The sequence below is a fragment of the Thalia democratica genome, chromosome 5 (assembly GCF_965202585.1).
Source record: "Thalia democratica chromosome 5, ktThaDemo2.hap1.1, whole genome shotgun sequence".
Lineage (NCBI taxonomy): Eukaryota > Metazoa > Chordata > Thaliacea > Salpida > Salpidae > Thalia > Thalia democratica.
Window position 1 is genome coordinate 12442015 of NC_139169.1, and position 144179 is coordinate 12586193.

At 26.4% G+C, this 144179-nt stretch overlaps 3 protein-coding genes across 3 annotated transcripts; 2 read left to right on the forward strand and 1 right to left on the reverse strand.

The window, feature by feature from the left end:
- Positions 1–13860: 13860 nt before the first annotated feature.
- Positions 13861–26144, forward strand: LOC145835430 (L-2-hydroxyglutarate dehydrogenase, mitochondrial-like). Its single transcript, XM_082943014.1, has 12 exons — positions 13861–13984; positions 14545–14669; positions 15968–16119; positions 16847–16975; positions 18230–18368; positions 19121–19158; positions 20770–20934; positions 21989–22091; positions 22289–22343; positions 24121–24252; positions 25455–25543; positions 26038–26144. Exons 1-12 carry the CDS (start codon positions 13878–13880, stop codon positions 26142–26144), a joined length of 1341 nt encoding a protein of 446 aa, XP_082799140.1. The 5' UTR covers positions 13861–13877.
- Positions 26145–36862: 10718 nt separating this feature from the next.
- LOC145835375 (elongation factor Tu, mitochondrial-like) lies at positions 36863–46617 on the reverse strand. Its single transcript, XM_082942938.1, has 12 exons — positions 46541–46617; positions 46334–46377; positions 45065–45197; positions 41873–42039; positions 41249–41422; positions 40830–40922; positions 40253–40388; positions 39839–39957; positions 39528–39659; positions 38981–39103; positions 37966–38035; positions 36863–37302 (listed from the first exon to the last, which is right to left on the reverse strand). The coding sequence occupies exons 1-12, from the start codon at positions 46572–46574 to the stop codon at positions 37169–37171; spliced, it is 1359 nt and encodes a 452-aa protein (XP_082799064.1). The 5' UTR covers positions 46575–46617; the 3' UTR covers positions 36863–37168.
- Positions 46618–70480: 23863 nt separating this feature from the next.
- On the forward strand, positions 70481–80380 carry LOC145836252 (uncharacterized). The gene is made up of 6 exons (XM_082944071.1): positions 70481–70516; positions 75831–76749; positions 77155–77307; positions 77935–78110; positions 78649–78772; positions 80195–80380. Exons 1-6 carry the CDS (start codon positions 70481–70483, stop codon positions 80332–80334), a joined length of 1548 nt encoding a protein of 515 aa, XP_082800197.1. The 3' UTR covers positions 80335–80380.
- Positions 80381–144179: the final 63799 nt, after the last annotated feature.

The window sequence follows — 144179 nt, forward strand, 5'->3', positions numbered from 1 at the left end:
ATTGTTTGCTGTTAATAGATGTCATTTTATATTTTAATTTAAATTTATATTTTTACAGCCGTATTTTTGCAATAAAAATGTTTTAAATAAAGGATGAAAGCTTTGCATCTAGTGTGTTTTGGTTATTGTTTTATTAAACAACTATTTTAAGGCTATTTTATAACTTTTTTGTATTAGTATTAATATTCATTTGTTTACGTCTAAATGTTTTAATTTTTAAGATTAAAATGCTTGTTCAGCATTTTAAAAAATTAACAATACATTACTTGAAAAATTATATTTAGCAATTAAAACTCGTTGAATATTTTGTATTTAGCAGTTGACATTGTTTTATTGCCTCAAACTTGTTTATAGTTAAAAGTTAAAGTAGTTAAGTTGCACGAGCGGACTAAATTGCACGAAGCTAAATTTGCACAAAGCCATATTTAAACGAGGGTACAAAGTTGCACGAGAAAACAAAGTTGCACCATTTAAATTTTTGCACGAGAACAAAAAATACAGAAAAAAAATTAAAGTAAATATTAATAATTTACTCACTGAGGGTAAGGAGTAACAGTGAAAGAAAAAAAATAAAAATAATGAAAAAACGACATTAACACTTGCAAAATTGTGTGCTCGTGTAAAAGTGTCTTCGTGCAAAAGTGACCCTTTGTGCAAAATTATCTTCGTGCAAAAGTATCTTAGTAAAGTTTTGTGCATTCGTGCAATTTTGTACGCTTGTGCAATTTTGTACGCTTGTGCAGTTTAGAAAGCTACTTTTAATAAATATATGTATACGTGTAAATGTTTTAATTTTTATCTGTGTAAACATTTTCTTATTCAGTCATTAAAAAAAAGTAAAAAATTAAAATTTTCAAAACTATAATTAGCAATTAAAACTTTTTGAATTTTTTTATTCACCAGTTGACAATGTTGTTTTGCCTTAAACTAGTTTATAGTTAAAAGTTAAAGTAGTTAAAGGACTCAATATTAAAATATGTATAATTTACTAAATAAATTAAAGCGCTATTTAAGTTCTAATAAAAATTTTAAGCAGGCTAATATTATTAACTCAATTTGTTATAGTCACGGTTTAATCTTTAATGTTTCACTCAGAAAATATAACTTAGCCTAAAAAACTAAACTTTATTTGAGTGTTAAAACATGTAAGAAAGAAATAACAACAAAAGAGTTTTGTATAATTCTTAGAAGTAACATAACTTAAATCACTATAATCGCAACCTAGTAGCTAGCAGGCAGCTAATATGCATTAATCATATACTTTTAACTTTATATACAACATTTTTTAGTCTTAAATCATGCGTTAGCATACCCTAATGACTACATCATTACTACATCATTACTAAATAATACAAAGAACTCATAAAATTAAAATGATTAGTATTCAAACCCAACCTAACGCGCAGTCTACACATGCTTTTTTATTTGTGTTTCATAGTTTAACAGTTTTCTATTTATTTAGGCTTATCTTAAAATAACTTTTAAATAAACGACTCTTAATAAATAGTTTTATTTTAAGAGGACTTTCAAAAAGAATAAATATTCTGCATAAAAAAAATCAATTTCAGAGAAGAATTAAAAGGGATGATGTCACGATGTGTTTCACATGAATGTTTAAACAAGAAACATCATTAAAAAAAATTATGTTAAAAAGGCTTGATCATAAAAAACATGTTAAAGACTGAGACACAAATTAAAAGTTAGTAGATATTAGCAAATCTTATTATGATAAGTTAAAAATAAAAAGATTGTATACAAACAGTATTTAAATTTTATTAATTCTTTAAAACAAAAAATTTTGTCTAAATGTAACATGAAAAAAACTTTGGCAGTTTTTTTATATAAAATTTTTAAGTAGAATCATTAATTATAAAAATTTTATAAATTTGCTGAAAATTGCATTTTTTTTAATCATTTTTATATTTGTAACATACAATTGAAATACGATAAATTAATTACGAAAATCACTGATAAAAAACTATAAAAATAGTCAATTACCCTTTTTTAGAGAATATATAACAAAAGTTATTAATTTTATAGTTAATTAGACTTATTTAACTCTTGTATTTTGGTCCTTTTTTAACTGAAATTTAACAAAACTAATTACGATATAATGCAGTAGACTTTTAGAAAAACTGTGATTTATTAAGTTTGTAAAAAGTTACAATTACTTATGGTATTAAAATAGTCATTTTTTTTACAAAAGTTTAAAACTACGACATTAAAATAAAATTATTTCCTAATACCTACTTCTTACTACAGCAGTAGTTACTTTCGATTGTAAAATTAAAAGTGACCACAATTTATATACAGAATTGAGAAGTTTTTAATGCAGATGTTTATTAAATTTAACCATAATCTTCTAAAAAACTTATTGCAAATATTATTTAAACATAATTTTCTTTTCATTTACTACTTAATGGTAAAATTATTTATTAAAAACTTATAACTACACATTAAAAACTAAATAATTTTATACCATACTTTGTACATTTTACAATACAAAATAATTATACTTTACATAGAATTATAAAATAAATTAATCAATAACATAAAATATGTGATGTTACCATAAATGCTTATTGCATAATAATAATTAAGTTCTCAAACTTTTGTTTGAAATTTTGTACAAAATAAAACTATAATAAAGAGAAACTTTTAAAATTTAGTTATGTATTAAATTACTATTATATTACTATTGTTACAAATAACTTTTAATAAAACAATTAATTATTTAATAGTCTACTATGACAATTTTTTTTCCAAGAATATTTATTCTTTTGGAAAAATCTCTTCAAAAAGAAAACTATCTACCAAGAGGCGTTTATTTCAAAGTTATGTAAAGATAAGCTTAAGTAAATAGACAAATTTTAAACTATGATAACAAAAAAATATATATTTATAAATCATAAAATAATTAATAAGACTTTTCAAATTATATTAAACGAAAAAAGTATGTGGAGACAGCGCCTACGGTTGGGTTTGAACCCGGGGGTAGTGCAATCATCTTACATCAGAGATAATTGTTTCAACTAATAGTAATGAAGTAACCGTTAGGCTAAGCTACCACACGTTTGCTGGCCAAAATACTTGTATATAAACTCAATAGTATCTTAAGTACATGATAGCTTCTAATTAGTTAATAGGTTCGGATTACAATAAATTAACTTATCTTACTTATAAAATTTATAATACTAAACTCTATTGTTATTAAATCTTTTATATATGTTTTAATACTCAAATACAGTTTATAATATTTACGAGCTAGCTTATATTTTGTGAGTAAAACATTAAACCGTATTAATTTGTATTGAAAAAACGAAACTGACTTGCCTTCAATTTTCTAGAACTTAATTAACGCTTTAACGTGTCTAGTTAATTATACGTTTTTTAGAATTAAGTCTATTTCGTTCTGATTTAACTTTTCGATATAAACTGGTTTGAAGCAATGAAACAACGGCAACTGGTTAATAAAAAAGTTCAACAAGTTTTAATTCCTAGAATGTTCACAAGAGATGCTTGTTTCAAAAATATATTGTTTTGGAATGTATAATTTGAGATTTGTTGGCTTTTGAATCCTTGAACATTTTGGTTGTGAAAGTTTGAGTTTTTTCAGTTTGTGCCTTGTATGGGTTTCATGTTTGTTTTAACACTGTAATTTGTTTTATCTTTTTATGTTAGTGTCTTTCAGTTTAAGTGGCTTAGGTTTTAATGCCTTAGTCCTTCGTTTGACAATAAACTTCAGTAACAATAATAAAATATAGTTTTGCAAATTTTGTGTTGTTACTTTTTTCAAAAACTGAATAAGAAAAAGCTTACACAAAAATAAATTAAAACACTTACACGCATACATATGTTTATCAAGGGTAGCTGTCTAAATTGCACGAGTACACAAAATTGCACGAAGATTTTTTTGCACAAAGGGTCACTTTTGCACGAAGACACTTTAACACGAGCAGACAATTTAGCAAAGAGACAATTTTGCATATGTTAACTTTTTTTCAATTGTTTTCAAATTTATTTATTTTTTTTTTACTATTGCTGTTACCCTTAACCCTTACCCTCGGTGATTAATTTTTATTCTGTTTAATTTTTATATTTTATTTTTATTTGTTTCTGTATTTTTTGATCTCGTGCAAAAATGTAACTCGTGCAAAATTAACCCTTTATGCAAAATCGTATTTGTGCAATTTCATGCCCTCATGCAAATTCGGCATTGTGCAAATTTGTCTTTGTGCAATTTTGTGCAGCCGTGCAATTTAGTAACCTCGTGCAATTTTTTCCTCGTGAAATTTTGACCCGTTACCATTTTTTAATTTATATATTGGGTTTTAAATACATATATACAAAATTTATTACAATAAAGTACTTGTTCAAAAGCTGAAGACTAAAACAAAGTTTAAAAAAAATCTATATGATTTTAGTTCTTCCGCATTGCAACTAATTCATACATCTATATATTTAATTATTTAAATGCAGGTAAAATAGTATTATAAAACAAATTTAGCAGCTTTTATTTGTATTTTGATGTAAATCATAAAAATGTGTTACAACTTAATTCATTTCACGTTATAAAGTATTCTAAAAATGTTTTCCAATAATTTAATAATTTTTATTAGGTAAGTAAGTTTTGATGACATCAGCATTGTTATTTGACAAACTTTTATATTGTACAATAGGGTTGAATACTAAATTAAAACTAAAAGCTATTAAAATTAATTGTTTTCCTAATAGTTGTTATTATTTGATAGGCATATAATGTATAGTTTAGGAATCCATTGAAACAGTAACTACATGTAAAATTTTAAAAGTTAAAAAGTAAAAACCAAAAGTGCTATCTACTGAGAGGCGTTTATTTTAAAGGTATGCGGAGATAAGCTTGAATAAATAGACAATTTGTAAACTATGTATAACATACAAAATAAAAACGTATATATAAATCATAAAATAACTAATTAAAGATTTTTTAAACTATGTAAACATTAAAAGTATGTGGAGACTACGCCTACGGTTGGTTTTGAACCTGGAAGATGTACAATTATCATACATCAGAGATAATAAATAAAGAGTGACGGTAATGAAGTAATCGTAAGGCTAAACTACTATATGGTTGAGAGCTAAAATATCTATAGATAAAGTCAATTCTATCTGATTAGTACATATTAGCTTCTAATTAGATACTATTGTTGTATTTCAATAGTTCAGTTTATATTTACCTTATAAGATTTGATTTTAACTGATTGATACACAACTATTTTGATGTTAATTCTTTTTGAAATGTTTTACTTTTTAATTACAGTTTATAAGGTACCACATATTTGGTTATAGAAGTATTTACCAGTGAATTCAACTTATACTGAATAAACGGTAAATTGCCCTAAATTTTCCTTCCTCTTTATCCAATTTACCTATTTTTTTTTTGTATTTTTGTTATGTTATCACATCCCGACAAATACTTGTACATTGCAGCATTGTTCTAGAAATAGTTAATATTTTGTGAAGTGTTGCTATATAATTGTATGAAAATTTAATTTATAGCTAATTTTAATTTAAATGTTATTATAGAGGTGTTTGAAAAAACTTTAAAAAAATTTAAATACTGCAGTAGACTTGTAAAAAAAAAAGTAGGTTAAAAAAGCATGTGAAAAGTTACAATGTTCTCTGATAGTGATTTTTTAGATAAAAATTAAACTAAGACCTATAAAAAGAATAACTTCCTAATAACTAATTCTTACCACTACATAAATTACTTTCTGTTGTAAAAATTTAACAAATTTTAAGTACAGAGACAAAAATGCTTTTTTGTAGAATTTTCTTAACTTAATTTGGTAAATTTATTTTTTTACTAACTATAAAGTTTTAATAAAAGTATATCAATTAACATTAAAATTAAACATATTCTTCATTTCATTAACACTTTGCTTAATAATACAATTTTATTTAAAAAAATATATCTATACTACATAAAATGTGGTGACTTTAAATCTAAAAACTTATTTTGTGCTTTTTACAATATACTGTAATATTATTCTAAATTGTATTAAAAAAAATTAGTTTATAGCATAAAATATATGACATAATTGTAAAAATACTTATTGCTTAGTACTAACTTTGTAAATTAAGGTTGGTTATAAATATTATACAAAAAAATAAAACAAAACTTTATTAAATTTAAATGTATATCTATAAATACGTTTTCAATAAAATAGTTACTAAAATTATTAATAAATTTACTTTAATTATAAACAGCTTTAAATGAAACAAATAAATACTCTCTAATATAAAAAATTATAACTTATTGCACTTAAATATTTTTTCAAAAGAAAAAATTATTTTTTTCAAAAAAAATAAACAAATATTAAATATTAAGACGCGTTTTGCAAAGTTATGTAAAGAAAAGCATCGATATAAAAAAATTTAAACCATGTAAAACGAAAAAATTATGTGGAGACAGCGCCTACGGTTGGGTTTGAACCCGAGAGTAGTACAATCATCTTACATCAGAGATATTTGTTTCAACTAATAGTAATGAAGTAACCGTTAGACTAAGCTACCACACGTTTGATATCTAAAATACTTGTATATATACTCAATGGTATCTTAAGTACATATTAGCTTCTAATTAGCTAATAGGTTGTGATTACAATAATTTAACTTATCTTACTTATAAGATTTATAATACTAAACTCTATTGTTGTTAATTCTTTAATATATGTTTTAATACTAAATACAGTTTATAATTTTTTCAAGCTACCTTATTTTTTGTGAATGAAGCAATAAACCGTGATAATTTTGTATTGAAAAAACAAAATTTCTTTGCCTTCAATATTCTAGAACTTTAATAACGCTTTATTGCAATTAGATAATTATACATATTTTAAATTAAGTCTTTTTCATTATGATTCAATTTTAAATTATAGACTGGTTTTTAGGCAATAAAACAATGTCAACTGCTAAATAGAGAATTTAAATTGTTCAATATAATTTGCAAATAATGTATTGTAACTTTTTTTAAAAGACGTCGTAAGAAAAAGCTCACACAAAATAAATATATTATAACTTTTAAACGTATACATATATGCATTAATGTATATATATTGTAGTTTAAACACATAAATACAAAATTCATTTTATAGTATAGTTTTGAAACATATTTTGATAAATAAACAACTACATGACTTAAGTTGTTTCGCATTAAAGTAGTTCATACGTCTGTATATTTATTTTAAGTGCAAGTATAAAATAAGTTCAGAAAACTCTATTTTATACATTTAATCCAAAACAAATAAACTATCAAGATTTTTCTTTTAATTACATTAAAGCGAAATTTGAGTTAAAAATTTTATATTAGCATAAGGTTACTAAAAATTGCATTACGTTCTTGTTAAAAACAAAATACATTGGTTAGAACTCACTTATTATCTATTTTAAAAGTTTTCTTTAAATTTTTTTTAAAGTTTTACGTGAAGTAAATTAATCTTAATTTACATTTATTGGTCAATAACTCGAAAATTTTATTACAATAACAAAAGTTTAAAGAAAATTTACTGATGATAAATTTTTAGCTACTTTAAAAACATTCGCTGTAGAATACATGTTTAATAAAAACAGTTTTTAACAGTTATTTTTTTTTAAAGTAAAGTTTATTAAAGGAAATAAAAATCATCATAAATGAAAAGGGAAAGCGATTTTTGTTTCTCCTGATATTTTTACGTAGACATACACAGTTCTACAGTTAATTCCTAAATCACTTCAAAGTCAGCTAAAAAGGCTAGTAACAAAACAGTGAAAAAGAATACTGAAAACACCGATATCGGTAGGTAAAGATGCAGGCATTTGTTTCTATTATAATGAAACTGTTGCTCTTCCACTTCGTTCATTTGAGCGAGTGGCAGTATTTTGTTGTTGCTGATTGTCGCTTCCCCGCTTGCAAGTCTTCTCAAGTTTGTAAATTTTCTTTTTATTTTGCTAGAGTTCGATTGCATTTCTAAAATGTTTATTTCATAGTTTAAATGTAAATTAGTCACTTGTTCAAAATGAGCCAATCAGTATATTTTTTATGTAGAATTTATTTATTTAAACTCTTCAAAATAAAACAATCTACTTAGACGCATTTATTTAAAAACTGTGTGTAGATAAATAAAATAAACTAAATGAAATCAAAAAGAATGTGGAGACAGCGCCTACGGTTGGGTTTGAACCCAGGGGTAGTACAATCATCTTACATTTCAGATAATTGTTTCAACTAGTAGCAATGAAGTAACCGTTAGGCTAAGCTACCACACGTTTGTAAGCTAAAATACTTGTATATAAAGTCAAAAGTGGCTAATTAGTACGACTTAACTTCCAATTACCTAATTGGTTGGGATTGCAATAATCTAAATTATTTTACTTATAAGATTTATAATACGTTACTCTACTGTTGTTAATTCTTTCATATATGTTTCAATACTCAAACAAATGTTATAAGTTTTTAAGGCTACCTCTTAATTTGTGAGTGAAATATTAAACCGTGACCAATATATATATATATATATATATATTTATATTTAAAAACTTAATTACATGTAAAAAAAGATTTAAAAACTCTTTTTTTACATTTAAACCAAAAAAGTTATACTACTTTGACCAAAATATCAAAGATAAAATTTTTAGAAGTTTTATTTAAGCGAAGTTTTAGTTAAGATTAAAAATTGCATTACATTTTAATTATAAACAAAATTAAGTAGTTAGACATTATTAACAATTTTAAGTTTTTATTTTATCAGTTTCTTAAACTTTTACATGTGGTTTACTTTTCTGAGTTACATTATTACTACATAGTTTGTAATGTTTATTACGATTATAAAAGTTAAAAACAAAATCTAAAAACTCTAATTACTTACAGATGATCTATATTTATCCCATTTAAGGTCATTCACTGTAGAATGCATTTAAATAAAAACAATTTTTCTATAAATACTAAATCAAAAATTATTTTATAGATTAAAGAAAATAAAAAATTATCTCAATTGAAAAAGGCAAGCAACTTTTGTTTCTCCTGATATTTTTTCGTAGACATACACAGTTCTACAGTTAATTCTTAGATCACTTCAAAGTCAGCTAAAAAGGCTAGTAGCAAAATAGTGAAAAAGAATACTGAAAACACCGATATTGGCAGGTAGAGATGCAGGCATTTGTTTCTATTGTAACGAAACTGTTGCTCTTCTACGTCGTTCATTTGAGCGAGCGGCAGTATCTTGTTGTTGCTGATAGTAGCCTCTCCGCTTGCAAGTCTTCTCAAGTTTGTAAATTTTCTTTTTATTTTGCTAGAGTTCGATTGTGAGTTTGTAGATTTGTTGGTTGCAATTTTTTCTTCAGATTTATTTGGTACGTCATCAATAGGTGTAGATTTTGCGTTAGAATCTGTATCTATATCATCTTTTCTGTTAGAACTATTGGAAATTATACCAGTAGTCTTGGATTCAGTATTTGCTTTAATGAAACTTCCTTCTTTTGATTTGTCGTTTTTAGTTTCACCTTTGCTTAATTGAGGTTTGGTTTCTATTGAGACTTCTTCTTCGAAGATCTTGTAACGAGCTGACATTCTTGATATTGAAAATATACAAACTACAATCTATTTAAAATGTCTATTGGAGTAGAATATATGTTTATTATGTTTACTTATGTTTTCATTGCGTTTTAATAAAATTATTTGTAGTCATAAATATTTTTATTGAATGGCTAAGAACTAAAAACTTTCTACTGTTGCTAGATCATTTTATTCAAATTTTAAGCCTAATAATAAAATAAAGAACCCGTTAAACAAAAACTGTCTATTATTTTAAAGATAGTTAGCTGATTTTTACTTCATTTAAGTTTTACAACAAAGGTGTTACATTATCAAGAGTAATTTTGAAAACACTTTTGAAAATAACGCAAAAGAAGCAACATGTCTATACTGATAACTTGATAAATGTACTCGCAAAAATATAAGAATCTTCTAGCAAAAACCTATTATAATCACTACTTTTTTTAAACTACTATACACAAAAAAAAGTATAAGCTACAAAAACAAATAGTTTAGTAAGACGTAAGTTAAACTCAATGTAATGTGAGAAAAATTTATTTAACAATTTCAAAACTAATTTTTTTACTAACTTTTTTACCAGCTAAAATATTATGCATTTTTATTTGATTTCAACATACAAAATATTTTAAAGTCATGTTGTTTTTGTTAGTAGTGAAAGTATAACTAATTAAACTACCTCATTTTAAAAATAAATAGTAATAATAAAACTTTAATTAGTAGGCTTTAAACAAAGCTAATTAAAAAACATGGTAAAAACTAATTTGTTAAGCATAATTTAAGTTATTTGACTTTTACGACACAATTTTTTTACCGAAGATATAAAATTTACTTTATTAAGATAATTCTAAATCAAAAAAAATTACTTTGTTTAAATAGTTCAATTCAGGACTAGGCTTGTAATCTTTAGTATCTAAAATAGCTATGAAAAGTATTTTATGTAATTTATACTGTAAAATATAATCTAAATATTTTAACTTATAAAGAAAAATAGGTTTTACTTATTCCATAGTGGTTTATTGAACAAAAACTAAAAAATTCTCAAAGTTTTTTTGTTTCAAGGACCTGAATAGGCAAAAAGACCTCTTGGTCATCGACTTGCTAAACCAACTAAATCAAAGTTATAATGAGCTACAAACAAACAGAAAAAAAACTTTGCAGTCAAAATTTAAACTCTAAAACGAATAACTCTATGAAAAATGAGACTATTTAACCTTACAACATTAAAAAATTTAAAAAAAAAAATTGAAAAATTAAATAATTTATAGACACATATATATCTGACGTTACATACATTTAAAATATATAATGAACTCTACTTCAAAAGGTAAAGTTTCTATCTGAATTGGTTTTAATTTCAAAATTTATAGATAAAATAACGATATAATTTAACTTTTTATTTGATATTTTTTTAAACTAAAAAAATTAATAAACTTCAAATTTTTCCTTTCAAAGTATGTTTAAAATTTATACTCTACTATCAACTTATTTCAAATTATTTAAAAGTAAGCAAAAATAAATTAAAGCTTCAAGAATATAAAAATAACAATAAAAATAAATAAATGAAGTAAAGCTGCAATAATAATAATAATAAAAATTAAAAAAATTAAGCTGTATCTACAAAAAAAAAACTTTTTTCTCAAACTAAATAAAAAGTATAAAGTAATACTAAACATACCCTTTTAATTAAAACTATCAGTTTTTAAAATATTGAACAAATGTCTAAATATATAGTTTAACATACCATAACAATAATGTAAACAACCACAAAAAAACATTTTTTTTTTAGTTTTTTTCTTTGAAAAAAACTATTATAAAAATAAAATAAATAAAATAAACAACATTAATAATCATAACATAAGTCAAATTATTACTAGTTTGATATTTTATTAGAGATTTCAGCTACTGATTTAAATGTTTAACTTTCTTTGTTTTCTGGCAAAAATATATTTAGAGAATAATAATTTTATTAACACAGATAAAATGTTAAATATGAAATTGTTTACTAATGTACTAACAAACTACATAAACATAAAAAATTAAAAAAAAAATTAATAAAATTTGACAATTTAAAACATAGTCTTTCTATATACACAGAAAAGTAGTTTTTTAATTTATTTATGGTTTGACTTACAATTCTTAACTTGCTTAAAACTTTTCTTTTTAAATTATTTTAAAAGAAATAATTAAAAAGGGTTAACCGAAAAGTATCTTACATGTGTTTGTTCAACAAAACGTTTTTAAATGAGCTGTGTCTTAAATTTTTATTAGAATTTTCCAGTATACTCAAATTTTTTTTAAAAAAAGCATTGCTTACTTTATAATGTTTTATAAATTACTAACAAAAACTTTATTGTAGTCAAAGTTTAAACATTTAACTTTTTAAACTGAATCTAACTTTTTAACAAACATTATTAGAAAAACAGTACTGAAATGTTTTATTATAAAAAAAATATGCAGACTGCGCCCTACAGTTGATCACAAGTCCTGTGAAATTTAATAAATTATAAGATGAGCATAATAATGCAACGTGAACGAAGTAACTATTAGGCTAAGCTGCAATAACAAACTGCTTAAAAAATAAAACTTCTTATCGATGTTTTGCTGTATAACCATTTACAATGCTTTTGTTTACTAATTTTTAAAAACCTCACGAGTGTACAAATTAAAAAAAAAATATTGAACGTTTCTTTATGTAAATAGTACAAACTTACTTGGTTTGTTCGTTCATTTTGCTTTTTTTTGTAATTCTGTAAAATGAACATTAGGAAAAAAACTTGATAAGTTTACCAAAACTAGGTAGCATAGTTGCGAATTGCGATAGCTTAAGTTATCAAATCAGCTGTTAAAATTGTTATGGATTGTTAACTTATATCGATATACGTCTAGTCCTAATGAATTAGGTGAATATTAAGTGTTTTTTTTTAACTGGACTTATTTAGACTTAATTTAAAACGGCTCTGTTTTGAAAACTCATTTCAACTAAGCAAAATTTTTGAAAAATAGTATCTCTGATCAGTCGTGTACTTAGGTTGAAACTTAGGGTAATAACCTAATTTGTAAAAAGTTGCAAAACAAGTTTATAGTAGAATGCAGATATACAACTTTCAAGGCCAACATTGTTTCATAACAAGAACAGTCTATTTTAATAAAAACAAGTTCCCAAAAGCTAAACCTACTTGTAAACTTTCTTAAAAATTAAAGATTAGAAAATTTACTGTTATTTGAGACAAGATTTTTTCAAGTTTTTTGTAACAGTTAAATGCTTGTATAAACAGCATGTAGCAAAAGGTGTTTACATGATTTAATGTACAAATTTATTGCTAATTACAATTTTTTTTCTTTTAAACTGATCTACTGGATCCTGATCAGAGTTGATCTGGCCATTTTTTGATAAAGAATCATTCAGGTTGGATGCTAACTAAAAGAAACTTATCCAGCTAAATTATGACAGAATTTTGTACTTAAAGGACCTGATAAGTTTTACATAAGCTTTCTTTTGTACAAGTAGAAAAATTTATTAATTCACAGATTTTAGCATTATGCAATCTGGCCATTTTCCTTGGAAAAGCCTGGGAGTTTTAAATTTAGGCAAAAGCAGAAATTTATTACTTCAGGGTTGACTTTAAACCTGAAGTCGTTGATAAACCTGGAATTTGAGAAGTTTTGAAAAAAATACCAAGAGTTTTGAACAAAAATCACTAAAAACCTTTAATTCTGAACAAAAATCATTAAACAACCTAGAATTTGAAACAACTTTTTCGTGTGAAGTAGTAAATTTTGATCTGACACAAAAAAAATTATTGTATAACTTTTTTTTCATTATTAACATTAAAAAAACACATTTAAAGAAGCTTAAAGGTACCTTTTTAATGTATTTATACTACCTAAAACTGTTTTTTACCTTAAACTTAATTTTAAACTAAAAATAGACCATAAAAGTGTAGTTTTAAAAACTTGGAGAAAATTTGCCAAAAATATTTTGTAATCATTTGACTTTAAAATAAACTTTGAATGTTAAACAAAGTCAGATGAAAAGCTGTAATTAAGAAAAATTTTTATATTTTTTAAAATAAAATTTAGAAAAAAAAATTAATAAAACATTTATTTGTTCATCAGAGTTTTACTTATTTTTTGGCCATGTTTAATTAAATTACAAGTTTTTTTTTATAGTAAACAAAACCAGACTCTACCCTTTGCAATAACAAACAGTTTCTAGGCAGTTACAATAAAAGCTAAATAAAACAGCAGTTTTTATTATAACTTTTTAGGAATATATGTATAAATTTTTATAAGTTTACCTTCAAACATGAGAATCAAAACCAGTATATTAAAAGAAACAATCAGTTCATTTGGTAAAGTCACAACTAACTGTCAGGCCAAAAGACTACTATCAACGTCTTATGTTGCAAACAAGTGAGTTTTTAAACTTATTGCATCTTATTTTTATTCTTTTTGTTTTTTAACTTAAAATATTCTTTTGTGTTATTTAGACATCTATTAGAGTTTAAAACAAACAAGTAAAAAATAAAAAAAAATAGTATGTAACATTTATTTAAAACAGTTTTTATTTTTACCTTCAATATACAACACAAAGTTTTAAACTTAAAAAACAATTAAAAAGATATATTTGCTAAAAAACATTTTTGACAAAAATATATTAAGAGTCATTAAGAACATCTTTTTAAATTTTAGTTTTACTTTAACAAAAGTGCATGATTGAAAACTTCTTGTAATTATACAAAATCATATGTTTAAAGTTTATTTCAAATGTTTTAAACTAAAATGTCACTCAAAAGTTTAAAATATCACTTTCTATTTAATATTTGTTATAGTTTTTATGTAGATTTTTCTTTAGTTTTGACTTAAATTAAAATATTTTATTCATTAATTTGTTTCAAATGTTATACAAAATTTTGTAGACAATTGAAAGTTCTTTTTTGAAAAAAAAATGTTACAAAGTTTTAAATTTCTAGTTCAGTAGGAAACTATGATGTCACTATAGTGGGAGGAGGTATTGTCGGCTTGGCAACGGCAAGAGAGTTGAAAATGAGAAAACCAGACCTGTCATATGCCATTGTTGAAAAGGAAGATATTCTGAGTGAGTGAAGTCTAAATTTTACAAAGTTAAAATTTTCAAAAGTAATTGTGTTTTTTAAGCTTTTAGTTTAATTAGATTGTGAAAAATTAAGTTTTAAGCTGTGCATGAAATTTTTTCTTTAAAAATTAAGTTCTGTAAAAATAGTTCTTAATGAAAATGTATATTATTTAATGAACGAATAAAACTATTGAATTAAGAATAAAAAAGGAAGACAAGGGCATGTTTTTATCAAATATTTTCCTTTATATTATATTAAGGGCATAGGGCAGGTGGGGTGAATCACTTTTTTCACAATTTTATCATATTTTATAGAGTTTTAACTAAGCTACAAGATACTTATTACAGATTTTAAAAATTCAAAATATTTTTTTTGAAATATAGTAGGTCACAATCGGAGGCAACAATAGGTTCCTTATGGGAGGCGCAAACTAAAACTGCAAAAACAGACAATTTCACTAAAAATATATCTTCTTCTACGTTTTTTGAGATAGGTACCTAAACTTTTAGGAAATGTTCTTTGCACTATTAAGAAAGTTCTGTCAGAAAAAAATTAGATTTAGATAAAAAATTATAATTTTTTTGCCTTTTTGTCAAAAAATTTTATTTTGAATTATTTTCAAATTTTGTTACAACAGAACTTTTAAATATTGCAATGAACATTTTCTAAAAGTTTAAGGTAGTTATCTCAAAAAACATACGAGGAGGTAGATTTTTAGTGATATCTAGTTGTTTACAGTTTTAGTTTGCGCCTCCCATAAGGAACCCACTATAGTCTCTGACTTTAACCTGCTGTATCTCAAAAGCTATTTTAATTTTTTTAAATCTGTAAAAAGTAACTTGTAGCTTAGTTGAAGCTTAATTAAATTAGACTAAAATGTGAAAAAGGTGATTTACCATCCCTATGCCCTTAATTTAGTATTAATGCAGTTGTTTGTTAAAGATATTCGATTATATCTTCATAAAAAACTTTGTTCACTTCAAGTGACAAAAAGTTTTAACATTTCTTTTCAAATTTCTATACTTTCAATTTTAGTTGTTTAATATTTAAATGTAGTCTATTTATCTGCCAAGTAAACACAGTAGATAAGTGGTCGGTTTATAGTTTGTTTTATTTAATGTTATATTTATATAGCTGTTAAAAACTGAATTTTCTAATATTTTTTTTAAAAGTTAAACATCAGGGTGACAATTACAAAATTTTGATAAATTTCTCTTATAGGAGAGTGTAAAAATAAAGTTTATGTATTTATATGCTAACAACAATTAAAACTTCTATATAAATTCTAATTATTTACCAGGCAAACACCAGAGTGGTCACAATAGTGGTGTAATTCACGCTGGTATTTACTACAAACCGGGTTCTTTGAAAGCCAAATTGTGTGTGGAAGGTTTACAGTTGATGTACAAGTATTGTGATAAACACAACATTCCCTATAAAAGATGTGGTAAAGTTAGTGCTAAAAGTTAAATTACTATAATTACAAGTAACACTCTTTTGAATATGAATTTTATTATGAATACACATAACATGCAAAAGATTTAGTAAAGTCAGTTGTGATTATTATACTTGTGTTTATATTTTTTTATTAAAACAACATTTTGTATAAAAATGTGGTGAGATCTGTTATTTAATGTTTCAAAAGTTAGTTGAATAAGATATAGTTTGTTTATATAAAGTAAATTCTTTGGTTAACAATATACTTATATTTACTACACTGAAGTTTAAAATAAGATAAAAATTTGTTAATAAGTATCAAATAGTTTTTATTGTTGTATTTGCATATAGATATTATACATAACTTGTTTTGTAAATAGTTTGTTTACAAGCTTATATTCTAACTCAAATGCTGTAGCTGTATTTAGAAAATCCGTTTAAATCTCCTTAAAAACTTTAAAGATGTACTTTCCGTTAGCACATCTTTAAAAAGTAAAAGTAATATTTTAAATCACTCATTTTTGTTTTTAACTTTGTATAAGCTGAACTAAATATCTTGTTAACAATTAGTATTAAAAAACACCTATTTAAAGTAAAATTAAAATATTTAGGTTCGTTGAAACTATATCATTGGTATTTATATGTTTACCTGTATGTTGTCTTGCTTTAAAACTTATTTAGATCAATAAAGTCGAGTTGTATATTGTTTGATCTAAACTATTTAAACATAGTTTGTTAACAGCTAATTGTGGCAGTGGAAGATTTCGAAATAGAAAGATTAGAAGGATTGTACTCTAGAGCTCAGGAAAATGGATGCACTGTAGAGATGATTGAAGGAGATCAAATTAAAGATATTGAACCATACTGTCAGGTAAATTGTTTAAGACAGATACTGATTTGTTAATATTATTTTATTTATTGTGCGATGTTTGACTCAGGCATCGTAACCTGAGTCATTTAAACAGAACACACAATGAAATAAAGAAAAAGAAAGTAAAACACATTTATGTTCAACAAATAATAAACATAAACTAACATTGAACAAAGTTAAAATTATAAAAACTCATTAATAAGCTAAAACTTTTTTGCTTGGTACAGAAGGCGATAGTACATACAAACATATTTGTACAAAACTAATAAAAGTAAATTTATAGTCTGCAAAGGGGGAGGCATAGGGAAATGAAACTCATTAATATTACAAATAGAAAAATGAAGATATCTTTAGCTAATTTAGATGGGATAAATATTAGAAAAATGTTATTTATTTAATTTTCTGTTTTGGTTTTGTGGATAGTTGGTGAATTTTACTGATATTTATACTATTCAAAATATTGTTTTTTAGTTATAAGTGATAATGTTCCGCCCTCTCACACGATACAACATCCTGTGGTAACTTGTTCCACATAGTCTTTGCTCTGTGAAAAAATGAACCTTGCCACTGACTGTTGTTAAAATTGTGTTTATATTTTATTTTTGTATTATTTCTTTCAGGTATTATATTTAAGTTTAATATAATAAATATAAATAAACTTGATTTTTTTGTTAGATTTTTACTAGTTTTGAAATAAAAATAGCTATGTGTTCTATTAGTTAAGTAATTATTATGATAAACAATTTTAGTTTTATACATTTTGATAAAAAAAAACCAAAAATCTAGTTTCATATGTCATAAAAATTAAGGTAATCAGTTATAACTACCATTTAAACAAATGTGTTTTAACCGTTAATAGTTTTTGATATACTTAGTTTGTTTTGCAATCAAACCCATTGACCTGCTTGAGACTTGTTTGTGTCAGAATTTTAAAATAAATTTTATCCCACTATTAAAATGCATTTATTAACAACAATTTATTACAAAAGAGAGCTTGTTATTTTGTTATTATAATTTTTTTCTAAATTTTATAACAAATAAGTTTTTTTTTAAGTAAATAAAGTAACCCTAAAACAAACTAAAAATTTTACTTCAAAATTTTTATTTTGCTCTCTACTAATACTTTGTTAAACAACAAGCTCAAAAGATTTGAGGTTTAAATCATCTACAATACTTAGCGATTTATATAAAAGATGATAGAAGAGAATTTTTCACTTATTTTTTTTTTTGATGGGAAGTATTTTTATTTTACAGGGACTAAAAGCAATACACTCACCACTAACTGGAATAGTAGATTATGCAGTTGTAGCAAGAAATTACGGTAAAGAATTTGAAAATATGGGAGGAAAAGTTTTCACTGATTTTAAAGTTGAAGATTTTGTTGATAATGCAGGTGAATAAATTTACTTCAACACCGTTTTTTTACCGTTTCAATTTACTTTTTTTTCAATGTTTTCGTTGTAAGTATTCAACTGAAGACTCCAATGGTATTAAACTTTGAGATTCTTTACTTAGTCTTGTTTGTTGAATTTTAAAACTCTTTTGGAGGTTGTTTACTATTTTTGACCTAAAAAACTTTTCTGTTAATTTAAATAAAAAGACAATGAAATTTGAAAGGACACAATACTTTGCATAATAGAATGTGATTCTTTTATAATAAAGTAGTACAATTTTTTTATAAATAAGTTTTACAACTAGTTTAGTTCTGTTAACTTATGCTCAAAAAAATGTTTTTACTCAAATAAAATGTAGGTTATAATCATTTTTTTAGTGAAATGGTTATATAATGCTATAGAATTTAACAGTTTACAATTTTTTTATTTAAAATTTTTTAAGTTTAGTTGTTTGACTTTTTTGTTAATGTTTTCAAACATTTTAAGTTTTAATTACTCCTTTTTTTACGACGTTGAAAACTTAGTCCTTAAACTCTTTTTTATGATATGAAAACTTGTTTTAATAAAATAGTTTAGTTTTATTTTTTATAGTTTTCATAAAACTTTTTTAGTTTTTTATTATTGAGATTTGACTTTTATCTTTTGTGTATAGACAACTAGTTTTTAATAACTTACAACTTATCATTTTTGCTAGTGAGATATTAAAAATAAATAAGCCAACTAATTTTTGTAATTACAATCTATTTTACAGATTCTGAATACCCAGTAACCATATCAGCTGGTAATAATGTAAGTTTATTTAAAAACATTTATTTCAAGATATACTTAAATAAAGATTGTATAAAATTTAATAATCCAATGAAATTCATTTAATTTTTCTACAAAATAAAGATAAGCAGTTTTTTTTTTCATTATTAATTTAAAGTTCTATCTTGTTATAAACATAGTAAATTTTATACACATTTTGGAATTATTTTTTGACATTCAGTATTACTGTGTTTTGCTGAAAAAGTAGATAATATAAAGTAAAGTTGTTATATTGAAACATTATTGCCACACATACTTATTGTTTTGTTGGTCTATTTTGTATGAATTTAGTTATTTAATTGTGATAGTTATTTATACTGCTTATAATATATTTTGTTTTATAACATAAAATGTTTAAAATAAAAAGAAGAATAATTAATTATAGACAACAATTAAGGCCATAGAGGGGGTCCTAAACTTTTTTTTACAAAAATTAAGTTCGGCTTTTATATGGAAACTTAAAGTACAAACAACAAGCCAGTTTTTAAAGCACTCAAAAATATAATTTAACTTTTGAGATATTTTATTTTTTGTAAAAAGTTTCTGATACAAACATATGGACCACAAATTTTTTGGGGTCAATTTTCTCGGAAATTTTAAAAATCACAAAAAATATATCTCCTTCTTAAATTTTCAAGCAATCTTCTTCAAATTTTCAGTAAATGTTCCTTATATTATAGGAAAAAAATGTAACTCATGAATTTTAATAATTCGAAAAAAAATATGTAAAAAATTTAAAAAAAAGCCTTTTATTTTTCAAAAAAAAAATTTCCTTAATATTTTTGAAAGTCCAAAGTAAAGTTTTTTTGTTATTGTATTAAGATTAGACTGTTAAAGTATGAAGAAAATTGCTTGAAAAATGTAGGAGGAGATAGATTTTAAATGAAATAGTCTTTTTTCGCTGTTTTAGTTTCCCGGCCCGACTTTGGTATGTCATATCTCAAAAAATTATTCAATTTTTTTTTAAACAGTCAAAAGCAACTTAAAGCTTAGTAAAAGCTCTATAAAATAATATCAACTTGTAAAAAACATTGCTTACCCCCTATGACCTTAATAAACTTCAAAATTTTAAACAAAACTAAATGAGAAACATAATAAAGCTAAACATACAACAAAATTAATTTTTATTAAACAGCAATCAATTTATTCAAAATAAGTGTTAGTATGTGGAAGATTGTACACAAACAAAGAATATAAACATAATAAAACTAAGTACATAAAACATCTATTTTTTATTTAAACAGCAATGGATAAACTCAAAGTACAAATAGCATGTGGTAAATTATAGTCAGGCATCTAATAAATGTTTAAACAAAATATATTTCATAAGTATATTTAGATAAAATAAAAGTATTTATTACTCAAACAGCAATTTATAAATTCAAAGTATGTAATTGTATGTGGTGGATCATATTCGGACATTAAATAAAATTAAAAACTAAATTTATTAAAAACAAATATACAATACAATTAGTTATTGTTATACAGCAATCAATAAACTAAAAATATGTAATTGTATGTGGTGGATTGTACTCAGACATGAATAAAATATAAAATGATAATTATATAATAAAATTTAACTATTATTCACAGCAATCAATAAATTCCAAGTACGTAATTGTATGTGGTGGATTATACTCAGACAGACTTGCCAAACTATCAGGTTGTGACATGCTCCCCAAAATAGTTCCGTTCAGGGGGGATTACCTCGTACTGAAACCTGGCAAGGAGTATTTGTGCAAGGGGAATATATATCCCGTAAGTTTGATATTTTTTGTTTTATTTATGTTGAATTGTACTGAGGTAAATAATACTTGTGCAAGAAGAAATATAAATCCCGTTAGTTGGTAGGTCTCAATATTTTTAGGTCATTCACTTAAACTGAGGTAAACAAAATTTATGTAAGAGTAACATATAACCAATTATTTGATGTATACCACCGTAAAAAATATCTATTTGTGATAAATAATTTTTATGTTTTTAATTTAACCTTTTTTTGTTAATAAATTTTGAGACACATTCTTTTTATTTTTAACAATTTTTTAACTTGTTTTAATCATTAGTCTGTAGCTCAAAGCTCAAACCATAAAACCTCAATACTATTTTTCTCAATACTTTATAATATATTATCTAATAGAAAATATTCAAAGTTTATAAGTTAGTTTTTTGTTTTTTATAATGTCTGTTTATTAAACTTAACTTTTAAGTTATACGGAGTAGTAATTGTTTTTATTTGAATGGAAACTGTCTGGGCAATGTTTGCTTAAGATAAATATTTACCTTATGTATAAGGTTGAAGAATTTTTCAAAACATATAAATTAGCTTTTTTTTTGTACCTGTTATCTACTTAAAACTTTTTTTTTTGTGTTTAGGTTGTTTTCAAAACAACCATACAGAGAGTAAGCTTTAACTAATTAATTAAAAGTATAATGGACATTGATCTTGTAAAAAAGTATTTTATTAGGTAATCTGACATAAATTTTGTATACCTATTATATATATCATTTTAACTACTTCTAAAAAAGTTAAAATAAAATCATGGGTAATTAAGATTCAATCAGGCTTAAAATTACTTTCATAGGTTTATGTTTACTTAAACTTTTGTTTTAAATTTTGTGTAACTTCTCTGGTAAGAATTATTCCCAACTTTTATTATATTCTTACTAGGTAATATTTTTAGGTTCCGAACCTTAGATTTCCTTAGGGGTTCACTACACCCCACTCTTATTATTTTATACTTTTAGGTACCAAACTCTAGATTTCCCTTTTTAGGGGGTTTACTACCTTACTCTTATTATTTTATACTTTTAGGTACCAGACCCCAGATTTCCCTTCTTGGGGGTGCACTACACCCCACGCATGGACGGCAGTGTGTGGCTTGGACCAAATGCGGTACTAGCTTTCAAGAGGGAAGGTATAGATTATTTATCTTATATATTTTATATGTGTATTTATATGTTGAATGCATTTTATTTTCTTTATATATATTATTTATTTTCAAAAAAAATGTTTTATGTTATGTTTATACAATTTGTAGGTTAAAACTAATTTCTGTTGTATGTTTTATGTATTATAATTATATATTATCAATAAAATATAAATAATTTGTAGGCTACAACTTCTTCGACGTGAACGCAAGAGATCTTGCTGAAGCTGCTCTGTTTCCGTTAGTTATTAAAATATTTATACAAATATTTTAACTTGTACTCAATAATATTATTTAAACTTGTGTGCTTTAATTGTTTTCTGTTGTTAAGCCTGTTTCCGTTAGTTTATGGATAAACTTATATCAAAAGAATTTACCATACTCAGGGTTCGTGCGCGTCAGGCTAAATCAGTTTTTTTGAAAAAAGTTGAAAAACGTCAGGCTAAATCAGTTTTTTTATTTAAAAATTTGAGAATCTAAGTTTTTCTCAGTTCAAATGCTTATTTTTGATCGAGAAAAATTGAGAAATCTTTTTAAAATTAAATTTAGATGTGAATTAGTTCTAAATAAGTTTTTAAAGACAAAATCAGTCAGTATTTGTAATAATAAATGCTTTTAACATTTTGTTGAATCTCTATAAAAAATATCAAAAATCTTCCTTAATTTGTTTGAGTAGGTTATATACGTCATAATTATGAAAATTCATAATAAAAATACAGTTTAAACATTACAGTTTAGATCAACAACTTAGCTGTTTGTTTGAATTTGTTTACATCAGCTATGTTTTTCAGAGCTTAGTTGATTGAGCTGTTTTAATTTATATTTTAAAGACTTTATACTAAATATTTTTTAGATTAAAACTCCTAGCAGTTTATTCATGTTATTTACTGTTTGTTAAAGTTGTTAGAGATATTCACAACACTCAAACTTAACTTTAAGATATAGGTACTAAGTTTTGTGAAAGTACTAATTTTAGGTACAATTCATTTTTCTTTATAAGAACAAAATGTTAAAGTTTTTTTTTTAATTTAAGTGTAAGCTTTTTAAATCTGATATGACATCAACAATCACTGTATTTATTTAGAGTTTAGGATTTATAATTATGTATCAATATTAAGTACTAGTCAAATCAAAATACTATAATAAACATGTTTTACTTATTTTAATACTCGTGTAAGCGTTTCATTTGAAATTTTAATAAAACACGACAATGCACGTTGTTTTATTATAATTTTTTTGTTTATAACGATTGTGCTTAATTAAATTGAACAATTGTATAAAGTAATATATATTAAAATTTTTACACTAGTAATAGTAGATTAGATATATTACTTATTTTAAAACTTATCACTAAATTTGTTATGTTAAGGGCATAGAGGGGGGGTCAATCACCTTTTTCACAAATTAGTCCTATTTTATTAAGTTGTAACTAAGCTAGTTGCTTTTTGCAGATATTTAAAACTCAAAATATTTTTGGAACAAAGCTGGTTGAAGTCGGAGACTACGATAGTACTAACCAATACCCCCCAATACCTAAAATGAATTCTAAAGGGGATTTTCCTTACTTTGAAAAAATGTCAGGCTAAATTGGTCTCAGTCAGGCTAAGTGAAAAAAAATTCGCGCACGAACCCTACATACTATTTATGACCTAAAAGTAGTATAAGTTAGATTAAATTGGGTACAGTTAATTAAAGATATAACATATTTTAAGTTTTTAAATGTTATTTTAGCTAACTAAAATTTACAGTTAGTTAAGTTGATCGTCTGTCTTTGATTATTAAAGATGATTTTAGCTAACTAATAATTCCCCGAATTAAATCTATGTGTTTTTGTTTGTATTTTACAACATACAATAAAGTTTAGTATATTAAAAGCTAAATACTTTAACTTAAATAGTTTTTTTGTTTTAAAACTTGGTTAATACATCTTAATCAAGTTTTTTACCAAACAATTGTTCAACTATTAATTGCCAATCTTTTTAATTTATAATAGTTTTTCACTGATTTTTTATCACAGAGGTCTGAGAAAACTGGTATTCAAAAACGTTCGAGCAGGAATGACTGAATTGTACCACCTGGTTAATAAGAGAGCTCAGGTCGCTAAATTGCAGAAGTTCATACCTGAATTGAAAGTTTCTGATGTTGTAAAGTGAGTTGATTAAGTTCAAACCTGAATTGAAAGTTTCTGATGTTGTAAAGTATAGATTAATTTTATTTTTCGTTAAGTCAATAACAACACTATACCCAGCTTGAAGAATAATTAATATGTTAAACTTTTATAAATCATTTGTTGTAAAAATTTTTTTTAAACATTTAATATGTGGTATATAATTAAACAAAAATAAGCTAGATAATTATAGTAACATGTTTAAAGTATTAATGCTTCTATAATATTTCTTATTTTACTGCAAGCTAACAAGTATAACTGTTTTAAGTAAATAACACGTTTTTGTGTAAATAAAGATCGAATTCTTACTACTCTTAAACTTTGTTTGTTTACCAAATACAAATATTTTGTTTTTGCCTGAAAGAAATTTTGTTTTCAGATGCCTAAATAAATAAAAGTGATAAAAATTTAACAAAGTTGATATCAAATATTTGTTCGTAGTATCGTAAGCGAACCTGTAAAATTAAAAACGAACACAATGTTTTTCAGTAAAAAAGATCGAATTCTTACCACTCATAGACTTTGTTTGTAAGGCAAACGAAATTAAATAGTTTTAATTAAGTGACAATTTTATTTTGAGATGCATATATAAAAAAGTGTGAGAAGAATAAAACAGCATTTAATTGTGTCGTTGGTTTTTGTTCAGAATGTTATGAGCATTAAAAATTATATTCATAAGTAATAACAGCCGAAGCTTGGCATCTTAGCTACATATGTAAAATTAAATATTTTGCATAATAAAATTATGTTAAATATGTAAAATAAAATTTTGTAAAATTATGTTAAAATCTCAATTTCGGTATAAAATTGTAACTGATATTGTCAAATACACACAGATAAAATTCACATCTATATTATACTATCAAACTATTAGTAAATGACACTTTTTATAAAACTATACAAGCACAAAATGTTTTGTTTCAAATCAAGTACAATTGATAAATACTACTAAATTATTTTCTCTTAGTAACTCTTGTTTTTTTGAAAATCAAAGTTAGTTATGCTACTTAATTTTAGTTTTCAAAGATTGTCAAAAAAATATGTTTTATTTACCATAAAAGAATAATTTTAAGTATTGTTTTTTTTAACTAAAACATATTTTTTTTTGTTTTTATGGCTCTTAAATTCTTATGTAGTAAATATTAGAACTTTTTATTTTGTTTTATAAAAAGATTTTTTTACAGAGGTCCATCTGGAGTCAGAGCACAGGCATTAGATTCAGATGGAAATTTAGTCGATGATTTTATATTTGATCAGGGAACAACACATATTGGTTAGTAAATAATTAATACTAAATGTGATTTATGATTTTATATTTGACCAAGGGACAACACATATTGGTTTGTTATTATAAGTAGTATTTTTTGTTTTTATTATTACTAATAAATTTATTGATATTACTATTTTTATTTATGTTGTAGCTATTATAAAACATTTTATTAAGATACAATTAGTTGTAATAAAATGGGTAAATGTATTAACGATTCTATACTTTTTTTATATGAATGAGTTTTTAATACTAGTATAATTCAGCAAGAAAACGTCTATCTTAAAAAAAAACAATCTATGTTAACAATTTAAAAAATATTTTTTGTTTTAACTTTTAACTGAATTTTTTTAATTATAGGTAGAAGTATCTTGTATGTTATAGAAATATAAAATGTATATATAATGTTATATTCCTCTAAATAATTTATCGTAAACTATTACTTTAAAAAATTTAACCTAAATTTAATCTGTATATTACATAGTATTATTATTTAAAAGGTAAAAGAACACTCCATGTAAGAAATGCTCCAAGTCCAGCAGCTACTAGTAGCTTGGCTATTGCTAAAATGATATATGATGAGGTTGAAAATAGATTTAATATTTAAGATATATATGCTGAAATAAAAAATCGATAAAATATTTAATCAACTTGAAGTCAAAAAGCATTTAATATTTAATTACAAGTTTAAGACAGATTTAATATTTACTTTAATGTATAATAAAAAAGATAAAAATATACTTAGTTACTAATTAACTCAATGTTGTAATCAAGTTTTCAACTTAAAAAGATTGTGAATAGTTTTTTAAGATAATTCAAGTCTTATATTATAAAAAATAAATTAACCAGCTGTAGTTTGTACAACACTTAATACTTTTTTTGATAATTAACTAAAATCAAATATTTTATCAATTTTTCTACTATAGTTGTTTTTTGCAATTACTAATCATTATTTTACAAGTACCATACCTTTTGACACTTTTTATTTTTATTAATATTACTTTTTCAAGTACTGCTTTTATGAGGTGTTTATATTGAAAATTTGCATAACTCTTTTTTTTTTTTTGTTTTTGAAGCTCTGTATGATATGCAAACTTTTTTGTAACTTTTTCATTTTTATTTAGCTAGTTTTCAACATTAACTTTGTTTGTGGTACTTTTTTATACTGTTTAACTTTTAATTTTTTGTATAGATTATTTTATATTTAACTTTAATGTATTATAATTTACTATGCATAACATCAAAATAAGTAAATTTTTTTATCTTAAGAGTTTTAACCTGTCTTACTACACCTAAATATGTTTGTTGAAAAAAAAAACTTTTTCACTGTCATTTGTTAAATGACACATTTAAAAAAATTTTTAATATATAATTATGCCTCAAGTAATTTATTAATATTTATAATTTGCTAATTAATACTATTTTCGTTGTTATGATATTTATAATTTAATAATTTATACTTTGCTTGATTTAGGAAATTGTACTAATTTTATTCCAAACGTATTTCTTTATCGCTTTTACTATTTATTGCCTTAAGCCATTAATAACCAGTTTCAAAATTGTATTCGTGGTTTTCAACGTACATACATGTTTAAAGTTCTAAATACTATTATGTTATTTTGTAACTTAATATTTTTTATTGTAGTACTTTTTTTTTAGAATTTTTTTTTTTGTTTTTTTAGTTATGGCTATTTATCATACAAGATTTTCGGCGGATACATTTAAAAAGTAGTTTTTAAGTTCAAAATAAAGTTAAGTTTTTGAATTTTTTCATTATTCTTACATACTTTTAACATTTTTTTTTTTTGGTGTTTAACGAATATATAAGGTGGACTGACTTTAATATCAGATATAAATGTTTATAGTAGATATAGTCCATTTTTAAAACTGGAAAACTTTAAAATAAAACATAAAAGCTCAAAGGGTTTACAAAAGAAAATTCTGTTTAAGGAGCTAGATTTGGATTGGCAGGGTTATTATAAAACATTGAATCCTGAAAAACCCTTGAATTTGACAATTTAGGCAGAAAAAATCTGATTTTGAGAAATTTTGAAAAAAACGATGAATTTTGACAAAAATCACTAAAAAACCTCGAAATTTAAACAATTTTACATGTAAAGTAGTAAAATTTTAACTTGACTCAAAAAATTTACCATATAGATTAAAAAAATTTGTCATCATCAAAAATTTTTTTGTACTACAAAACACATTTAAAGTAGCCTCAAAGTATATTTTAAATTTTGTTTTACTATATAACACATTTTTTTACTTTGAATTTAAACTAAAAATAGACCCAATAACGTGTACTTTTAAGGCTTGGAAATAGTTTTACACAAAAATTTGGCAACCCTGGATTGTTTGTAATTTTTCAATGTTTTTTTATCTATGTTAACAGTATGCAGTGGTAAGTTTTGAGTTAAAAATTATCAAAGTATTATATTATTACACTCTGTAAATTTTTGAATGCAAAACAAAATAGTTTCAAAATAAGAGTTAGTTTAATAAAAAGTGAAAAAAATTGATGGAATTAGACAGTTTTATATATTGTATTCATGTTGTTTTAGTAAAACTAGATTCTGTTTTAAAAACGTTTTTTTAACATACAATAGCAACATAAATGTTTGATCAACAAACCACAAGCTTTCAGTAGACTTAGATCCGGGCTTCTTCTTCATTGAATTGTCAGTCACAACTTAGAAAACAGTAGTCGTCAATCTACAATCGGTTAATAATGTTTTACTATAAAGGCAGCCGTTTGCTGATGTAATCATATAGTGATAATAAAAACATGAATAATATTTTAAAAGCTATTGTCAATACAGTTACATGTTAGAGCTTAAGAAATACTTTTTAATATAAAACTTTTTTTTTATCTCATATTAGCGAATGTTTAAACTTTCCAGATATATGAAAACTTGCAGTTTTGTTTTATGATAGTTGTAAACAAAAAATAGTACGCAACTGTGTTTAATTTAGTTCACAAAAATTTACAGATTTGCTGACAAAACTATTGAATTACATATATTTTGAAATATTTAGTTACTTTATGATGATGAATGATAGCATTTAGGTTCAATAATTTTTCTAGAATGAAATACAAGTTGTTTATTGCGCAAACCAAATAAAGCGTATAATTAATTAAAACAAAGTTCACTGCTCTTATAATTTTTTTACAACATCATATGCTATAACTTTTTAAGGACTTGAAATTTTTAACAGATAAAATAATTATTTTCATTTTTACTTTAACTGTTGTTCATTGAAAATAAGCTCTGGAAACATTATGATATTTTTTATCAAAATTTAAACCAGCACGTACTTTTTTAGTTTTCCATTTAAATAATTTTTTACACCTCAACCACTACTTACGCCAGTTTTCATTAAAGCATTAAATTTCTCTTAAAAGTCCAGTGTTGTTATTTTGTTTCATTGTGTTAGGTTCTGGCTCTTCTGATAGCTTTTATTTCGTTAGGGTTCCTACTCTGTCATTCATTTAAAGAAGTGTTTCAGATTTTATAGTAAGAATAGTAAGCTTTATTGTAATGTGATTTTCAAACACTATATTTAAATGCATACTTTTTAAGAATTCAGTAGGAGAATAAAAATCTCTCAACTACTAAAAGAATAAGAATTGAGTTAAAAAGTATTTATTACATGCTTATTTTGTTTCACACATGTTTCGTTAATTTAATGTTTATCACAAAAAGAAATTAGATGTAAATTTGAAAAAGTCTAAAAAATATTTTTTGTTATATTTTTTATAAAAGTTGTTCTCTAAAATAGCTCACATTAAAATCCTACTTGGTTTTTTATTTTACTATTTTTATTTTATTTTAAATATTAAGATTTAAAGGTACCAACCGTGTCTAATAAATATTAACTCCAAAAGTTTATATATACAGTTTTTGACTCAAAGAAGATACAACAGCTAACAGTATGTGTTTGACCAATTAAAAATATTCTTTTTCTTTACATAAAGGAATTATTAAACATTATTAAATTATAAACAATATAATAAAGCATTTAAAACTGCAGAAAAATATAAATGACAATTCAACTAAATATAACATTTTACAGGTTAGGTTTTGTTGTTATTTTAAGTCAGACTCTGTTCAAAAATGGCTTAAAAGTTTAAAATAATTTAAGTTTTAGACAAATCTAAGACATAACTACAGATATAGTTGTCTTAACAAAAAAATATATAAATGAGATTTAAATACAGCGAGTAGAGAACATTGATAAATGTTTACATTTGTGCTAGGCATTGAAAGTTCATTCTAATTTTTTTATACTTTATTAATGTATAAAACGTCTTGTAAAAAATTGCTAAGTTTATCCGTATAGTTTAAAATCGCTTACACTAACATTTAACTACTAAATATAAACAGTCTTATTGCTTTTTTACGACATCAAAGTTTCTAGATGTTGACAAAAAAGAACTAATAATAAAAGAAGTTCGAAAAGTTAAATAAAAATGTTAGTAAAGTTTTGCTCTTAAATATTTTCAAAAACTATAAAATTTTTCTTCAAACTTAAACAGAACAAACATTTTTGTATTATTACCTATAGAGTACCTCAATAGCATAATTTATATAGACATTATAGTAGAAAGTAAAAGTGTTTGGACTAACAAAATAAAATTTACTTTATGGAAAACATTGTTTAGAGTTTTTAAGTTTTGAAACTTCATAAAATCTTCTTAACAATAATTATTACTGAAAAGTGCGCTTAGAAAACTAAACTAAATAAGAAAGTCGAAAGTACTAACTTAACAATAAAGTACAAATCATTTCAAAATTTTTATTTTAAAAATATAAATGTTTAAAGCAAAATGATATCAAAACTTAAAATATGAAATTAAATAAAGGTATAATATGTGTATGAAATATTTATTACATTTTTTTACAATCTAGATTAATTTTATAGTATAACAAAACTGTATCTTAATTTGAAAAATTAATTCTAACTCTGTCCTGAAAAATACTTTAAAAGGGATCCAAGTGGTATGCAACTGGATAACATAAAGGTTATTTAGTGCAACAGGTCCTAGGACCAAAAGTTTTGAGTGCTTATTTTTTTTTTTAACAAACAAAACTTTGTTAAATGCATTAAAAGATATTTAGTTAAATAAATAAATACTTTTTGTGGACATATAAGTATTTTGTACTTCACTCAATTCAACAAAAAAACTTCAATGTATAAACTTTGTTTGTGCTTAAAAAAACTTAAATCTGGTTGAATGAAAATAACTTAAGTTCTGCATTAAATTCTGTATTTGTAAACTGTATTTATTAAAACGTTTAATCTTCTCCGCGTTGTTATACTTTTTCTTTGAGTACAACTTAATTAGCATATTTTATTAAAATCTATTAAGTGCAAAGTTTTTGATGTTGCTGTTCACAGACATTTTTTGATGTCAGTTACCTTTCAAATTTACAAAGTAACGGAAAACTTTAAAGTTTTCATGGTAAAATTAATAAAGATATATAATTAACTATTTGTTACTCTTGTTTAATTACTTCAACATTTTAATAAAATACATATATTTCGTAAAGTCTATGTTATGAAATTAGTTTTACTTTAAATTTAAACAAAATTTAAGTTGAATCTTTATCCATTGTTTTTAAGTATTGGTATCTTAACTTGAATATTTTAAAATGTTTTATCTTTATTGTAAAGAAACCTTTTTTTACAGCTTACTTGTAGACAAAAAAAATGATTTGGCTTATTTGATATTTTTTCACATGTTTTTTTTTTAATTTGCTAGCAATAAAACTCATTTTTTAATTTAAAAAAATTACATATCGATTTGTTTTGAGAAAAAGCAATAATTTAAAATCTTTCTGTTAAAAAAAGTGTTAGTAAATGTTTTTAGCTTTAATTTTTTTTAATAAATACAAATTGTGCGCTGTATTAATAAAATAAATGTTTTTGGTGTGTTTTTATCTAGAGAACTAAAATGTCTACATTTAGCTTTGATATAGAAACGAAAGACTTACTTTGTTTTACTTGAAGCTAAATGTTTACTCTAAAACCTGGTAATTTTTACAGTTCTAAAAATTAGAATTTATTATTCTACTAAGTATTTTTAAACTTATTCGTTTAAGAAAATAATTAAACTACATACATATAACTATAAGTATATTACTGTAATTTAAACATACATCATAAACATGTTTTAAAAAGTCGCTAGGAATAGATAATACTTACTTAATGATAACTACGAAGAAAATTAAAAGACATTGTTTTATTTAATAGGCAATGATTTAATTTACAGACAACTATATATATATTATGAAAATAGTTTTTAGTTTTTATTTTCACTTAACAAAAACTTATTTTTGTATAGAGTTTATTTACATGAAACAAATAAACGTTTTTTAATTTTACACTTTGTAGTAAATTACTTAAATGATATTTCAAGCGGGCTCAGTTAAAATTGATTAATAAATATATATTTTTTTGTATGTAGATACTTTATATTAACTTGTAATTTATACACTTTTTATATAAAGTTTTCACATTTGTTTTGTTTTTTGTTAAGCCCGTAATCTAATTCCCAATTTGATAAATTAATTTAGTATTTTTAGTTTTCTCTTAAAAAACTCAGACAAAACAGAAACTGTGTTTGTTTTTATACGTCTTATTTTATTGTATAAACTAGTGTTTTACAGATTTATATACAAAAGTAAAACTAACTTTTTTTACTAGCTAGGGAATATAAAATTAACTAGCCTAAAGATTAATACTTCTTGCATCACTGTATAAATCTTATCATAGGAATCTTTGATCTTATTTAGAAGCTATAAACAATTTTGTTATATAATTTTCGTAATTTTTTATTATCTGCTTATTTTAAATTAAAACTACACTATTTTAAAAGAAGTAATAATACTTAAAGCTTAGATTTACAATATTTACTTTGTTTAACGCTTTGCAATACTTTGATTTAAATCTTTTTAAATAGCAGTACACATAATTTGCTGTATTTCATTGAAAACTCAGTGTAAAGTATCTTTGTTTCTTTTATATCTACAAAGTTTAGTAGAAATAGAAACTAGTTTATCTTATACAAAACTAAAGACTATATCTTACTTGATTCAAAAAATTATTATTCTATAGATTTAACAAATTAAATTTGATTTTCATACAGAAAAGTTTTTTTTAAGTTTGTTATGACTTACAGATAAATACAATATGAAAAATCGAGTTACTTTTTTAGCTAATAGTTAACTTATGCTAGTTTTAATAGAAAAAAAAAGATTCTTTTAAAGTAAAGTTTTCCATCTTTTATCATGGTTTCCATAATTTAAGAAAGTATAAAAAATGTGTTAATATATTTTAAACCATGACTTTTAGTTGGCTTTGTTTAACTTAGACCGTTTCGCTAACAAAAGCTCCTCAGACTAAAACAAGGCTTATTCAATATCAGAAATCTTTCAATAAGAAAAACAAAGTTTTTTCGGCTTAATAGATTTATTAATCATCTAAAAAAAATAATAAACTACCAGTTTTTAACAGTATATGATTTCAATAATGTACATATGTGAAGAGCTATAAAAAACTAAATGAAACGTTTTTAGGTAGAATACTGAGTTATTAACTAAAATAAATAAAAAAACACAACATGGTGAAGAGAGAAAAATTAAATGCAAGGTTTGCTTTCTTTTTAAAGCAAATTCCTTCGTATAGCATGAAACTGTATTGATAAGTTTTATATTTTCTTTGGTATTATGTTTTAATTATAACTGTTGAGATGAAAAATTTAACTTTTAAAAGAATCTTTAAAATTAATTCATGTACCTAACTTTAAATTTTTAACAGTGTTGTAGTAGTTGCTAAGACATATAAGCAAAATATTTAAACATGAATGTTTTCAACTTTGATTTTTTTTAACTGTAACTTGTTACTTAGTTAGATATTACTAAAATTTACATATGTAGTACTTTATATCAGAGAAAAAAACTTTCATATAAAGTTTAATACTCTGTATCAGGTTTAGGATTTGATATAAAGTTTAGCTTACTACAATTTAGAAGTTTTTGTCTGGTAAAATGGTGTAATAACTATAAATTAAAGATCTATGTTGAAGCTCAACGATATTATTAAAGATTCAAAAGTATTTACTTAAAAAAGTGTTTATTACATTTGCTATTCTTTATAACTGTTTGGTTCCGAAAAACAAAACTACTTGTTTTGTAAAAAAAAAATTATTTAAAATAAGACTAGACAGAATACAACAATTAAACAACATGTGCACTTAAAGTTTCTAAAATAAAATTACATGCTAATACAATCAAATACATTTTTTTGTTAGTTTTAAACTTGATTTATTTAAATTTGTTTCGTTTAAAAACATTGTGTTCATACAAAGTTGGTATTTTTAGCTTACGAAACACAAAATCAAGTCAAACACTTATATTTCAAAGTATTGGGAGTATCAAACTAAGATACTAATTAAATCAATGACTATTGGTAATTAGTTTGTTTTCTACGTAAAGGAGAACTGTTTTTATCAAATATATATTTTTAAATAAGTATTGTTGTGTAAATTCAATACTAAAAAAAATATTTAAAAATATAAAACAAAATTTTTAGCAAAATAAATTTAAGACCAACTGTGAAAGTTAAATCGGTTCTATTTATTTATTTCTGTATAAATACTGACTAGTGAGCTACAATACTTAGCAGCATAAATATATTCAAAAAACCTTACTAAAAAAAGGTTAGTAGATTACTATCATTTGTAAAGTAGTAGAAAAATCCGTGTACTTAAACCAAGGTCTTTTCTTATCGGTTGCTAAAAATAAAAACAGTTTCATGAAAAGTTTAGTCGTAAAACTAGCTCGGCTCTAGAAAAAATAAGTTGTTCCCGTCTAAATCAGAGACGTCCAGGTTAAACATTCTAAACTTTGCTAAACTATCAATTAATTATTATAAATAAAGCCAACTTTAAAAGGTAGTTTATTTTTGTTTTAATAATTACTTGTTGTAATTGTTGATATAACTTTTTTTTCTAGAGTTTACTATAACTTGAAAATTCATTATAAACAAAAAATCAACTTTAAAAGCAAGACTTCACTAAACTAAAAAATTCCCAAATTTGCAATAACAACTGACTAAGTATTCAAAAATCAGATACGGAACAACACAAACTTAAATGATTTTGTAAAAGATTATTTTAAAAATTACTATTATACTTTTGGTGGATTGTTGTTGAACATAAATTCAGATTTTTCTAGTTTCAATAAGCAATTTTATGCGAAATTATATTTCTTTTTTTCTAGTTTGAAAGCAAAATTTTTCATTTTCTGCTACCCAACTAGGTCAGAATTTTAAATTTTATCGATAAAAATGTTTAAATCAGTTCGTATTTGTGTAATTAATAACTTTTATTCTAAATCCTTTATCAAGACCTAGTTAATAATAAAGTTTTGGTTTAAATTTTACAGCACCTTACCTTAAAAGGTTTCAGAAAACCTAAGCACAAATATAACAAATACGTTTGAGACAAATAAGATTAATTTAAAAGTAGTCATCAGAACAACACGAGTTGAAAATAATTTCCCATTGAAAGATCGAATCATAAACTTTTACAGAAGTTGCATCGTTTATATGTTTCAATTCAAAGGTAACCTGGATACCTATTATATTAGAGAAACGGACCGACAACTGTTTGTCAGAAATAAAGAACACATTAGGACCACAAATAATGTATTTATCATATTGAACAATGTACATTTTGTAAAAGTTATGATAACATTTTTTACTGTTATAATAAAAGTTTATTTAGTGAAAAACAAAGTAGTTTATTAGCAGTTGAGGTAATTATAACAAAAAAATTAAACCAAAACTTAATTATCAACTAGGCAGGGTTGCCACTCTTTGGGTCAAAATATCTTCCCTGGGTTACTAGAAACTTACCTGAGTAATCTTAAAGTTCCCTGTTTTCTTTTTAAATCCTTAACAGTTTTATTAAAAATTAAAATGTTAATTTTAAGAACATTAAAGAACTAGCCGCAAGGCTTAAAAATTTCTAAATAAGCACTTAAAAATAAATAGAATTAACTGTTTTGCACAAAATTTTGAAACTGGATTAAGTAAATCTCATACTAGAAAAATTCTCTTGAAAATTTTAGAAAAAAATCAAAACTGCCATGAGTTTAAGAAAAAATAATCAAAATTTCCGGAGTTTCCCTGAAATTTTCTTTAACTTGAAAATTCCCTGAGTGTGTGGCAACTCTAACTAGGTCCTGATTGAGGATACAGAATAACATTTAAGTATATTATAGTCCATTTCTGTTCTAATTATGTTATTTCGGTTTATATTATTATTTTGATTAGTGTTTTATTTATGTAATATTAAGTTCACTCGTATTTATTTCTTTTTTTTTGAAAGTAAAAGTAGTAATACTTCGAAAGCATTTCTCAACCAAGTTGTTAACAGGAAAAAGCATTATTTACAATAAAATGGTATCTTATATTAAAGTGCTTTTTAAAAAAGATATTATAACTTCATTTATAAGTAATTTAAAGAACACTTGAACATTTATCTTACAAATTGCATTCTTTATAACATAGTTTAATCTTAATAATTCGATTAACTATTTTTGATTTGATATGTCTTACCTGTTGTTAATGTCAGTTTTTTTTTCATTTAAACGACAGATAAAGTTAAATTTTTTAAACCTTTGACGCAACTATTATTTCCACAATGGCTTGATTAGATTAAGTCTTATTCAAGGGTTAGGCAACGTTTCAAATAACTTCGTTAAATTTGTCTAATTGCTTTAGACCAAGTTATTAAGTAAAAAGTTTTTTATCGGACATACAGGGGTTGCACCGAAAAATTTGAAAATAAAAATATGAATGATCAGAACATTTGCGCGGGCCGGGTACAACATCACATTAAAGTACTTATTTTTTCGAATGTAAAATTTTAGTTACTGGATTTTAAAATATCTAAACACGCAATTATCATTCTTATTAAACTATACGTATTTCAATAATGTGAAAAAAAAGATGCGTTTTCAAAGTATTAAAAATGTTAATCCAACTACTTCTTAAACATTAACAATTCACATACTTAAGTTGTAGATAGATAAGATATAATTTAACCTGAACATTATACAATTGTTGACTGATGTAAAAATATACATTATTTAATTTATGCGATAATTTTCAAATAACTATTAAATCTAAATACAGTAATTAATATATTAAAAGGTAAATTAACAAGGATAAGTAAACCTATCTAACTTTCTACGTTATTTACTTAAATTTATTAATTTTTATTTTTAAAAAAATATAATTTATTGAAACACAACAGTAATTATCTATACGAGCATTCGTGTTAAACTTTGCTACATTTTCTAAAAAGCTCAAAACCCAATTGAAACAAAATAAATATTAAAATTCATACATTTATTAAAAGCCTCAATTTTTTATTGGATAGGAATGAAATTTACAAAATATTATTAAAATTTTTCATTGGAAACTTTAGTGGGGCTAAAATCTAAAACTTGTAAAATATAATTTTCAGGATAAACTTTAAAATAAATTAATATGAAATACATAGAACATCCCAACTTTTTATTATAAACTTTCTTTCAAAATTAGTCAAATACAATTTTACATTTTTCCCATTTTTTTCATCAATTTAGCGTTGAAAATGTCCAAGTTGTCGTTTTCGTCAGCTTCAACCACATCAGTCAAGATACCGGTTGCGATTGTTTGCTTTCCTGATCTCAATGTGAAGCGTTCACCTGTAGTAAACATATAATATATCATATTTTAATTAATACTCATTAGAACAGGGGTTGCGATTGTTTGATTCCCACTACGTAGGGTGAATCTTTCACCTGGAGTGAATATTAAAATTATTTTTCATACAAGTGGCGATTGTCTGTTTTGTTAATTAAATCTCTGCCTGTGACAACATTTATTACTTATTCATTTTATTATTATTATTATTTATTATTATTTATTATTATTGTTTGCTTTCCACTACGGAGAGTGAATCTCTCTCCTGAAATATAAAAAAAAAATAATTAAATCGGTATAAATCTTTCTTCTTTTTACATGTTTTAAAACAAGTATGACAATGATCATTAGAACTCTCATAGTGATGTCATTATATATATTTATTTATTATGATACTAATATATTTAATTTTCTAACCTTTCAACAAGATCATTAGAACTCTCATAGTGATATCATTATATATATATTTATTAAGATACTATTATATTTAATTTTCTAACCTTTCAACAAGATCATTGGAACTCTCATTGTGATGTCAACATTCAAATTAAAACTAATTCATTACTTAATATAACAAACTTTTTACCTTTCAACAAAACCATTGGAACTCTCATTGTGATATCATTATATATTTATGAAGTTACTAATTTATTTAATTTTCTAACCTTTCAACAAGATCATTGGAACTCTCATTGTGATGTCAACATTTCCTTGTTCACCAGGCATCACCATCGACTGTTTGTAAATACAGTATAAATTATAAATTATACAAAACATTACACATATGAGTATGTATTACCATTGATTGTAAAAAAAATACTTGTCAACATATTATGTCTTGAACTACGACATTGCCTTGTTCATGTGAAATTACAACATTCTATAAATGACCAATAAATATAGTATGGTAACTCCCTGAAAATTTTAAACAAGTATCTAACTTAGTTCATCTTTTACATGACACCCTTATTCATAACATAAAACCTACAAGGTTTATACCAGGTGCATTGAACTTGAAATTTATCCACCCGAACATTGATCTTAACAACAAACTATAATAGTGTTTAAAGCAAGGAGGTCCTAAAATTTCATAACTATTACCATATACATTTCAGCCTTGCATTTAGTTTATACCACAACAAATAACAATCTTCTACCCTAGATCATCATATCCTTAAACTTTATACCCTAATCTCAATATTAGACTCAAATAAAACACATTAAATCCGTATTATAAAGCTTCAGTACCCTATTTCTCTTCGCTCAAAATTCGGCCCACCAATACCTAACTATATAACTAATACTTTATTAAAATAAAATTACAGACAAAAGAGTTTCTGTTACTAATTTTTTTACCTTTAACTTTTGGTTATAGCCATTTCAATCAATTTGTTGTGTATAAAAGAATATTTTTTGAAGTATGTTCACTGTTGTTAGTAAGCAAAGATAGTTACTAGTTTTATATCAGTATGATACTGAAATTATCAAGAAAATTTAGCACCTTCAAGCTTATGTAACATTAAAATCTCAAAAATAAATATGTAAACAAACTAGTTGCTAATTAAATCAACACTTATCAAAATAATTAAAAACAATTTAGCGTTTAACAATAAGTGTTTACCCCTAGGCTTATGGTCTTAACTAGCTAAAAAATCAAATAAATATTTATCAAAAACAAACTTTAGCGTCTTCGAGTGCAACTTTGCAGTTACAGCTCCACGTTTCAAAGAACATAGAATACACGGCGTCGTGAGCAAGCGGTTGGATGTTTCCTTCGGCTTCGTCCGCTCCCAGCATGTACACCTGTATCGTGACGTCATAATTGATTATAAAGATTAAAATTATTTGTAGAAATACCAACGTGAAATAAAGTTATAAGTTCTTTTCAACTTTATTTTTAATCTGCTAGCAGTAATTTAAGTTAATTTAAAACTACAACTTGCTCTGCTTTTTTAATAGTTTGACTAGTTTATGGATTTAATATTCACTCAATAAAGAATTTGGTTTTAAGTTTGGTTTAGTTAAAGTGTACAAACAAATAGCATTCTTCAAGTTGACTATATAGACACCACTTATGGTGCTTGCAGTACAAAAGTTTAGACTATTTCAATACTTCATAAAAACAAGTCAGTGCAAATCCCATGTTATTGTAGTTATGTACAAACATATTTTAAGTTATGTTCTAAAATCACACCACATCTACTTAATATTCAAACTACACACTCACAGTAGCTTTCACGCTCCTGGCGGGCTTCTGGCTACCAGCAAGTACGCCTACCATTCCCCTCTTGATGTCGTTTCTCTTCAGCCCTTTCACGAGGATACCGGCCTGATCACCCGCCTCTGCGCGGTCCAATGTCTGAATGTAAGAATTTTATAAAAATCACGTGATTTAAATAATACTTTTACTTTAATTATCTCAGATATTATTTTGACTCATCATTGTTTTGTATGAGTACCAATACAATTATCATCACTGACAACTTATTTGGTAAATATTATGGTTTTTATACATATACACAAATATTGTTTACTCACCTTGTGGAACATCTCCATGGTTGAAACTTGCGCTTTCAAATGTTTGCCGAACCCGTACAAATCGAGGTTATCTCCCTTTTTCAAAACTCCCCTCCTGACATTACCGGTGATGACAGTTCCTGTGAAATGATAATTTAAACAAATTTAAAAAAATTACAAGAATCTATCACTTAGGTAATGATAAAAATTAGCATAGAGTATTTCAGTGATTACAGTTTCTGTGAAAGAGATTTTTCGTAATATCTTTAAAATAATAATTTATCAGCACGTGAAAGAAATTATACTAATATCAAGTTTTAATAGTTTCTTTATCAAATAAGAATAATTAAGTTTAAATAAAACTTGCTTCAGCCCTTTTTGAAAATTCAACTGCAGGTTTTGTGAAATTTAAATAAAATATATAAAAATAAAAACCTCTTCCTTGGATACCGTACACGCCATCAATCATGACACAGGGTGGGCTCGTGAGATCTCTCTCAGGCAGGCTGACTTCATCCAATACATTCACAAGGTTGCCGATCGCCTCCTTACCAATATCGTCCTTCTCATCCTGTTAGAATGACAGTGATTGATAGACAGGTTAAAAAAACTTCCCATCTTTTTATAGAAATCTAACTACACGTAAGCGCAAGTATAAAGTATAGTTGGGCACGCCAATAGTAATCTCTGGCGGATAGTAAGAAATATTTTTTTGTCTTGGAAAAACTTTTTGTGCCAGTGAAAAATATGGGTTTTCATTAAAAAAAATCTAAAATGTTCTCTTAATTCTTTTTATCGTACACAGTATTCTTAAATAGTAATTATTTCATTAAAATTTTGTTTTTAAATAGCTTTTATTAACTTATAAGTACAATGTTTCAATTTTATTCAACCTGCTAAGACTTTTTTAATAATAAATCCGGTCCGCAAAAGATGTTTTCTTATCAATTGGTACATTACTTCCATCAAATTATAATAATAATTTTTATTGTAAAATTTATTATAGACTCACATTAAGAGCGCAAAGTGCAGATCCTGAAACAATTGGAACGTTATCTCCATCAAAACCGTATCCAGACAACACTTCTCTGATTTCCATCTCGACCTGTAAATAAATATTTATCTATAAATGTTTATATTAATATAAGTATACTGATTTATCAAAATTAGTTCGCATATTTTTGTGAGTTTCTTTTTCACCTGGACAGGCAAAAAGATGAATAAAACAGCTTTGTACATAATACATTTAAGTTTAAACTTCTCATACATAATTTTTTATAGAGAAAGTACTTATGTACTTTAATTAAGGTGGGAATCAAGTTCAATTTTCATAGAAACAGTTATTTTATTTATATTAGATAAATTGATTTCTCGAAAAGAATAGAACACTATTATAATATTATCATTTAAACTATTTATACAACAACAAACAAGTTCAAGCATCTCTTCATCGGCGGCATCAGCCTTGTTGATGAACACGACTATTTTCTCCACACCGATCTGCTTGGCGAGAATGATGTGCTCGCGCGTCTGAGGCATCGTTCCGTCTGTTGCTGCTACAACAAGCACCGCTGCGTCCATACTGAAGGTTCCCGAGATCATGTTCTGTTGAAATTATACTACTAATACTGCTGTGTGCACACTCAAGGTACCAGATACCCTGTTGTGTATATAAATGGGATCTTACTTAATGTTTATAAATGCATTTGAAAACCAATGCTTCATTGCTCTACTATCAGAATTCACATTTAACATAATTGCAAATTACAAATATTAGTTAAAAAAAAGTGTCTAGAGAAAGATTAACTGAATAGCTGTTTATTTTACTTAAAAATAAGTGTAATTGCTACAAGGGTGCCAGTATGTTTATTATCAATTAAAGAATAAATAAGCTTCTGCTTATTAAACAATCAGTATATACTTGGTACAAACATATATTAAAGAAGTTATCAAACCTTGATATAATAAGCGTGTTCGGGGGAGTCAACATGAACATAGAAAAAATAAAATACTATATATGCTAACAGATAAATAAAAAATATTTAATTTATTTACCTTGATATAATCGGCATGTCCAGGGCAGTCAACGTGAGCGTAGTGCCTCTCATCTGTCTCGTAAGTCACGTGACTCGCGTTTATGGTGATTCCCCTGGCTCGTTCCTCGGGAGCATTGTCGATTTGGTCGTAAGCAAAAAACTTTGTTCCTTGCTTCTCTGCCAAGTCTGTTTAAATTTCAAGTTATATTATTCAAATAATAATAAAAAAAATAATAACAACAAAACTTCATTAATGTTTTATAAATTGTCAATTTTATCGTAAGCGAAAAATTTTGTTCCTTGTTTCTGAGCCAGGTCTATGTTGAGATATTGATTTTCAAAATTACTTAAATGATTATTTACATTTCGTTTACATTGACAATTTGTTTTTTATTACCTATAGTAATATAAGTTTAAATTAACAAATCGGAAGTTACAACATATAGTATATCAAGTTGTCTATTAAAATTTGTGTTTCTTGCATTTCAGCTAGAACTACTACAGGTAATAATCAAACCAAAGAAAGCAAACCACAGCAATATTTATTAACTTTAAGTAATTTGATGTAAAAACAATTGTAACTTAAAATATCAAACCAGTGTAAATTTATTTTCAAACGATAAGGTTTATAATGAATCGTGGTTTTACAAAGGGGACGATATTTCCGTACTTGCTAAAAAAAAATTGAAGCAGAATTAATCTCTCTTACAACATGTCTGGTTTTCTTACTTTGGAAACTGCTGTACTTATAATAAAATGGTTTGATCAATTAGCAATTACTTGGTAGAAGTATCTACTATTTTTTAGGTAACCTAGCTTCTCAAGAAAGTCTGAATATTTTAAATTTATGTTTTTATAGATATAATAAGAACTATTAGTTTTTCATAATAAAGATTCAATTTAAAGCTTTGAACTATGTAAAAAGATTGAAACAATAAAAAAATAGTTACTTAATTTAATAGACACATACCATACATAACAATTATTTTTAGGTACTAAAAACCAAATACCACACTTAACTTTTTTTTCTTTACTAAGGTAGTTTAGGAGGTATACATTTCAATACTAAACATAAATTAAAAAAAAACAAAACGGATGAATATATAGTCGTTAACCTTTAATCTATATAGATAAATCATAATTCAAAACAATGCTTAAAAAAATTACAGTAGAAATAAAAAAATCAGTTGATATATAAAAACGTATTATTCAAGTATCATTAAGTGTAAAAACAATTCAGATTAGATATGACAATATCAGTTAAACATATTAATGGCTATATGCTGGTGCTAAAACTTGTTGGTATAAATGTTGGTGCTAAAACTCAAACCTTAAATAAATAGGCAATTTTAGTATTGTAATTATAAAATAAAAACTTTTCTTTATTCATAATTTTTTCACCTTACCAAATAAGTAAATGTGAGGACATAGAAAGTAAATCACTTTTGTTGAAAGTTAGTCTTACAAGTTACTATTTACCGTCTTTAAACACTCAAATTTATTTTTGAGATACAAGCAGTCAAAGTGAACAGGTTCAATAGGTTCTTTATGGGAGGCGCAAACTATAAAGGCAAAATAAGACTTTTTCACTAAAAATATGTACACTACTTCAGTTTTTGAGCAACTGTTTGAATACTTCCTCAAAATATTCTTTAATAAATTAAAAAAACTTATTGGAAACAGATTTTTAAACTTTTTTTTTTCTTGGTAATCAAACTTTTAAAATTATCAAAAATCCACTTTCATGCGAGTTGTTTCATTAATAAATAGAAGGTTTACTTAAAATTTTATAGAAACTACTGTAAAAATGAAGGTAAATTGAATTAAGATAGATTATTAATGGTTTTTTTTTAATTCTTAGAAAATAAGTCTTAAAATGTTTTATTACATATGGTTGTATTATTATTTTTACACAACAGGTTATGTCTCAAAAATTAATAGAATGTTTTTTTATAAAAAACATCTAATATTTGATACTCTAAACTTAAATAAGACCTAATATTATTTTTGTAAAAGATGCTTTCCACTATGCTTTAAATGAGTTTAAATGAAGCATTATTTCTATAATTTGACTTTCTGCAATTACTAAAGTTTCTTACACTTAGATTTTTATGTGCATAGTCTTTACAATGCAATCTGAGTACAAAAAGCATAAGTTTTAGAACCACTAAGAGGAAGTATTAATAACAATGGCTCTGCTTGAAATTTAAATTTCAAATGAGCCATAAACAAATGGTAAATGGCACAGTGTTAAGGGGTTTAATTGAACGATTAACTTTGAAACCAACAGCTTTCAAGGGTCATATGTGAATTTGATAAAAATTACCACACGGTATTAAATTATGTTAATTTAGAAGGATATAGGAGGTAAATCATTTTTATTCAATATTGGGTATCTATAAGTACTTAGAATTAATAAATTAATCATGCTATACTGTATATTTTAGTTTCAATAAATAAAATTTACTGACATTTAGTGATGAAAGAAGTCAATGTAGTTACACCAATACACTTATATATAGACAAACTTAGTTTGATATGATTACAAACTACTAACATTTAGTGATGACAGCATTTAATGTGGTTTAACCATGACCAAACAATCTAATATTTCTTATTTTTATTAAGACTTTCACAAAAAATTGTTAGTGATATTGGCAGTCAATCTACTTTTACAGATATTATAAAAAAAAGTTCACACGAATATTTTTTATCTTACTGCATATAAACAAATTGTTCTACTAACATTTAGTGATGGCAGCAGTCAATGTGGTTTTACCAATAATTTGAATTTTTACATAGACAAATTTAATTTAATATGATTACAAACTACAACATTTGGTGATGGCAGCAGTCAATGTAGTTTTACCAATAATTTGAATTTTTACATAGACAAATTTAATTTAATATATTACAAACTACTAACATTTGGTGATGGCAGCAGTCAATGTGGTTTTACCATAATCAAACAATCTTAAGCAGTATTAAGAATTTTACAAAAAAATTGTTAGTGATATTGGCAGTCAATGTATTTTTACAGATATTATAAAAAATAATTTTACAAATATTTTAGTCTTAATTCATGTTAACAAATTGTTCTACTAACATTTGGTGATGGCAGCAGTCAAGGTGGTTTTACCGTGATCAACATGTCCAATTCTACCAATGTTAACAAATATATTTAATAAAAGTTACGTATATAAAAACTAACATTTGGTGATTGCTGCAGTCAATGTGGTTTTACCGTGATCAACATGGCCAATTGTGCCAATGTTCATATGTGCCTTCTTCCTACTGTGAGCTTCTTTGGCGTAAAATCTTGAAGCTATCACCGAGCATGCTCCCTATATAGTTTACATGTTAATTTGCATGAGGAATTAATTTTAAAATACTTCTTAATATTTCTTGATCAGATGTGTATTTATTTGTATGTAGAGTTTATGTTTTGCTTATTTATCACTGAGCATGCGCCCTACAGATGGTTTACAAGTTAAAACATACCATGATTTATGTATTCTTTTAAGGTTAAATAAAACATTTTAAGATTTGTTAGATCAGCATCTTTTGTAAATTTTACATAAAATCTATATTGCAGTATTTTATGAAACATTTTAATACTTTTTTTGAGCTGTTTTCTAGCTGGTAGATCTCTTAGGTAAAAACTGGCAAAAGTGAATAATTAATTTTTACAATTAAGCATAAAAATCAGCCAAGTTGGCCTGAATTTAAGAAAATGTTGATATTGGCAAAAGATGGGAAAAGAATTACTGTTTATCAAGCTTGAATATCTAAAAACACCAACATGATAAAAAGAACTTAATAAAAACATAGTTTTTATATTAAAAAACTACTCAAAAAATTAGCCTGAAAGTTAGAAAAAATATCTATACTAGTTTTAGTTTTATATAAAAAAATCAAATAAGTCTGGGTCAGCCTGATTTTTTTCAGAAAGTCAAAACTAACCTAAAATATCCTAGCCAAATATGTGCCATTATTTTGTAAATTTCATTTATAATAACTACTAAAGAACATTCCGATTTGTTCTATTCAAATTTTCATTACAAATAAAACATTTTGGACAAAAACTTATTATAAATTTTATTTTTTTTAATTGAGGTTTTAAAACAATTACTTGGTATTTTGTGAAACTGATTTTAAACTTTATATTTTATTTAAATGTTATGTTTAAACTTCAAACGGATAACAAAATTAAATAATATTCTATATTACTTGAAATTTTTTATTATCATATGCAAATATCAAACTTTAAAGAATAAAAATCCATAACAACTTTCTCAATCATAATTACTAACTATAAATCTTATCTCTTAAAAACATTATTTGAGTTTTATATATGCACTTTAAAACTATACTACTAACAACGTTTAACAAGTTTAAGCATTACATTACTAACATTAAACAATTTTTAAATAATTCACGATAAGAAATAAAACTTAAACTGTTTTTTATTAAAACTAACAGATTTGGAGACAAGAGATTTAGCAGCAGAGCTCAACTGTGAACCTAAAAAAATACTTGTGTTACTTCAAAACTATTGATTTTTTAGTTTAAAAACAAACAAGGGCACAACAGTTGAAAAAGCTTCAACATCAATAACATATTTGTAAACAAAATTATTTTTTAATATTCTAAATTATTAAAATATTGAGACAATTACACTACTCACCTGATGAAAATACTTTTGCAAAAACAGCTGACATTTTGTATAATAAATTGACTAGTAAAAAATATTCCTAAATTCTGTCAAAAATCAACTATTGTAAAGATTTTGTATTTCAGACAAATCCTATGAGTAAACTATGTGCAGTTTAGTCAATGATGAAAAAATAAAATAAAGATTTGTATGTATTTAGTCAAAAATATTAATTAGTTGTAATGTACTTAAAATAATAAAATTAAATAAATTTTGTAATAGTAAACCTTTTATATTTAATTTTTGAAAAAGTTTCTAGTAAATACTTCTTATTTAGACAAAACTTCAACATTTACTAAAATTTAATAAAACAATTACTTGTTCAAATATTTATTATTATAATACTAATAAAGGTCTTCAATAGGTTCCTAATGAAAGGCGCAAACAAAAACGCAAAAAAAAGACTATTCTATTAAAAATCCATCTTTGCCTTCATTTTTTAACAATTTTTAAAAAGTTCTTCTAATTTTCACAGAAAGTCTATTCATAAATTAAAAAAAGATTGAATGCAGAATTTTTTTTCAATTTAAAATAAATATATATAAAAAACCACCAACTTCTTATGTTTCTTTTTGTTCTATAGTTTTGATTTTTTACATTTTTTAAATTGCAACATTCAAAGTCTTTTAAAATATAAAAGAAATATTTCTTGAAAGTTTTAGGTCTCTAGCTCAAAAAATGAATTAGATAAATTTTTAGTGATTTTTTTATATTTCCAAGAAAATTTACCCAAAAAAATTTGCAGTCTATAAGTAAACTTTAACAAAAATTACAATATCTTAAAAGTTAGTTTAGATTTTTTTGTTCTATAAAAACTGGCTTGTAGTTTGTACTTAAAGCTTTTGTATAAGAGCGTATAGAGTACATACAATGTTATTTTTAGTAAAAAATGTTGTGCCCCAATATCTTTGTTGAAGTTTTTTCAAAATAAACAAAAACAAGTTCCTCAATTAAAATTTTGAAACTTAATTAACTAAATTTATGAAAAATAAATTTACAATAAGATTATTGAAAAACCAAAATTTTTTATAGTTTTATCATTAAAAAAACAGAACTATTTTGAGTCAGCCAGAGTTTAATGATAAATTTGAAAATATCCTGGATTAGAGCAGTTTTGAGTCATATTGAGTTTTTTGAAAACTTCAAAACATTCTGAGTTAAACTTAGTGTGTGGCCCTTTTAAAATTATAAAAAAAGCTTGTACATAGTTGCCATAACTGTCCTGAGTGACCTTAAACTGACCTGAGTCATTATGAGCAAATCAAATCCTTAAAAAAAACTAATTCTTCATAAATAATAAAAGTTAAGTCTTTTAACAAATTTGGTTATAATAGAACAAATTATTGTAACTCATGGTCTAAAAAACTCATTCAAAATCTAATAAAATATGTTAATAAAAATAATATAATAAAATATAATATAAAATAAAAAGTGTTTTTTAGTTTTTTGTTATAAATTTTTAATTTTTTTCTATTCTGTTCCGACAGAATTTTTATAGTATTGCAAGGAACATTTCCTGAAAATTTGAGGTAGTTATCTAAAAAATCGTAGGAGGAGATTGATTTTTAATGATTTCTAGTTATTTGCTGTTTTAGTTTGTGCCTCCCATAAGGACCCTTTGTTGCCTCTGACTTTGACCGGCTATATCTCAAAAATTATTTTGAATTTTTTAAATCAGTAAATAGCAACTTGTAGCTTAGTAAATAATATATAAAATAAGATCAAAACCCAAAAAAGAGTGTTTACCCCCCCTATGCCCTTAATATCTTTGTTAATCACACAACTTTTAATAATTAATTTTTTTGTATGAAATCAAAATTTTACTACTAACATTAAAAAGTTGTTTAAAATTTCAGGTTTTTCCAGAATTTTCCAGCTTTAATTGTCAAATTCCAGGTTTTTCCAGGATTTCAGTTATGTAGCAGTCCTGCGTTTGGTTATTATTACCACTAAAATTTCAAAATTTTTGTTTAATTTAGTGAGTTCATCATGGTGGCAACTGAGTTTCTAGAAATATATTTTAGATTTTCTAATTTTACTTTAAGATTATAAAATAAGTATATGTTATTTGTCCTTTACTATTAATAACTTTACCTTAATTAAAAATGTTCTAAATAGTAAAATACTACTAATAAAACTCTAAAATGAAATGGATTTTCCAGGAACTTGAAATTATTTTAGTTTTTTTTTTTTTTTTGCATGAAAAAACAAAAATCTCATCAAAACTTAATAAATTTACTATTAAAGTTTGTTCAAAATTTCAGGTAATTTTCTTTAATTTTTTTCTATTTACAGGTTTTTTTTTTGTTTTCAAAGTTTTAAATTCCAAGTTTAGTTTTTCTTGGTCAAGACAGCATCTTGAGTTCATGTAAAAGGGGTTAGAACACTACCGAAATGAAGTATAACAGCTACTTTAGAGAAGCACTTTTAAAATAAACTATTTGTGAATCAGGTCTTAGGACCAAATATTTTGAGCTAACTTTATAACTTTTTTGTCGTTTAATATACTATTCTAGATGAGCTTTGAATTATTCAAAGTTGCAAAATGTTTTTGAGTAAATTCTTATAGGTTTTTTGAATTTCTTCCAAGTTTTCATAAGTACAAATTTCTGGGTCTATTTTTAATTTACATAAAGTTTAGATAAAAAGTTGTCTTAAATAGTGTAAAAATATTGGTATATACAGTAATGCTACTTTAAATGTGTTATTTAATAAAAAAGGTTTTTGATAAAGACAAAAAATCTATTTTGTTCATATTGGAATTTCACTAAATATGATGAAAAATTTATTTAAAATTCATAGTTTTTCCAGGTTTTTAGGTAATTTTTGTTCAAAATTTTAAGTATTTTAAGCATTTTTAATTTCTTAAGTTCTAGATTTTTCCAGGTTTAAATTGTCTAAATTGTCAAAATCCAGGGTTTTTCAGGGTTCCAGGTTTTTGGGCAACCCTGATTTTTCCTTATTTGTATATTGTACAAATTGTATATGTCTTATATTATGCAAAATTAAAAGTCCTAAATTTTAAGTGGAGTCAACTGCTTCAGAAGATTGTAAGTTTTTTAAATACAGTGGTTAAGAAATTTTGCATCTAATTTGTAAATTAACAGGGTTGACACTCCCTTCTTCAAAATTTATCCAGGTTTTCCAAATTTTTTCCAGGTTTTTATAAGTACACATTTTTGGGTCTATTAGTTTAAAGTTAAGTTTAAGATAAGAAACTGTGATAAATAATAGAAAAACATTGAAAAATTAATGTAAAGCTACCTTAAATATGTTCTTTAATAAAAATATTTTGATGATGACAATTTTTTTTGTTTATATGACATATACTTTGAGTCTAACCAGAACCGCAAAAAAGAATGAATTCAATGTTAAGGTAAATGGTTTTGTGATTGATCAGTGTGAAAATATTAAATACTTAGGTTTTGTATTAGATTTAATTTAAATTGGAAGGCACATTTAAAGTACCTTAAATCTAAGCTTTTGAGAAGTTTTTTTATGATGTCAAAATTGAGATATTATTTGGAAACAAGTACTTTGAAAATGGTGTATTATAGTTTGTTTTATCCGCATATCCTTATTGTATATCTGTTTGGGGTGGTGCTGCTAGTTGTCATTTGAAACCAATTGTTTGTATGAAAAAAAGAATTGTAAATTATATTTGTCGCGTGCCTGCACTGACTCCACCAAATTCATTGTTTTTGAAAACTGTTATTCTGAAATTTTATGAGGTGTTTAATTTGCAAGTTTGTAAGTTGGTGCTGAATACTTTGAGAGGATTTGAGGTTGACCACAGTTGTCTTAGTCCAGTAAGTATGGTTCATACACACAATACAAGACATTCAAAAAATAATAATTTTGTAATTGAAAGACCTAGAACACGACTTGGCCTAAACTCCTTCAAGTATTTGGGCCTTAAGTTGTGGTCTAGTGTTCCAGAAATTTTTAAAAACCTAAAAAAGGATCAGTTTAAATATAGTTACAAAAAATTCTTGTTGAGCCAGTATACTGAGTAGGGTTTAGAGTGTTGTGGTTGAGTAATTTGTGTTGCAAGCAGATTTTGCTTAATTGATTTTGGTTGTTATTTTTTATCTGTTTCTTTTAATATATGTATGGTCAATTTCGTTTGTGTTTACTCTGATCACGATTGGCTAGTTTTGGATTGTTGATGGGAAAGATATTGTATGGTTGTGCGTGATTTTTTATTTGCTGCTTTCAAGTTTTTGTTATATTTTATTTGTTAGCTGTATATATTAATTACTATTGCATAAATATAAGTTTTTTTTTTCTTTTATTAGTCTAAAAATAATTCTACCAATACAAGTTTCAGATACTACTTTTTTTCTTTTAATAGTTTTATTTTTTATTTAGCTAAATTTTTAATTTTTTATGAGTAACATTTCAGTAAATTAGCTAGTTATCAAGATTTAAGATAGTTATTTAATGCTAGTTTTATGCATTTTCTTAACAACTGATTGTGAGTTCACTATGGTGGTGGTGATCACATAATTGGATTGATAGTGTGATTTTTTTGTTGTAATGCTGGTCAACACTTACTTGGGGATTTGAGCTTCATGATTTTCCCACACTTTGTGGTTTTTAGTGTTGAGATTTTAGCCTTGTGAGTGTTCTCCAAATGGTGTGCCACCAAGAGTTTTTTTATTTGTTTAAAAGATAGTTTTTGTCTATTTTATTTTTGGATAGATAAGTTAAATATTAAAGGGGCAGGTAAATTAAATATGATGTAACACACTCACTTTTCCCCAGAAAACATTTATTGTTGCAAGGGGTAGAATTTGAGACTGATGTTTTTTTACCATAAAAAAAAAAAAAAGTCAAATCAAAATTTTACTACTGAACGTATGAAAATTGTAAAAATTCAAGGTTTTTTTAGTAATTTTTGTTCAAAATTCCAGGTTTTTTCAAAGTTTCTCAAATTCCAGGTTTTTCAAGGTAAAGTGGCAACCCTGAATTAAACAATGATACAATGAATGTACATAATGCCCAAGTTTTAGCTTTCAATGTTAATGAAAAACTTACTTAAGTGAATCACATTTTTGATGTTGTTATTATCAATTAAAGACTTAATGATGTTCTTTTTTTTTTGTTTCTGTGGTGACCTTTGTGTTTTAACAGTTTTCAACTCAAAAAGTTTTTGGTAATTAACTAGGATGATGTAGCACCAATATCAAGCTGAAATTATATTGTATTAAATGTGTTTTGTAACCGTAATTTTAGGCTGAAAATCAATGTATTAAGCATAATATATTTGATCTAAAAAATAACTTTGTTTTAAGCAAGATACATAAATAAATAGAAAGAATTAAATTTATTTATTATGAACTAAAATATTAATCAAAACTATTTTACAGTCTTGTAACCAATGTAAAATATTGTATTGATATAATTGGTTTATATTGTAAAACAAAAGCAATTAAACATCTGAGTTTTATTAGTTTATGAAAATAAGTTTAGTTTTATTTATAAATAAATAAAATATAAATTTTTAGTTAATAATTTTGGTTAAAACCACATTGAACATAATATAATTTCAGCTTAATATTGGTGCACATCTTCCTAGGTAATTGCCGAGTTTTTAAAGCCTAGGACTCCTATACCATCAGGCCACACATTAAACTTTGCTCGCACTATAAATATTGATATTTTAATCTTATAAGTAAGATGTGTGACCTGTTGGGGTAAGGGTTCTGTTGACATTATTTGAAACTGTCTACTTGAACCTTGAAATATCAAAATCCAGTGGTTGATACATATAGAAAAAAGGTAACATGCCAGTAAGGGTTTGAGACACAAAAAACTGGATATTTTTGCAAATTTTTAAATAAATTTCATGCAATATAGGGTTCACATATAATATGATTTACTATTTGTTCTAATAATTTTCCAATGTTATAACACTATTTATGCAACTGCAGAGAGATTTATAAATTTTCTAGAATCATACAATTTTGTTGGGTTGACATTCATATGCATATGGTAAGTTTGTTTGAAATTGCACAATATGTACTCAATATTTTAAAATAAGCACCAGGGCATAAAATGGATGTATTTTCTTTGTATGTATTAAAAAGTTGAAATAAGGTTTTTTTAAGCATGAATGTTAATAAACATTTTCTAGTATTTATGAAAGTAAACAATATAAGTAAAGAATTGACTTTTTTTAATTTTAAAGTTAAAACTATTCTTAGTTAAACTATTTTAAACCTGATCTTTACTTTTCTTTTTTGTTAGTATATAATTGTTCAACATGAAAAAAAAAATAGTTGTACTAAACTAAATTTAATAGAGCAACAGTTTTCTACGAAACAAATTTTAATACTTAAGAAACAAAAAACAAAATAATGTTGAATAAATAAAAGATAAAAAAATAGCGTAACAAATGGTAAAAATAAATTTTAACATTGTATAAATTAATTTAAATTTGTAACAGTTATCGGTAAATTTTATATTATTCAAATTTTTTAAAGTAATTTAGTTGCAATTTATAACAACATCCATGACTTTTGTACACTTACTAATGATTTGAAAAACACTTCTAGCCTCAGCACAGCGAGCGCCGAGCGGTTTTAGAACTATTTATACTGCGGTGGTTTTAAAACATACTAAAATGATTGTGAAGTTTTGTTTCTGAGCAAATAATATTTTTTAATATAATTTAAAATAAATGTGTTTGAAAAGGTTAGAAACACAACTTGATTAAACAAGCACAATGTTTAAACTGTGATATTTACTTATTTACGCAATTAAAAATTTAAAACAAATACATTTACAACAGTAAAGTTAAATTATTTTATTTATATAAACTTACAAGCAATTTAGATAAAGATTCTAGTAAAAAAAATACTGAATATAATTTTTAAGGTTCGTAATTATGTCAAAATCAATTGTTTCTTGTAACATACAGTGTCAAAGATTTTTTAATGCCGTGGATCAAGTAAATCATATTTTTAGTCCTAACAAATCAAGTGCAAAAAAAGATTTGGCTTAAAAAATCCTTAATATTGACTGATTTAATAACTAACAACACTTTATTATGAAAGCGTGAGTAAGTAGCTACGTAAGAGTAAAAATGTAAAATTATATAATTCAAGTCGTAGACTTACTAATAAACTAAACTAATTTATTATTCGTCTAATGTGTAAAAAGTTTACATTAACTTTTGTATTTACTTTAAACTCGATAACTATAAAACAAAATTTAAATGTATACATTTTATTACTCTTTGTAGTAGTTGTTTTTTAACTGGAATAGCAAGTCTAGTATTATATTACTTTTTTATCAGTAGTAATAGGCAAATTAAAACTTTATACAACACTTAGTTAACAATTTGTTAAATATTTTAAATGGTAGCTACAGCTGAAATAGGTTTGAATTTAGTAGCTACAAACTTTATATTTCAATATGTTCTATTGTGCATATATAAAAATACTCTAAAACAAAACTTAATTTATTCAAACATATACAATTGATTCAAGATTCAACAGCAATTTATAAACACGATAAAAAAATCAAACGAATAAAAAGAATGTTATAAACTCAAGTCGAAGAAAGTCAATGTACAACAACATAATAAACCTTCAATCTTCACAAACGAGGCAGTGATCTGCCCACACAGAGCAGTCTTCAAACCTGCAAATGCAGTGCAAATGGTAAAAATGGTCGCAGCCGAAGTTGGTCGGCCTGCATTCGCCCATTCCGTCCTTTTCACACTTAAGGCACCGGTCAGCGACTTTGTTGAGACAAAGTGGGCATTCCGCTTCCAGGATTTCTTCACGCTTGAAACGTTTCGATCCAGGCAAACCGAAGAATTTTGGGATAGGGCCGAGTCGTGGGCCTGGTTCTTCGAAATCGTCGTCCGAAACGTAGTCGAAGTTCTCATCATACCATTGAAGGGGTCTAAGGAGTCTTTTTTTCCGCTTGCGTGCTCGTATAATCGGTTTCGGCGAGACCGCAGGCAAGGGAAATTTTTGACCTTCCAAAGCTAAGTCCGACTCAATTGGTTTCGGTTCTTTTTTTTCGGGTACTTTGGTGCCTTGACAAACACTGGAATCCGAAAATGGTCTTTTGAGCTTTTGAACGAGACGCCGAACCAGGGATGTTGGTTTCCCTTCATTGTTTTGGTTTTCTTGTAGTTTTTGCGGGGTTTTGGGTCCAATCTTTTGAGTAGGTTCAGTCGATACAGTTGGTTCAGTTGCCATTTTAGTACTTATAAACGTTGAAAGATATTTGATTAGATTTTATCTATGTACTAGTGTTTCTTATGATAACTGATGCAATTTTGAGTTAGTTAACGTTTTTAATTACTTTATATTTTTATTAAAGTTATTTACTTAGCTTAGGTTTATACACCAAATGGTATGCTGTTTCATTCTACTTTCTTTATTTAAGTTTAATTTCACATTACAAAAAAACTTAGATTAAAGAATGATTGTGAAAACCAAAACAGTTTTAAACTACTAAGTATGCTTTTGATTAAGTAGGATCTATGTTAACGTTTTATGTTTGTCTTGAGTTAATTTATAAAAAGTAATTTTATGGACTTATAATTTCAATAAGGTTTCGATGGCAAATATATTTTGGACATGTACGAATTATAATGAAAAATAATTGTTTTAACAATACTTTTTGTATAAAACTATAAAATAAAATTAAGGTACATAAAAAACCTAAGAGTCTAAGGTACATTTCAGATCTGTATTATTTTTCTAAGTTATTAAAAGAAAAAACCTGTTTATCTCTCATATATATATATAATAAAAAGTTTTATTCATAGATGAAAAAACGAGAAGAACTCAAGTTTCGTGATTACTCACTCATCAGCTTCAAAACAAGTTTAAAATAAAGCACAAAACAAAATCACTAATGAAGGTAAAAAATTTTTAGCATAAATAGATTATGACGTAATTTTGAAACTATCAAAAATCGTGCAAAACGGCTTGTGCAAAAACTAATCTACCAACAGACAATAAACTAGCGAAAATTCATATAACTTCAGTGAGTAATTACATATTAGGACAGATAATTGGAAGAGATAAAGATAAAATTAAGATGCAAATTGAAATTTAGGTTATTTTAAGATGAAATTAAAACTTGTTAAACTTTAAAAGCGACTTTTTATATGTCTACAAGACGATACAAACTCGCTTCTTTTGTTCAAACATCTTTTGTCTTTCAGTGCATATACAACGGCTGATGCTTCTTTGAGACACAGCCTACATATCGGGCTATTGCCGTCGGCTATAGGCTGTGCTCTTTTTATAACTTCCCAGGATATTTCGTAGTCAATGCCGCTGCGCTTTAAGCCACAAACATACTTCGAAAATTCAGTGTCATTTTCATATATGCCGCCTTTAAAAGATTTTTTATGATTGGCATACCTGAATCTAAACTGAGTCGAGCACAAGCCGACATAGAACCTCGTCTCAACGCCAGAATTAACTGTGGCCTTGTAGACGATGTTCTCTGAACGGCAATTACCCCCTTTCAAATTATATTTACAGCTACCAGCGCAGCCGCATTCACTTTGAATTCCTGAGTTTTGATTTAAAATTTTTTGGTTGTGTGCCTTAATGATATTCTCTAAATTTGCCGTACACGAATAACTTATTCGCATATTATGTTTGTTGAAGATTTTAGTTAGCGGATTTTGTTTATTGAAGTGTTTCTTGACTAGATTTATAAATTTTCTTCCAATATTAGTCTTTACAGAATTGCTAAAAGGAGGGTTATACCAGATTACATTTCTTTTTCTTTTGTGTTTTTGATTATTGGGTTGTTGCTCAGGTTTTTCGAATTTAAGTTTGTTGTCGTATCCGCATTTTTTCATTATTTTTTCATATTCATCTTTAGTCTTTAAAAAATTTTCTTCTTTGCTTGATCGTTTATTTAATATAAACGTAAATATGTTAATATGTAAATATAATTTGAAAGGGGGTAATTGCCGTTCAGAGAACATCGTCTACAAGGCCACAGTTAACTCTGGCGTTGAGACGAGGTTCTATGTCGGCTTGTGCTCGACTCAGTTTAGATTCAGGTATGCCAATCATAAAAAATCTTTTAAAGGCGGCATATATGAAAATGACACTGAACTTTCGAAGTATGTTTGTGGCTTAAAGCGCAGCGGCATTGACTACGAAATATCCTGGGAAGTTATAAAAAGAGCACAGCCTATAGCCGACGGCAATAGCCCGATATGTAGGCTGTGTCTCAAAGAAGCATCAGCCGTTGTATATGCACTGAAAGACAAAAGATGTTTGAACAAAAGAAGCGAGTTTGTATCGTCTTGTAGACATATAAAAAAGTCGCTTTTAAAGTTTAACAAGTTTTAATTTCATCTTAAAATAACCTAAATTTCAATTTGCATCTTAATTTTATCTTTATCTCTTCCAATTATCTGTCCTAATATGTAATTACTCACTGAAGTTATATGAATTTTCGCTAGTTTATTGTCTGTTGGTAGATTAGTTTTTGCACAAGCCGTTTTGCACGATTTTTGATAGTTTCAAAATTACGTCATAATCTATTTATGCAAAAAATTTTTTACCTTCATTAGTGATTTTGTTTTGTGCTTTATTTTAAACTTGTTTTGAAGCTGATGAGTGAGTAATCACGAAACTTGAGTTCTTCTCGTTTTTTCATCTTTGAATAAAACTTTTTATTAACAAAGCCCTCAAGGTGGGCTCAGTGTGAAAAATTTAATTTATTAAGTTAAATAACTTAATTCTATATATATATATATATATATATTAATATAAATATCATTATTTAAATTTCTAGTGCTTATTTTGTAGTTGTTTTTACTTAGTTGTAAAATTCATGGTTTAGTTTTGAAAAAAATTAATGCATATCAAATCGGTGATAGAGTTATTCAGATCTTTATAGAGAAAGTTAACAGTTATACTTTGTGTTTGCAATACAGCTTGTATTTATTTAAACTAGCTTGCTAATTTACCAAAATGAATTAATAAAAACTACATATTTAAAACTTACATAACACCTACTTCTAACTGACACAAATGTTCAGATATAGATGTTAAACAACTTCAAGAGCTTTAATACAAAATTTTTAGAAATTATTATAATAAAATATTATATATAAAGCAAAACTCAAGTTAAAATTAGTCTAATACACTTAAAAAATTTATTACTTTGAGTAGTAGGCAATTAAAAAAGAACTATTATTAAAAGTAGTTAGTTGCTAACATATATATGTGTGTAAATTATTCAGATGTCAAACTTACAACACAAAAAAGTAAATTGTGTAAATTAAACAAGCAAAGGTAAAATTGTAATCAATGAACAAAAAACTTTCTGACTAGATCAATTTTTATTAGTGTATTCACGTTATTAAAGACATTAAAAAGTTTTGTGAGTATTTAATAAAAAATTCTTCCTTTAATTTTGTTTAAAGGATATAAAAAACTTTAATTACTTTTTTGTTATTTTTTGTGCATGGTAAACTAGAAATCATAGCTTGATATAAATCTTACTTTTAAGTACATATCAAAAAACTAGTTATCATACAAAAATTGAATGAAATGTCAAATACATCAACATTTCTTTTTATAACGATAATTAAATAACTTTAAAAACAGAGTTTAGCTAGATATTTACTTTAAAATTTCAAAACTACATATGTACTTGCAAAGTATAAAATATATGAAAAATACTATTCAGTTTATTTTTTGTGTTTTGTATTATGTAAATAAATCAAACCAAAGTTTAATTTGTTCATCTTAAATCTTGTGTTCATTACTGTTATTTTACAAAAACGTTAGATTTGATTATTTTTTGAACATTTATTATGCTTTTAAATATACTTTTATGTTAAATTTTTTGTAAAGTTTTGAAAGTAAAAAAGTAGAAGTTTTGAAAGTAAAACTTAAAAATTAGTTGAGAAACTTACAAAAATGTTAAACATTTTATATTTGGACCACAACTAATTAACTGTATTTTAAAATAGAAACATATATTGATAGTTTAAAATATTCATTTTTTTAAATAATTACCTTTTTAAAAGAAAATGTTATTTTAAGTTGCTAAGAACGTTTTTTTTTTTGTTGTATTTTTTTTTTACGGAAACAATTAAAATAAAAGTTTACTAAATTGTGAAGTTTAATTTTTAATTGGATAACGCGCTGTAGAATTTTTTTCAGAATAAAAATACAAAACTAAACAAAAGAAAAAAGACAAAAGTTAAAACTTTGCTTTATAAACTAAAGGTCTATTTTAGCAAATGAACAGTATAATGTTATTTTCATATCTAATAAAAGCTTATTCAAACTAATATTTATAACATAGTACATGCTTGAGAATAACAGTTCTTTACAAAATATAAAAAACAAAAAAAGTTATTATTTAAACTTAAAGTTAACAATAAACTACCATACTTATTCACTAAGAAATATTTTTCTACAATAAATAAGCTATCGAGCAATTCATAGATGAATTTTATTGCAAACAATGTTTTAAAAACTAAATTTGATTTTATACTATATTTTAGGAGAAAAATTAGTAAATAATTTAAAAATTCTATTTTAAATATTTTTTTTTCATATATTATTTATATGATTTATTTTGGTAATTAACTTATTGTATAGGCAAAAGGTTCTATTACAAACAAAACATCTAATCTGCGTTTATTCTACGCTTTATTACTTAAAGAAAAAAATTTGGTAGCAAGTAAAACACTCTATTTCAAATGATTTTGTTAATTACTATTTGTTTGCTTTAATTCGAAAAAAATATTTAATTAGTAGGTAATGATACGAAAAAAAAAATTATATCTGTTTTTATAATTGTGCTTTATCTTGAGAAAAAAATATTATATATATGGTACTATATTACATACAAAACCTTTACCTTTTATCTAATTAAACGTTTGTTCTATAGATTTCGTGTTGTGCCTTTACCTAAAATACATACTTAGAACTAATCAACTACAACTGTAATTTGTAGTTGATATATTTAGTACGGCAACTTTAAACATTTAAATTTCAAAAATATATGAACTTTGAAGCAAAATAAATTTATACACATTAGTTAAGTTTACTACTGCTTAAACAATTTAGATTTATAAGCAAGTATTTTGTTAATAGAGTATTATTTTTCCTACTTAGGTAGAAATTGAAAAACCTGTCATTTGAATGTCAGTTAGTTTACTAAACTGTGCTTACGTTTAAAAAGTTCAGCGATAAAAATTAAATTCCTAAGTCAAAATTTATCACGTTAACCGTGCTTTTAGTCTTTACGTATGAAATGAAAAAAAGGTTGGTTTTAAAGATTTTTGTTTGTAAACGCTGTTTAAACGGCAAACAACATTTTATCTTGAAAGCTTAAGTAAGTGGACACATAAGTAAAATGGTACTAATTTGTAGGCCTAATTAATCAACTTAGCAATTTCAAGTAGACTAGTCTATTATGTAATAAAACTTATTAGTCTACTGTGTAATAACTGTGATATTTAACTTGTGCATATTTTATGAACACGATATTATTTTATGTTAAGTTTTATAACACTAGTTCTTTTAAATTTTAAGAAACATTAAATACAAGCTTTAACTCTTAAAGTAGTTATTTTACAATTCAACTATTTTCACTTTCAAATACTATTAATATAATGTTATTTTGCTCTTGCAACAGTGGTAATTAATAAAATAATTTTTTATTAAACGTTATGTTTACTTTTTAAATGATATCGAAAAAAGGTTTAAATTTTTCATTTATTAATTCAAATACACTTTACTATGCATAAAGAGTTTAAAACAAACTTTTGTAATTTATTTAAACAAACACAATTTATTCTAAATTAAACAGCAATTTATAAAAATCAAACAAACTAAAAAACTGAACAAACTCAAGTTGAAGAAAGTTGATGTAAAACAACATAACAAACATTCACTCTTCACAAACTAGGCAGTGATCTGCCCACACAACGCAATCTTCAAACCTGCAAATGCAGTGCAAATGGTAAAAATGGTCGCAGCCGAAATTGGTCGGCCTGCATTCGGCCATTCCGTCCTTTTCACACTTGACGCACCGGTCAGCGACTTTGTTGAGACAAAGTGGGCATTCCGCTTCCAGGATTTCTTCACGCTTGAAACGTTTCGATCCGGGCAAACCGAAGAATTTTGGGATAGGGTCGAGTCGTGAGCCTGGTTCTTCGAAATCGTCGTCCGAAACGTAGTCGAAGTCCTCTTCATTCCATGGAAGGGGATTCCTAAGGGCTCTTTTTTTCCGCTTGCGTGCTCGTATGATTGGTTTCGGCGAGACCGCAGCCAAGGGAAATTTTTGACCTTCCAAAGCTAAGTCCGACTTAATTGGTTTCGGTTCTTTTTTTTCGGGTACTTTGGTGCCTTGACAAACACTGGAATCCGAAAATGGTCTTTTGAGCTTTTGAACGAGACGCCGAACCAGGGATGGTGGTTTCCCTTCGTTGTTTTGGTTTCCTTGTAGTTTTTGCGGAGTTTTGGGTCCGATCTTTTGAGTAGGTTCAGTCGATACAGTTGGGTCACTTATTTCAGTTGCCATTTTAGTACTTATAAACGTTGAAAGATATTTGATTAGATTTTATCTATGTACTAGTGTTTCTTATGATAACTGATGCAGTTTTGAGTAAGTTAATGTTTTTAATCACTTTATTTTTTTATTAAAGTTATTTACTTAGCTTAGGTTTATACACCATATGGTATGCTAGTTCATTCTACTTACTTTATTTAAGTTTAATTTTACATTACAAAAAAACTTAAATTAAAGAATGATTGTGAAAACCAAAACAGTTTTAAACTACTAAGTATGCTTTTGATTAAGTAGGATCTATGTTAACGTTTTATGTTTGTCTTGAGTTAATTTATAAAAAGTAATTTTATGGACTTATAATTTCAATAAGGTTTCGATGGCAAATATATTTTGGACATGTACGAATTATAATGAAAAATAATTGTTTTAACAATACTTTTTGTATAAAACTATAAGATAAAATTAAGGTACATAAAAAACCTAAGAGTCTAAGGTACATTTCAGATCTGTATTATTTTTATAAGTTTTTAAAAGAAAAAACCTGTATATCTATCACACATATATAAATATATATATGATGTTATTTTTTAATTTCTAGTGCTTATTTTTGTAGTTGTTTTTACTTGTTTGTAAAATCAATGGTTAAGTTTTGAAAAAATTTAATGTATACCAAATCAGTGATAGAGGTTTTCAGAGCTTTATAGAGAAAGTTAACAGTCATACTTTGTGTTTGCAATACAGGTTGTATTTATTTAAACTAGCTTGCTAATTTACCAAAATGAATTTATAAATACTACATATTTAAAACTTACATAACACTTACTTCTAACTGACACAAATGTTCAGATATAGATGTTAAACAATTTCAAGAGCTTTAATACAAAAGTTTCAGAAATTATTATAGTAAAATATTATATATAACGCAAAACTCAAGTTAAAATTAGCCTAATACACTTAAAAATTTTATTACTCTGCGTAGTAGGCAATTAAAAAAGAACTATTATGAAAAGTACTTAGTTGCTAACATGTATATGTGTGTAAAATTATTCAGATATCAAACTTACAACACAAAAAAGTAAATTGTGTAAATTAAACAAGCATAGGTAAAATTGTAATCAATGAACAAAAACTTTCTGACTAGATCAATTTTTATTAGTGTATTCACGTTATTAAAAAGTTTTGTGAGTATTTAATAGAAAATTCTTCCTTTAATTTTGTTTAAAGGATATAAAAAACTTTAAATACTTTTCTGTTATTTTTTGTGCATGGTAAACTAGAAATCATAGCTTGATATAAATCTTACTTTTAAGTACATATCAAAAAACTAGTTATCATACAAAAATTGAATGAAATGTCAAATACATCAACATTTCTTTTTATAACGATAACTAAATAACTTTAAAAACAGAGTTTAGTTAGATATTTACTTTAAAATTTTAAAACTACGTATGTACTTGCAAAGTATTAAATATATAAAAAATACTACTCAGTTTATTTTTTGTGTTTTGTATTATGTAAATAAATCAAACCAAAGTTTAATTTGTTCAACTTAAATCTTGTGTTCATTACTGTTATTTTACAAAAACGTTAGATTTGATTATTTTTTGAACATTTATTATGCTTTTAAATATACTTTTATGTTAAATTTTAAGTTTTGAAAGTAAAAAAATAGAAGTTTTGAAAGTAAAACTTTAAAATTAGTTGAGAAACTTACAAAAATGTTAAACATTTTATATTTAGACCACAACTAATTAACTGTATTTTAAAATAGAAACATATATTGATAGTTTAAAATATTCATTTTTTTAAATAATTATGTTTTTTTAAGAGAAAATGTTATTTTAAGTTGCTAAGAACGTTTTTTTTGTTGTATTTTATTTTTACGGAAACAATTAAAATAATAGTTTACTAAATTGTGAAGTTTAATTTTTAATTGGATAACGCGCTGTAGAAATTTTTTCAGAATAAAAATACAAAACTAAACAAAAGAAAAAAGACAAAAGTTAAAACTTTGCTTTATAAACTAAAGGTCTGTTTTAGCAAATGAACAGTATAATATTATTTTCATATCTAATAAAAACTTATTTAAACTAATATTTATAACATAGTACATGCTTGAGAATAACAGTTCTTTACAAAATATAAAAAACAACAAAAGTTATTATTTAAACTTAAAGTTAACAATAAACTACCATACTTATTCACTAAGAAATATTTTTCTACAATAAATAAGCTATCGAGCAATCCATAGATGAATTTTATTGCAAACAATGTTTTAAAAACTAAATTTGTTTTTATACTATATTTTAGGAGAAAAATTACTAAATAATTTAAAAATTCTATTTCAAATATTTTTTTTCATATAATATTTATATGATTTATTTTGGTAATTAACTTATTGTATAGGTAAAAGGTTCTATTACAAACAAAACATTTAATCTGCGTTTATTCTACGCTTTATTACTTAAAGAAAAAAATTGGTAGCGAGTAAAACACTCTATTTCAAATGATTTTGTTAATTACTATTTGTTTGCTTTAATTCGAAAAAATTATTTAATTAGTAGGTAATGATACGAAAAAAAAATTATATCTGTTTTTATTATTGTGCTTTATCTTGAGAAAAAAATATTATATATATGGTACTATATTACATACAAAACCTTTACCTTTTATCTATTTAAACGTTTGTTCTATAGATTTCGTGTTGTGCCTTTACCTAAAATACATACTTAGAACTAATCAACTAGAACTGTAATTTGTAATTGATATATTTAGTACGGCAACTTTAAACATTTAAATTTCAAAAATATATGAACTTTGAAGCAAAATAAATTTATACACATTAGTTAAGTTTACTACTGCTTAAACAATTTAGATTTATAAGCAAGTATTTTGTTAATAGAGTATTATTTTTCCTACTTAGGTAGAAACTGAAAAACCTGTCATTTGAATGTCAGTTAGTTTACTAAACTGTGCTTACGTTTTATAAGTTCAGCGATAAAAATTAAATTCCTAAGTCAAAATTTATCACGTTAACCGTGCTTTTAGTCTTTACGTATGAAATGAAAAAAAGGTTGGTTTTAAAGATTTTTGTTTGTAAACGCTGTTTAAACGGCAAACAACATTTTATCTTGAAAGCTTAAGCAAGTGGACACATAAGTGAAATGGTACTAATTTGTAGGCCTAATTAATCAACTTAGCAATTTCAAGTAGACTAGTCTATTATGTAATAAAACTTACTAGTTTACTGTGTAATAACTGTGATATTTAATTTGTGCATATTTTATGAACACGATATTATTTTATGTTAAGTTTTATAACACTAGTTCTTTTAAATTTTAAGAAACATTAAACACAAGCTTTAACTCTTAAAGTAGTTATTTTACAATTCAACTATTTTCACTTTCAAATACTATTAATATAATGTTATTTTGCTCTTGCAACAGTGGTAATTAATAAAATAATTTTTTATTAAACGTTATGTTTACTTTTTAAATGATATCGAAAAAAGGTTTAAATTTTTCATTTATTAATTCAAATACACTTTACTATGCATAAAGAGTTTAAAACAAACTTTTGTAATTTATTCAAACAAACACAATTTATTCTAAATTAAACAACAACTTATAAATATCAAACTAACTAAAAAACTGAAAAAACTCAAGTTGAAGAAAGTCAATGTAAATTAACATAACAAACATTCAATCTTCACAAACGAGGCAGTGATCTGCCCACACAACGCAATCGTCAAAACTGCAAATGCAGTGCAAATGGTAAAAATGGTCGCAGCCGAAATTGGTCGGCCTGCATTCGCCCATTCCGTCCTTTTCACACTTGACGCACCGGTCAGCGACTTTGTTGAGACAAAGTGGGCATTCCGCTTCCAGGATTTCTTCACGCTTGAACCGTTTCGACCCGGGCAGTCCGAAGAATTTTGGTATAGGGCCGAGTCGTGGGCCTGGTTCTTCGAAATGGTCGTCCGAAACGTAGTCGAAGTCCTCTTCATACCATTGAAGGGGATTCCTAAGGACTCTTTTTTTCCGCTTGCGTGCTCGTATAATTGGTTTCGGCAAGACCGCAGGCAAGGGAAATTTTTGACCTTCCAAAGCAAAGTCCGACTTAATTGGTTTCGGTTCTTTTTTTTCGGGTACTTTGGTGCCTTGACAAACACTGGAATCCGAAAATGGTCTTTTGAGCTTTTGAACGAGACGCCGAACCAGGGATGGTGGTTTCCCTTCGTTGTTTTGGTTTCCTTGTAGTTTTTGCGGGGTTTTGGGTCCAATCTTTTAAGTAGGTTCAGTCGATACAGTTGGGTCACTTGGTTCAGTTGCCATTTTAGTACTTGTAAACGTTGAAAGATAATGGTTAGGTTTTATCTATGTACTAGTGTTTCTTATGATAACTGATGCAATTTTGAGTAAGTTAACTTTTTTAATTACTTTATATTTTAATTATTAAAGTTATTTATTTAGCTTAGGTTTATACACCAAATGGTATGCTGGTTCATTCTACTTGCTTTATTTAAGTTTAATTTTCTATTACAAAAAAACTTAAATTAAAGAATGATTGTGAAAACCAAAACAGTTTCAAACTACTAAGTATGCTTTTGATTAAGTAGGATCTATGTTAACGTTTTACGTTTGTCTTGAGTTGATTTATAAAAAGTCATTTTATTGACTTCTACTTTCAATTAGGTTTCAATGGCAGATATATTTTGGACATGTACGAATTATAATGAAAAATAATTGTTTTAACAATACTTCTTGTATAAAACTATAAAATAAAATTAAGGTACATAAAAAACCTAAAAGTCTAAGGTACATTTCAGATCTGTATTATTTTTATAAGTTTTTAAAAGAAAAAACCTGTATATCTATCACACATATATAAATATATATATGATGTTATTTTTTAATTTCTAGTGCTTATTTTTGTAGTTGTTTTTACTTGTTTGTAAAATCAATGGTTAAGTTTTGAAAAAATTTAATGTATACCAAATCAGTGATAGAGGTTTTCAGAGCTTTATAGAGAAAGTTAACAGTCATACTTTGTGTTTGCAATACAGGTTGTATTTATTTAAACTAGCTTGCTAATTTACCAAAATGAATTTATAAAAACTACATATTTAAAACTTACATAACACTTACTTCTAACTGACACAAATGTTCAGATATAGATGTTAAACAACTTCAAGAGCTTTAATACAAAAGTTTCAGAAATTATTATAGTAAAATATTATATATAACGCAAAACTCAAGTTAAAATTAGCCTAATACACTTAAAAATTTTATTACTCTGCGTAGTAGGCAATTAAAAAAGAATTATTATTAAAAGTACTTAGTTGCTAACATGTATATGTGTGTAAAATTATTCATATGTCAAAGTTGTAATACAAAAAAGTAAATTGTGTAAATTAAACAAGCAAAGGTAAAATTGTAATCAATGAACAAAAACTTTCTGACTAGATCAATTTTTATTAGTGTATTCACGTTATTAAAAAGTTTTGTGAGTATTTAATAAAAAATTCTTCCTTTAATTTTGTTTAAAGGATATAAAAGACTTTAGTTACTTTTCTGTTATTTTTTGTGCATGGTAAACTAGAAATCATAGCTTGATATAAATCTTACTTTTAAGTACATATCAAAAAACTAGTTATCATACAAAAATTGAATGAAATTTCAATTACATCAACAATTCTTTTTATAACGATAATTAAATAACTTTAAAAACAGAGTTTAGTTAGATATTTACTTTAAAATTATAAAACTACGTATGTACTTGCAAAGTATGAAAAATACTATTCAGTTTATTTTTTGTGTTTTGTATTATGTAAATAAATCAAACCAAAGTTTAATTTTTTCATCTTAAGTCTTGTGTGCATTACTGTTATTTTACAAAAACGTTAGATTTGATTATTTTTTGAACATTTATTATGCTTTCAAATATACTTTTATGTTAAAGTTTTAAGTTTTGAAAGTAAAAAAAAAAGCAGTTTTGAAAGTAAAACTTTGAAATTAGTTGAAAAACTTACAAAAATGTTAAACATTTTATATTCAGTCCTCAACTAGTTAGCTGTATTTTAAAATATAAACATATATTGATAGTTTAAAATATACATTTTTTTAAAATATTTACGTTTTTTTAAGAGAAAATGTTATTATAAGTTGCTAAGAACGGTTTTTTTTGTTGTATTTTATTTTTACGAAACAATTAAAATAAGAGTTTACTAAATTGTGAAGTTTATTTTTTAATTGGATAACGCGCTGTAGAAATTTTTTCAGAATAAAAATACAAAACTAAACAAAAGAAAAAAGACAAAAGTTAAAACTTTGCTTTATAAATTAAAGGTCTATTTTAGCAAATGAACAGTATAATGTTATATTCAAATATAACAAAATTATTGTAAAAAGTACAATATTGCTTCCACTGTCTTAAAAATGAACAAATAACACGCTTTCAATTCACTAGTACTTTCGTTTATTAAAACATTACCAAGCGATAAACGGCTTATTCAATATATTTGAATGTTATTTTCATATCTAATAAAAACATTTTCAAACAAATATTTAGAATATAGTACATGCTTGAGAATAACAGTTCTTTACAAAATATAAAAAAACAACAAAAGTTATTATTTAAACTTAAAGTTAACAATAAATTACCATACTTATTCATTAAGAAATTTTTTCTACAACAAATAAGCTATCGAGCAATCCATAGATGAATTTTATTGCAAACAATGTTTTAAAAACTAAATTTGTTTTTATACTATATTTTAGGAGAAAAATTACTAAATAATTTAAAAATTCCTTTTCAATTTTTCATATAGTATTTATATGGTTTATTTTGATAATCAACTTATTATATAGGTAAAAGGTTCTATTGCAAACAAAACTTCTAATCTGCGTTTATTCTATGCTTTATTACTTAAAGTAAAAAATTAGGTAGCAAGTAAAAAAACTCTATTTCAAATTACTTTGTTAATTACTATTTGTTTGCTTTAATTCGAAAAATTATTTAATTAGTAGGTAATGATACAAAAATAAAATTATATCTGTTTTTATTATAGTGCTTTATCTTGAGAAAAAAATATTATATATGGTACTATATTACATACAAAACGTGTGCCTTTTATCTATTTATACGTTTGTTCTATAGATTTCGTGTTGTGCCTTTACCTAAAATACATACTTAGAACTAATCAACTTGAACTGTAATTTGTAATTGATATATTTTGTACTACAACTTTCAATATTCAGATTTCAAAAATATATAAACTTTTAAGCAAAATAAATTTATACAGATAGTTAAGTTTACTACTGCTTAAACAATTTAGATTTATAAGCAAGTATTTTGTTAATACAGTATTATTTTCCTACTTTATTAGAAATTCGAAAACCTGTCATTTTAACGTCAGTTAGTTTACTAAACTGTGCTTACGTTTAAAAAGTTCAGCGATAAAAATTATATTCTTAACTCAAAAATTAGCACGTTAACCGTGCTTTTAGTCTTTACGTGTGAAATGAAAAAAAAGTTGGTTTTAAAGATCCTTGTTTGTAAACGCTGTTTAAACGGCAAACAACATTTTATTTTGAAAGCTTAAGTAAGTGGACAAACAAGTAAAAATGTACTAACTTATAGACGTATTTAATCAAATTTCAAGTAGACTTGTCTATTTTGTAATAAAATTTACTAGTCTACTATGTAGTAACTGTGATATTTAACTTGTGCGTATTTTATGTACCCGATATTATTTTATATTAAGTTTTATAATACTAGTTCTTTTAATATTTAAGAATAACTCAACTATTTTCACTTTCAAGTACTATTATTATAATGTTATTTTGCTCTTGCAACAGTGGAAATTAATAAAATATTTTTTATTAAACGTTATGTTAAATTTTTAAATGATAGCGAAAAAGGGTTTAAATTTTTCATTTATTAATTCAAATACACTTTACTATGCATAAAGAGTTTAAAACAAACTTTTGTAATTTATTCAAACAAACACAATTTATTCTAAATTAAACAGCAATTTATAAAAATCAAACGAACTAAAAAACTGAAAAAACTCAAGTTGAAGAAAGTCAATGTAAATTAACATAACAAACATTCAATCTTCACAAACGAGGCAGTGATCTGCCCACACAACGCAATCGTCAAAACTGCAAATGCAGTGCAAATGGTAAAAATGGTCGCAGCCGAAGTTGGTCGGCCTGCATTCGCCCATTCCGTCCTTTTCACACTTGACGCACCGGTCAGCGACTTTGTTGAGACAAAGTGGGCACTCCGCTTCCAGGATTTCTTCACGCTTGAACCGTTTCGACCCGGGCAGTCCGAAGAATTTTGGTATAGGGCCGAGTCGTGGGCCTGGTTCTTCGAAATGGTCGTCCGAAACGTAGTCGAAGTCCTCTTCATACCATTGAAGGGGATTCCTAAGGACTCTTTTTTTCCGCTTGCGTGCTCGTATAATTGGTTTCGGCAAGACCGCAGGCAAGGGAAATTTTTGACCTTCCAAAGCTAAGTTCGATTTAATTGGTTTCGGTTCTTTTTTTTCGGGTACTTTGGTGCCTTGACAAACACTAGAATCCGAAAATGGTCTTTTGAGCTTTTGAACGAGACGCCGAACCAGGGATGTTGGTTTCCCTTCATTGTTTTGGTTTCCTTGTGGTTTTTGCGGAGTTTTGGGTCCAACCTTTTGAATGGGTTCAGTCGATACAGTTGGGTCATTTAGTTCAGTTGCCATTTGAATACTAATAAACTCACCTTTGGAAAAATACTTAAACGTTATCTATGTATTAATGTGACTAATACACTTTTGTGTAAGTTAATTTTTTTTGTTACATATTTTGTTTATTATCATTAAAGTTAATATAGGTTTGTACAGCAAATGATAAGCTGGTTAGTTTTAGTTATCTTGTAAAGTTTAATTTTACATTATATAAAAACTTGGATTAAAGAATGATTGTGAAAACTAAAACAAATTTGAACTACCAAAAATGTTTTTGGTTTGGTACAGTTATCATGTTTTATGTTTGTATCGAGTTTATATATTTAAAGTAATTTTTTAACTTCTCATTTCAATTAACTTTATATTTTTTTGAACATGTTAATGGGAAATATTTATTGTTTTGATAATGCTTCTTGTATATAAATATCAAATTAATTTTGAGACATATGAAAAATCTAGGAGTCTAAGGGACATTTCAGAGGGTATTAGTTCTATTAGTTACAAGTAGAAAAAGGCTGTTTAAATATTATATATATTATTATATTTAGTTATTTTTTTAGTTTTCTGGTGCTTATTCTTTTAGTTGTTTTTATTTTGATGTTAAATAAATAGTTTAGTTTGGTAAAATATTAAATGTATATCAAATGGGTGATAGAGGCATTCAGAGCTTTATAGAAAAAGTAATTTGTCTTTGCAGTATAGCTTGTGATTTTTTTAAACTAGCTTGCTAATTTACCATAAAAACAGATAAAAATATTTATTTAACATAAGTGACATTTATTTATAACTGACACAATTTTTCAGATATAGATAAATGCATTAAGTGACCTTTACATCTCTACTACACAAGTTTTACAAATTATTGAAATAAAATGTTAATATTAAATAAAAATCAAGTTGAAATAAGTAAATATCTCGTAAGTTTTAAAGTTAATTACTTGCAGTAGTAAACAATTACAAAAGCACTTACTTTAAAAGTAGCAAGTTATTAACATGTATATCTGTATGTAACATTATTCAATCAAACAACTTTCAAAAGAAAAAAAGTATTAATCATACTAATAAAGGTAAAAAATATAATCAATGAACAATACTTTTTAAGTAGATCAATTTTTATCAGTGTGTTCTCATTATCAAAAAAATTTGTTTTTTTAATTATTAATGTTTCACAGAATATTATTCCTTTAGTTTTGTTTAAATCAATAAAAAAACTGTAGTTATTTGAATGTCTTTTTTTTTGTGCATGTTTCATTAGAAATCATAGCTTGATATAAATACTACTTTTAAGCACATATTAAAAAGCTAGTTAGTATACAAAAAAACCGTTGGATTTTCAAACAAAGTATAAATTGTTAATAATCTTAACATTAACGTTATTTAAATAATTTTCAAATAAATAGATACTTTAGAATTTTAAATACTCGTTTGTACTTGTAAAGTATAAAAGTTGTGCAAATACTATTTACGTTATATTCCGTGTTTTGTATTATATAAAATAAATTAAAACAAAGTTTAATATGTTCTTCTTAAACTTTGTGTTCACTACTGTAATTTATCAAAAAAAAGGAATTGTTTTTTTTTAATTTTTACTTTGCTTATATATATATATATACACTTATGTAAAAAGTTAAAGGTAAAAACATTTCGTATAAAACTTAAAATTAGTCAAGAAGTTTACCAAAAGTTTAAAAATTTAATTTTGAAACCACAACCAAATAAATACAGGCAGCTTAAGTTAGAAAGAAAAATATCCTTGTAGCTTAAAGCTCAAGAAATAATTTCATATTTATTAATATTTTTTGTTTTAAAAGTAGAAAATAGGGCTAAACATATCTAAGAATGGTTTATTTTGTATTTTGCTTTTTACGAAAACATTTATACGATAAGAGATTATTAATTTTTAAAGTTATAATTCTACTTTGTTAACACCCCGTAGAAATATGATTTTATTTATTAAAGTTACAAAAGAAAAAGTTTTGAAATGACTAAAGTTAAACGATTGTTCTGTAAACTACGAGTCTAGTTAGGTAAATAAACACTAAACATTTTGTTTACATACCTATTAAAACACTGAGTTAAACTAATTGTTAGATTCTAGTACACGTTTGAGTAAGAAATTCATAATACAATATAAAATAGTAATTAAAGAAGATATTCAAATTTAAAGTTAATAACAATTTATCATACTTATTTGATATAGAATATTTTCTAATGATAAATTGTATGTAAATATTTTTTACAATGCACAAATAAGTTTAACAAATAAGTTTTATAGTTAAAATAATTTAAAAACTAAACTCATTTTTATGCTTTACTTTTAGAACGAAAATATTTAGCAAATAACAAATTCCGATTCAATTGTTTTTAATATAACATTTAATGGTTTATCTTGAGAAATAACTTATATAAGGTAATAGATTCTATTGCAAACAAACCTTCTACTCTGTTATTATTCTTATGCTTTACTACTTAGAGAAAAAGTTAGGTTAAGTAAAAAACACACAAATGTTTTGTTATGTGCTATTTGTTTGGTTGGTTTTGAAAAATAGTTTAATTATCAGGTAATGATACCAAATGAAACAGAAAATTTTTAAATGTTTACCTTGAGAAAAATGTTACATAGTAGGTAATATCCTATATTATATATAAAACTTTTAACTATGTATTTATTTGTACGTTTGTTTCATAGCTTGTTTTAGAAATAAATATAATGTTGTGCTTTCCCTAAAATACATATTTAAATCTAATTAACTAGATGAGTAATTTGTAATATTTAATTCTACTACTTCCAATGTTAAATTTTATTAAAACGTATGTACTCTGAAGCAAAATAAATCAATATAGATTGATTAGATTTACTACTGCTTCAGTAATTTAGACTTAAAAACTTTTTTTTTAATACAGTAATGTTTTTTCTATTTTATTAGAAATTCAAAAATCTGTCATTTGAACTTCAGTTAGTTTACTTAGTTGTGCTTACGTTTAAAAAGTTAAGCAAAAAAACATATTTTACTTTAAAAAATTTAAAATTTTTCTTTTGTAAACTTTGACAAGTTTAAGTAGTTTATGTTAGTTTTGATATTAAATTTAGATTTGACTTATGCTATAGAAAATATATACATACTAAAACTTTGTATTATTCTTTCTAATTTATTTTTATTAATTTTCATTATTAAAATAAATTCAACTAATTTTATAGTTTCTAAGTTAAATATAAAAACTGTTAAACTTCACCAGAAAATATTTAAATTAAATAAAACATTTTTAAACTTAATTAACTTTGATTTGTTTAAGATAACTTATTAAATTTTAAGTACAATTTACATTTTTTTATTATATAATGTTATTATAGTTTCAAAACAGTAGAAAACTTTTTACTAACAAAACAAAATTTTACATCAACTAAAACTAATGCTGCAAAAATGTGTTGCAATATTTTCATTTAGTCGTTGAATCAGTTTAGATTAGTTTTGATTTTAAAAAAAGTTTAAATATATGTAATAAAAATATATACTAGTGCTTTGTATTGTTTTTTTCCAAATTATTTTTTTGAAAAATTTCTATTATAATAACATAATCAAAAGATTTTTTAGTTGCTATACAGAATGGAAAATTTTGTTAAACTTCAGCAGAAAATACTTAAATTATAAAAAACATTTTTTAACTATATTACTTTGATTAGTTTAACATAATTATGTAAATTTTAAATACAGTTTAATGTTTTTCAAATATAGAATATTGTTGTAGTTTTAAAACGGTAGAAAACGTTTAATTTAAAAAACAAAAATCTTAATCAACTAATATAAATGCAGCAAAACAGTGTTGCAATATTTTCATATAAACTTTATTACTCGGCATAACAGTAAAAATATTACGACAAAACAGTTAAGGAACCGGAAAGTAGAATACACTTGAAATCTATTTGTTTATTTACTTTCCGCAACTTTTTGTTTGGCAGCTGAGTTATAGAAAGGAGTTTTTTTTAATAGCTGGTCAGAATTAGTAGCTTTGTTTTATAGATCATTTATTATAGATCAAAAAAGTAGGTAAATTAGATTTAATTAGCACTTATTTATAGAAATTATTGGTTTCTTTAATTTTTAGTGCTTTAGAACTAACTTTTTTTGAGTAGGTTTATATAAACGAAAATTATAGTATTTTAATTATTTTTTTTTAAGTACCAATATAAACTATATAGTGTTTTGCTGTAACGAATTTAAGTTTTCTAAAATACTAACAACTGTAACAAAGTGTTTATGCCTTAGTTTAACTTATAAGAACCTAAAATTACTAAAGTTTGAATTCAAAAAGTTTTAAAAACAGTTTTAACATCATAGCTTAAGTCAATTATTTCATATAAACTTGTATGTAATTAAGAAATTCAAGAAATTCAGAAACGTGAAACCTGTTGATACGCTTCGGTGATTTCATGCGAAAAAAGGTGGGAGAAAATTGAGAAAAAAGTTTGATGCTTGAAGCGAAATATATATCACTTCATTTTGTTGCTCTTGATAGGCAAGATTAACATCTAATATGTTAGTTTCAAGTTAAAGTTCATTAGGTTTATTAAGCTTTACTATGTTTTAGTCAACTTAAAACCAGTTGTTTTATATTTTTCTATATACCATACTTAATTAGTACTTACTTTACTTTTTTTAAGGCAATTATGTCAATGTAAAAAATTTTTTTATGTTTTTATGTTAAATGCTGTTAAACTATAATCTGTTTTTTGGGTTATTTAATTTGTTTTAAGATAAATATAACATTTATAAGCGGTCTATTATGTTTAACTTGAAAAAAAAAAATTGTTGTTGAGTGTTTTTTTGAATATATTTATTTTAGGCTTATAAAACAGTGTTGTTTAAGAATAAACTCTAAACTTTTTACTTGTATAACATTAATTGTTTATATAAAGCAGTTTTGTATGTTTTAAAACAATGTATAATTTATTCTTTGAAATGATATTTAGCTAGTAAAATTTTGTTTTACAAAGAAATTTATAGCTTTCTATCTTTATTTAAAATATATGAATTATGTAATCATTCGTTACACATGACAAATTGTTGCTACTTTAAACAAATTTTTTCAGTCAAAATTTTAAACAAAATTAGTTTTAAAAGTTTTTACCATTTTGATAAATTTAACATCTATTAAGTGTGAAATTTTAGCTAAAAACAACAAAATTAATTTAATGGAAATATAAGGCTATTCACTAATTAATATTAGAGTACTTTTTATCGTAAACAGTTTATAGTGTTTAGCGTATTCAAATTTGTTTTAGATATTGAATTTTGAATTTAAAATGGTTTTGTTTTATTAAGAAGGTTTTATTAAACTTTTACAGCATTAATTTAACGAAATATACCAAATAACCTGTAAATACTACACTTTTATGTTGTGTTATGTGATCGTTTTACGATTTAAAAAGAAAAACTTTACCTGTTTATTGATTTGAATGACTTGAATGTTTTAATTCTCTCAAGTCTTAGATTGAAATCAGTTTACTAAATACGATGCGTTATATAAATAAAAAAAATATGTTTTTAATAGAATTTAAGTGTTATACTTGGTGTTGTATAATAAGTGTAACCTTTTAATATAATACGTATACAAACTTGTGTTGAAAACACAATTTTTATTGAAAGTAATGTAGCTTTTAGCTATATTATAAGTGGTGATAAAGTAAACAACACTTAACGCTTTTGTTTTATCAAAACATCTCACTGTTGCTTATTAAGAGACCAAAAAAAGTTTTTGCTTAAATATAAAAAAAAATATATGACATAGCTAGCTGTTTTAAAACTATTTCAACTCTTAAACAAAATGCTTTATTTTTCATCATAAATTGAATAAACTTTTGTCAAAATCCAATAAACATTGAACAGACTATAACTGCAATTTAAAATGGATAGTTCAGACAAAACAAAACCAAAAAAATCAAAAGAGTTAGAAAAAAAACTTAAAAAAGAAAAAAAGCTCAACAAAAAACTTAAGAAAAACCAAAAAGAACAAGAAAAAATCGAATTTAAGAAAATCAAAGATGAAGAGAAACTGAAACTAAAGCAGTTGAAAAAGAAAGAAAAAGTAGAGTTGAAACAAATAAAGAAGGAAGAAAAAGTTGAATTGAAGCGAATAAAAAAAGAAGAAAAACTCCAGTTAAAACTAATCAAAAAAGAAGAAAAAGAACTGAAAAAGCAGAAAAAGGAGGAAAAAAACGAAGCGAAAAAGCTGAAAACGGCGGAAAAAAGGCTGAAAAAGATGCAAAACGAGACAGGCGAGGAGATAATAAAGCTGAGGTCTTCGTCGAAAGTACTGGAGCAGCAGATCAAAAACAGCAACAAGACATTGCCTTCGAACCTCAATGACATCGAAGTTCACAAGAGTTTTGACAACACCAACCCGTTTGAAGTTGATGAAACTAACTTAAACAGTTCCAGCAAAAGCTCTCTATGCATCAAAGACGACCTTCAAGGTTCAAATATAAACTTTTCAACCTTGACCATTAACACTATCGGGGAAACACCGAAAAGAGGAAAGAAACATTTTGTCAAGAAGAGGGCGAAAGAGATGCGGAACGCGGTGAGCATGCTGACGCTGAACAGAGAGGAGAAGAAAAACAAAAAGTTGAGCCATTCCTCCATCAACATCAGCGGATCTCAACTGAGTGTGAATAAAATAAAAAAGAAGAATGTTTTCAAGAAGAAAGTCAAAACTCTCAAGAAGGCTGTGAGCACGATTTCTCTTAGTCATAACAATCAAGATGACGTCATAAAGGGTCACAGCAAAGATGACGTCATTACAGCAGTTCCGGAAATCGTCGTCACCGATTCGGTTCGTGATGACGTCATAGAACGCCCTGCTGAAGTAAATGTTACGTCACAAGAACCAAAAGATGTTTCGAGTACATCAAAAGGTTAGTGTTGTTGTAATATTTCAAAACAAATGTTATTGCAGACAAGTATAACATAATATAACAAAGCCTAGCAAAATTTATTAATGTTTTTTTAGTAAATACAACTTGTTTTGACATTTTAAAGCTTAATTTAGTTTTAGAAATTGCCATAATTTCACCTATTATTTGCTGTAAATTTTATCAAAAACAAAGCTATACTAGTATGAAACATATTAAAGTCCATTGATAATTTTTTATTTTTTTAGTTTTATATCTTAATGTATTTAAGCTAAATTTGGTTTTGTATATTTTTATTAGCTTTTAACAGATTCTTTACAAAGCTATAAACTAATTGTATATGTTTGTAGGTATGTAGCATTTTTTTAATGGAAATAAAAATAAATAAAGCCAAAGTAATAAACATAGATAATAAAAACTACTTGGGAACTCCTGAAGTAAGAAGAAAAAGAACCAAATCAAAAATAGTAGAGCGCAGAGAAAGCAAAAAGAAGAAAAAGAAGAAAAACTTTTTTAAGAAAAAGTTCAAAAAGAAGAAAAAGGAAGAACAACAAGTTATAGGTTAGATTTAATGTTTATTTAATGTTATTTTAAGTTTAATTAAACATATCAACAGCTATAAGTACTAAAATTTATAACGATAATATATATTTAAGTAATCAAACATCAGTTAAAATCTTAAAAAGCTTTGAAAATCAATATTTTACCGTTTTGTAAAATAAAATTTTTATAAAACAATATACTTTATATGCACGCTCAAATTTTAAAACGTTTTATTCAAGTATAAAATACTGACGAACCTGTGTAGCAATATTAACAGAAAATTATGATATATCTTACTGTTATTAGATATATGTACATACGATATATTTTAGTATTTCGACTATAGCATAATCAGTTTAGTATATTTAAACTAAAGTTCATAAATATTTCAAAAATATAAAACTGACGATGCTGTGAAGCCACAATAACAAAAATAAATTTATTTAAAAAAGAACAGCCAGTTGTAAGAAAAAAGTTGGTGTTTATAAACATTCTCTTCATACTATAACTAAAACGTTGTATTTACATTTAAATTTTATAAAGTTTTATCTGACAAACGACAAAGCTGCATAGCAACAATAGTGAAACAGCTATAAAAACTAATTTAAAGTTTTGTTATATGGTTAAAAAATTATTCTTTAAAAGAACAACCGGTAATGAGAAAGAAGTTGGAGATCAAAGATCTGAACGATCAGGTTGACGAGCTTACTGAGATCTGCAGGAGGTCTATTACGTCACAGTTGGAAAGGAATCAGGAGAAGCTCAACTCCCTGGAGCAGAAATGCGAAATACTGCAGGCGAAATCGCAGGATTTCCTCAAAGTTTGTGACACTTTGTAGAATAGTTAATTTTGACTGAAGAACACTGGTAGTAACGCCACTGCAAAACTCTAGTTTTGAAATAATCTCAGAATCACTGAACTGTTCTTTTTGAACAATTTTTGTAAATATTAATTACTTTTGAAAGACTGTATTTAATTTTTGTTTTGCTTTGCTTTTTTCTATTTTAATAAATCTTACAGTTTGTTTAAACACTTATACAACAATAGCTGTAGTGTAAAGTTGTAGTACAGTTTAAAAATGTTAATCATTTTTGAGTTACTGCGCATAAATTTTGCTGAAGTTTTTTCTAACTTTGTAATTATAACTGTTAATTCAAATAGTTATACAACAACCAAATGTTGTATTTATACATAAATGTAAGTTACACAAGTCCTCGAAAATGTCCATGAAGTTTAATTACCTATAAAAATTTATTAAAACTTAAAAAAAAATATAATTTGAGGTTTTACTAATCTCAAAAAAAATATAAATATTAAAAGTGTTATAGAAAAGTAACTAATAAATATATTTCCAACAGGTATCAGAAAAAGTCCACTACAAACAATCATGTTTCTGCTGTCATTCATTCTGGTATTTATTTGTTTGTAAGAAAAGAAGAAAGAAGAAAAATAAAAATATTATAAAAGAAGAAGATGATGAAGGTTTTTCTAAAAATATTTTATTTTTTTAAGTAGTATAAATAAAGTAGTTAATGATTAAAAAACATTAATATTTCTATTAATTCTACTTATTAATATTTGAATTATTTTATGATTAAATTGATTGAAACAGTGTTTAATACAGTATTCATAGCAAAATACATTCTTTTTAATAATTAACTAATTTATCTTATTTTTTAAGTTTTTAAATCAGAGTTTCTTAAAGTGGGCTATATCGCTTTAAAGAGGTGATACTTATTTAGGGGGGAGAGTCATTTATTTTTAATTCTGCCAAGTGGGCAATTTTTAGTTTAAAAAGGTAGGAAACTAGAATTTAACAAACACAAGTTAAAATGTATGTGTTTCTAGTAGTTTTGAACAAAGATAAGTACTTTTTAATAAAATATCTAAATTTAATTAATCTTTATCCACTTATGAAGTAGTCACACACTTTTTATTAAACTTTAATCTACGTTTTCATATAAAATGCACTTCAGCTTTTTATTTAATGACTCATTACAGAAGTTAAACTTTAAACCTTTATTTCTCTCGTATATATAACCTTTTGATATATCCCTACTTTAAAATATACTTTATAAGATAAAAGTTTTAAAATTTTAAGTTATTAGATAGTATTTTGTGGTTATCTGTTCTCTAAGAAACAACAAATAAAAATTTATTTTTATTCTAGTTTATAGAATTAAGAGATATTAAATGACTGGCTTGTAGCAAATATTGTTATTTCAAATATTGTATTTTTTAATAGTATTTAAGTAAAAGCCGTACTGTAAAAAAAATCTTAAATTTAAATTTAAAATCTTGAACAATAATAAGAGTTTTAAAGAGTTTAGACTTCATTATGTTTAATTAATGTTTCTGTATTATGCTTTGCTTGATAGATAAAAGTTTATAAACCTCTATATTTTACCTTAAGGTAAAGTTTAATTTCTGAAGTTGTGTTTTTTAGTTAAGTAAAACTTTTAATAAACTTAGAAAACGAAAATGTTATTTAAATTTTTTTAAACTATGGCAATACATTAAGGTTGTCAATTTTTGAACAATAAAGAGTATAAAAAGACATTTTATTCTAAAAAATCTAGATTATTTTACTCTAATTTACTTATATGTTAAAATTAATTTTAATTGCGTATTTTGATATTGAGCCAAACATGAGGCACCAAAAATTCTTTCTTTCCAAACAACATTTCTACAATTACTTAATTTAAAACAATTAGACAGCAATTCACATTTAGACATAGAAAAAATGTAAGGCATTTGTAATTTCATTATGCTTTTAACTAGTTTTACTAATGGTTTATGTTACTCTAAAAATATATATAAAATTTTAATATAAAACACTTTTTTTATATTATATCTAAAAAAATAAATAAAATAAAATTACAATTATAAAAAATAACTTTACAGATATAGACAGCATAGTTCATTCAATAATGATCGAACGCTACAAAACATCAAAGAATTCGTCAATAAACAGTGAGAATACAGCTTTTATTAGACCTAAAGAAAACTTTTACGACTTAAACGATACTAATGAACACTTGTAGAAGTATTATGTTTTTTAATATATTTAATTTTATTAACTTTGACGTAGTGTACTAATAATATAAAACAAACATAAAAAAACTACAAATCAAAAACAAAAAACTTTTTAACTTTAAAATTTTAGTTTGATTAAAAAACTATTGAATTATGTATTAATAGATTTTACTTAATATTTACTTGACTTAACCATACTTATACTTTTATTTTACTGATTTAAATAAAAAATTTGAGACAACTTTGTAAAAATAAATTGTTTTACTGAATAAGAAGTATACATAGTTGTACTGTTTTAATTTTAATAAACATTTTTTTACATAAACATAGTTTAAATCTCATTTTTGATCTGTACAACATTAAACAGCTGTGCTCTTATAATTGATGATCCGTTTTTTAGCTTGTTGACTGCCTTTACTGATATTAAAAAATATTTGTTAAAACAAACTATTATCTAGAAATCAAATTTTATGAGTTACTTATCTTAAAAACTCCAATTTATTTATTAATATACTTCTTACATTCAACATTTTTGGTTTTAAGTTAAAATAGCTTTACTTTTTTTTCGTTTAGTTAATTTTACGTTTAAAAGATTTTGTTTTTATTTTTTATCACTTAATACTTTGATTTATTTCCTAAATAAGCTTAAAGCGTAGAAAGCGTTATTTTTTATGAATAGCAAAGTTTTATTTCATACAAAAATAAATAATACTTAAAATACTAAAAAAATAGTTTAGTTTCTCATTATAATTGCTTCAACTGTTATTAATGTTTTCTACAATGTTTTAGAATTTAAAATCTTCTTTTACATTATAGAGTTTTAAAATTTTTCTTATAAAAATTATTATATTTTTTAATACTATTACTTTGTTATAGTAGTAATTAATACGTTTTGAGAAAAAAAATACTTTGTAATTACAAAAAAATTTTATTTGAAAAGTAGTACACTAAGATTTAAGGCTAACTAAGTATTTTTTAAATTTATTTTAGTTTAGTCCCATTTTATGTTTCAACTTTTTTCTATTTCTGTTGCTTATACGTTTTATACATCAGTTTTTTTAAACTACTCAGCAAGACATGATTTTAAAATAAACAAGCATCCATCTATATTCTTGAGTAAAACCTAAGCTACTTTTATAAACAAAACCATAAGTTTTACTTGAAAATATTTATAATGTACAAATAAACTAAAGTGTACTTATTTAATTTTATGGTTAAACTAAAAGCAAAATAATAACTTTCAAAGATAAATAAAAGCCAATTTTATTTTATGATATTTTGTCTTAAAGTTGGTTATCTGATTACAATCGTAACTTGGTATTAGCAGTAAGTAATAATATGTACTACATCTGATATTTTAAACTTTCTTTTTACATGTAAGTTTGAGGTAAGTATAATTTCGGTTAAAAATCACAACCCGTTTAATTTTATTTGTTCATTTTCGTTACTTAAACAACTTTCAAAATCCAAAGAGTAATATAATTCTAAGAATATATAGAATTAAACTACTTGATTTAAGCAATACAGTTTAATATTTAGTTGTATTACAAGTACGAGCTTGTTATTCGACAGTATTGTTATCCACTAAATTTTATTTAAACTTAATTTAAACAAAATTACTATTTATTTAAATTTAACACGAAGTTGTGTTCCACAAAATATAAGTTCCAAAAAAGGAATTTTTTTGATTGTAAGCAGTTTTTATCAATTTAAGAAATACACTTTTGGAATAGTAAGTAAATACTTATTATTTTTAACGTAATAGACAAATTAAATTCATCACTAAACTTTTTAATAAGTCTGTTTTAAACTATTTCTTTACTATATATAAAAAATACTGTTTTTACCCAAAAAGTAGATTATTCTATTAACATTTTCAATATATCTAACGTCAAACAATCACTTTACAAAGTACATATTAAAAATAAAGAAATGGATCTATAAATTACATACTTTGCATGATTTTTTTCTTGAAACAAATAAAATTATTAAATAAACACAAATGTTTAAAAAAAATACTTGCAAAGTCATTTCAAGCTTATTTCAGTAGAGAGATATTTTCATGTTAAAAAGAGTGAGTATGTCTCAAGTCGTTAAAGTACGCACTGCTTGTAAAGTACGCATTTTTTCTTCGGATTTTAATACGTAGTTTATCAGATACACAACTATTTTGATGGCTATGTTCAAGTATTATGAAACGCAGTTTTTCTTTAATATGAATTTATTTTAATCATTCTTTCATACTAGATTCGTGATATAACGTTATTATACCTTAAAAATCGCAAAATTTTTATGTTGAAAATTAAGTTTTAAGTTTAGTTTAAACTTATTGTTTTCTAAACTTAACTAATTAGACTTCGTTTACATTAGTTGTGTTTTAAAGCTCTAATTTTTATAGCAGTATTTATGCAAACCAGTTTTTTATTTAGTTCTTTACTAATTACTTTTATTGAGGTAGTAAAAAATATTGTGTCTTCAAAAATGTTTAGATATTTTCAAAAAATTAACCTAAACATTAACTAAAATTCTTTCCTGTAAAAACAGTATTTTGTTTTTAAATTTTTGCCACAAAATAAAAACAATTATTTTTTAGAAATTACACTCAATTAGTTTTTTTTTTGAATACAAACATATTAAAAAAAAAAAAATCATTTACAAGCAGACTAATTCCCCTAAAACATTGACTTAGTTATTAAGTTTGTAAAATGTTAAACTATTACATGATACTTCTGTTACGTTGCAGATATAGTTTTTTATAAATGTAAAATACTAAAAGTACCGTAAGTTAAACATAATATGACCAAACCCGTGAAGGCTGTGCTGACTGAGGGTAAAGTACTATGTAGTTTTTTAAAGACACTTGAGTGTTCTTTTTAAAATTCAATAAGTTTGTATAGTATCAATTTTTAGCTATAACTTTCTCTATTTTAACTTGTAAATATTTTAGTCTGATTTTTACCTTTTCAATCTCAAGTTTGTAATTAAAATTTTCTTGCTTTAAAAACATTTATTTCTTCTAAAAACTTCTGTGGATACTCTGAATAATATCTGCTAACAATTGTAATTTTTAATTTTTACTAGTTAAAGTTTTTCCGGTGAAAATTTTATGATTTTTTTTGTTGAGCTGTTGAAAACGTAGAAAGTACACAAAGTAAAATAAATATATATTAAAGTTGTAATATTAAATACTATATTTTGTACAAGCAAAAACTACTTTTTTATTAGATTTTGTACAAGTAAAAAGTAAATCCTCAAGTTTTGTTAATTTAAATTTACAAAAAGTTTAAAATCGGTTTGTTGTTATTGCTTAAAATAAAGTTTTTTAAGTTCTTACATGAATTGTTTAGTAGTTTTCGCCAGTAAGTTACAAAAAATTACTTTTTTGAAAACCATAAGTTTATTTTTACGCCAGAAACATTATATATGAACATATAGATACTTATTTCTTGCAAAAAAAGGGTATAAAGGTAAAATAAAATATGATAAAAATCTAGTTGCTTTTATATTTCGTTTTGATATTTGGTTTCAACAAGTTTTTATCATACTGAATAGTACTGTAGTCGTGTAGTTATAAACAGAATTAATGTAAACTTTTACGCATGTAAATGTTTACTATATTTTGACTATTATATGCATTTTTTTCTTGCTTTTAAAAAATAAAATCTTTGTATAAATTAGTGATAAATAAACTAAAAATTATCTGTAAAATTATATCTAGCAGTGAAAATTTATTTAAACTTTTATTCAGAGTTAGTAATTGTTTTCTTATCTCTAACAATTTTTATTTAAAATGTTAAAGCAGGATGACCAAGACTATATTCGAAATATAAGTATAACAAACTAGATGATTGAGTGTCTTTATAAATATCATCAAAAATTTCAGACCTGCTTTTTATGTTACTATGATTAAATTTAATCTAGTTTTACATGTGTAATTTATTGATTAAGTTTGAATAATTTGCTACCAAATATGAAACTATGAACTTAAAAGAGATAACTGCAAGCAAATCAATTGTGTTTAAACATAGTGCAAATTTTCTTAAATGTTACTATAACTTTAGTAGTTTTTATCAGAGCCTATTAGCTAATTAGAAGCTTAAATATGTACTAACTAAAGCTTGTTTGCTTTAAATAAAGGAGTTCAGCCAAAAGCCGTGATGTAGCTTAGTCTAACGGTTACTTCAGTACAAATAATAGAAATATAGTTGTTCTTGAAAACGAAACACCCTGGTTAAAACTTAACTGTAGGCGTAGTATCAACACTTTTTGTTATAAAGTTGGTTTATTTTCGCTTTTTTATACCCAAATATATCTTATTTTAAAGAAACACGTCTTACTAAATAGGTTTAACTTCAAATGAAAAATCTATTTTCAAAAGAATTAAAATTCTGTGTTTAATAATCAAATACTTATCATAGAAAACTTTTTAATACAAAAATACTTTTTTAAGATTTATTCTCATCCTGAATACTTAACTTAAAGCGCTTTTGATTTTTTAAAGTTTTTTTTTAATATTGTAGTCAATCTTTATGTACTAAATAATTAATAAGGAATAATTTTCACGGTTACATTATATTTTTCATATTTGGTAGTTTTAGTTTACATTACCATGCAAAACACTAGCGTTATTATAATAAAAAAAAAAAAGCTGAAAATTAATAAGTTTTATCGCTTATAGTTAATAAACGATTAAACGATTTAAATATATATTTGTACCGTAGAGCAGAATGTGAAATTAAACGAAAATTATGTTTTAATTATAGTCCCAACCGACTTAGTTTTTTAATTATACGTGTTAAAAGTTGGGGAAAATTTTTTTATAAAAGTATTTTTTAACTTAGTACTCAAATAGTGCTCAGGTTTATAATTTAAAAACACAAAGTTATTTATGTTGTATCTAGAAGCAGTTATTAGGCAAAAAAATGTGTTTGAAGAACCTACCTAGTCTTTAAAAAACTGTTAAAAATTAATTATAAAAGTAGTTTCTTACTAATTATTAATTTTTAAAAGCTTTACAATCAACAAGCTTTAAAACTTTTTAGGAAGTTGGTTATGAAAGTAGTTTTTTACTAATTATTATTTGTTTAAAACTTCAACAAGTTTTCTACATTCTACTGCAGTTTGTGTTAATTAGTTTCGTTAAAGTTGATAAAAGTTAAGTACCAAAACACAACAACTAAAACAAGTCTAATTACCGGTTAAATTAGAGTTATTTCAAAACTTGCTAAAGATTGAATGTTTTATGATCATCATTATTATACTTCAATTATTTTTTAGTGTTTTGACTACTTGACAATTGTTTAAACTTCTCAAAATTAATAAAATTCTAAGAAAAAAACTTATAAATTTAATCAAATTGTAGCCTTTTTATTACCAATAGTCTACATGAGTAGTTTAATACTAAAACAAATGTACTTAATAATCTTAATATAAAAAAACTAATTTAAACTAGATAGATAACCTTAAAACCAAGAACTGAAAAAAAACCGTTTAATATACCAACTGAACCATATGCTATTATTAGTTTTTTGTTTTTATCGAAATATTAAGTCCAGTCAAAGTTTGATTTAATTTTATCTTCTGACTATCTTTTCTTTTCGATCATTATTGTTTTTACCTTTTGTTTGTGTCACACTTTTTTCATTTTTCTTTACAATCCCGCATTTTTTGATATCATTTTTGGTATCATCTACGCGTTTCGGTCTAACAAAACCTCTAATATTTGACATGTTACTTACTAAGTAAGTAATTTTTTCAAACTGTTTCTCAAAACTAGTGAACATTTTAAGGTTTTGGTAGGAGTTGGTGAACTGATTTTTTGATGGAGAGGATCTTTTTGCAACCTTCGATGATTTAATCTTCTTCTTTGGATTTTGTAGTAATTCTCCAGTCTTAAATGCTTCTACTCCATTATTGGAAAACAATATTTCAATATTTCTTTCTTTATTCTTTTTATCGAACAGTTTGTTCCAATACTCGTCAGATCTGATTAATTCACCCTTTTTATTTTCTTTTGGAGATATTTTGTTAAGTGCTCCGCAGTCCTTAATAAACGCTTTATTATCGTAAGATTTCGATGAAGATGCTTTAATTCTACCGTCATCTAATTTAACGTTGTATCTTGATTTTGTATCTTTTGTTTTTATATTTAGGTTTTTAGGTTCATTTTCTTCAAAATTTTTTTTGTTGTTTTTCGACACATTTTGCTTAACCTTTTCATCGTAATCATTTTTACAGTCAGCATGTTTAGTTTGTTTATGCTTTTGCCCTTCATTTATGCTCAGTTCTTCTTTTTCGTTCATTTTGGTGGTTCTTAACTTTTTTACTAGCTCTGTCGCAACATCATCAGGCAAAAGTTTTACTGCCTGAATGTTGCGACTTGTGTAATTTTGGCTTTGTTTTTCATCTTTTTCTTTCGTCATCTTCTTGCTGTAAACTGGCTTATTTTCAGGCTGATTGTCACTTGAATTTTTTGAAAGGTTTTTCTTTTGTTTTTCCATTTCTTTATTAACTTTACAATTTGATAGACATTACAGTTTCGATTCTATTTTAAAGAAAAAGTGTTTATTTTTGATTGTATTTACAAGTAAAAAAATAGCTTAAGATGTAGAATGACTTTATACAAAATTTTCAACATATTGATAATAGTTATTTTATTACCATCAAAATAAACATTTTTATTTGCTCCTTTTAAATAAGTTTAGGCAAACATTTGTAATCAGCCTAACCTTTTTAACTTCAAGGTACAAAAAAATTACTAAAGTCATATTTCCAAACTCTTGAAAAGTTTTCAAAATCGCTAAAAATAAAAACTATCTGATGAACAATAGCTAAGTTCAAATAAATCGATGATACAAACTTTCTTTTAGGCTGACTTGTTTTATATTAAGCTTTTACGTAACTAATGCTTTTAATTTGTTCGTATTAAACAAATTAAGAAACAAAATTTAGTAAACGAAAAGTAAACCTCTGAGATGATTAGCTTTGTTTTTGCTTAATGTCTTAAAACTTTACACTTCAAATCTCTGCAAAAATATGAAAAAAAAACAAATACAGTCTTATCTTCACTATGAGATAAAAATTATAAAACGCTTGTTAGTACTTGGTTGCAATTTATACTCAATTCAAAACAATATAGTTTTGTGAGCAAACAATATGGTTCGATCTGTGTGCTGAAGTCTAAAAATTTCACAGACAATTGAAATCATGTGATGTTTTGAGAAAAACAAAAAATAACAAAACAAAATATTAGTTTGGAGTTTTAAAAATAAAACAAAAATACTTAAGCGTATGAAAAAACATTAAGTTATTGATAGTTAAATCGAAAAAGATTTTAAAATTATATATTTTGTACGCCAAATCTATAGTTTCTAAAGGCTCCCCATAACTTCATTGAAATAAATAGTATATATAGAAATTTGAAAATTTTCTTAAAGGTAGTTAAAAATTGATCGTTTAAATAGTTGTTATAATAAATTTTAATGGTATGTGATACTTTTTATCCAAAATTTTACTTTAATTTATGAAAACTTCTTTTTACAGGATTGTAAATTTTTTGTTGAATAATAATTAAGACTATTTTAAAGCAATAAGTTATTCTGTCAAAAATTATCACCATTAAATTGTTTATTTTACTTTTCAACTTATTTAAAACTACCAACTTATTTTACTACTTAACTATTGAATTTACTTTTAGTAGTATAAAAATGAAGAATATAAACTTGTTATTGTAATTATTATCGCTTTATGATTTCCGTAGACAAAAGTTTAGAGTTAATTAGAAGTTATTACATAACTATACAAAAAGCAAAAGTAAATTCAAAACTAATTGTTTAAAATAAGCTTGTGAAATAGTTAACTTGTACAGATGTTAAAACTACCATTGAAAAAAATCAAATAAAAATAAGCTAAAATTTACAGAACTAAGTATGTATATTGAAGTTTTACACATTAATTTGTTACAAAGAAAGTTTAAAATTAAGGAGCTACACACAATTTTGAAATATTCGTTCTATATTTCTTATTTAAAACGGAACAGTTGCACACATTTTTACTAAAGCTTTTAGAACAAGGTAAATAAGTATAAAATAAAAACACAACTAAGATTTTACTGTAGAATTAATTATACAAACTACTAAAATATCACAAACAACAAGTTAATACAAACATTACTACAAACTACTAAGTCGTGTCCTGGACAAGATGTTAAAAGTTGTGTGCGACTCATTACCCGAAAAGCTTTTTCGTGCACCAGGTCCTACGATCAAGCGTCTTTTTATGCTGGCTTTTTTCGTCTATTTAATAAAATAATTTAAGTTATGTAATTTATACTTTTTTCTGCTTAGAAAAAGCTCAAAGGTACAAAAACAATAGAGTATTTAAAGTTAATACCTCGCAAAACTGTCTTTATAAATAAAAGTATGAAGCAAATAGCTTTAAAATTTTACACATAAAGAATTTAAAGCAACAAATTTGGCTACAATTACTAAAAATGAACACATTGTTCGAGAATCCAAAATGTTAATTTGAAATTCTTGTATACGTTTAGAATGGAAAAAAGTCAGTTAGCTTACAAGAACCAATGTTTTACTAAATTTAAAAATATAAAGTCAACTAAAATATAAGTATAAATCTATAAAAAAATTCAATAGGCCTCATCTTTTAATGTTTTAAGTTTTAATGGTTAAGTATAACAATTCACTTTAAAATTGTATTGAATCCTTATATAACTTCTTTTGAATAAATATATTGTATTAAGTAATTGAATCTTTATACTGCATTTTAAAAGCTCTTAGAAATAGGATAGATAGGAAAGCTAAATGTGAGAAGAAGTACAGTGTACAAGCTAAAATGTTTTAATTTATACCATTAACCAAAAGTAATGAATAAGTAGATTCAAATAACAAATAAGTAATTTGGTACAAAACAAGAAAATATTTCTTTTTTTTAAATTGTAAATAACTTATTTATTTTTATAATATAAGTTTAACACTACCAAGTTGCTAAAAATAATTTTAGAATTTCATTAGAACATCTATATAAATTGTTAATACTTTTAATTTTTAATGTTGTACTAAATAAATGTTTTTTTAACTTTACCAACTTCAGGTATTGGTATAAAATTAAGTAAAATTTGAAGATAAAAACTGCATTAATAAAAAAACTTTATAATGCCAGAGAAAATTAAGTTGAATAAAAGTTAAAAGTGTTAAAAAAACAAGTCGTTTTTAAGAAATTGTCATTGTATAGGAAGAAAATTAAAGTAAATATATAGCTTTAAACTTTTTAGTTTAAAAAAGGAAATAAATAATACTTCAATTTCACCAAAACTGAATTATATTAAGACTGGTTGTGATCTCACGAAAGCGTAGCAACCTGGGTTCAAACCAAACCATTGGCGCTGTTTCCACATTTTTTATGAGATAAGTTACATTTGAAATATAAGCCTTTTTGATCTGATTATATTTTGAATTATGTTGTTGAAATTGTTCGTAGTTATTGAACAGTTTACTAAGAATAACGGATAGAAATAAATACTTATAAAAGTTTAAATAGACATTTCAAGATCTTTTACACACTTTTTAAAATTATTATTAAGTTTCTAAGCTTACTTAAATGTGTTTAAAATTGTAAACTAATTATTTTGTAAAGTAAACAAGTAAAAAGAAATAGGTCGTTAGACTATGTCTATCTGAAATATTTTGCAAAAATTACTAAAACTATCAGTAACTTTTCATAAATATAAAAAAAGTGCAAATGATTGAAAATATAAAGAAAACATTTTTAAACATCATTTCGACAAATTATAAATTAGTAAAAACTATTTTAATTTTTAACACTAAACGTCCCTGGTCTTTGGGCAAATTTTAAAATAGGCCAGGCAATTATAGCACTTCAGCGGTTGAATTTCAGTTTTCTCACCCGACCCAACAAACCCTAAAACTGCTTTGATAGCAGGACATGGTCATTGTAGGCACGATCTGAGCACTTATAGTGAACAGTTTTTTTATTATTAAGCTTTTATGTGCAAGTTTTATTTTTTTTGTAATTTTACTTGTTTGGGCCACCCCTTGTTACTCCGTTATTTTAACAGCTAACTAAAAAAGTTTTTTTTTCACTTGTACACTGATGCTTAAGCTACGTTCTGACAAGTTTTCATGTACTTTCATCAATTTTTAACTGGTTTATTATGTTTTTTGTGTGGGATCCTTCAAGCTTAAACTTTGTAAAGCTTTAAATTAACCCTCAATAATTCAATAAATTTAAACTAAAGTTGAAAAAAGAAAATAAAAAATAGTTTTATTCATTTCATATATGCAATTATGAGCTCATTAACGTGTGGTAGCTTAGCCTAACGGTTACATCAATGTCTCAAAAGTGAATTTCCAATTAACTGGTTGCGTTATCACGAACGTGTAGCAACCTCGGTTCAAACCCGACCGTAGGCGCTAACTCCACATTTTTTATTATATAATTAACATTTCTTTTAAAAATAAGCTTTTTCATCTGATTAAAGTTAAAGTATGTTGTTGAAGTTGTTTTATAGTACATTTTACTAACTATAGTGGATAGAAATAAATACTTACAAAAGTTTATAGAGACATTTTATGATCTTTTCGTTTCATTGTTAAATTATTAAGTTTGTAAGCTAACTTGAGCGTTTTTATAATTATAAACTGATTATTTTGTAGAGTAAACAAGTAAAAAGAAATAGCTTGTTAGATTATGTCTATTTGAAATATTTTGCAAAACTTACTAAAACTGTGAGTAACTATAAAAAATGTACAAACAAAAAACTTGAAAACATAAATAAAACATTTTTCAACATAATTTCACCAACTTATAAGTTAGTAAAAACTATTTTAATTTTTAACACTAAACGTCCCTGGTCTTTGGGCCAATTTTAAAATAGGCCATTATAGCACTTCAGCGGTTGAATTTCAGTTTTCTCACCCGACCCAACACACCCTAAAACTGGTTGGATAGCAGGACATGGTCATTGTAGGCACGATCTGAGCACTTTTAGTGAACAATTTTTTTATCATCAAGCTTTTATGTGCAAATTTCATTTTTTTAAAATTTTACTTGTTTGGGCCACCCCTTGTTACTCGGTTATTTCAACAGCTAACTAAAAAAGTTTTTTTTTTCACTTGTACACTGATGCTTAAGCTACGTTCTGACAAGTTTTCATGTACTTTCATCAATTTTTAACTGGTTTATTATGTTTTTTGTGTGGGATCCTTCAAGCTTAAACTTTGTAAAGATTTAAATTAACCCTCAATAGTTCAATAAATTTAAACTAAAGTTGTAAAAAGGAAATAAAAAATAGTTTTATTCATTTCATATATGCATTTATGAGCTCATTAACGTGTGGTAGCTTAGCCTAACGGTTACATCAATGTCTCAAAAGTGAATTTTCAATTAACTGGTTGCGTTCTCACGAAGGTGTAGCAACCTCGGTTCAAACCCGACCGTAGGCGCTGTCTCCACATTTTTACTAAATAATTAACAGGTCATTTAAACATAAGATTTTTCAACAGATTAAAATTAAAGTGTGTTGTTTTATAGTTTATGTACATTTTGCTAACTATAGTGGATAGAAATAAATACTTACAAAAGTTTATAGAGACATTTTATGATCTTTTCATTTCATAGTTAAATAATTAAGCTTACTTAAACGCTTTTAAAATTGTAAACTGATTATTTTGTAAAGTAAACAAGTAAAAAGAAATAGCTTGTTAGATTATATCTATTTGAAATATTTTGCAAAACTTACTAAAACTGTGAGTAACTATAAAAAATGTACAAACAAAAAACTTAAAAACATAAATAAAACACTTTTCAACATAATTTCACCAACTTATAAGTTAGTAAAAACTATTTTAATTTTTAACACTAAACGTCCCTGGTCTTAGGGCCAATTTTAAAATAGGCCATTATAGCACTTCAGCGGTTGAATTTCAGTTTTCTCACCCGACCCAACACACCCTAAAACTGGTTGGATAGCAGGACATGGTCATTGTAGGCACGATCTGAGCACTTTTAGTGAACAATTTTTTTATCATCAAGCTTTTATGTGCAAATTTCATTTTTTTAAAATTTTACTTGTTTGGGCCACCCCTTGTTACTCCGTTACTTCAACAGCTAACTAAAAAAGTTTTTTTTTTCACTTGTACACTGATGCTTAAGCTACGTTCTGACAAGTTTTCATGTACTTTCATCAATTTTTAACTGGTTTATTATGTTTTTTGTGTGGGATCCTTCAAGCTTAAACTTTGTAAAGATTTAAATTAACCCTCAATAGTTCAATAAATTTAAACTAAAGTTGTAAAAAGGAAATAAAAAATAGTTTTATTCATTTCATATATGCATTTATGAGCTCATTAACGTGTGGTAGCTTAGCCTAACGGTTACATCAATGTCTCAAACGTGAATTTTCAATTAACTGGTTGCGTTCTCACGAACGTGTAGCAACCTCGGTTCAAACCCGACCGTAGGCGCTGTCTCCACATTTTTATTAAATAATTAACAGGTCATTTAAACATAAGATTTTTCAACAGATTAAAATTAAAGTGTGTTGTTTTATAGTTTATGTACATTTTGCTAACTATAGTGGATAGAAATAAATACTTACAAAAGTTTATAGAGACATTTTATGATCTTTTCATTTCATAGTTAAATAATTAAGCTTACTTAAACGCTTTTAAAATTGTAAACTGATTATTTTGTAAAGTAAACAAGTAAAAAGAAATAGCTTGTTAGATTATGTCTATTTGAAATATTTTGCAAAACTTACTAAAACTGTGAGTGACTATAAAAAATGTACAAACAAAAAACTTAAAAACAAAAATAAAACATTTTTCAACATAATTTCACCAACTTATAAGTTAGTAAAAACTATTTTAATTTTTAACACTAAACGTCCCTGGTCTTTGGGCTAATTTTAAAATAGGCCATTATAGCACTTCAGCGGTTGAATTTCAGTTTTCTCATCCGACCCAACACACCCTAAAACTGGTTGGATAGCAGGACATGGTCATTGTAGGCACGATCTGAGCACTTTTAGTGAACAATTTTTTTATCATCAAGCTTTTATGTGCAAATTTCATATTTTTAAAATTTTACTTGTTTGGGCCACCCCTTGTTACTCCGTTACTTCAACAGCTAACTAAAAAAGTTTTTTTTTTCACTTGTACACTGATGCTTAAGCTACTTTCTGACAAGTTTTCATGTGCTTTCATCAATTTTTAACTGGTTTATTATGTTTTTTAAGTGGGATACTTCAAGCTTAAACTTTGTAAAGATTAAAATTAACCCTCAATAGTTCAATAAATTTAAACTAAAGTTGTAAAAAGGAAATAAAAAATAGTTTTATTCATTTCATATATGCATTTATGAGCTCATTAACGTGTGGTAGCTTAGCCTAACGGTTACATCAATGTCTCAAAAGTGAATTTTCAATTAACTGGTTGCGTTCTCACGAACGTGTAGCAACCTCGGTTCAAACCCGACCGTAGGCGCTGTCTCCACATTTTTACTAAATAATTAACAGGTCGTTTAAACATAAGATTTTTCAACAGATTAAAATTAAAGTGTGTTGTTTTATAGTTTATGTACATTTTGCTAACTATAGTGGATAGAAATAAATACTTACAAAAGTTTATAGAGACATTTTATGATCTTTTCATTTCATAGTTAAATAATTAAGCTTACTTAAACGCTTTTAAAATTGTAAACTGATTATTTTGTAAAGTAAACAAGTAAAAAGAAATAGCTTGTTAGATTATGTCTATTTGAAATATTTTGCAAAACTTACTAAAACTGTGAGTGACTATAAAAAATGTACAAACAAAAAACTTAAAAACGAAAATAAAACATTTTTCAACATAATTTCACCAACTTATAAGTTAGTAAAAACTATTTTAATTTTTAACACTAAACGTCCCTGGTCTTTGGACCAATTTTAAAATAGGCCATTATAGCACTTCAGCGGTTGAATTTCAGTTTTCTCACCCGACCCAACACACCCTAAAACTGGTTGGATAGCAGGACATGGTCATTGTAGGCACGATCTGAGCACTTTTAGTGAACAATATTTTTTTTTTCAAGCTTTTATGTGCAAATTTCATTTTTTTAAAATTTTACTTGTTTGGGCCACCCCTTGTTACTCCGTTACTTCAACAGCTAACTAAAAAAGTTTTTTTTTTCACTTGTACACTGATGCTTAAGCTACGTTCTGACAAGTTTTCATGTACTTTCATCAATTTTTAACTGGTTTATTATGTTTTTTGTGTGGGATCCTTCAAGCTTAAACTTTGTAAAGATTTAAATTAACCCTCAATAGTTCAATAAATTTAAACTAAAGTTGTAAAAAGGAAAAAAAAAAAGTTTTATTCATTTCATATATGCATTTATGAGCTCATTAACGTGTGGTAGCTTAGCCTAACGGTTACATCAATGTCTCAAAAGTGAATTTTCAATTAACTGGTTGCGTTCTCACGAACGTGTAGCAACCTCGGTTCAAACCCGACCGTAGGCGCTGTCTCCACATTTTTACTAAATAATTAACAGGTCATTTAAACATAAGATTTTTCAACAGATTAAAATTAAAGTGTGTTGTTTTATAGTTTATGTACATTTTGCTAACTATAGTGGATAGAAATAAATACTTACAAAAGTTTATAGAGACATTTTATGATCTTTTCATTTCATAGTTAAATAATTAAGCTTACTTAAACGCTTTTAAAATTGTAAACTGATTATTTTGTAAAGTAAACAAGTAAAAAGAAATAGCTTGTTAGATTATGTCTATTTGAAATATTTTGCAAAATTTACTAAAACTGCGAGTAACTATAAAAAATGTACAAACAAAAAACTTGAAAACATAAATAAAACATTTTTCAACATAATTTCACCAACTTATAAGTTAGTAAAAACTATTTTAATTTTTAACACTAAACGTCCCTGGTCTTTGGGCCAATTTTAAAATAGGCCATTATAGCACTTCAGCGGTTGAATTTCAGTTTTCTCACCCGACCCAACACACCCTAAAACTGGTTGGATAGCAGGACATGGTCATTGTAGGCACGATCTGAGCACTTTTAGTGAACAATTTTTTTATCATCAAGCTTTTATGTGCAAATTTCATTTTTTTAAAATTTTACTTGTTTGGGCCACCCCTTGTTACTCCGTTACTTCAACAGCTAACTAAAAAAGTTTTTTTTTTCACTTGTACACTGATGCTTAAGCTACGTTCTGACAAGTTTTCATGTACTTTCATCAATTTTTAACTGGTTTATTATGTTTTTTGTGTGGGATCCTTCAAGCTTAAACTTTGTAAAGATTTAAATTAACCCTCAATAGTTCAATAAATTTAAACTAAAGTTGTAAAAAGGAAATAAAAAATAGTTTTATTCATTTCATATATGCATTTATGAGCTCATTAACGTGTGGTAGCTTAGCCTAACGGTTACATCAATGTCTCAAAAGTGAATTTTCAATTAACTGGTTGCATTCTCACGAACGTGTAGCAACCTCGGTTCAAACCCGACCGTAGGCGCTGTCTCCACATTTTTACTAAATAATTAACAGGTCATTTAAACATAAGATTTTTCAACAGATTAAAAGTAAAGTGTGTTGTTTTATAGTTTATGTACATTTTGCTAACTATAGTGGATAGAAATAAATACTTACAAAAGTTTATAGAGACATTTTATGATCTTTTCATTTCATAGTTAAATAATTAAGCTTACTTAAACGCTTTTAAAATTGTAAACTGATTATTTTGTAAAGTAAACAAGTAAAAAGAAATAGCTTGTTAGATTATGTCTATTTGAAATATTTTGCAAAACTTACTAAAACTGTGAGTGACTATAAAAAATGTACAAACAAAAAACTTAAAAACAAAAATAAAACATTTTTCAACATAATTTCACCAACTTATAAGTTAGTAAAAACTATTTTAATTTTTAACACTAAACGCCCCTGGTCTTTGGGCCAATTTTAAAATAGGCTATTATAGCACTTCAGCGGTTGAATTTCAGTTTTCTCATCCGACCCAACACACCCTAAAACTGGTTGGATAGCAGGACATGGTCATTGTAGGCTCGATCTGAGCACTTTTAGTGAACAATTTTTTTATCATCAAGCTTTTATGTGCAAATTTCATTTTTTTTTAAATTTTACTTGTTTGGGCCACCCCTTGTTACTCCGTTACTTCAACAGCTAACTAAAAAAGTTTTTATTTTCACTTGTACACTGATGCTTAAGCTACGTTCTGACAAGTTTTCATGTACTTTCATCAATTTTTAACTGGTTTATTATGTTTTTTGTGTGGGATCCTTCAAGCTTAAACTTTGTAAAGATTTAAATTAACCCTCAATAGTTCAATAAATTTAAACTAAAGTTGTAAAAAGGAAATAAAAAATAGTTTTATTCATTTCATATATGCATTTATGAGCTCATTAACGTGTGGTAGCTTAGCCTAACGGTTACATCAATGTCTCAAAAGTGAATTTTCAATTAACTGGTTGCGTTCTCACGAACGTGTAGCAACCTCGGTTCAAACCCGACCGTAGGCGCTGTCTCCACATTTTTACTAAATAATTAACAGGTCATTTAAACATAAGATTTTTCAACAGATTAAAATTAAAGTGTGTTGTTTTATAGTTTATGTACATTTTGCTAACTATAGTGGATAGAAATAAATACTTACAAAAGTTTATAGAGACATTTTATGATCTTTTCATTTCATAGTTAAATAATTAAGCTTACTTAAACGCTTTTAAAATTGTAAACTGATTATTTTGTAAAGTAAACAAGTAAAAAGAAATAGCTTGTTAGATTATGTCTATTTGAAATATTTTGCAAAATTTACTAAAACTGCGAGTAACTATAAAAAATGTACAAACAAAAAACTTGAAAACATAAATAAAACATTTTTCAACATAATTTCACCAACTTATAAGTTAGTAAAAACTATTTTAATTTTTAACACTAAACGTCCCTGGTCTTTGGGCCAATTTTAAAATAGGCCATTATAGCACTTCAGCGGTTGAATTTCAGTTTTCTCACCCGACCCAACACACCCTAAAACTGGTTGGATAGCAGGACATGGTCATTGTAGGCACGATCTGAGCACTTTTAGTGAACAATTTTTTTATCATCAAGCTTTTATGTGCAAATTTCATTTTTTTAAAATTTTACTTGTTTGGGCCACCCCTTGTTACTCCGTTACTTCAACAGCTAACTAAAAAAGTTTTTTTTTTCACTTGTACACTGATGCTTAAGCTACGTTCTGACAAGTTTTCATGTACTTTCATCAATTTTTAACTGGTTTATTATGTTTTTTGTGTGGGATCCTTCAAGCTTAAACTTTGTAAAGATTTAAATTAACCCTCAATAGTTCAATAAATTTAAACTAAAGTTGTAAAAAGGAAATAAAAAATAGTTTTATTCATTTCATATATGCATTTATGAGCTCATTAACGTGTGGTAGCTTAGCCTAACGGTTACATCAATGTCTCAAAAGTGAATTTTCAATTAACTGGTTGCATTCTCACGAACGTGTAGCAACCTCGGTTCAAACCCGACCGTAGGCGCTGTCTCCACATTTTTACTAAATAATTAACAGGTCATTTAAACATAAGATTTTTCAACAGATTAAAAGTAAAGTGTGTTGTTTTATAGTTTATGTACATTTTGCTAACTATAGTGGATAGAAATAAATACTTACAAAAGTTTATAGAGACATTTTATGATCTTTTCATTTCATAGTTAAATAATTAAGCTTACTTAAACGCTTTTAAAATTGTAAACTGATTATTTTGTAAAGTAAACAAGTAAAAAGAAATAGCTTGTTAGATTATGTCTATTTGAAATATTTTGCAAAACTTACTAAAACTGTGAGTGACTATAAAAAATGTACAAACAAAAAACTTAAAAACAAAAATAAAACATTTTTCAACATAATTTCACCAACTTATAAGTTAGTAAAAACTATTTTAATTTTTAACACTAAACGCCCCTGGTCTTTGGGCCAATTTTAAAATAGGCTATTATAGCACTTCAGCGGTTGAATTTCAGTTTTCTCATCCGACCCAACACACCCTAAAACTGGTTGGATAGCAGGACATGGTCATTGTAGGCTCGATCTGAGCACTTTTAGTGAACAATTTTTTTATCATCAAGCTTTTATGTGCAAATTTCATTTTTTTTTAAATTTTACTTGTTTGGGCCACCCCTTGTTACTCCGTTACTTCAACAGCTAACTAAAAAAGTTTTTATTTTCACTTGTACACTGATGCTTAAGCTACGTTCTGACAAGTTTTCATGTACTTTCATCAATTTTTAACTGGTTTATTATGTTTTTTGTGTGGGATCCTTCAAGCTTAAACTTTGTAAAGATTTAAATTAACCCTCAATAGTTCAATAAATTTAAACTAAAGTTGTAAAAAGGAAATAAAAAATAGTTTTATTCATTTCATATATGCATTTATGAGCTCATTAACGTGTGGTAGCTTAGCCTAACGGTTACATCAATGTCTCAAAAGTGAATTTTCAATTAACTGGTTGCGTTCTCACGAACGTGTAGCAACCTCGGTTCAAACCCGACCGTAGGCGCTGTCTCCACATTTTTACTAAATAATTAACAGGTCATTTAAACATAAGATTTTTCAACAGATTAAAAGTAAAGTGTGTTGTTTTATAGTTTATGTACATTTTGCTAACTATAGTGGATAGAAATAAATACTTACAAAAGTTTATAGAGACATTTTATGATCTTTTCATTTCATAGTTAAATAATTAAGCTTACTTAAACGCTTTTAAAATTGTAAACTGATTATTTTGTAAAGTAAACAAGTAAAAAGAAATAGCTTGTTAGATTATGTCTATTTGAAATATTTTGCAAAACTTACTAAAACTGTGAGTGACTATAAAAAATGTACAAACAAAAAACTTAAAAACAAAAATAAAACATTTTTCAACATAATTTCACCAACTTATAAGTTAGTAAAAACTATTTTAATTTTTAACACTAAACGCCCCTGGTCTTTGGGCCAATTTTAAAATAGGCTATTATAGCACTTCAGCGGTTGAATTTCAGTTTTCTCATCCGACCCAACACACCCTAAAACTGGTTGGATAGCAGGACATGGTCATTGTAGGCTCGATCTGAGCACTTTTAGTGAACAATTTTTTTATCATCAAGCTTTTATGTGCAAATTTCATTTTTTTTTAAATTTTACTTGTTTGGGCCACCCCTTGTTACTCCGTTACTTCAACAGCTAACTAAAAAAGTTTTTATTTTCACTTGTACACTGATGCTTAAGCTACGTTCTGACAAGTTTTCATGTACTTTCATCAATTTTTAACTGGTTTATTATGTTTTTTGTGTGGGATCCTTCAAGCTTAAACTTTGTAAAGATTTAAATTAACCCTCAATAGTTCAATAAATTTAAACTAAAGTTGTAAAAAGGAAATAAAAAATAGTTTTATTCATTTCATATATGCATTTATGAGCTCATTAACGTGTGGTAGCTTAGCCTAACGGTTACATCAATGTCTCAAAAGTGAATTTTCAATTAACTGGTTGCGTTCTCACGAACGTGTAGCAACCTCGGTTCAAACCCGACCGTAGGCGCTGTCTCCACATTTTTACTAAATAATTAACAGGTCATTTAAACATAAGATTTTTCAACAGATTAAAATTAAAGTGTGTTGTTTTATAGTTTATGTACATTTTGCTAACTATAGTGGATAGAAATAAATACTTACAAAAGTTTATAGAGACATTTTATGATCTTTTCATTTCATAGTTAAATAATTAAGCTTACTTAAACGCTTTTAAAATTGTAAACTGATTATTTTGTAAAGTAAACAAGTAAAAAGAAATAGCTTGTTAGATTATGTCTATTTGAAATATTTTGCAAAACTTACTAAAACTGTGAGTGACTATAAAAAATGTACAAACAAAAAACTTAAAAACAAAAATAAAACATTTTTCAACATAATTTCACCAACTTATAAGTTAGTAAAAACTATTTTAATTTTTAACACTAAACGTCCCTGGTCTTTGGGCCAATTTTAAAATAGGCCATTATAGCACTTCAGCGGTTGAATTTCAGTTTTCTCATCCAACCCAACACACCCTAAAACAGGTTGGATAGCAGGACATGGTCATTGTAGGCACGATCTGAGCACTTTTAGTGAACAATATTTTTTTTTTTCAAGCTTTTATGTGCAAATTTCATTTTTTTAAAATTTTACTTGTTTGGGCCACCCCTTGTTACTCCGTTACTTCAACAGCTAACTAAAAAAGTTTTTTTTTCACTTGTACACTGATGCTTAAGCTACGTTCTGACAAGTTTTCATGTACTTTCATCAATTTTTAACTGGTTTATTATGTTTTTTGTGTGGGATCCTTCAAGCTTAAACTTTGTAAAGATTTAAATTAACCCTCAATAGTTCAATAAATTTAAACTAAAGTTGTAAAAAGGAAATAAAAAATAGTTTTATTCATTTCATATATGCATTTATGAGCTCATTAACGTGTGGTAGCTTAGCCTAACGGTTACATCAATGTCTCAAACGTGAATTTTCAATTAACTTGTTGCGTTCTCACGAAGGTGTAGCAACCTCGGTTCAAACCCGACCGTAGGCGCTGTCTCCACATTTTTACTAAATAATTAACAGGTCGTTTAAACATAAGATTTTTCAACAGATTAAAATTAAAGTGTGTTGTTTTATAGTTTATGTACATTTTGCTAACTATAGTGGATAGAAATAAATACTTACAAAAGTTTATAGAGACATTTTATGATCTTTTCATTTCATAGTTAAATAATTAAGCTTACTTAAACGCTTTTAAAATTGTAAACTGATTATTTTGTAAAGTAAACAAGTAAAAAGAAATAGCTTGTAAGATTATGTCTATTTGAAATATTTTGCAAAACTTACTAAAACTGTGAGTGACTATAAAAAATATACAAACAAAAAACTTAAAAACATAAATAAAACATTTTTCAACATAATTTCACCAACTTATAAGTTAGTAAAAACTATTTTAATTTTTAACACTAAACGTCCCTGGTCTTTGGGCCAATTTTAAAATAGGCCATTATAGCACTTCAGCGGTTGAATTTCAGTTTTCTCACCCGACCCAACACACCCTAAAACTGGTTGGATAGCAGGACATGGTCATTGTAGGCACGATCTGAGCACTTTTAGTGAACAATTTTTTTATCATCAAGCTTTTATGTGCAAATTTCATTTTTTTTTAAATTTTACTTGTTTGGGCCACCCCTTGTTACTCCGTTACTTCAACAGCTAACTAAAAAAGTTTTTTTTTTCACTTGTACACTGATGCTTAAGCTACGTTCTGACAAGTTTTCATGTACTTTCATCAATTTTTAACTGGTTTATTATGTTTTTTGTGTGGGATCCTTCAAGCTTAAACTTTGTAAAGATTTAAATTAACCCTCAATAGTTCAATAAATTTAAACTAAAGTTGTAAAAAGGAAATAAAAAATAGTTTTATTCATTTCATATATGTATTTATGAGCTCATTAACGTGTGGTAGCTTAGCCTAACGGTTACATCAATGTCTCAAAAGTGAATTTTCAATTAACTGGTTGCGTTCTCACGAAGGTGTAGCAACCTCGGTTCAAACCCGACCGTAGGCGCTGTCTCCACATTTTTACTAAATAATTAACAGGTCATTTAAACATAAGATTTTTCAACAGATTAAAATTAAAGTGTGTTGTTTTATAGTTTATGTACATTTTGCTAACTATAGTGGATAGAAATAAATACTTACAAAAGTTTATAGAGACATTTTATGATCTTTTCATTTCATAGTTAAATAATTAAGCTTACTTAAACGCTTTTAAAATTGTAAACTGATTATTTTGTAAAGTAAACAAGTAAAAAGAAATAGCTTGTTAGATTATGTCTATTTGAAATATTTTGCAAAACTTACTAAAACTGTGAGTGACTATAAAAAATGTACAAACAAAAAACTTAAAAACAAAAATAAAACATTTTTCAACATAATTTCACCAACTTATAAGTTAGTAAAAACTATTTTAATTTTTAACACTAAACGTCCCTGGTCTTTGGGCCAATTTTAAAATAGGCCATTATAGCACTTCAGCGGTTGAATTTCAGTTTTCTCACCCGACCCAACACACCCTAAAACAGGTTGGATAGCAGGACATGGTCATTGTAGGCACGATCTGAGCACTTTTAGTGAACAATATTTTTTTTTTCAAGCTTTTATGTGCAAATTTCATTTTTTTAAAATTTTACTTGTTTGGGCCACCCCTTGTTACTCCGTTACTTCAACAGCTAACTAAAAAAGTTTTTTTTTCACTTGTACACTGATGCTTAAGCTACGTTCTGACAAGTTTTCATGTACTTTCATCAATTTTTAACTGGTTTATTATGTTTTTTGTGTGGGATCCTTCAAGCTTAAACTTTGTAAAGATTTAAATTAACCCTCAATAGTTCAATAAATTTAAACTAAAGTTGTAAAAAGGAAATAAAAAATAGTTTTATTCATTTCATATATGCATTTATGAGCTCATTAACGTGTGGTAGCTTAGCCTAACGGTTACATCAATGTCTCAAAAGTGAATTTTCAATTAACTGGTTGCGTTCTCACGAACGTGTAGCAACCTCGGTTCAAACCCGACCGTAGGCGCTGTCTCCACATTTTTACTAAATAATTAACAGGTCGTTTAAACATAAGATTTTTCAACAGATTAAAATTAAAGTGTGTTGTTTTATAGTTTATGTACATTTTGCTAACTATAGTGGATAGAAATAAATACTTACAAAAGTTTATAGAGACATTTTATGATCTTTTCATTTCATAGTTAAATAATTAAGCTTACTTAAACGCTTTTAAAATTGTAAACTGATTATTTTGTAAAGTAAACAAGTAAAAAGAAATAGCTTGTAAGATTATGTCTATTTGAAATATTTTGCAAAACTTACTAAAACTGTGAGTGACTATAAAAAATATACAAACAAAAAACTTAAAAACATAAATAAAACATTTTTCAACATAATTTCACCAACTTATAACTTAGTAAAAACTATTTTAATTTTTAACACTAAACGCCCCTGGTCTTTGGGCCGATTTTAAAATAGGCTATTATAGCACTTCAGCGGTTGAATTTCAGTTTTCTCATCCGACCCAACACACCCTAAAACTGGTTGGATAGCAGGACATGGTCATTGTAGGCTCGATCTGAGCACTTTTAGTGAACAATTTTTTTATCATCAAGCTTTTATGTGCAAATTTCATTTTTTTTTAAATTTTACTTGTTTGGGCCACCCCTTGTTACTCCGTTACTTCAACAGCTAACTAAAAAAGTTTTTATTTTCACTTGTACACTGATGCTTAAGCTACGTTCTGACAAGTTTTCATGTACTTTCATCAATTTTTAACTGGTTTATTATGTTTTTTGTGTGGGATCCTTCAAGCTTAAACTTTGTAAAGATTTAAATTAACCCTCAATAGTTCAATAAATTTAAACTAAAGTTGTAAAAAGGAAATAAAAAATAGTTTTATTCATTTCATATATGCATTTATGAGCTCATTAACGTGTGGTAGCTTAGCCTAACGGTTACATCAATGTCTCAAAAGTGAATTTTCAATTAACTGGTTGCGTTCTCACGAAGGTGTAGCAACCTTGGTTCAAACCCGACCGTAGGCGCTGTCTCCACATTTTTTATTAAATAATTAACAGGTCTTTTAAATATAAGCTTTTTCATCTGATTTAAAATAAAGTATGTTTTTGAAGTTGTTTTATAGTTCTTGTACATTTTACTAACTATAGTGGATAGAAATAAATACTTACAAAAGTTTATAGAGACATTTTATAATCTTTTCATTTTATAAATTATTAAGTTTGTAAGCTTACTAAAACGTTTTAAAAATTGTAAACTGATTATTTTGTAAAGTAAAAAAGTAAAAAGAAATAGCCTGTCAGACTATGTCTATCTGAAATATTTTGTAAAATATACTAAAACTGTGAGTAACTTCAAAAAATTTACAAATTAAAAACTTAAAAACATAAATAAAACATTTTTCAACAACAATTTTAAACCAACTTATGAATTAGTAAAAACTACTTTAATTTTTAACACTAAACGTCCCTGGTGTTTGGGCAAATTTTAAAATAGGCCATTATAGCACTTCAGCGGTTGAATTTCAGTTTTCTCACCCGACACAACACACCCTAAAACTGGTTGGAAAGCAGGACATGGTCATTGTAGGCACGATCTGAGCACTTTTAGTGAACAATTTTTTTGTCATTAAGCTTTTATGTAAAAATTTAATTTTTTTGTAATTTTACTTGTTTGGGCCACCCCTTGTTTCTCCGTTATTTTAACAGCTAACTGAAAAAGTTTTTTTTTCACTGGTACACTGATGCTTAAGCTACGTTCTGACAAGTTTTCATGTACTTTCATCAATTTTTAACTGGTTTATTATGTTTTTTGTGTGGGATCCTTCAAGCTTAAACTTTTTAAAGCTTTAAACTAACCCTCAATAGTTCAATAAATTTAAACTAAAAATGAAAAAAGGAAATAAAAAATAGTTTTATTCATTTCATATATGCATTTATGAGCTCATTAACGTGTGGTAGCTTAGCCTAACGGTTACATCAATGTCACAAAACTGATTTATCAACCAACTGTTTGCGTTCTCACGAACGTGTAGCAACCTGGGTTCAAACCCGACCGTAGGCGCTGTCTCCACATTTTTTATTAAATAATTAACAGGTCTTTTGAATATAAGCTTTTTCATCTGATTAAACTTAAAGTATGTTGTTGAAATTGTTTTATAGTTCTTGTACATTTTACTAACTATAGTGGATAGAAATAAATACTTACAAAAGTTTATAGAGACATTTTATAATCTTTTCATTTTATAAATTATTAAGTTTGTAAGCTTACTAAAACGTTTTAAAAATTGTAAACTGATTATTTTGTAAAGTAAAAAAGTAAAAAGAAATAGCCTGTCAGACTATGTCTATCTGAAATATTTTGTAAAATATACTAAAACTGTGAGTAACTTCAAAAAATTTACAAATTAAAAACTTAAAAACATAAATAAAACATTTTTCAACAACAATTTTAAACCAACTTATGAATTAGTAAAAACTACTTTAATTTTTAACACTAAACGTCCCTGGTGTTTGGGCCAATTTTAAAATAGGCCATTATAGCACTTCAGCGGTTGAATTTCAGTTTTCTCACCCGACACAACACACCCTAAAACTGGTTGGAAAGCAGGACATGGTCATTGTAGGCACGATCTGAGCACTTTTAGTGAACAATTTTTTTGTCATTAAGCTTTTATGTAAAAATTTAATTTTTTTGTAATTTTACTTGTTTGGGCCACCCCTTGTTTCTCCGTTATTTTAACAGCTAACTAAAAAAGTTTTTTTTTCACTTGTACACTGATGCTTAAGCTACGTTCTGACAAGTTTTCATGTACTTTCATCAATTTTTAACTGGTTTATTATGTTTTTTGTGTGGGATCCTTCAAGCTTAAACTTTTTAAAGCTTTAAACTAACCCTCAATAGTTCAATAAATTTAAACTAAAAATGAAAAAAGGAAATAAAAAATAGTTTTATTCATTTCATATATGCATTTATGAGCTCATTAACGTGTGGTAGCTTAGCCTAACGGTTACATCAATGTCACAAAACTGATTTATCAACCAACTGTTTGCGTTCTCACGAACGTGTAGCAACCTGGGTTCAAACCCGACCGTAGGCGCTGTCTCCACATTTTTTATTAAATAATTAACAGGTCTTTTGAATATAAGCTTTTTCATCTGATTAAACTTAAAGTATGTTGTTGAAATTGTTTTATAGTTCTTGTACATTTTACTAACTATAGTGGATAGAAATAAATACTTACAAAAGTTTATAGAGACATTTTATAATCTTTTCATTTTATAAATTATTAAGTTTGTAAGCTTACTAAAACGTTTTAAAAATTGTAAACTGATTATTTTGTAAAGTAAAAAAGTAAAAAGAAATAGCCTGTCAGACTATGTCTATCTGAAATATTTTGTAAAATATACTAAAACTGTGAGTAACTTCAAAAAATTTACAAATTAAAAACTTAAAAACATAAATAAAACATTTTTCAACAACAATTTTAAACCAACTTATGAATTAGTAAAAACTACTTTAATTTTTAACACTAAACGTCCCTGGTGTTTGGGCCAATTTTAAAATAGGCCATTATAGCACTTCAGCGGTTGAATTTCAGTTTTCTCACCCGACACAACACACCCTAAAACTGGTTGGAAAGCAGGACATGGTCATTGTAAGCACGATCTGAGCACTTTTAGTGAACAATTTTTTTGTCATTAAGCTTTTATGTAAAAATTTAACTTTTTTGTAATTTTACTTGTTTGGGCCACCCCTTGTTTGTCCGTTATTTTAACAGCTAACTAAAAAAGTTTTTTTTTCACTTGTACACTGATGCTTAAGCTACGTTCTGACAAGTTTTCATGTACTTTCATCAATTTTTAACTGGTTTATTATGTTTTTTGTGGGATCCTTCAAGCTTAAACTTTGTAAAGCTTTAAATAAACCCTCAATAGTTCAATAAATTGAAACTAAAGTCGAAAAAAGGCAATAAAAAATAGTTTTATTCATTTCATATATGCATTTATGAGCTCATTAACGTGTGGTAGCTTAGCCTAACGGTTACATCAATGTCTCAAAACTGATTTATCAACCAACTGTTTGCGTTCTCACGAACGTGTAGCAACCTGGGTTCAAACCCGACCGTAGGCGCTGTCTCCACATTTTTTTATTAAATAAATTAACAGGTCTTTTAAATACAAGCTTTTTCATCTGATTAAACTTAAAGTATGTTTTTGAAATTGTTTTATAGTTCTTGTACATTTTACTAACTTTAGTGGATAGAAATAAATACTTACAAAAGTTTATAGAGACATTTTATAATCTTTTCATTTTATAAATTATTAAGTTTGTAAGCTTACTAAAACGTTTTAAAAATTGTAAACTGATTATTTTGTAAAGTAAAAAAGTAAAAAGAAATAGCCTGTCAGACTATGTCTATCTGAAATATTTTGTAAAATATACTAAAACTGTGAGTAACTTCAAAAAATTTACAAATTAAAAACTTAAAAACATAAATAAAACATTTTTCAACAACAATTTTAAACCAACTTATGAATTAGTAAAAACTACTTTAATTTTTAACACTAAACGTCCCTGGTGTTTGGGCCAATTTTAAAATAGGCCATTATAGCACTTCAGCGATTGAATTTCAGTTTTCTCACCCGACACAACACACCCTAAAACTGGTTGGAAAGCAGGACATGGTCATTGTAAGCACGATCTGAGCACTTTTAGTGAACAATTTTTTTGTCATTAAGCTTTTATGTAAAAATTTAATTTTTTTGTAATTTTACTTGTTTGGGCCACCCCTTGTTTCTCCGTTATTTTAACAGCTAACTAAAAAAGTTTTTTTTTCACTTGTACACTGATGCTTAAGCTACGTTCTGACAAGTTTTCATGTACTTTCATCAATTTTTAACTGGTTTATTATGTTTTTTGTGTGGGATCCTTCAAGCTTAAACTTTTTAAAGCTTTAAATTAACCCTCAATAGTTCCATAAATTTAAACTAAAGTTGAAAAAAAGAAATAAAACTAGTTTTATTCATTTCATATATGCATTTATGAGCTCATTAACGTGTGGTAGCTTAGCCTAACGGTTACATCAATGTCTCAAAACTGATTTATCAACCAACTGTTTGTGTTCTCACGAACGTGTAGCAACCTGGGTTCAAACCCGACCGTAGGCGCTGTCTCCACATTTTTTATTAAATAATTAACAGGTCTTTTGAATATAAGCTTTTTCATCTGATTAAACTTAAAGTATGTTGTTGAAATTGTTTTATAGTTCTTGTACATTTTACTAACTATAGTGGATAGAAATAAATACTTACAAAAGTTTATAGAGACATTTTATAATCTTTTCATTTTATAAATTATTAAGTTTGTAAGCTTACTAAAACGTTTTAAAAATTGTAAACTGATTATTTTGTAAAGTAAAAAAGTAAAAAGAAATAGCCTGTCAGACTATGTCTATCTGAAATATTTTGTAAAATATACTAAAACTGTGAGTAACTTCAAAAAATTTACAAATTAAAAACTTAAAAACATAAATAAAACATTTTTCAACAACAATTTTAAACCAACTTATGAATTAGTAAAAACTACTTTAATTTTTAACACTAAACGTCCCTGGTGTTTGGGCCAATTTTAAAATAGGCCATTATAGCACTTCAGCGGTTGAATTTCAGTTTTCTCACCCGACACAACACACCCTAAAACTGGTTGGAAAGCAGGACATGGTCATTGTAAGCACGATCTGAGCACTTTTAGTGAACAATTTTTTTGTCATTAAGCTTTTATGTAAAAATTTAATTTTTTTGTAATTTTACTTGTTTGGGCCACCCCTTGTTTCTCCGTTATTTTAACAGCTAACTAAAAAAGTTTTTTTTTCACTTGTACACTGATGCTTAAGCTACGTTCTGACAAGTTTTCATGTACTTTCATCAATTTTTAACTGGTTTATTATGTTTTTTGTGTGGGATCCTTCAAGCTTAAACTTTTTAAAGCTTTAAACTAACCCTCAATAGTTCAATAAATTGAAACTAAAGTCGAAAAAAGGAAATAAAAAATAGTTTTATTCATTTCATATATGCATTTATGAGCTCATTAACGTGTGGTAGCTTAGCCTAACGGTTACATCAATGTCTCAAAACTGATTTATCAACCAACTGTTTGCGTTCTCACGAACGTGTAGCAACCTGGGTTCAAACCCGACCGTAGGCGCTGTCTCCACATTTTTTATTAAATAATTAACAGGTCTTTTAAATATAAGCCTTTTTCATCTGATTAAAGTTAAAGTATCTTGTTGAAGTTGTTTTATAGTTCTTGTACATTTACTAACTATAGTGGATAGAAATAAATACTTACAAAAGTTTATAAAGACATTTTATGATCTTTTCATTTCATAGTTAAATTATTAAGTTTGTAAGCTTACTAAAACGTTTTAAAAATTGTAAACTGATTATTTTGTAAAGTGAAAAAGTAAAAAGAAATAGCCTGTCAGACTATGTCTATCTGAAATATTTTGTAAAATATACTAAAACTGTGAGTAACTATAAAAAATTTACAAATTAAAAACTTAAAAACATAAATAAAACATTTTTCAACAACAATTTTAAACCAACTTATGAATTAGTAAAAACTACTTTAATTTTTAACACTAAACGTCCCTGGTGTTTGGGCCAATTTTAAAATAGGCCATTATAGCACTTCAGCGGTTGAATTTCACTTTTCTCACCCGACACAACACACCCTAAAACTGGTTGGATAGTAGGACATGGTCTTTGTAGGCACGATCTGAGCACTTTTAGTGAACAATTTTTTATCATTAAGCTTTTATGTGGAAATTTCAATTTTTTTTGTAATTTTACTTGTTTGGGCCACTCCTTGTCACTCCGTTATTTTAACAGCTAACTAAAAAAGTTTTTTTTCACTTGTACACTGATGCTTAAGCTACGTTCTGACAAGTTTTCATGTACTTTCATCAATTTTTAACTGGTTTATTATGTTTTTTGTGTGGGATCCTTCAAGCTTAAACTTTGTAAAGCTTTAAATAAACCCTCAATAGTTCAATAAATTTAAACTAAAAATGAAAAAAGGAAATAAAAAATAGTTTTATTCATTTCATATATGCAATTATGAGCTCATTAACGTGTGGTAGCTTAGCCTAACGGTTACATCAATGTCTCAAAAGTGAATTTTCAACAAGCTATATGCGTTCTCACGAAAGTGTAGCAACCTGGGTTCAAACCCGACCGTAGGCGCTGTCTCCACATTTTTTATTAAATAATTAACAGGTCTTTTAAATATAAGCCTTTTTCATCTGATAAAAGTTAAAGTATGTTGTTGAAGTTGTTTTATAGTTCTTGTACATTTACTAACTATAGTGGATAGAAATAAATACTTACAAAAGTTTATAGAGACATTTTATGATCTTTTCATTTCATAGTTAAATTATTAAGTTTGTAAGCTTACTAAAACGTTTTAAAAATTGTAAACTGATTATTTTGTAAAGTGAAAAAGTAAAAAGAAATAGCCTGTCAGACTATGTCTATCTGAAATATTTTGTAAAATATACTAAAACTGTGAGTAACTATAAAAAATTTACAAATTAAAAACTTAAAAACATAAATAAAACATTTTTCAACAACAATTTTAAACCAACTTATGAATTAGTAAAAACTACTTTAATTTTTAACACTAAACGTCCCTGGTGTTTGGGCCAATTTTAAAATAGGCCATTATAGCACTTCAGCGGTTGAATTTCAGTTTTCTCACCCGACACAACACACCCTAAAACTGGTTGGAAAGTAGGACATGGTCTTTGTAGGCACGATCTGAGCACTTTTAGTGAACAATTTTTTATCATTAAGCTTTTATGTGGAAATTTCAATTTTTTTTGTAATTTTACTTGTTTGGGCCACTCCTTGTTACTCCGTTATTTTAACAGCTAACTAAAAAAGTTTTTTTTCACTTGTACACTGATGCTTAAGCTACGTTCTGACAAGTTTTCATGTACTTTCATCAATTTTTAACTGGTTTATTATGTTTTTTGTGTGGGATCCTTCAAGCTTAAACTTTTTAAAGCTTTAAACTAACCCTCAATAGTTCAATAAATTTAAACTAAAAATGAAAAAAGGCAATAAAAATAGTTTTATTCATTTCATATATGCATTTATGAGCTCATTAACGTGTGGTAGCTTAGCCTAACGGTTACATCAATGTCTCAAAACTGATTTATCAACCAACTGTTTGCGTTCTCACGAACGTGTAGCAACCTGGGTTCAAACCCGACCATAGGCGCTGTCTCCACATTTTTTATTAAATAATTAACAGGTCTTTTGAATATAAGCTTTTTCATCTGATTTAAAATAAAGTATGTTTTTGAAGTTGTTTTATAGTTCTTGTACATTTAACTAACTATAATGGATAGAAATAAATACTTACAAAAGTTTATAGAGACACTTTATGATCTTTTCATTTCATAGTTAAATTATTAAGTTTGTAAGCTTACTTAAACGCTTTTAAAATTGTAAACTGATTATTTTGTAAAGTAAACAAGTAAAAAGAAATAGCTTGTTAGATTATGTCTATTTAAAATATTTTGCAAAGTTTACTAAAACTGTGAGTAAAAAACTTAAAAGCATAAATAAAACATTTTTCAACAAAAATTTTAAACCAACTTATAAATTAGTAAAAACTACTTTAATTTTTAACACTAAACGTCCCTGGTCTTTGGGCCAATTTTAAAATAGGCCATTATAGCACTTCAGCGGTTGAATTTCACATTTCTCACCCGACCCAACACACCCTAAAACTGGTTGGATAGCGGGACATGGTCATTGTAGGCACGATCTGAGCACTTTTAGTGAACAATTTTTTTATCATTAAGCTTTTATGTGCAATTTTCTTTTTTTTTTAATTTTACTTGTTTGGGCCACCCCTTGTCACTCCGTTATTTTAACAGCTAACTGAAAAAGTATTTTTTTCACTGGTACACTGACGCTTTAGGTACGTGCTGACAAGTTTTCATGTAGTTTCATCAATTTTTAACTGGTTTGTTATGTTTTATGTGTGGGTGTCTTCAAGCTTAAACTTTGTAAAGCTTAAAACCTCATAAGTTTTGAAATTTAAACTAAAGTTGAAAAAAGGAAATAAAAAATAGTTTTATTCATTTCATATATGCATTTATGAGCTCTTTAACGTGTGGTAGCTTAGCCTAACGGTTACATCAATGTCACAAAACTGAATTTTCAATTAACTCGCTGCGTTCTCACGAACGTGTAGCAACCTGGGTTCAAACCCGACCGTAGGCGCTGTCTCCACACTTTTTATAAAATAATTAACAGGTCTTTTAAATATAAGCTTTTTCATCTGATTTAAAATAAAGTATGTTTTTGAAGTTGTTTTATAGTTCTTGCACATTTAACTAACTATAATGGATAGAAATAAATACTTACAAAAGTTTATAGAGACACTTTATGATCTTTTCATTTCATAGTTAAATTATTAAGTTTGTAAGCTTACTTAAACGCTTTTAAAATTGTAAACTGATTATTTTGTAAAGTAAACAAGTAAAAAGAAATAGCTTGTTAGATTATGTCTATTTAAAATATTTTGCAAAGTTTACTAAAACTGTGAGTAAAAAACTTAAAAGCATAAATAAAACATTTTTCAACAAATATTTTAAACCAACTTATAAATTAGTAAAAACTACTTTAATTTTTAACACTAAACGTCCCTGGTCTTTGGGCCAATTTTAAAATAGGCCATTATAGCACTTCAGCGGTTGAATTTCACATTTCTCACCCGACCCAACACACCCTAAAACTGGTTGGATAGCGGGACATGGTCATTGTAGGCACCATCTGAGCATTTTTAGTGAACAATTTTTTTATCATTAAGCTTTTATGTGCAATTTTCATTTTTTTTAATTTTACTTGTTTGGGCCACCCCTTGTCACTCCGTTAGTTTAACAGCTAACTGAAAAAGTATTTTTTTCACTGGTACACTGACGCTTTAGGTACGTGCTGACAAGTTTTCATGTAGTTTCATCAATTTTTAACTGGTTTGTTATCTTTTATGTGTGGGTGTCTTCAAGCTTAAACTTTGTAAAGCTTAAAACCTCATAAGTTTTGAAATTTGAACTAAAGTTGAAAAAAGGAAATAAAAAATAGTTTTATTCATTTCATATATGCATTTATGAGGTCTTTAACGTGTGGTAGCTTAGCCTAACGGTTACATCAATGTCACAAAACTGAATTTTCAATTAACTCGCTGCGTTCTCACGAACGTGTAGCAACCTGGGATAAACCCGACCGTAGGCGCTCTCTCCACATTTTTATTAAATAATTAACAGGTCTTTTGAATATAAGCTTTTTCATCTGATTAAAGTTAAAGTTTGTTGTTGAAGTTGTTTTATAGTTTATGTACATTTTGCTAACTATAGTGAATAGAAATAAATACTTACAAAAGTTTATAGAGACATTTTATGATCTTTTTATTTCATAGTTAAATTATTAAGTTTGTAAGATTACTTAAACACTTTTAAATTTGTAAACCGATTATTTTGTAAAGTAAATAAGTAAAAAAAATAGCTTGTTAGATTATGTCTATGTGAAATATTTTGCAAAATTTACTAAAACTGTGAGTAACTATAAATAAGTGTACAAATAAAAAACTTAAAAACATAAATAAAACATTTTTCAACAACAATTTTAAACCAACTTATAAATTAATAATAACTATTTCAATTTTTAATAACAATCGTCCCTGGTCTTTGGGCCAATTTTAAAATAGGCCATTATAGCACTTCAGCGGTTGAATTTCACATTTCTCACCCGACCCAACACACCCTAAAACTGGTTGGATAGCGGGACATGGTCATTGTAGGCACCATCTGAGCATTTTTAGTGAACAATTTTTTTATCATTAAGCTTTTATGTGCAATTTTCATTTTTTTTTAATTTTACTTGTTTGGGCCACCCCTTGTCACTCCGTTATTTTAACAGCTAACTGAAAAAGTATTTTTTCACTGGTACACTGACGCTTTAGGTACGTGCTGACAAGTTTTCATGTAGTTTCATCAATTTTTAACTGGTTTGTTATCTTTTATGTGTGGGTGTCTTCAAGCTTAAACTTTGTAAAGCTTAAAACCTCATAAGTTTTGAAATTTGAACTAAAGTTGAAAAAAGGAAATAAAAAATAGTTTTATTCATTTCATATATGCATTTATGAGGTCTTTAACGTGTGGTAGCTTAGCCTAACGTTTACATCAATGTCACAAAACTGAATTTGCAATTAACTCGCTGCGTTCTCACGAACGTGTAGCAACCTGGGATAAACCCGACCGTAGGCGCTCTCTCCACATTTTTATTAAATAATTAACAGGTCTTTTGAATATAAGCTTTTTCATCTGATTAAAGTTAAAGTTTGTTGTTGAAGTTGTTTTATAGTTTATGTACATTTTGCTAGCTATAGTGAATAGAAATAAATACTTACAAAAGTTTATAGAGACATTTTATGATCTTTTTATTTCATAGTTAAATTATTAAGTTTGTAAGATTACTTAAACACTTTTAAATTTGTAAACCGATTATTTTGTAAAGTAAATAAGTAAAAAAAATAGCTTGTTAGATTATGTCTATGTGAAATATTTTGCAAAATTTACTAAAACTGTGAGTAACTATAAATAAGTGTACAAATAAAAAACTTAAAAACATAAATAAAACATTTTTCAACAACAATTTTAAACCAACTTATAAATTAATAATAACTATTTTAATTTTTAATAACAATCGTCCCTGGTCTTTGGGCAAATTTTAAAATAGGCCATTATAGCACTTCAGCGGTTGAATTTCACTTTTCTCACCCGACCCAACACACCCTAAAACTGGTTGGATAGCGGGACATGGTCATTGTAGGCACGATCTGAGCACTTTTAGTGAACAATTTTTTTATCATTAAGCTTTTATGTGCAATTTTCATTTTTTTTTAATTTTACTTGTTTGGGCCACCCCTTGTCACTCCGTTATTTTAACAGCTAACTGAAAAAGTATTTTTTTCACTGGTACACTGACGCTTTAGGTACGTGCTGACAAGTTTTCATGTAGTTTCATCAATTTTTAACTGGTTTGTTATGTTTTATGTGTGGGTGTCTTTAAGCTTAAACTTTGTAAAGCTTAAAACCTCATAAGTTTTGAAATTTAAACTAAAGTTGAAAAAAGGAAATAAAAAATAGTTTTATTCATTTCATATATGCATTTATGAGCTCTTTAACGTGTGGTAGCTTAGCCTAACGGTTACATCAATGTCACAAAACTGAATTTTCAATTAACTCGCTGCGTTCTCACGAACGTGTAGCAACCTGGGTTCAAACCCGACCGTAGGCGCTGTCTCCACACTTTTTATTTAATAATTAACAGGTCTTTTAAATATTAGCTTTTTCATCTGATTTAAAATAAAGTATGTTTTTGAAGTTGTTTTATAGTTCTTGTACATTTAACTAACTATAATGGATAGAAATAAATACTTACAAAAGTTTATAGAGACACTTTATGATCTTTTCATTTCATAGTTAAATTATTAAGTTTGTAAGCTTACTTAAACGCTTTTAAAATTGTAAACTGATTATTTTGTAAAGTAAACAAGTAAAAAGAAATAGCTTGTTAGATTATGTCTATTTAAAATATTTTGCAAAGTTTACTAAAACTGTGAGTAAAAAACTTAAAAGCATAAATAAAACATTTTTCAACAAAAATTTTAAACCAACTTATAAATTAGTAAAAACTACTTTAATTTTTAACACTAAACGTCCCTGGTCTTTGGGCCAATTTTAAAATAGGCCATTATAGCACTTCAGCGGTTGAATTTCACATTTCTCACCCGACCCAACACACCCTAAAACTGGTTGGATAGCGGGACATGGTCATTGTAGGCACCATCTGAGCATTTTTAGTGAACAATTTTTTTATCATTAAGCTTTTATGTGCAATTTTCTTTTTTTTTTAATTTTACTTGTTTGGGCCACCCCTTGTCACTCCGTTATTTTAACAGCTAACTGAAAAAGTATTTTTTTCACTGGTACACTGACGCTTTAGGTACGTGCTGACAAGTTTTCATGTAGTTTCATCAATTTTTAACTGGTTTGTTATCTTTTATGTGTGGGTGTCTTCAAGCTTAAACTTTGTAAAGCTTAAAACCTCATAAGTTTTGAAATTTGAACTAAAGTTGAAAAAAGGAAATAAAAAATAGTTTTATTCATTTCATATATGCATTTATGAGGTCTTTAACGTGTGGTAGCTTAGCCTAACGTTTACATCAATGTCACAAAACTGAATTTGCAATTAACTCGCTGCGTTCTCACGAACGTGTAGCAACCTGGGATAAACCCGACCGTAGGCGCTCTCTCCACATTTTTATTAAATAATTAACAGGTCTTTTGAATATAAGCTTTTTCATCTGATTAAAGTTAAAGTTTGTTGTTGAAGTTGTTTTATAGTTTATGTACATTTTGCTAGCTATAGTGAATAGAAATAAATACTTACAAAAGTTTATAGAGACATTTTATGATCTTTTTATTTCATAGTTAAATTATTAAGTTTGTAAGATTACTTAAACACTTTTAAATTTGTAAACCGATTATTTTGTAAAGTAAATAAGTAAAAAAAATAGCTTGTTAGATTATGTCTATGTGAAATATTTTGCAAAATTTACTAAAACTGTGAGTAACTATAAATAAGTGTACAAATAAAAAACTTAAAAACATAAATAAAACATTTTTCAACAACAATTTTAAACCAACTTATAAATTAATAATAACTATTTTAATTTTTAATAACAATCGTCCCTGGTCTTTGGGCAAATTTTAAAATAGGCCATTATAGCACTTCAGCGGTTGAATTTCACTTTTCTCACCCGACCCAACACACCCTAAAACTGGTTGGATAGCGGGACATAGTCATTGTAGGCACGATCTGAGCACTTTTAGTGAACAATTTTTTTATCATTAAGCTTTTATGTGCAATTTTCATTTTTTTTTAATTTTACTTGTTTGGGCCACCCCTTGTCACTCCGTTATTTTAACAGCTAACTGAAAAAGTATTTTTTTCACTGGTACACTGACGCTTTAGGTACGTGCTGACAAGTTTTCATGTAGTTTCATCAATTTTTAACTGGTTTGTTATGTTTTATGTGTGGGTGTCTTCAAGCTTAAACTTTGTAAAGCTTAAAACCTCATAAGTTTTGAAATTTAAACTAAAGTTGAAAAAAGGAAATAAAAAATAGTTTTATTCATTTCATATATGCATTTATGAGCTCTTTAACGTGTGGTAGCTTAGCCTAACGGTTACATCAATGTCACAAAACTGAATTTTCAATTAACTCGCTGCGTTCTCACGAACGTGTAGCAACCTGGGTTCAAACCCGACCGTAGGCGCTGTCTCCACACTTTTTATTTAATAATTAACAGGTCTTTTAAATATTAGCTTTTTCATCTGATTTAAAATAAAGTATGTTTTTGAAGTTGTTTTATAGTTCTTGTACATTTAACTAACTATAATGGATAGAAATAAATACTTACAAAAGTTTATAGAGACACTTTATGATCTTTTCATTTCATAGTTAAATTATTAAGTTTGTAAGCTTACTTAAACGCTTTTAAAATTGTAAACTGATTATTTTGTAAAGTAAACAAGTAAAAAGAAATAGCTTGTTAGATTATGTCTATTTAAAATATTTTGCAAAGTTTACTAAAACTGTGAGTAAAAAACTTAAAAGCATAAATAAAACATTTTTCAACAAAAATTTTAAACCAACTTATAAATTAGTAAAAACTACTTTAATTTTTAACACTAAACGTCCCTGGTCTTTGGGCCAATTTTAAAATAGGCCATTATAGCACTTCAGCGGTTGAATTTCACTTTTCTCACCCGACCCAACACACCCTAAAACTGGTTGGATAGCGGGACATGGTCATTGTAGGCACGATCTGAGCATTTTTAGTGAACAATTTTTTTATCATTAAGCTTTTATGTGCAATTTTCATTTTTTTTTAATTTTACTTGTTTGGGCCACCCCTTGTCACTCCGTTATTTTAACAGCTAACTGAAAAAGTATTTTTTTCACTGGTACACTGACGCTTTAGGTACGTGCTGACAAGTTTTCATGTAGTTTCATCAATTTTTAACTGGTTTGTTATCTTTTATGTGTGGGTGTCTTCAAGCTTAAACTTTGTAAAGCTTAAAACCTCATAAGTTTTGAAATTTGAACTAAAGTTGAAAAAAGGAAATAAAAAATAGTTTTATTCATTTCATATATGCATTTATGAGCTCATTAACGTGTGGTAGCTTAGCCTAACGGTTACATCAATGTCTCAAAAGTGAATTTTCAATAAACTATATGCGTTCTCACGAACGTGTAGCAGCCTGGGTTCAAACCCGACCGTAGGCGCTGTCTCCACATTTTTATTAAATAATTAACAGGTCTTTTAAATATAAGCTTTTTCATCTGATTAAAGTTAAAGTATGTTGTTGAAGTTGTTTTATAGTTCTTGTACATTTTGCTAACTATAGTGGACAGAAATAAATACTTACAAAAGTTTATAGAGACATTTTATGATCTTTTCATTTCATAGTTAAATTATTAAGCTTTTAAGCTTACTTAAACAATTTAAAAATTGTGAACTGATTATTTTGTAAAGTAAACAAGTAAAAAGAAATAGCTTGTTAGATTTAAAATATTGTGCGAAACCTACTAAATCTGTGAGTAACTATAAAAAATGTACAAATAAAAAACTTAAAAACATAAATCAAAAATTTTTCAACAATAATATTAAACCAACTGAACAGTTAATTAAAACTATTTTAATTTTTAATAACAATCGTCCCTGGTCTTTGGGCCAATTTTAAAATAGGCCATTATAGCACTTCAACGGTTGAATTTCAGTTTTCTCACCCGACCCAACACACCCGAAAACTGGTTGGGAAGCAGGACATTGTCATCGTAGGCACGATCTGAGCACTTTTATTGAACAATTTTTTTATCTTTAAGCTTTTATGTGCAAATTTCAATTTTTTTGTAATTTCACTTGTTTGGGCCACCCCTTGTTACTCCGTAATTTTAACAGCTAACTAAAATAATTTTTTTTTCACTTGTACACTGATGCTTTAGGTACGTGCTGACAAGTTTTCATGTACTTTCATCAATTTTTAACTGGTTTATTATGTTTTTTGTGTGGGATCCTTCAAGCTTAAACTTTGTAAAGCTTTAAATTAACCCTTAATAGTTTAATAAATTTAAACTAAAGTTGAAAAAGGAAATAAAAAATATTTTTATTCTTTTCATATATGCATTTATGAGCTCATTAACGTGTGGTAGCTTAGCCTAACGGTTACATCAATGTCTCAAAACTGATTTATCAACTAACTGTTTGCGTTCTCACGAACGTGTAGCAACCTGGGTTCAAACCCGACCGTAGGCGCTGTCTCCACACTTTTTATCAAATAATTAACAGGTCTTTTAAATATAAGCTTTTTCATCTGATTAAAGTTAAAGTATGTTGTTGAAGTTGTTTTATAGTTCTTGTAAATTTTACTAACTGTAGGGATAGAAATAATTACTTACAAAAGTTTATAGAGACATTTTATAATCTTTTTATTTCATAGTTAAATTATTAAGTTTTAAGCTTAAACGTTTTCAAAATTGTAAACTGATTATCTTGTAAATTACAATTAATTAAAAAAACGTAATTTAAATTTTTGACTTATAAATTAAAAAAAAAACTATTTTAATTTTTAACACTAAACGTCCCTGGTCTTTGGGCCAATTTTAAAATAGGCCATTATAGCACTTAAGCGGTTGAATTTCACTTTTCTCACCCGACCCAACACACCCTAAAACTGGTTGGATAGCAGGACATGGTCATTGTAGGCTCGATCTGAGCACTTTTAGTGAACAATTTTTTTGTTGTTAAGCTTTTATGTTCAAATTTCATTTTTTTTGTGATTTTACTTGTTTGGGCCACCCCTTTGTACTCCGTTGTTTTTACAGCTATCTGAAAAAGTTTTTTTTTTCACTTGTACTCTAATGCTTAAGCTACGTTCTGACAAGTTTTCATGCACTTTCATCAATTTTTAACTGGTTTACTATGTTTTTTGTGTGGGATCCTTCAAGCTTAAACTTTGTAAAGCTTTAAATTAACCCTCAATAGTTCAATAAATTTAAACTAAAGTTGAAAAAAGGAAATAGAAAATAGTTTTATTCATTTCATATATGCATTTATGAGCTTATTAACGTGTGGTAGCTTAGCCTAACGGTTACATCAATGTCTCAAAACTGAATTATCAACCAACTGCTTGCGTTCTCACGAACGTGTAACAACCTGGGTTCAAACCCGACCGTAGGCGCTGTCTCCACATTTTTTATTAAATAATTAACAGGTCATTTGAATATAAGCTTTTTCATCTGATTGAAGTTAAAGTATGTTGTTGAAGTTGTTTTACAGTTCTTGTACATTTACTAACTATAGTGGATAGAAATAAATACTTACAAATGTTTATAAAGACATTTTATAATCTTTTCGTTATATAGTTAAATTATTAAGTTTGTAAGCTTACTTGAACGTTTTTAAAATTGTAAACTGATTATTTTGTAAAGTAAACAAGTAAAAAGAAATAGCTTGTTAGATTATGTCTATCTAAAATGTTTTCCAAAATTTACTAAAACTGTGAGTAACTATAAAAAATGTACAAATAAAAAACTTAAAAACATAAATAAAACATTTTTCAACAACAATTTTAAACCAACTTATAAATTAGTAAATACTATTTCAATTTTTAACACTAAACGTCCCTGGTCTTTGGGCCAATTTTAAAATAGGCCATTATAGCACTTCAGCGGTTGAATTTCAGTTTTCTCACCCGACCCAACACACCCGAAAACTGGTTGGAAAGCAGGACATTTTCATCGTAGGCATGATCTGAGCACTTTTAGTGAACAATTTTTTATTATTAAGCTTTTATGTTCAAATTTCAATTTTTTTGTAATTTTACTTGTTTGGGCCACCCCTTGTTGCTCCGTTATTTTTACAGCTAACGGAAATAGTTTTTTTTTCACTTGTACACTGATGCTTAAGCTACGTTCTGACAAGTTTTCATGTACTTTCATCAATTTTTAACTGGTTTATTATGTTTTTTGTTTGTGATCCTTCAAGCTTAAACTTTGTAAAGCTTTAAATTAACCCTCAATAGTTCAATAAATTAAAACTAAAGTTGAAAAAAGGAAATAAAAAATAGTTTTATTCAGTTCATATATGCATTTATGAGCTCATTAACGTGTGGTAGCTTAGCCTAACGGTTACATCAATGTCTCAAAACCGAATTATCAATCAACTGCTTGCGTTCTCACGAACGTGTAGCAACCTGGGTTCAAACCCGACCGTAGGCGCTGTCTCCACATTTTTATTACATAATTAACAGGTCTTTTAAATATAAGCTTTTTCATCTGATTAAAGTTAAAGTATGTTGTTGAAGTTGTTTTATAGTTCTTTTATATTTTACTAATTATAGTGGATAGAAATAAGTATTTACAAAAGTTTATAGAGACATTTTATAATCTTTTCGTTATAAAGTTAAATTATTAAGTTTGTAAGCTTACTTTAACGTTTTTAAAATTGTAAACTGATTATTTTGTAAAGTAAACAAGTAAAAAGAAATAGCTTGTTAGATTATGTCTATCTAAAATGTTTTGCAAAATTTACTAAAACTGTGAGCAACTATAAAAAATGTACAAATAAAAAACTTAAAAACATAAATAAAACATTTTTCAACAACAATTTTAAACCAACTTATAAATTAATAAAAACTATTTTAATTTTTAACACTAAACGTACCTGGTCTTTGGAACAATTTTAAAATAGGCCATTCTAGCACTTGAGCCGTTGAATTTCACTTTTCTCACCCGACCCAACACACCCGAAAACTGGTTGGAAAGCAGGACATTTTCATCGTAGGCACAATCTGAGCACTTTTAGTGAACAATTTTTTATTATTAAGCTTTTATGTTCAAATTTCAATTTTTTTGTAATTTTACTTGTTTGGGCCACCCCTTGTTGCTCCGTCATTTTTACAGCAAACGGTAAAATATTTTTTTTTACTGGTACACTGATGCTTTAGGTACGTGCTGATAAATTTTCATGTATTTTCATCAATTTTTAACTGGTTTATTATGTTTTTTGTTTAGGATCCTTCAAGCTTAAACTTTGTAAAGCTTTAAATTAACCCTAAATAGTTCCATAAATTTAAACTAAAGTTGAAAAAAGGAAATAAAAATAGTTTTATTCATTTCATATATGCATTTATGAGCTCATTAACGTGTGGTAGCTTAGCCTAACGGTTACATCAATGTCTCAAAACTGAATTATCAATCAACTGCTTGCGTTCTCACGAACGTGTAGCAACCTGGGTTCAAACCCGACCGTAGGCGCTGTCTCCACATTTTTTATTAAATAATTAACAGGTCTTTTAAATATAAGCTTTTTCATCTGATTAAAGTTAAAGTATGTTGTTGAAGTTGTTTTATAGTTCTTTTATATTTTACTAATTATAGTGGATAGAAATAAGTATTTACAAAAGTTTATAGAGACATTTTATAATCTTTTCGTTATATAGTTAAATTATTAAGTTTGTAAGCTTACTTGAACGTTTTTAAAATTGTAAACTGATTATTTTGTAAAGTAAACAAGTAAAAAGGAATAGCTTGTTAGATTATGTCTATCTAAAATGTTTTGCAAAATTTACTAAAACTGTGAGTAACTATTAAAAATGTACAAATAAAAAACTTAAAAACATAAATAAAACATTTTTCAACAACAATTTTAAACCAACTTATAAATTAGTAAATACTATTTCAATTTTTAACACTAAACGTCCCTGGTCTTTGGGCCAATTTTAAAATAGGCCATTATAGCACTTCAGCGGTTGAATTTCAGTTTTCTCACCCGACCCAACATACCCGAAAACTGGTTGGAAAGCAGAACAAGGTCATTGTAGGACGATCTGAGCACTTTTAGTGAACAATTTTTTATTATTAAGTTTTTATGTTCAAATTTCAATTTTTTTGTAATTTTACTTGTTTGGGCCACCCCTTGTTGCTCCGTTATTTTTACAGCTAACGGAAATAGTTTTTTTTCACTTGTACACTGATGCTTAAGCTACGTTCTGACAAGTTTTCATGTACTTTCATCAATTTTTAACTGGTTTATTATGTTTTTTGTTTAGGATCCTTCAAGCTTAAACTTTGTAAAGCTTTAAATTAACCCTCAATAGTTCCATAAATTTAAACTAAAGTTGAAAAAAGGAAATAAAAATAGTTTTATTCATTTCATATATGCATTTATGAGCTCATTAACGTGTGGTAGCTTAGCCTAACGGTTACATCAATGTCTCAAAATGGAATTATCAATCAACTGCTTGCGTTCTCACGAACGTGTAGCAACCTGGGTTCAAACCCGACCGTAGGCGCTGTCTCCACATTTTTTATTAAATAATTAAAAGGTCTTTTAAATATAAGCTTTTTTATCTGATTAAAGTTAAAGTATGTTGTTGAAGTTGTTTTTATTGAAGTTGTTTTTTATTTTGTGTATTTTTGCACGTGGAAGCCGAGGAGCACATGTTTGACCAACTTTCAAGCCTTCTACTAGCCGAAATTATGAAAAATTTCACATTTCAACACAATTGTCAACTTCAGCTTGAGATTCTAGTATTAACAATAGGGAGATTCCCGGTTTTGTTACTTTTGTAATTTTCAAAGATGTTTAACGCCGGAGAATAAACAAGGGAGTTCAAACGATAAATGTTTAAACGTTGACTAAGTCTTCAACGATTTTCAAAAAAGAAAAGCACTTTCTATACATAAACTTTTCTGCATGTTAACTGTCAATAATCCAATTAACTTAAACTAAAGTTTAAAAAAGGAAATAAAGGATAGTTTTATTCATTTCAAATATGAACTTATAAGCTGATTAACGTGTGGTAGCTTAGCCTAACGGTTACTTCAATGTCAGTTATGAGGATTATATTACGACTGGTTGCGTTTTCACAAAAGTGTAGCAACCTGGGTTCAAATCCGACCGTGGGCGCTGTCTCCACATTTTTTATTAAATAATTAACAGGTCTTTTAAGTATAAGCTTTTTCATCTGATTGAAGTTAAAGTATGTTTTTAAAGTTGTTTTATAGTTCTTGTACATTTTACTAACATTAGTGGATAGAAATAAATACTCACAAAAGTTTATAGAGACATTTTATGATCTTTTCATTTCATAGTTAAATTATTAAGTTTGTAAGCTCATTTAAATGTTTTTAAAATTGTGAACTAATTATTTTGTAAAGTAAACAAGTAAAAAGAAATAGCTTGTAAGACTATGTCTACGTGAAATATTTTGCAAAATTTACTAAAACTGTGAGTAGCTATAAAAAATGTACAAATAAAAAACTTAAAAACATAAATAAAACATTTTTCAACAACAACTTTAAACCAACTTATAAATTAGTAGAAACTATTTTAATTTTTAACACTAAACGTCCCTGGTCTTTGGGCCAATTTTAAAATAGGCCATTATAGCACTTCAACGGTTGAATTTCAGTTTTCTCACCCGACCCAACACACCCGAAAACTGGTTGGAAAGCAGGACATTTTCATCGTAGGCACGATCTGAGCACTTTTAGTGAACAATTTTTTATTATTAAGCTTTTATGTTCAAATTTCAATTTTTTTGTAATTTTACTTGTTTGGGCCACCCCTTGTTGCTCCGTTATTTTTACAGCAAACGGTAAAATATTTTTTTTAATGGTACACTGACGCTTTAGGTACGTGCTGATAAATTTTCACGTATTTTCATCAATTTTTAACTGGTTTATTATGTTTTTTGTTTAGGATCCTTAAAGCTTAAACTTTGTAAAGCTTTAAATTAACCCTCAATAGTTCCATAAATTTAAACTAAAGTTGAAAAAAGGAAATAAAAATAGTTTTATTCATTTCATATATGCATTTATGAGCTCATTAACGTGTGGTAGCTTAGCCTAACGGTTACATCAATGTCTCAAAACTGAATTATCAATCAACTGCTTTCGTTCTCACGAACGTGTAGCAACCTGGGTTCAAACCCGACCGTAGGCGCTGTTTCCACATTTTTATTACATAATTAACAGGTCTTTTAAATATAAGCTTTTTCATCTGATTAAAGTTAAAGTATGTTGTTGAAGTTGTTTTATAGTTCTTTTATATTTTACTAATTATAGTGGATAGAAATAAGTATTTACAAAAGTTTATAAAGACATTTTATAATCTTTTCGTTATATAGTTAAATTATTAAGTTTGTAAGCTTACTTGAACGTTTTTAAAATTGTAAACTGATTATTTTGTAAAGTAAACAAGTAAAAAGAAATAGCTTGTTAGATTATGTCTATCTAAAATGTTTTGCAAAATTTACTAAAACTGTGAGTAACTATAAAAAATGTACAAATAAAAAACTTAAAAACATAAATAAAACATTTTTCAACAACAATTTTAAACCAACTTATAAATTAGTAAATACTATTTGAATTTTTAACACTAAACGTCCCTGGTCTTTGGGCCAATTTAAAAATAGGCCATTACAGCACTTCAGCGGTTGAATTTCAGTTTTCTCACCCGACCCAACACACCCGAAAACTGGTTGGAAAGCAGGACATTTTCATCGTAGGCACGATCTGAGCACTTTTAGTGAACAATTTTTTATTATTAAGCTTTTATGTTCAAATTTCAATTTTTTTGTAATTTTACTTGTTTGGGCCACCCCTTGTTGCTCCGTTATTTTTACAGCAAACGGTAAAATATTTTTTTTTACTGGTACACTGACGCTTTAGGTACGTGCTGATAAAATTTCATGTACTTTCATCAATTTTTAACTGGTTTATTATGTTTTTTGTTTGGGATCCTTCAAGCTTAAACTTTGTAAAGCTTTAAATTAACCCTCAATAGTTCCATAAATTTAAACTAAAGTTGAAAAAAGGAAAGAAAAATAGTTTTATTCATTTCATATATGCATTTATGAGCTTATTAACGTGTGGTAGCTTAGCCTAACGGTTACACCAATGTCTCAAAACTGATTTATCAACCAACTGTTTGCGTTCTCACGAACGTGTAGCAACCTGGGTTCAAACCCGACCGTAGGCGCTGTCTCCACATTTTTTATTGAATGATTAACAGGTCTTTTAAATATAAGTTTTTTCATCTGATTAAAGTTAAAGTATGTTGCTGAAGTTGTTTTATAGTTCTTGTACATTTTACTAAGTATAGTGGATAGAAATAAATACTTACAAAAGTTTATAGAGACATTTTATGATCTTTTCATTTCATAGTTGAATTATTAAGTTTGTAAGCTTACTTAAACGTTTTTGAAATTGTAAACCGATTATTTTGTAAAGTAAACAAGTAAAAAGAAACAGCTTGTTAGATTATGTCTATTTAAAATATTTTGCAAAATTTACTAAAACTGTGAGTAAAAAACTTAAAAACATAAATAAAACATTTTTCAACGACAATTTTAAACCGACTTATAAATTAGTAGAAACTATTTCAATTTTTAACACTAAACGTCCCTGGCAGACATGTTAAAAAGCATTGCTTTGTTTACTCGAGCGTAAAATTACTAACTTAAAACAAACCAAAGTTTATACGCTTCATTGCTGAATTACCATAGTAACTATTAGCATTTTACCAACTCTGGTCCCTGGTCTTCGGGCCAATTTTTAAATAGGCCATTATAGCACTTCAGCGGTTGAATTTCACTTTTCTCACCCGACCCAACACACCAGAAAACTGGTTGGAAAGCAGGACATGGTCATTGTAGGCACGATCTGAGCACTTTTAGTAAACAATTTTTTTTCATATTAAGCTTTTATGTTCAGATTTCAATTTTTTTGTAATTTTACTTGTTTGGGCCACCCCTTGTTACTCCGTTTTTTTTATAGCTAACGGAAATAGTTTTTATTTCACTTGTACACTGATGCTTAAGCTACGTTTTGACAAGTTTTTATGTAGTTTCATCAATTTTTAACTGGTTTATTATGTTTTTTGTTTGGAATCTTTCAAGCTTAAACTTTGTAAAGCTTTAAATTAACCCTCAATAGTTCAATAAATTGAAACTAAAGTTATAAAAAGGAAATAAAAAAAAGTTTTATTCATTTCATATATGCATTTATGAGGTCATTAACGTGTGGTAGCTTAGCCTAACGGTTACATCAATGTCTCAAAACTGATTTATCAACCAACTGTTTGCGTTCTCACGAACGTGTAGCAACCTGGGTTCAAACCCGACCGTAGGCGCTGTCTCCACATTTTTTATTAAATAATTAACAGGTCATTTGAATATAAGCTTTTTCATCTGATCTAAGTTAAAGCATGTTGTTGTAGTTGTTTTATAGTTCTTGCACATTTTACTAACTATAGTGGATAGAAATGAATACTTACAAAAGTTTATAGAGACGTTTTATGACCTTTTCATTTCATAGGTAAATCATTAAGTTTGTAAGCTTACTTAAACGTTTTTAAAACTATAAACTGATTATTTTGTAAAGTAAACAAGTAAAAAGAAATAGCTTGTTAGATTATGTCTACCTAAAATATTTTGCAAAATTACTAAAACTGTGAGTAAAAAACTTAAAAACATAAATAAAACATTTTCAACAACAACTTTAAACCAACTTATAAATTAGTAAAAACTATTTCAATTTTTAACACTAAACGTCCCTGGTCTTTGGGCCAATTTTAAAATAGGCCATTATAGCACTTCAGCAGTTGAATTTCATTTTCTCACCCGACCCAACACACCCGAAAGCTGGTTGGAAAGCAGGACATGGTCATTGTAGGCACAATCTGAGCACTTTTAGTAAACAATTATTCTATTAACAAGCTTTTATGTGCAAATTTCAATTTTTTTTGTAATTTTACTTGTTTGGGCCACCCCTTGTTACTCCGTTATTTTAACAGCTAACTAAAAAAGTTTTTTTTTAACTTGCACACTGACGCTTAAGCTACGTTCTGACAAATTTTCATGTGGTTTCAACAATTTTTAACTGGTTTATTATGTTTTTTGTTTGGGATCCTTCAAGCTTAAACTTTGTAAAGCTTTAAATTAACCCTCAATACTTCAATAAATTGAAACTAAAGTTGAAAAAAGGAAATAAAAAATAGTTTTACTCATTTCATATATGCATTTATGAGCTCATTAACGTGTGGTAGCTTAGCCTAACGGTTACTTCAATATTCTTAACCTGTATTATATTAAGACTGGTTGCAATTTCACGAAAGTGTAGCAGCATGGGTTCAAACCCGACCGTGGGCGCTGTCTCCACATTTTTTATCAAATAATTAACAGGTCTTTTAAATATAAGCTTTTTCATCTGATTAAAGTTAAAGTATGTTGTTGAAGTTGTTTTACAGTTCTTGTACATTTTACTAACTATAGTGGATAGAAATAAATACTTACAAAAGTTTGTAGAGACATTTTATGATTTTTTTATTTCATAGTTAAATTATTAAGTTTGTAAGCTTACTTGAACGTTTTTAAAATTGTAAACTGATCATTTTGTAAAGTAAACAAGTAAAAAGAAATAGCTTGTTAGATTATGTCTATCTGAAATGTTTTGCAAAATTTACTAAAACTGTGAGTATCTATAAAAAATTTACAAATAAAAAACTTAAAAACATAAATAAAACATTTTTCAACATAATTTCACCGACTTATAAGTTAATAAAAACTATTTTAATTTTTAACACTAAACGTCTCTGGTCTTTCGGCCAACTTAAAATAGGCCATTATAGCACTTCAGCGGTTGAATTTCATTATTCTCACCCGTACCAACACACCCTAAAACTGGTTGGATAGCAGGACATGGTCATTGTAGGCACGATCTGAGCACTTTTAGTGAACAATTTTTTATTATTAAGCTTTTATGTTCAAATTTCAATTTTTTTGTAATTTTACTTGTTTGGGCCACCCCTTTGTACTCCGTTGTTTTTACAGCTATCTGAAATTGTTTTTTTTTCACTTGTACTCTGATGCTTAAGCTACGTTTTGACAAGTTTTCATGTACTTTCATCAATTTTTAACTGGTTTATTATGTTTTTTGTTTGGGATCCTTCAAGCATAAACTTTGTAAAGCTTTAAATTAACCCTCAATAGTTCAAAAAATTGAAACTAAAGTTGAAAAAAGGAAATAAAGGATATTTTTATTCATTTCATATATGCATTTATGAGCTCTTTAACGTGTGGTAGCTTAGCCTAACGGTTACATCAATGTCTCAAAACTGAATTATCAACCAACTGTTTGCGTTCTTACGAACGTGTAGCAGCCTGGGTTCAAACCCGACCGTAGGCGCTGTCTCCACATTTTTATTAAATAATTAACAGGTCTTTTAAATATAAGCTTTTTCATCTGATTAAAGTTAAAGTATGTTGTTGAAGTTGTTTTATAGTTCTTGTACATTTACTAACTAGAGTGGATAGAAATAAATACTTACAAAAGTTTATAGAGACATTTTATGATCTTTTCATTTCATAGTTAAATTATTAAGTTTTTTAAACTTAAACGTTTTTAAAATTGTAAACTGATTATTTTGTAAATTTAAAAAGTAAAAAGAAATAGCCTGTCAGACTATGTCTATCTGAAATATTTTGTATAATATACTAAAACTGTGAGTAACTATAAAATATTTACAAATTAAAAACTTAAAAACATAAATAAAACATTTTTTAACAACAACTTTAAACAAACTTATATATTAGTAAAAACTAATTCAATTTGTAGCACTAAACGTCGCTGGTCTTTGGGCCAATTTTAAAATAGGCCATTATAGCACTCCAGCGGTTGAATTTCATTATTCTCACCCGACCCAACACACCCGAAAACTGGTTGGGAAGCAGGACATGGTCATTGTAGGCACCAACTGAGCACTTTTAGTGAACAATTTTTTATTATTAAGCTTTTATGTCAAATTTCAATATTTTTGTAATTTTACTAGTTTGGGCCACCCCTTTGTACTCCGTTGTTTTTACAGCTATCTGAAATTGTTTTTATTTCACTTGTACTCTGATGCTTAAGCTACGTTTTGACAAGTTTTCATGTACTTTCATCAATTTTTAACTGGTTTATTATGTTTTTTGTTTGGGATCCTTCAAGCATAAACTTTGTAAAGCTTTTAATTAACCCTCAATAGTTCAATAAATTGAAACTAAAGTTGAAAAAAGGAAATAAAGGATATTTTTATTCATTTCATATATGCATTTATGAGCTCTTTAACGTGTGGTAGCTTAGCCTAACGGTTACATCAATGTCTCAAAACTGAATTATCAACCAACTGTTTGCGTTCTAACGAACGTGTAGCAGCCTGGGTTCAAACCCGACCGTAGGCGCTGTCTCCACATTTTTATTAAATAATTAACAGGTCTTTTAAATATAAGCTTTTTCATCTGATTAAAGTTAAAGTATGTTGTTGAAGTTGTTTATAGTTCTTGTACATTTACTAACTAGAGTGGATAGAAATAAATACTTACAAAAGTTTAGAGACATTTTATGATCTTTTCATTTCATAGTTAAATTATTAAGTTTGTTAAACTTAAACGTTTTTAAAATTGTAAACTGATTATTTTGTAAATTTAAAAAGTAAAAAGAAATAGCCTGTCAGACTATGTCTATCTGAAATATTTTGTAAAATATACTAAAACTGTGAGTAACTATAAAATATTTACAAATTAAAAACTTAAAAACATAAATAAAACATTTTTTAACAACAACTTTAAACAAACTTATAAATTAGTAAAAACTAATTCAATTTGTAGCACTAAACGTCGCTGGTCTTTGGGCCAATTTTAAAATAGGCCATTATAGCACTTCAGCGGTTGAATTTCATTATTCTCACCCGACCCAACACACCCGAAAACTGGTTTGGAAGCAGGACATGTTTTACTCATTTCATATATGCATTTATGAGCTCATTAACGTGTGGTAGCTTAGCCTAACGGTTACTTCAATATTCTTAACCTGTATTATATTAAGACTGGTTGCAATTTCACGAAAGTGTAGCAGCATGGGTTCAAACCCGACCGTGGGCGCTGTCTCCACATTTTTTATCAAATAATTAACAGGTCTTTTAAATATAAGCTTTTTCATCTGATTAAAGTTAAAGTATGCTGTTGAAGTTGTTTTATAGTTCTTGTACATTTTACTAACTATAGTGGATAGAAATAAATACTTACAAAAGTTTGTAGAGACATTTTAGTATTTTTTTATTCATAGTTAAATTATTAAGTTTGTAAGCTTACTTGAACGTTTTTAAAATTGTAAACTGATCATTTTGTAAAGTAAACAAGTAAAAAGAAATAGCTTGTTAGATTATGTCTACCTAAAATACTTTGCAAAATTTACTAAAATTGTTAAAAAATGTACAAACAAAAAACTTAAAAACATAAATAAAACATTTTTCAACAACAATTTTAAACCGACTTATAAATTAGTAGAAACTATTTTAATTTTTATCACTAAACGTCCCTGGTCTTTGGGTCAATTTTAAAATAGGCCATTATAGCATTTCAGCGGTTGAATTTCACTTTTCTCACCCGACCAAACACACCTTAAATCTGGTTGGAAAGCAGGACATGGTCATCGTAGGCACGATCTGAGCACTTTAAGTGAACAATTTTTTTATTTAACAAGCTTTTATGTACAAATTTCAATTTTTTGTAATTTTACTTGTTTGGACCACCCCTTGTTACTCCGTTAATTTTACAGCTAACGGAAATAGTTTTTTTTCACTTTTACTTGGAAATTAGTATTTTTCAAATAATCAGTTAATTCTTAAGCTACGTTCTGACAAGTTTTCATGTACTTTCATCAACTTTTAACTGGTTTATTATGTTTTTTGTTTGGGATCCTTCAAGCTTAAACTTTGTAAAGCTTTAAATTAACCCTCAATAGTTCAATAAATTGAAACTATAGTTGAAAAAAGGAAATATAAAATAGTTTTATTCATTTCATATATGCATTTATGAGCTCATTAACGTGTGGTAGCTTAGACTAACTGTTACATCAATGTCTCAAAACTGAATTATCAACCAAATGTTTGCGTTCTCACGGAAGTGTAGCAGCCTGGGTTCAAACCCGACCGTGGGCGCTGTCTCCACATTTTTTATTAAATAATTAAAAAGTCTATTGAATATAAGCTTTTTCATCCGATAAAAGTTAAAGTATGCTGTTGAAAATGTTTTATAGTTCTTGTACATTTTACTAACTATAGTGGATAGAAATAAATACTTACAAAAGTTTATAGAGACATTTTATGATCTTTTCGTTTCATAGTTAAATTATTAAGTTTGTAAGCTTACTTGAACGTTTTTAAAATTGTTAACTGATCATTTTGTAAAGTAAACAAGTAAAAAGAAATAGCTTGTTAGATTATGTCTACCTAAAATATTTTGCACATTTACTAAAACTGTGAGTAAAAAACTTAAAAACATAAATAAAACGTTTTCAACAACAACTTTAAACCAACTTATAAGTTAGTAAAAACTATTTCAATTTTTAACACTAAACGTCCCTGGTCTTTGGGCCAATTTTAAAATAGGCCATTATAGCACTTCAGCGGTTGAATTTCACTTTTCTCACCCGACCCAAAACTTACCCGAAAGCAGGTTGGAAAGCAGGACATGGTCATTGTAGGCACGATCTGAGCACTTTTAGTGAACAATTTTTTTATTAACAAGCTTTTATGTGCAAATTTCAATTTTTTTTGTAATTTTACTTGTTTGGGCCACCCCTTGTTACTCCGCTATTTTTACAGCTAACTAAAAAAGTTTTTTTTTAACTGCACACTGACGCTTAAGCTACGTTCTGACAAATTTTCATGTGGTTTCAACAATTTTTAACTGGTTTATTATGTTTTTTGTTTGGGATCCTTCAAGCTTAAACTTTGTAAAGCTTTAAATTAACCCTCAATAGTTCAATAAATTCAAACTAAAGTTGAAAAAAGGGAATTAAAAATAGTTTTATTTATTTCATATATGCATTTATGAGCTCATTAACGTGTGGTAGCTTAGCCTAACGGTTAAATCAATGTCTCAAAACTGAATTATCAATTAACTGTATGCGTTCTCACGAACGTGTAGCAACCTGGGTTCAAACCCGACCGTAGGCGCTGTCTCCACATTTTTTATTAAATAATTAACATGTCTTTTAAATATAAGCTTTTTCATCCGATAAAAGTTAAAGTATGCTGTTGAAGTTGTTTTATAGTTCTTGTACATTTTACTAACTATAGTGGATAGAAATAAATACTTACAAAATATTATAGAGACATTTTATGATCTTTTCATTTCATAATTAAATTATTAAGTTTGTAAGCTTACTTAAACGTTTTTAAAACTATAAACTGATTATTTTGTAAAGTAAACAAGTAAAAAGAAATAGCTTGTTAGATTATGTCTAACTAAAATATTTTGCAAAATTACTAAAACTGTGAGTAAAAAACTTAAAAACATAAATAAAACATTTTCAACAACAACTTTAAACCAACTTATAAATTAGTAAAAACTATTTCAATTTTTAACACTAAACGTCCCTGGTCTTTGGGCCAATTTTAAAATAGGCCATTATAGCACTTCAGCAGTTGAATTTCATTTTCTCACCCGACCCAACACACCCGAAAGCTGGTTGGAAAACAGGACATGGTCATTGTAGGCACAATCTGAGCACTTTTAGTGAACAATTATTCTATTAACAAGCTTTTATGTGCAAATTTCAATTTTTTTTTGTAATTTTACTTGTTTGGGCCACCCCTTGTTACTCCGTTATTTTAACAGCTAACTAAAAAAGTTTTTTTTTAACTTGCACACTGACGCTTAAGCTACGTTCTGACAAATTTTCATGTGGTTTCAACAATTTTTAACTGGTTTATTATGTTTTTTGTTTGGGATCCTTCAAGCTTAAACTTTGTAAAGCTTTAAATTAACCCTCAATACTTCAATAAATTGAAACTAAAGTTGAAAAAAGGAAATAAAAAATAGTTTTACTCATTTCATATATGCATTTATGAGCTCATAAACGTGTGGTAGCTTAGCCTAACGGTTACTTCAATATTCTTAACCTGTATTATATTAAGACTGGTTGCAATTTCACGAAAGTGTAGCAGCATGGGTTCAAACCCGACCGTGGGCGCTGTCTCCACATTTTTTATCAAATAATTAACAGGTCTTTTAAATATAAGCTTTTTCATCTGATTAAAGTTAAAGTATGTTGTTGAAGTTGTTTTACAGTTCTTGTACATTTTACTAACTATAGTGGATAGAAATAAATACTTACAAAAGTTTGTAGAGACATTTTATGATTTTTTTATTTCATAGTTAAATTATTAAGTTTGTAAGCTTACTTGAACGTTTTTAAAATTGTAAACTGATCATTTTGTAAAGTAAACAAGTAAAAAGAAATAGCTTGTTAGATTATGTCTACCTAAAATATTTTGCAAAATTTACTAAAACTGTGAGTAAAAAACTTAAAAACATAAATAAAACATTTTCAACAACAATTTTAAACCGACTTATAATTTAGTAGAAACTATTTTAATTTTTAACACTAAACGTCCCTGGTCTTTGGGTCAATTTTAAAATAGGCCATTATAGCACTTCAGCGGTTGAATTTCACTTTTCTCACCCGACCAAACACACCCTAAATCTGGTTTGAAAGCAGGACATGGTCATTGTAGGCACGATCTGAGCACTTTTAGTGAACAATTGTTTATTATTAAGCTTTTATGTTTAAATTTCAATTTTTTTGTAAATTTACTTGTTTGGGCCACCCGTTTGTACTCCGTTGTTTTAACAGCTAACTAAAAAAGTTTTTTTTTAACTTGTACACTGATGCTTAAGCTACATTCTGACAAGTTTTCATGTACTTTCATCAATTTTTAACTGGTTTATTATGTTTTTTGTGTGAGATACTTCAAGCTTAAACTTTGTAAAGCTTTTAATTAACCCTCAATAGTTCAATAAATTTAAACTAAAGTTGAAAAAAAGGCAATAATAAATAGTTTTATTCATTTCATATATGCATTTATGAGCTCATTAACGTGTGGTAGCTTAGCCTAACGGTTACGTCAATGTCTCAAAACTGAATTATCAACCAACTGCTTGCGTTCTCACGAACGTGTAGCAACCTGGGTTCAAACCCGACCGTAGGCGCTGTCTCCACATTTTTTATTAAATAATTAACAGGTCTTTTGAATATAAGCTTTTTCATCTGATTAAAGTTAAAGTTTGTTGTTAAAGAAGTTGTTTTATAGTTCTTGCATATTTTACTAACTATAGTGGATAGAAATAAATACTTACAAAAGTTTATAGAGACATTTTAAGATTTTTTACACAATTTTCTTTTCATAATAAAGCTTTTTTAAATTTTTAACTTTGTAAGATCATTTAAATATTTTAAAAAATGTAAACTAATTATTTTGTAAAGTAAACAAGTAAAAAGAAAAAGTTTGTTAGACTGTGTCTATCTGAAATGTTTTGCAAAATTTACTAAAACTGTGAGTAACTATAAAAAATGTACAAATAAAATACTTAAAATCATAAATAAAACATTTTTCAACAACAATTTTAAACCAGCTAATAAATTAGTAAAAACTACTTTAATTTTTAACACTAAACGTCCCTGGTCTTTCGGCCAATTTTAAAATAGGCCATTATAGCACTTCAGCGGTTGAATTTCAGTTTTCTCACCCGACCCAACACACCCGAAAACTGGTAGGAAAGCAGAACTTGGTCATTGTAGGCACGATCTGAGCACTTTTAGTGAACAATTTTTTCATTATTAAAAACTTAAGCGTTTTTAAAATTGTAAACTGATTATTTTGTAAAGTACACAAGTAAAAAGAAAAAACTATTTCAAATTTTAACAATAAACGTCCCTGGTCTTTGGGCCAATTTTAAAATAGGCCCTTGTAGCACTTCAGCGGTTGAATTTCAGTTTATTCACCCAACCCAACACATCCTAAAACTGGTAGGAAAGCAGGACATGGTCATTGTATACACGATCTGAGCACTTTTAGTGAACAATTTTTTCATTATTAAAAACTTAAACGTTTTTAAAATTGTAAACTGATTATTTTGTAAAGTACACAAGTAAAAAGAAAAAACTATTTCAAATTTTAACAATAAACGTCCCTGGTCTTTGGGCCAATTTTAAAATAGGCCCTTGTAGCACTTCAGCGGTTGAATTTCAGTTTATTCACCCAACCCAACACATCCTAAAACTGGTAGGAAAGCAGGACATGGTCATTGTAGGCACTATCTGAGCACTTTTAGTGAACAATTTTTTTATTATTAAGCTTTTGTGTGAAAATTTCATTTTTTTAAATTTTACTTGTTTTGGCCACCCCTTGTTACTCCGTTATTTTAACAGCTAACTAAAAAAGTTTTTTTTTTACTTGTATATTGATGCTTAAGCTACGTGCTGACAAGTTTTCATGCACTTTCATCAATTTATAACTAATTTATTATGTTTTTTGTGTGGGATCCTTCAAGCTTAAACTTTGTAAAGCTTTTAATTAACCCTCAATAGTTCAATAAATTTAAACTAAAGTTGAAAAAAAGGCAATAAAAAATAGTTTTATTCATTTCATATATGCATTTATGAGCTCATTAACGTGTGGTAGCTTAGCCAAACGGTTACATCAATGTCTCAAAACTGAATTATCAACCAACTGCTTGCGTTCTCAAGAACGTGTAGCAACCTGGGTTCAAACCCGACCGTAGGCGCTGTCTCCACATTTTTTATTAAATAATTAACAGGTCTTTTGAATATAAGCTTTTTCATCTGATTAAAGTTAAAGTTTGTTGTTAAAGAAGTTGTTTTATAGTTCTTGTATGTTTTACTAACTATAGTGGATAGAAATAAATACTTACAAAAGTTTATAGAGACATTTTAAGATTTTGTACACAATTTTCTTTTCATAATAAAGCTTTTTTAAATTATTAACTTTGTAAGATCATTTAAATACTTTAAAAAATGTAAACTAATTATTTTGTAAAGTAAACAAGTAAAAAGAAAAAGTTTGTTAGACTGTGTCTATCTGAAATGTTTTGCAAAATTTACTAAAACTGTGAGTAACTATAAAAAATGTACAAATAAAATACTTAAAATCATAAATAAAACATTTTTCAACAACAATTTTAAACCAGCTAATAAATTAGTAAAAACTACTTTAATTTTTAACACTAAACGTCCCTGGTCTTTCGGCCAATTTTAAAATAGGCCATTATAGCACTTCAGCGGTTGAATTTCAGTTTTCTCACCCGACCCAACACACCCGAAAACTGGTAGGAAAGCAGAACTTGGTCATTGTAGGCACGATCTGAGCACTTTTAGTGAACAATTTTTTCATTTGTAAAAACTTAAGCGTTTTTAAAATTGTAAACTGATTATTTTGTAAAGTACACAAGTAAAAAGAAAAAACTATTTCAAATTTTAACAATAAACGTCCCTGGTCTTTGGGCCAATTTTAAAATAGGCCCTTGTAGCACTTCAGCGGTTGAATTTCATTTTATTCACCCAACCCAACACATCCTAAAACTGGTAGGAAAGCAGGACATGGTCATTGTAGGCACGATCTGAGCACTTTTAGTGAACAATTTTTTCATTATTAAAAACTTAAACGTTTTTAAAATTGTAAACTGATTATTTTGTAAAGTACACAAGTAAAAAGAAAAAACTATTTCAAATTTTAACAATAAACGTCCCTGGTCTTTGGGCCAATTTTAAAATAGGCCCTTGTAGCACTTCAGCGGTTGAATTTCAGTTTATTCACCCAACCCAACACATCCTAAAACTGGTAGGAAAGCAGGACATGGTCATTGTAGGCACTATCTGAGCACTTTTAGTGAACAATTTTTTTATTATTAAGCTTTTGTGTGAAAATTTCATTTTTTTAAATTTTACTTGTTTTGGCCACCCCTTGTTACTCCGTTATTTTAACAGCTAACTAAAAAAGTTTTTTTTTTACTTGTATATTGATGCTTAAGCTACGTGCTGACAAGTTTTCATGCACTTTCATCAATTTATAACTAATTTATTATGTTTTTTGTGTGGGATCCTTCAAGCTTAAACTTTGTAAAGCTTTTAATTAACCCTCAATAGTTCAATAAATTTAAACTAAAGTTGAAAAAAAGGCAATAAAAAATAGTTTTATTCATTTCATATATGCATTTATGAGCTCATTAACGTGTGGTAGCTTAGCCTAACGGTTACATCAATGTCTCAAAACTGAATTATCAACCAACTGCTTGCGTTCTCACGAACGTGTAGCAACCTGGGTTCAAACCCGACCGTAGGCGCTGTCTCCACATTTTTTATTAAATAATTAACAGGTCTTTTGAATATAAGCTTTTTCATCTGATTAAAGTTAAAGTTTGTTGTTAAAGAAGTTGTTTTATAGTTCTTGTATGTTTTACTAACTATAGTGGATAGAAATAAATACTTACAAAAGTTTATAGAGACATTTTAAGATTTTGTACACAATTTTCTTTTCATAATAAAGCTTTTTTAAATTATTAACTTTGTAAGATCATTTAAATACTTTAAAAAATGTAAACTAATTATTTTGTAAAGTAAACAAGTAAAAAGAAAAAGTTTGTTAGACTGTGTCTATCTGAAATGTTTTGCAAAATTTACTAAAACTGTGAGTAACTATAAAAAAAATTTACAAATAAAATACTTAAAATCATAAATAAAACATTTTTCAACAACAATTTTAAACCAGCTAATAAATTAGTAAAAACTACTTTAATTTTTAACACTAAACGTCCCTGGTCTTTCGGCCAATTTTAAAATAGGCCATTATAGCACTTCAGCGGTTGAATTTCAGTTTTCTCACCCGACCCAACACACCCGAAAACTGGTAGGAAAGCAGAACTTGGTCATTGTAGGCACGATCTGAGCACTTTTAGTGAACAATTTTTTCATTATTAAAAACTTAAACGTTTTTAAAATTGTAAACTGATTATTTTGTAAAGTACACAAGTAAAAAGAAAAAACTATTTCAAATTTTAACAATAAACGTCCCTGGTCTTTGGGCCAATTTTAAAATAGGCCCTTGTAGCACTTCAGCGGTTGAATTTCAGTTTATTCACCCAACCCAACACATCCTAAAACTGGTAGGAAAGCAGGACATGGTCATTGTAGGCACGATCTGAGCACTTTTAGTGAACAATTTTTTCATTATTAAAAACTTAAACGTTTTTAAAATTGTAAACTGATTATTTTGTAAAGTACACAAGTAAAAAGAAAAAACTATTTCAAATTTTAACAATAAACGACCCTGGTCTTTGGGCCAATTTTAAAATAGGCCATTGTAGCACTTCAGCGGTTGAATTTCAGTTTATTCACCCAACCCAACACATCCTAAAACTGGTAGGAAAGCAGGACATGGTCATTGTAGGCACTATCTGAGCACTTTTAGTGAACAATTTTTTTATTATTAAGCTTTTGTGTGAAAATTTCATTTTTTTAAATTTTACTTGTTTTGGCCACCCCTTGTTACTCCGTTATTTTAACAGCTAACTAAAAAAGTTTTTTTTTTACTTGTATATTGATGCTTAAGCTACGTGCTGACAAGTTTTCATGCACTTTCATCAATTTATAACTAATTTATTATGTTTTTTGTGTGGGATCCTTCAAGCTTAAACTTTGTAAAGCTTTTAATTAACCCTCAATAGTTCAATAAATTTAAACTAAAGTTGAAAAAAAGGCAATAAAAAATAGTTTTATTCATTTCATATATGCATTTATGAGCTCATTAACGTGTGGTAGCTTAGCCTAACGGTTACATCAATGTCTCAAAACTGAATTATCAACCAACTGCTTGCGTTCTCACGAACGTGTAGCAACCTGGGTTCAAACCCGACCGTAGGCGCTGTCTCCACATTTTTTATTAAATAATTAACAGGTCTTTTGAATATAAGCTTTTTCATCTGATTAAAGTTAAAGTTTGTTGTTAAAGAAGTTGTTTTATAGTTCTTGTATGTTTTACTAACTATAGTGGATAGAAATAAATACTTACAAAAGTTTATAGAGACATTTTAAGATTTTGTACACAATTTTCTTTTCATAATAAAGCTTTTTTAAATTATTAACTTTGTAAGATCATTTAAATACTTTAAAAAATGTAAACTAATTATTTTGTAAAATAAACAAGTAAAAAGAAAAAGTTTGTTAGACTGTGTCTATCTGAAATGTTTTGCAAAATTTACTAAAACTGTGAGTAACTATAAAAAATGTACAAATAAAATACTTAAAATCATAAATAAAACATTTTTCAACAACAATTTTAAACCAGCTAATAAATTAGTAAAAACTACTTTAATTTTTAACACTAAACGTCCCTGGTCTTTCGGCCAATTTTAAAATAGGCCATTATAGCACTTCAGCGGTTGAATTTCAGTTTTCTCACCCGACCCAACACACCCGAAAACTGGTAGGAAAGCAGAACTTGGTCATTGTAGGCACGATCTGAGCACTTTTAGTGAACAATTTTTTCATTATTAAAAACTTAAACGTTTTTAAAATTGTAAACTGATTATTTTGTAAAGTACACAAGTAAAAAGAAAAAACTACTTTAATTTTTAACACTAAACGTCCCTGGTCTTTCGGCCAATTTTAAAATAGGCCATTATAGCACTTCAGCGGTTGAATTTCAGTTTTCTCACCCGACCCAACACACCCGAAAACTGGTAGGAAAGCAGAACTTGGTCATTGTAGGCACGATCTGAGCACTTTTAGTGAACAATTTTTTCATTATTAAAAACTTAAACGTTTTTAAAATTGTAAACTGATTATTTTGTAAAGTACACAAGTAAAAAGAAAAAACTATTTCAAATTTTAACAATAAACGTCCCTGGTCTTTGGGCCAATTTTAAAATAGGCCCTTGTAGCACTTCAGCGGTTGAATTTCAGTTTATTCACCCAACCCAACACACCCTAAAACTGGTAGGAAAGCAGGACATGGTCATTGTAGGCACTATCTGAGCACTTTTAGTGAACAATTTTTTTTGTTATTAAGCTTTTGTGTGAAAATTTCATTTTTTTAAATTTTACTTGTTTGGGCCACCCCTTGTTACTCCGTTATTTTAACAGCTAACTAAAAAAGTTTTTTTTTTACTTGTATATTGATGCTTAAGCTACGTGCTGACAAGTTCTCATGTACTTTCATCAATTTTTAACTAATTTATTATGTTTTTTGTGTGGGATCCTTCAAGCTTAAACTTTGTAAAGCTTTTAATTAACCCTCAATAGTTCAATAAATTTAAACTAAAGTTGAAAAAAAGGCAATAATAAATAGTTTTATTCATTTTATATATGCATTTATGAGCTCATTAACGTGTGGTAGCTTAGCCTAACGGTTACATCAATGTCTCAAAACTGAATTATCAACCAACTGCTTGCGTTCTCACGAACGTGTAGCAACCTGAGTTCAAACCCGACCGTAGGCGCTGTCTCCACATTTTTTATTAAATAATTAACAGGTCTTTTGAATATAAGCTTTTTCATCTGATTAAAGTTAAAGTTTGTTGTTAAAGAAGTTGTTTTATAGTTCTTGTATATTTTACTAACTATAGTGGATAGAAATAAATACTTACAAAAGTTTATAGAGACATTTTAAGATTTTGTACACAATTTTCTTTTCATAATAAAGCTTTTTTAAATTATTAACTTTGTAAGATCATTTAAATACTTTAAAAAATGTAAACTAATTATTTTGTAAAGTAAACAAGTAAAAAGAAAAAGTTTGTTAGACTGTGTCTATCTGAAATGTTTTGCAAAATTTACTAAAACTGTGAGTAACTATAAAAAATGTACAAATAAAATACTTAAAATCATAAATAAAACATTTTTCAACAACAATTTTAAACCAGCTAATAAATTAGTAAAAACTACTTTAATTTTTAACACTAAACGTCCCTGGTCTTTCGGCCAATTTTAAAATAGGCCATTATAGCACTTCAGCAGTTGAATTTCAGTTTTCTCACCCGACCAAACACACCCGAAAACTGGTAGGAAAGCAGAACTTGGTCATTGTAGGCACGATCTGAGCACTTTTAGTGAACAATTTTTTCATTATTAAAAACTTAAACGTTTTTAAAATTGTAAACTGATTATTTTGTAAAGTACACAAGTAAAAAGAAAAAACTATTTCAAATTTTAACAATAAACGTCCCTGGTCTTTCGGCCAATTTTAAAATAGGCCATTGTAGCACTTCAGCGGTTGAATTTCAGTTTATTCACCCAACCCAACACACCCTAAAACTGGTAGGAAAGCAGGACATGGTCATTGTAGGCACGATCTGAGCACTTTTAGTGAACAATTTTTTCATTATTAAAAACTTAAACGTTTTTAAAATTGTAAACTGATTATTTTGTAAAGTACACAAGTAAAAAGAAAAAACTATTTCAAATTTTAACAATAAACGTCCCTGGTCTTTGGGCCAATTTTAAAATAGGCCCTTGTAGCACTTCAGCGGTTGAATTTCAGTTTATTCACCCAACCTAACACACCCTAAAACTGGTAGGAAAGCAGGACATGGTCATTGTAGGCACTATCTGAGCACTTTTAGTGAACAATTTTTTTATTATTAAGCTCTTGTGTGAAAATTTCATTTTTTTAAATTTTACTTGTTTGGGCCACCCCTTGTTACTCCGTTATTTTAACAGCTAACTAAAAAAGTTTTTTTTTTACTTGTATATTGATGCTTAAGCTACGTGCTGACAAGTTTTCATGTACTTTCATCAATTTTTAACTGGTTTATTATGTTTTTTGTGTGGGATCCTTCAAGCTTAAACTTTGTAAAGCTTTAAATTAACCCTCAATAGTTCAATAAATTTACACTAAAGTTAAAAAAAGGCAATAAAAAATAGTTTTATTCATTTCATATATGCATTTATGAGCTCATTAACGTGTGGTAGCTTAGCCTAACGGTTACATCAATGTCCAAAACTGAATTATCAACCAACTGCTTGCGTTCTCACGAACGTGTAGCAACCTGGGTTCAAACCCGACCGTAGGCGCTGTCTCCACATTTTTTATTAAATATTTAACAGGTCTTTTAAATATAAGCTTTTTCATCTGATTAAAGTTAAAGTTTGTTGTTAAAGAAGTTGTTTTATAGTTCTTGTATATTTTACTAACTATAATGGATATAAATAAATACTTACAAAAGTTTATAGAGACATTTTAAGATTTTTTACACAATTTTCTTTTCATAATAAAGCTTTTTTAAATTATTAACTTTGTAAGATCATTTAAATATTTTAAAAAATGTAAACTAATTATTTTGTAAAGTAAACAAGTAAAAAGAAAAAGTTTGTTAGACTGTGTCTATCTGAAATGTTTTGCAAAATTTACTAAAACTGTGAGTAACTATAAAAAATGTACAAATAAAATACTTAAAATCATAAATAAAACTTTTTTCAACAACAATTTTAAACCAGCTAATAAATTAGTAAAAACTACTTTAATTTTTAACACTAAACGTCCCTGGTCTTTCGGCCAATTTTAAAATAGGCCATTATAGCACTTCAGCGGTTGAATTTCAGTTTTCTCACCCGACCCAACACACCCGAAAACTGGTAGAAAAGCAGAACTTGGTCATTGTAGGCACGATCTGAGCACTTTTAGTGAACAATTTTTTCATTATTAAAAACTTAAACGTTTTTAAAATTGTAAACTGATTATTTTGTAAAGTACACAAGTAAAAAGAAAAAACTATTTCAAATTTTAACAATAAACGTCCCTGGTCTTTGGGCCAATTTTAAAATAGGCCCTTGTAGCACTTCAGCGGTTGAATTTCAGTTTATTCACCCGACCCAACACACCCTAAAACTGGTAGGAAAGCAGGACATGGTCATTGTAGGCACTATCTGAGCACTTTTAGTGAACAATTTTTTTATCATTAAGCTTTTATGTTCAAGTTTCAATTTTTTTGTAATTTTACTTGTTTGGGCCACCCCTAGTTACTCCGTTATTTTAATAGCTAACTAAAAAATTTTTTTTTACTTGTATATTGATGCTTAAGCTGCGTGCTGACAAGTTTTCATGCAC

Bases quoted from the DNA above. Each gene is read 5' to 3' on its own strand.
- LOC145836252 (XM_082944071.1), top strand. From the start codon at position 70,481: ATGGGTGATAGAGGCATTCAGAGCTTTATAGAAAAA. The intron at 77,308-77,934 runs GTTAGATTTAAT...ATTCTTTAAAAG, and splicing joins GGAAGAACAACAAGTTATAG to AACAACCGGTAATGAGAAAG. The intron at 78,773-80,194 runs GTTTTTCTAAAA...ATAACTTTACAG, and splicing joins AAAAGAAGAAGATGATGAAG to ATATAGACAGCATAGTTCAT.
- LOC145835375 (XM_082942938.1), bottom strand. From the start codon at position 46,574: ATGTCAGCTGTTTTTGCAAAAGTATTTTCATCAG. The intron at 40,389-40,829 runs GTGAGTCTATAA...TCATTCTAACAG, and splicing joins CTGCACTTTGCGCTCTTAAT to GATGAGAAGGACGATATTGG. The intron at 39,660-39,838 runs GTGAGTAAACAA...TCTTACATTCAG, and splicing joins CCATGGAGATGTTCCACAAG to ACATTGGACCGCGCAGAGGC.
- LOC145835430 (XM_082943014.1), top strand. From the start codon at position 13,878: ATGAGAATCAAAACCAGTATATTAAAAGAAACAATCAGTTCATTTGGT. The intron at 13,985-14,544 runs GTGAGTTTTTAA...TTAAATTTCTAG, and splicing joins ACGTCTTATGTTGCAAACAA to TTCAGTAGGAAACTATGATG. The intron at 18,369-19,120 runs GTGAATAAATTT...TCTATTTTACAG, and splicing joins AGATTTTGTTGATAATGCAG to ATTCTGAATACCCAGTAACC.